This window comes from Elephas maximus, chromosome 6 (genome assembly GCF_024166365.1).
Source record: "Elephas maximus indicus isolate mEleMax1 chromosome 6, mEleMax1 primary haplotype, whole genome shotgun sequence".
Classification (NCBI taxonomy): domain Eukaryota; kingdom Metazoa; phylum Chordata; class Mammalia; order Proboscidea; family Elephantidae; genus Elephas; species Elephas maximus.
This window is the reverse complement of record NC_064824.1, coordinates 54,511,643-54,655,821: the sequence shown is the minus strand read 5'-3', so window position 1 is coordinate 54,655,821 and position 144,179 is coordinate 54,511,643. Positions and strand designations below refer to the sequence as shown.

Genomic DNA, 144,179 nt, shown 5'->3' with positions numbered 1-144,179 from the left:
AATTAGTTCAATTATGCTTTGAGTTAAATATGGTGCTAGTAAATCTATTCTTTCCATGACAAATATTTAGTTTATCAATGTGAATAAAAATGATGTATTAGAGTTATGATCTAATAATAAAATATTAGTGCTGGAAGGGACTATAGAGGAGATCTTATTTAACCTCTTATATAAAACAGAAGTCCCTTTTAAATTATTCCTATGAGATGGTGGTTCTGGACAGGCATTGAGAGATGTCTGCCCTTTATGTTGCCTCTGAAGAACTTCCTTTACATAGGTTGCAGTATTTATCATCACATGACTCCAGCATCCTGGTCACAGCTGAGTGGACTATGGATGGGTAGCTTTCACAAAGGTAGCTATCTGGAGAACGCAGTCTATAAAACGATCTGGTGAGAAAAAAACTAACAGTAACGCACCATACTCTATGTTGACAGGTCATCCAATAAAAGTATTTATAAGGAAGTTATAAGTATCTTGGTGACTTCAGGCTTGTTATGAATCTCCTTGAATCATGGCCTCCTAATCCATAAAGTAGTTGTAAAATAGCAGTCCTCTCATAAAATTATTGTGACTATTAAAGGAGATGGTGCATTTGAAGTACCTGTCTTAGTGACGACCCACGTAAGGGGCTCAATCATTGTTTTTTCTTTTTCTTATTCCCTTTTGTTAAGATTTTTTGTACACTATGTTTATGACTTTTCCTGAATATGTTGTTGTATTTACTCATATTGTTATTGTTGTTGTTAGTTGCCTCGGAGTCAATTCTGACTCATGGTGATCCTATGAGCTTTAGAATGGAACTAGTTTTCCGTAGGGTTTTCAAGGCTGTGAACTTTTGGAATCAGATCACCGGGCCTGTCTTCAGAGGCGCTACTGTTGTGACAGCGACCCTTCACCCTTTCGGCTGAAGTTAAGAGTTTACCATTTGTGCCACTCAGGAACCCCATTTACTCATGTTAAGTCCACAGAAAATGTTTATGCTTGTATTCCTTCAGTTTTTCAATAGAATTACCAGCCATCCCGTCTTCTGTGGTGCTTTCTCTATTCTTCGTGGTATGCAATTTTATCTAGAATTACTTCTGTCTTCTATTCAAATATCAAATTAAAGTTCCACTTTGTCATTTGATTAAACTTTTGATAAAGTTCAATTCAACAGTCATTTCTTGAGAATCCTTGTGAGCCATGTTAACCCTGGACTTTCCCATGTGCCATGAACCATCATTATCCCTCTCCATCCGTTTTCTCACTTCTTCCCTGAGTGCCATCACATGAGGTTTCAGACTTTCTTTGACTGTTTCAATCCAACCTCTAAATCAGACACAAGTGCTTGCCTACTGAGATGAATAGCTGTTTACAATAAAGTGACTATTTCAAATGGGAACTCAATTTCAAAGTTACTCTTGGCTGATATTTGCAAAGTTTCTCCAGTTTTTTTTCTTTTTTTTTTGTCTTTTTCTATTTTGCCTGTGGTGGAAATTGAAAGAAGAATTAAAGAAACATGTGAGAATGAGCTGGGAATTGGGACTATATTTTCAACTTTTCTCTTTCAGTGGACCCTCTGTTCATATAGAAGATGCACTATCTCCCTGGTATCTCCCAACCCAGGTGTCTGGGGCAGCCCCAGGGAATGGCCCAGATGTCTCACTTGCTGTGCAGTGACCCAGAAAAGAACAGTGATAAAGGGAAGAGAAACAACGGGGTGTGAAGATTGTAGTAGAATGAGCACATTGGTTCTAAATTAACAACTCCTAACTATTTGAAGTATTAGGACACATTTTTAATTTATTTTTCTCAATGCCTCCTCCTGATAATTGTTGTACTTTTATTTATTTGGTCCACAAAAAATGCTAGGTAAGGATTTAACATGGAGCACAGTTTTACAGTGCAACACAGGGGATTGTCATGAGTCAGAACCGACTTGACTGCAGCTAGGGAAAAAAATGGCTCTATAAACCAGTTACCACCAAATCCAGTCCAACTTACGGTGACCTCATGTGTGTCAGAGTAGAACTGTGCTCCATGGGATTTTCAGTGACTGACTAAGTGGACTTGAACCTCCAGCCTTTTCGTTAGCAGCTGAGTGTGTTAACAGTTTGCATCACCCAGGGACTTCCATTGGTTATATAGGATTTAGGTATTTCAGACATAAAACGTGAGAAGCCCAAAAGTAGAGAATACGGATGTGGCGGAGATCCCTGAAAAGTCAAAAGGTCTCACCTTACACCTCTCTTAATAAAGACCCTTTTTATAGGATGCATGTTTTCATGGTGACGGGGAAGAGGGACTGAATGGGAAGGAGGTTAGAGAAGACAGTATAAAAAAAACCTGCTGCTGTGGTGTCGATTCTGAATCATAGCGACCCTAAACGACAGAGTAAAACTGCCCCATAAGGTTTCCAAGGACTGCCTGGTGGATTGAACTGCCAGCGTTTTGGTTAACAGCTGTAGCTCTTAGCCACTATGCCACTAGGGTTTCCGAGAAGACAGTATAGTGTGGTAAGAAAGCTTAGGATATGTAAGCTTTGGAGAAAAGTACACTTCCTTGATCTAGTCTTGGACATTACACAGCCTGTCCTCAGGAACTTGGAGACACTATGGAATAAATGCATAGTTAAAGATTCTGTGAGCCAGACTGCTTTCTTTCATCTCTACATTTTGTGAGCTACAATTTCAAAATTAAGAATTAGAGGAAAAAAAAAAAGGAGGGGGGGATGAAAATTGTCCTGACGATGTTAACGTTGGGAGACACTTTGAGAAGAGGTGAAGAGGCATTGATATTTTAAACACAAAGTAAAAAAAAAAAAAAAAATTTTATTTTTATTTTTTTATCTTCATACATCTGAATGTCAGTTGAACTCATTTGAATATTTATTTAGCAACAATTGTACATTCAGTACTCTGATGGTTGCTGTAGGCAGGGCCAGGTTAAAGCATGTGAGGGCCCTAAACACTGATAATATTTGGTGCTCCCTCCTACATTTGCTCACTTTTGAACAGGATATGTGAGTTAGATATATACATGTGCATATATGTGTGTATGTGTGTCTTAGCTTTCCATGAGGTAACTTTTTTTTTTGTATTAAATTTATTGAGCTTCAAGTGAATGTTTACAAATCAAGTCAAACTGTCACATATAAGTTTATATACACCTTACTCCGTACTCCCACTTGCTCTCCCCCTAATGAGTCAGCCCTTCCAGTCTCTCCTTTCGTGACAATTTTGTCAGCTTCCAACTCTCTCTATCCTTCCATCCCCCCTCCAGACAGGAGATGCCAACACAGTATCAAGTGTCCACCTGATACAGATAGCTCACTCTTCATCAGCATCTCTCTCCTACCCACTGTCCAGTCCCTTTCATGTCTGATGAGTTGTCTTCGGGGATGGTTCCTGGCCTGTGCCAACAGAAGGTTTGAGGACCATGGCTGCCGAGATTCCTCTAGTCTCAGTCAGACCATTAAGTATGGTCTTTTTATGAGAATTTGGGGTCTGCATCCCACTGATCTCCTGCTCCCTCAGGGGTTCTCTGTTGTGCTCCCTGTCAGGGCAGTCATCGATTGTGGCCGGGCACCAACTAGTTCTTCTGGTCTCAGGATGATGTAGGTCTCTGGTTCATGTGGCCCTTTCTGTCTCTTGGGCTCTTAGTTGTCGTGTGACCTTGGTGTTCTTCATTCTCTTTTGATCCTGGTGGGTTGAGACCAATTGATGCATCTTAGATGGCCGCTTGTTCACATTTAAGACCCCAAACGCCACATTTCAAAGTGGGATGCAGAAAGTTTTCATAATAGAATTATTTTGCCAATTGACTTAGAAGTCCCCTTAAACCATGTTCCCCAAACCCCCGCCCTTTCTCCGCTGACCATTGAAGCATTCAGTTTATCCCGGAAGCTTCTTTGCTTTTGGTCTAGTCCTGTTGAGCTGACCTTCCATGTATTGAGTATTGTCCTTCCCTTCACCTAAAGCAGTTCTTATCTACTAACTAATCTGTAAAAAACCCTCTCCCACCCTCCCTCCCTCCCCGCCTCGTAACCACAAAGTTATGTGTTCTTCTCAGTTTATACTATTTCTCAAGATCTTATAATAGTGGTCTTATACAATATTTGTCCTTTTGCCTCTGACTAATTTCGCTCAGCATAATGCCTTCCAGGTTCCTCCATGTTATGAAATGTTTCACAGATTCCTCACTGTTCTTTATCAATGCGTAGTATTCCATTGAGTGAATATACCACAATTTATTTATCCATTCATCCGTTGATGGACACCTTGGTTGCTTCCAGCTTTTTGCTATTGTAAACAGAGCTGCAATAAACATGGGTGTGCATATATCTGTTTGTGTAAAGCCTCTTATTTCTCTAGGGTATATTCTGAGGAGTGGGATTTCTGGGTTGTATGGTAGTTCTATTTCTAACTGTTTAAGATAACGCCAGATAGATTTCCAAAGTGGTTGTACCATTTGACATTCCCACTAGCAGTGTATAAGAGTTCCAATCTCTCCGCAGCCTCTCCAACAATTATTATTTTGTGTTTTTTGGATTAATGCCAGCCTTGTCGGAGTGAGATGGAATCTCATCGTAGATTTAATTTGCATTTCTCTAATGGCTAATGATCGAGAGCATTTTCTCATGTATCTATTAGCTGCCTGAATATCTTCTTTAGTGAAGTGTGTGTTCATATCCTTTGCCCACTTCTTGATTGGGTTGTTTTTCTTTTTGTGGTTGAGTTTTGACAGAATCATATAGATTTTAGAGATCAGGTGCTGGTCGGAGATGTCATAGCTGAAAATTCCTTCCCAGTCTGTAGGTGGTCTTTTTACTCTTTTGATGAAGTCTTTAGATGAGCATAGGTGTTTGATTTTTAGGAGCTCCCAGTTATCTGGTTTCTCTTTGTCATTTTTGGTAATGTTTTGTATTCTGTTTATGCCTTGTATTAGGGCTCCTAAGGTTGTCCCTATTTTTTCTTCCATGATCTTTATCGTTTTAGTCTTTATGTTTAGGTCTTTGATCCACTTGGAGTTAGTTTTTGTGCATGGTGTGAGGTATGGGTCCTGTTTCATTTTTTTGCAAATGGATATCCAGTTATGCCAGCACCATTTGTTAAAAAGACTATCTTTTCCCCAATTAACTGACACTGGGCCTTTGTCAAATATCAGCTGCTCATATGTGGATGGCTTTATATCTGGGTTCTCAATTCTGTTCCATTGGTCTATGTGTCTGTTGTTGTACCAATACCAGGTTGTTTTGACTACTGTGGCTGTGTAATAGGTTCTGAAATCAGGTAGAGTGAGGCCTCCCACTTTCTTCTTCTTTTTCAGTAATGCTTTGCTTATCCGGGGGTTCTTTCCCTTCCATATGAAGTTGGTGATTTGTTTCTCTATCACCTTAAAAAATGACATTGGAATTTGGATCTGAAGTGCATTGTATGTATAGATGGCTTTTGGTAGAATAGACATTTTTACTATGTTAAGTCTTCCTTATCCATGAGCAGGGTATGTTTTTCCACTTAAGTATGTCCTTTTTAATTTCTTGTAGTAGAGCTTTGTAGTTTTCTTTATATAAGTCTTTTACATCCTTGGTAAGATTTATTCCCAAGTATTTTATCTTTTGGGAGCTACTGTGAATGGTATCGATTTGGTTATTTCCTCTTCGATGTTCTTTTTGTTGATATAGAGGAATCCAAGTGATTTTTGTATGTTTATCTTATAACCTGAGACTGCCAAACTCTTCTATTAGTTTCAGTAGTTTTCTGGAGGATTCCTTAGGGTTTTCTGTGTATAAGATCATGTCATCTGCAAATAGAGATAATTTTACTTCCTCCTTGCCAATCCAGATGCCCTTTATTTCTTTGTCTAGCTTAATTGCTCTGGCTAGGACCTCTAGCACAATGTTGAATAAGAACAGTGATAAAGGGCATCCTTGTCTGGTTCCCATTGTCAAGGGAAATGCTTTCAGGCTCTCTCCATTTAGAGTGATGCTGGCTGTTGACTTTGCATAGATGCCCTTTATTATGTTGAGGATTTTTCCTTCAATTCCTATTTTGGTGAGAGTTTTTATCATAAATGGGTGTTGGACTTTGTCAAATGCCTTTTCTGCATCAATTGATAAGAGCATGTGGTTTTTGTCTTTTGTTTTATTTATATGGTGGATTACATTAAAGGTTTTTCTAATATTAAACCAGCCCTGCATAAAACAAAACAAAACAAAAAAAACTATAAATCCCACTTGGTCATGATGGATTAATTTTTTGATATGTTGTTGAATTCTATTGGCTAGAATTTTGTTGAGGAATTTTGCATCTATGTTCATGAGGGATATAGGTCTGTAATTTTCTTTTTTTGTGATGTCTTTACCTGGTTTGGTATCAGGGAGATGGTGGCTTCATAGAATGAGTTAGGTAGTATTCCGTCATTTTCTATGCTTTGAAATACCTTTAGTAGTGGTGGTGTTAACTCTTCTCTGAAAGTTTGGTAGAACTCTGCAGTGAAGCCGTCCGGGCCAGGGCTTTTTTTTGGTTGGGAATTTTTTGATTACCGTTTCAATCTCTTTTTTTGTTATGGGTCTATTTGGTTGTTCTACTTCTGACTGTGTTAGTTTAGGTAGGTAGTGTTTTTCCAGGAATTCATCCATTTCTTCTAGGTTTGCAAATTTGTTAGAGTACAATTTTTCCTAATAATCTGATATGATTCTTTTAATTTCAGTTGGGTCTGTTGTGATGTGGCCTATCTCATTTCTTATTTGGGTTATTTGTTTCCTTTCCTGTATTTCTTTAGTCAGTATGGCCAATGGTTATCAATTTTGTTAATTTTTTCAAAGAACCAGCTTTTGGCTTTGTTAATTCTTTCAATTGTTTTTCTGTTCTCTAATTCATTTACTTCAGCTCTAATTTTTATTATTTGTTTTCTTCTGGTGCGCCTGATGGATTCTTTTGTTGCTCACTTTGTATTTGTTCAAGTTGTAGGGACAGTTCTCTGATTTTGGCTCTTCCTTCTTTTTGTATGTGTGCATTTATCGATATAAATTGGCCTCTGAGCACTGCTTTTGCTGTGTCCCAGAGGTTTGGATAGGAAGTATTTTCATTCTCACTGCATTCTATGAATTTCCTTATTCCCTCCTTAATGTCTTCTATAACCCAGTCTTTTTTGAGCAGGGTATTGTTCAGTTTCCAAGTATTTGATTTCTTTTCCCTAATTTTTCTGTTATTGATTTCCACTTTTATGGCCTTGTGGTCTGAGAAGATGCTTTGTAATATTTCGATGTTTTGGGTTCTGCAAAGGTTTGTTTTATGACCTAATATGTGGTCTAGTCTAGAGAATGTTCCATGTGCACTAGAAAAAAAAAGTATACTTTGCAGCAGTTGGGTGGAGAGTTCTGTATAAGTCAACGAGGTCAAGTTGGTTGATTCTTGTAATTAGGTCTTCCGTGTCTCTATTGAGCTTCTTACTGGATGTCCTGTCCTTCTCCGAAAGTGGTGTGTTGAAGTCGCCTACTATAATTGTGGAGGTGTCTATCTCACTTTTCAGTTCTGTTAAAATTTGATTTATGTATCTTGCAGCCCTGTCATTGGGTGCATAAATATTTAATATGGTTATATCTTCTTGGTCAATTGTCCCTTTTATCATTATGTAGTGTCCTTCTTTATCCTTTGTGGTGGATTTAAGTTTAAAGTCTATTTTGTCAGAAATTAATATTGCTACTCCTCTTCTTTTTTGCTTATTGTTTGCTTGATATATTTTTTTCATCCTTTGAGTTTTAGTTTGTTTGTGTCTCTAAGTCTAAGGTGTGTCTCTTGTAGGCAGCATATAGATGGATCGTGTTTCTTTATCCAGTCTGAGACTCTCTGTCTCTTTATTGGTGCATTTAGTCCATTTACATTCAGTGTAATTATAGATAAGTAAGTGTTTAGTGTTGTCATTTTGATGCCTTTTTTGTGTGTTGTTGACAATTTCATTTTTCCACATACTTTTTTGTGCTGAGACGTTCTTCTTTGTAAATTGTGTGATCCTCATTTTCATAGTATTTGACTTTATGTTTGCTGAGTTGTTACGTTTTTCTTGGTTTTTATTTTGAGTTATGGAGTTGTTATACCTCTTTGTGGTTGAGGTAACTTTTTTATAAATGCAATTATAATATTAGCGATTGGAGGCAAAAGTGGTGTACGCCGTTTTAGTGGAATCAGAGGAACTGGATTATAAAATTTTTAGTGGATATGGGGTACTAAGATTTTTACTATATACCACATTTCCTACAAAAAAGAATATTCCGCATATTCTACAACAAAGGAAATGAGTCAGCCAACTTGGTTGTTTCAACAATGAATGTAAAATTCTGTTGATTTCCCACAACATAAAACTGACCTTCACCAATTTTGTCTTAAGCAACTCATACTTCAGTTTTGATCTTTGTTTCATAATAAATGCTATAATTGTAAATGAACAAATGAAAAGGTGTAATTAAAATAAAATTCAATGATCAGAAAAGAAATACACCACTCCTCACTTACTATCTCATTATCCAACATTTTACATTCACAGCAATAGTAAAAAAAAAAAAAAAAAACCCTACTATCCTACTATTTCACACAGGAAAGACATGTGTCTGGCAGTAACAAATTCCGAGGTGTGAGGTGAGAGTAATGCTGGCTGTGATGGTTAGGGTTATGGGTCAGCTGGGTTGGACCATGATTCTCAGTGATTTGGCAGTTATGTAATGATGTGGTCATCCTCCATTTTCACATAACACTGATTTTTGCATAACCACCTGGTCTTTGGAAACTGACCATGTCATTAAGTGAGGAGTGGGTGTATTACAACAAATCAGTATATTTTATTTTTAATAGCTCTTTCACCTCTACCTGTTATAATTAAAAACATTTCTATTCTTTGCTCTTATAAATTTTTCAAAGATTTTGTCACAATTAAGCTGTCAAACAATATCTAATTTTACACATAATAAAGAGAGTGAGTCGAGTCTTTCTTGAATCATTGTAGTGCTCACTTTTCCTTGTGTCCTGTCTGCTTGGCATCTATGGGCCTTTGCTTTGGAGAACTGGTACCCTGTTTTGTTGAACCCCTAAGTACATGCTTACCTTGCTTATTGGGTTATCCATTAGGACATAAAAATGAGGAAATGGTGTTATCCCCACCTTACACCAAATAAAAGTCAGATATCAAATGCAAGTTGTATTTTTATTATTCACTCAAAAACCCTTTAAACTTTCTTTGCAGAAAGTCTTGGAACTTAAGCTTAGGAAACGGGACCAACCACTAAATTATCAAATAATTATTTTCTTTAAGTGATAATTAATACAAGTGTAACTTTATTGATAATACCAGTGCAACACATTAAAAATGTGTTCATTATATTATAGTGTATTTCCTCGGTCTTCCTTATAGGAATTTCACGATTTTTTTCTAAACCTCAAACCACCTGTGCTAATTTTTGCTTGTTATTTTTTAAAAAACCAAATTCTTTTTTTATTAAAATTAGTTTATTTGAAAAGGAAATGGAAAATTGAAAACAAATATTGATTGCCATAAACAGAAGATAATATAAAAATAAATATAATCAAAACAAAATAATGTGAATAAATTCCAGATAAATGTTGTTGCCTGCTGAAGAGAGGTCTGTGACTTACTCTTTCTTTGTCTGAAATGGACATTAACAAGTGCTGGAGAGGTGTGAAACAATACTAGCACCAGGAGAGATTTTTCTTCCATGTTATAAGGATTAAAAGACAATTGAAATAATTTTGATACTACGCGATTCAATGCTATTTAGTGCATGTCCAAGGGACTTTAAAATCATCCTGTTCCACACTTTGGAATTTACTGCTTTAAGGCTTGCAAGGTTAACTTCAGGCACTGTATTTCATTTAGCCTAACAAGAGCCTTATGAGGTTGGCATTGGAAGCACATTAGTTTATTAGCCCAGTTTTACAAATCTGGATATGTATAGGTACACATGCCTTTAGTATGAGTATTTATGTTAATTTGGCTAGGAGTTGGGCTGTACTTAATATTTGCTATAGCTGTAGATACCAGAGGCTTCAGATTCTTCTTTTGACCTTGATTTTGTCTCCTCTTTTGACTTTGAACTTCCATAAGTACTTCTCCTTAAAGAGAGCATGTGTCTCATGGCTCTTTCAGTTGTAATCCGCTACTATTATACTGGCACCCTGTTGGTATGCTGGGAAGGTATGGGGAAGTGTTCAGTAATCTTATTATTAAATCCCAGCCTTTTATTGGGCCTGTGACCTTCCAAGTGTTTCTTCAGCCATATAGCTTTTTATTTTTCTCTCAGGAATGGAGGAATGCCCATTCCTTCCCTGAAATAAGACCCACAGGGAATGCCTTTCCCTCTGGAGAGTTGTTGTTGTTAGGTGTCATCAAGTTGGTTCCAACTCATAGTGACCGTATGTACAACAGAAAAAAACACTGCCCAGCCCTGCACCACCCTCATGTTCATTGTTATGCTTGAGGCCATTGTCACAGCCACTGTGTCAATGCATCTCATTGAGGGTCTTCCTCTTCTTTGCTGGCCCTCTAATTTACAAACATGATGTCTTTCTCCAGGGACTAATACCTCCTGATAACATGTCCATAGTATGTGAGATGAAGTCTCTCCATCCTCGTTTCTAAGGAACGTTCTGGTTGTACTGCTTCCAAGACAGGTTTGCTTGTTCTTTTGGCAGTACAGGGTATATTTAATTTTCTTCACCAACACCATAATTCAAAAGTGTCAATTCTTCTTCAGTCTTTCTTATTCATTGCCCAGCTTTGCATATGAGGCAATTGAAAACATCATGGCTTAAACTTAGGTCACGTGCACCTTAGTCCTCAAAGCGTCATCTTTGCTTTTTAACACTTTAAAGAAGTCTTTTGCAGCAGATTTGCCCAATGCAATAAGTCTTTTGATTTCTTGACAGCTGCTTCCGTGAGCATTGACTACGGATCCAAGTAAAATGAAATTCTTGACAACTTCAGTCTTTTCTCCGTTTATCATGATGTTGCTTATTGGTCCAGTCGTGAGTGTTTTTGTTTTCTTTATGTTGAGGCGTAATTCATACTGAATGCTGTAGTCTTTTGTCTTCATCAATTAAGTGCTTCAAGTCCTCTTTACTTTCAGCAAGCAAGGTTGTGTCATCTGCATATCACTGGTTGTTAATGAGTCTTCCTCCAATCCTGATGCCACTTTCTTCTTCATATAGCCCAGCTTCTCAGATTGTTTGCTCAGCATACAGATTGAATGAGTATGGTGAAAGGATAGAACTCCGGAGAGTAGGCCTTTATAATGGAGAAGGCTCTGGGCATATTTCACAATGATTACTCTTCTCCTCTTCCCGCCAGAGCCACAAAGGGATTTTTCTCAGATTTTCACCAAGAAAACCTGGTCAGATTCCTAAGACTGCAGCCCTCAGGAACTTCTCCGCTTATGTTAGTCTACACTTGGCCTCCAAAAATTTGTCAAAATAAGTGTTCCCACTAGCTTATGGCTCCAGCAGGTTCTGCTTCATGTAAGCAGATCTCGGCTGTGTCTCTCTGAATAAGCCTGTCTCTCTAGATTTGGGAGTAGTGTTTTGCCCTGAAACCTCAGTTCTCAGGTGAGTCCAAGGAAAGTCATTGATTTTTGGTTTTTCCAGCTTTTTCTTGTTGTAAGGATCAGAGCAACCACTTCCAATATTTTCATGTTGGACCTGAAAGTAGAAGTCCTCGGTTCTTCTATGTTTAAAATTTTTAATTGTCAGTCTAGGTGAAGATGTAGAAAACATGGTTAACAAGTCTGAGGATAAATTAAAACCAGGTGATACAGTGACTACTGTTTCAGATATACGAGATCGATAAATAGGAACAAAGCACGACTTTAACTAAACCTAATATAAGAAGGATACATTCAAGCTCCTGCCCTTGGGTCCAAATACACATTTTTCAAGACTAGGAAAGGGGAGTTGATCCTTAACAATGATATTCATGAAAAAGATGGGGAGCTATGAATCATCATCTAGATTGCCATGAACTAACAGTGAGGATCAGCTTCCAAAATAATTAAAGTATTGGTCTCCCAAGTGCTTATGGTTATTAAACAAGAAAAGGGTCAAACCTCAGATATAAACCTCTTCCTTTATTGAAGAATTTAGAATTTTTAATGTGTTCAAGTTCATTCTGATTTTCCAAAAGGATAAAGAACCTACAACATTAACCAGATTTATTTGACCACTATTCTGGTTTTTGAGTCTTGCTGTGACATTTAATAGTTGTGAAAGAATGAACGAGTTATGTGAACTCTAAGAATCTTAGTTTTCTCATTTATAGAATAACAGTTCCTGCTTCATAGTCTTAATGTGAAAATTAAGTAACGCTTGTAAAACACACTGTGGAGCTGGGCATGTCAGAGATGTTGACAAAATGTTGAACTTTTTAAAGTTATTAATCTTTCTATTTCTAGGCATCACTTTTAAAGAGATACACAGGAATGAGTTATATTTAAAATACTTAGCAAGTGGTGTGATTTGGGTACTTACCAAACAAAAAGGTACTGGCCCAGGAACAACCCTTGAATTATCGGTTGTGGAGATATCACAAAAGTTCCAAGTAAGGGACAGGGCAGTGTTGGGCACTCAACGAGGGACTTAGGACCATGACATTATATTGATTGTAGTGAAGGTATTTAAATATTTTAATCCACAGTTTGCTTATGCTAGTATATATCTGCCCATTTTTAGCCCTGAACATAGATAGGCAATGGAGAATAAGTTCAGGGAAGAATAATTTACAGAGTGAAGGTACTCAAAACAACGGCATATAAGGAACAGCTAAAGGAGCCAGTGATGTTTATCCTAGCAAAGGAAGACTTGGGGGAAGAAGGTGGGTATGAAAGCTGTCTTCAGATATCTGAAGGATTGTCAGGTAGAAGACAGACTAGACTTGTTCTGTGTGGCTTCAAAGGGTTCAATCAAGAACTATCAGCATGTGAAAGCTTTAGGTCATGAAAGTTCAGCTCTGCACCAGAAAAAGTTTTCAGAAATCAGTGCAGTTCAAAGAGGGGTTGCCCCCATTAAGTCTTGAATTCTCCATTATTTAGAAAAAAAAGAAAAAAAAAACCCTATAATCCGTTGCCATTGAGTCAATTCCGATTATGAGTCCATTATTAAAGATGTTCAAAAGGAGAATAGTCAAATGCCTAGGGTGGATGTTGTAGAGGAGATTCAATTATTGGTTGGTCAGTTTCATAGATTCAACTCAACGATCCCCTCATCTCTGAGCATTTGTTTCTATGATGAGTAATTAGCAGTTCTCAGTGTTTTTTTTTTTTTTAACTAAATAATTACAGACATTACGTCAAGTTTATTTCACTCTTTAGCCCTGAGTAAAATGAGAGAGGAGAACTATATAAGTTATCCAGCAAGATAAGCCTTTAATTAGTTAGAATATAAGTTGAGGACCTCTCCACCCCTGAGAACTGCTAACCCAAAGAGGGACAAATAAAGGTAATTCAGTGTCACAGAGAAGTATATAGCAACTCAAACCTAACTGGCCAGCTTATTTTTTAAGAAGAATTTTAAAATGTTCAAATTTTTCATAATTCAATATATAAGCAATATATTTTAATTTCACAGTAATGCCAGTTAATTTAGTGAACAAGAATCTAAAGGAGGATAAAAGAGATTCAGAGAAATACAGGGAAAGAAGGATAAGGAAAAGCTGGAGAAAAGAGGTTATGAGGAAGAAGGATGTACTCTTTATTTGCCTGACTCCCTTGTCCCTCTCAGGTCTTCGCCTTTGCCTCATAAAGCTTTCCACTTCTGTAAAATTCAGGCTGTTCATCTATAAAAGAAGGGTGTTGGGTGACATACTTTGTTTATTCATTCAACAAACATTTATGAACTGCATACTTGATGTCAGGTGTCTTAGTCATCTAGTGCTGCTATAACAGAAATACCACAAGTGGATGGTTTCAACAAACAGAACTTTATTGTTTCACAGTCCAGTAGGCTAGAAATCTGAATTGTGGGAGCCAGCTCCAGGGGAAAGCTTTCTCTCTCTGCCAGCTCTGGAGGAAGGTCCTTGTCTTCAGTCCTCCCTTGGTCTGGGAGCATCTCGCGCAGGAACCTCAGGTTCAAAGTATGCACTCTGCTCCTGGAAGTGCTTCCTTGGTGCTATGAGGTCCACCTCTCTGCTTGCTTCCCTTTCCTTTTTATCTCTTGAGAGACAAAAGGTGGTGCAGGCCACACCCCAGGGAAACTCCCTTTACGTTGGATCAGGACTGTGACCTGGGTAAGGGTGTTACAATCACACCCTAATGCTCTTTAACATAAAATTACAATCACAAAATGGAGGATAACCACACAGTACTGGAAATCATGGCCCAGCCAAATTGACACACACATTTTTGGGGGGACATAACTCAATCCATGACACCAGGCATTGTGGTAGCTCTCTGTGTGTGATGCAAAGGCTCAGATTCTTGTTCCCTTAGAGGGTCTCTAAGCCTATGCTCAATCAGTGACCAGATATCTACGAAACTGCAAGGTGTTGCCTTGGAAAAGCTCACAATTAAACTGAGCTTGAAATGATTTGCTTCATTTGTATCAAATGAATGACTGATTGTGAAAAGTCTGTGAACACTGGGATGCACTAATTCTACACATTATTATTACCCAAAAGTCTGTACACCAAGAGTGTGAGGGGTTAGAAATGAGAAAGAAGAAATCACTCTTGAATTGCCACGAATTTTCCCTTAAAGATAACTATGAGTTCTGATTCCTGTTATTCTCTTACTCATATTCCTCTTCGCCCTCAGGATTTTGGGATAAAGGAGCAGCACGTTGTTCCTTAAAATCAGTTCTAAGAGCCTGCCCTAGGCATGACTTTTATTCTCAGCCATAGACTATCATGAGAACATAGCCTAGGGAATGCTACCATTAAAATATGTCTCTTACTGTAGACAGTAAGGACTTGGTATAACCTTCAAGTTTTTGGTGAACATTAGCTCTTTCCCTCAAAACTGGCCTTACATAGAGGTTGCTTAGGGCTTCCCCATCCCTTCTTTACCCCTCTGAACTTTGATGTTTAGTATGGAGCAGTCGCTTTATCAGTAAATTCATTTATTTTATTTTTTTAGAAATGCAAACAAGTATCTTTTCAGGTCTGTATCCATGAATGCCACCAAAAAACATCAACAATGGGAACTCAACATTGGGATATTGCAAAGGAAGAAGCGGAGAACAACCTAACAAGGATAGATGAAAAATAAAGATGGTGAAATGAGTTAGAAAAGGTGATTGTGAGACAGCATTTAATCAAGGTTTAGGATGCTCTGTTCCCCGAGGGCCTCTACTTAAATAGAATAGTCCTGTGGGAAACTCGGCTCCTTATTTCAAAAAATAACTGTCTAGTCCATATGATTTGGTTAGCCAGTAAATCTTGCTATATTTTTAATGAAGTGTGAATTTGTGTTTTAGAGCATAGCCTACAGAGCCAGACTTTGGCTCAAATCCTGGCTCTGTCCGTTAATATGTAGGTGACCTCATAAAGTAAAACCAAAGTCAACTTTCTGTATCTCGGTTTCTCATCTGAAAAATGATGACAACAAAAGTATATGCCTCAGAAGATTGTTGCGAAGATTAAAGGATTGTTGTATGAAAGCTCTTTGAATGTTTGGCATATATACTCTATAAGTGTGATCGTTACTGTTATTATTCCTGCTGTTTTTATTAACGTTATTGTCAGAAGTTTTTTTGTCTGTAAGACTTTAAGTTCTTAAGTAACATGAATGCTGAAAAAAAATTTTCTTCTCCAGGAGAATTGTTGCCTTTTATTTCTCCTTATTTGGATGTGGGTTGGAAGTTAGAAAGTACTGTATTGCGTCTTAGATTATGCAACAGAATAACCCAGGGGCTTGTTTAAAATGCACATTTCTGGGCCTTGCCCAAAGTAGAATTCCTGTGAGTAGGGTCTAGAGACTTGTGTTTTAACTGAGGTGTCCAGAGGGTTCTGAGGAGCACTAGAGTCTGAAGACAACTGGGTAAATCAGGTGCAGCCTGATTCAGCTTTGATCACAGAACCAGGTTCCGTTCATAGAGCATATATTCTATGCCAACTACTGAGAACTCTGGTTATGACCTTATTAATTTGTCAAAAGAGCCCCCTGAGGGTAGGTTCTCTTATGATCTCCGTTTTCTAGGTCAGGAACTGAGGCTTTCATGGGTTAAATAATTTGCGCAAGGTATTCAGTTGGCGAGGGGCCTAACAGAGTGTGGAATTGGGTCTACCTAGCCAGAATTCTGGGTTCCTAAGAGTGAGAATCAACTCAATGGAAACAGTTTTTTTTTTTGAACCATATTGCATCCCTTTAAAGCATACATTCTCCCTGTACTGGGACTTTCTGCTCTGGGAAATCTGATCTAGAACATTCACCTTCAAGTTAGCCAAGGCTGGTTTAGAAGCCCCGCTACATAAATTGTTGTTAGTTGTCATTGAGTTTATTCCAATTCGTAGCAACTCAAAGTGTGCAGAGTAGAACTGCTCCATAGGATTTTCAAGCCCCTGACCTCTCAGAGGAAACACTGGTGGTGTAGTGGTTAAGTGCTATGGCTGCTAACCAAAAGGTTGGCAGTTTGAACCCACCAGGTGCTCCTCGGAAATTCTGTGGGGCAGTTCTACCCTGTCCTATGAGTCAGAATCAACTCGATGGCAGTGATTTGTTCTTTTTTATTTTTTGACCTTTCAGACGCAGAGCAGGCCTTACTCCACAGGAGACTCTGGGTGGATTTGAACTGCCAATCTTTTGGTTAGTAGTCCAGTGATACAATGTGCAGTCTACTGAGAAAGTCGAACAGGGTCTACAAAGTTGCCCAGAGAACCGCCAGGAGAATGGATGAAGATGAAAACGCTCTGAGAAAGGTCTTCTTTGGGCCCGTATTGGTGTTTATTTCATTTTCTAACTGAAACTCTGCCTATATGCCAGTAGGTGGCATCTTCTAAATCCACACCACAATCCCACACTGTAGAAAACCCAACAATCCCTGAATAAATCCTGAATCCTTAATGTTTAATTCAAACAGATAGAAACAGATTTATAAAGAGAGGTTGGAAAATAGGGTCAGGGATATGTTCAAATGACTTTTATAGTCGCATTATAATGCTAGAAATCTCTATTTATTGCCAACTCAAAGTATATTTATATAACATAGACCATGAACCAGGCTCTATACTTGTCTGTATAGAAAGGCAACAGTTAATTGCACAAAGACTGCAAGGACCTGACAATGTATTAATCTATTATTCAGCTCCCGCTATGTGCCTGACACTATACCCAGTGATTCACATGGATTTTGTCATGTAATTTAATCTTTTAAAAAGCACCATGAAGCAGACATTTTGCAGATGTGCTGAGCCTCTGCAATGCTAAGTAATGTGCCTAAACTCCTATCGCTTTTCAGTGATGGGACTGAGGTTTAAATCCAGCTCTTTTTATGACAACATAAGCTTTTCTGGTAGCAAAGTAAGACAATTGCTCAAATAATGCAAGTCAGTGTAAGAGAGGTGCCACTAAAAAAAGGGGACAAAAAAATTGCTTACAGTGTTCAAAGAAAAGCACAAGCAAAGGCATTTCGGGAAAAAGGGTCATAAAATACTTTGTGGAGGATGTAATGTTTGAGATGGGACTTGAAGCATGGCTCACTGTCAGGAGACACCTAGAAGGATGCTAGGGGTTGTGGGGAGGCATTCCAGACATTGGAGAGAGAATAAGCCAAAACATGGAAATGGCAACCCACGTTTGGTAATATGGAATAGTTCATTGTTACAAAGATAGAAAAATAGAACTGTATGATTTGAGGTAATAAACCTGAATAGTAGCTGGACTGAGGGTAAGGTGTTTGTGGTGTTGTTAGCTGCCAGGGAGTCGAGCTTTCACTCACAGCAACCCCATGCTCGACAGAACTAAACGCTGCAATGAAACGCTGCCCATGAAATGCTGCCCGTGATCGGTTGTGTGTTGGACTGTTGTGGTCCATAGGATTTCCATTGGCTGATTTTTGGATGCAGATTTCTTCCCAGTCCATCCTAGCCTTGGAAACTCCACTGAAACCTGTTCAGCATCATAGTAATATGCAAGCTTCCATTGACAGACAGGTAGTGTCTGCGTATAAGGTACATTGGCTGGGCTTCGAACCTGGGTCTCCTACAGGGAAAGTGAGAATTCCATCACTGAACCACCAACAACCTAAGGTGTTTGTACTTAGTACTTAATACGATAAGCAATGGGCAAATGTTGATTTTTAAAGTGCGTGTTTTGTGTATATAAAGGATCTTTTAAAATAAATTTTTTATTGAGCATCTGTAATGAACCAAGGAGTCCCCAGGTGGTGCAAATGGTTAAGTGCTCATCTACCAACTAAAAGATTGGCAGTTCAAATCTGCCAGAGGTGTCTTGGGAGCAAAGCCTGGCAACCAGCTTCCGTATCTTCCTGTCCATATGGAAGGTGTATGATTACATTTCTTAGTCCCTCTTTATTATTTTAATGTTGTCTTCTTTTATATAATAACATCGCTGTTATCCTGTGTTGGGCTTCTTTTGTTTTAAATCTTGCTTTGTTTTTTTTTGGATTTCCCTGTCTGGGTTGACTTCTGGTTGCTCTGCCCAGGGTTCTAGTCTTGGGTTGATACCTGATATTATTGATTTTCTAACCAAAGAACTCCCTTTAGTATTTCTTGTACTTTTGGTTTGGTTTTTACGAATTCCCTCAATTTGTGCTTATCTGGAAATGTCTTAATTTCACCATAATATTTAAGAGACAGTTTTGATGGATATATGATTCTTGGCAGGTAATTTTTTTCCTTCAATTTTTTAAATATGCCATCCCATTGCCTTCTTGCTTGCGTGGTTTCTGCCGAGTAGTCCAGTGGCTCTCCTTTGTAGGTGACTTTTCTTTTATCCCTCGCTGCTCTTATAATTCTCTCTTTATCTTTGGTTTTGGCAAGCTTGATTATAATATGTCTTGGTGAATTTCTTTTAAGATCTACCTTATGTAGAGTTTGATGAGCATCTTGGATAGATATCTTCTCATCTTTCACAATATCAGGGAAGTTTTCTGCCAACAAATCTTCAGCAATTTTCTCTGTGTTTTCGGTTATCCCTCCCTGTTCTGGTACTCCAGTCACTCGTAGGTTATTTCTCTTGATAGAGTCCCACATGATTCTTAAGGTTTCTTCATTTTTTTAAATTCTTTTATCTGATTTTTCTTCAAATATATTAGTGCCAAGTGATTTATTTTTGAGTTCAGAAATCCTCAGCATCTACTTGCTCAATCTTGCTTCTCTGACTTCCTATTGAGTTATCTAATTCTGTAATTTTATTGTTAATCTTCTGAATTTCTGATTGTTGTCTGTCTATAGATTTTTCCAGCTTATTAAACTTTTCATTATGTTCCTGAATAATCCTTCTAATTTCTTCAGTTGCTTTATCTGTGTGTTCCTTGGCTTGTTCTGTGTATTGCCTCATTTCCTTCCTGATGTCTTGAAGGGTTCTGTGTATTAAACTTTTGTATTCTGGTTCTGGTAATTCCAGGAATGCACTTTCATCTAGAAAATCCCTGGATTCTTTGTTTTGAGAGCTTGTTGAGGTGATCATGGTCTGTTTCTTTATGTGACTTGATATTGACTGTTGTCTCTGAGCCATATATAAGTTATTATATTAGTTTATGCTTGCTTACTGTGTCATAGCTGCTTGCTTTGTTTTGTTTTGGTATACCCCTATAGGTTGCTTGAGTGAGCTAGCTTGATTATTTTTGCCTTTGGAGCTCTGGTGTCCTGTCCCCAGCTGGCTAGAGCTGTTATCAGGTATATCAGTCTAGGAGTCCATTCAGTTTTCTTGCATGAATTCAGCTCAGGTTTCCAGGTAGCTGATATCAAGTGTGTGGTACAGGCTCTGTCCTACAGTCTTAGAGGGGCAGGGGTGATTGGCATATATACTGGTGTCTGACTGCAGCAGGAGGTCATGCTCTGAACAAGGCAGGGGGCTGAGAACCGGCCCCCAAGTGTCCCTGAGGAAAACGTGTCTCTGTTCCCTAGAGCATGCTGATGGGTGGGTTCTGCAGAGGGACCATGGGCACCCAAAGTTTTTAGTTGTAAGGACTGGGAGGTATCAGTTATCTTTGGACCCCTGTTGCAGGTGGCTGGGTGACCTGAGTGGAGCTACCAGTCCTTAGGTCCCTGATGTGGGTAGGTGAGGACCTTGTTTAATAGGCAAAGCAATGTCAAACGTCAAACACCCACCTCTCCACCACAGAGCTGAAATGGCTGGAGTCTGCCAACAAAGGCCTGTTCTCCTGAAATAGGCCCACACAGGTCCATGCAGAAGTGAAAGGTGCTCAAGGTCCATGGATGGTTTATGCCTGGACAGGAGCCTCTTCTGTCCTGAGCTCCCCTGGTTAATGGAGCTAGCAAATTATCTTTTCCCCGCAGTTGCAAATATTTCCTTCCCCAAAGCTGGGAGGATGGCTCTAAGTGCTCACCAGGGTCTATCTCAGGCCCAGGGATTCAGCTGCTGAAGCCAGCTTGGGGGTGGGGGAGGCACCGTAAAATATATGCAAGCACTTAGCTTTTGCCGAGAGCACCATTCTCAGGTTCTGGAGGTTTGAGTGGGCTGTGTGGCTGGCTGCTTCTCCCTGAGGAAACTGCAGCCCAACGCTTGTACCAACCTGCCACTGCTGCCGCCGCTCCGGGAATGGTGCCTGAGGGCTCCCCGTGATTCAGGTCTGGTAATTCCTCTCCGCTTCTGAAGGGCCTCTTCTTCCCCCTGACTCTTGGTTCGTTGTCTAAGCTTGCCTTTGATGCCCAGGGCTCCCAGCTTGTCCCAAATATACTTGTTTCACTTGTTTTTTTGGGTCTTTGTTGTAAAGAGGGCTCGTTGGAAGCGTCTGTCTATTCTGCCATCTTGGCTCTGTCTCAGCAATCAGCTTCCAAAAGATCATAACCAATGGAAACCCTATGGAGCATAGTTCTACTATGACATACATGGGGTCGGCAACTGGAATTGACCCAACAGCAGCTGGCTTACTGTTTATTATGAATCAGGTACTTTACTAGGAGCTATGAGGTATCATCTCAATTCTTCTTTTCTGACCATGATTGGAGGCATGCTGTCAGAATATTACTCTATGGTAGTAGGCATAATGGATGGAGGCAGAGATTGGAGGTGGAGACCAGTTAGAAGACTATTATAGTGGTCCAGATGAACAACACTGAGAGCCTAAATTCACTTGATTTTGTCGACCTACAGAGTGTGGTGTGGTTCTGTCTACATTTCACTGAGCTACAGGCTCCTGAAGTACATCTGCCTTGCTCTGTTCTTGGTAGTGAGTAAGCTAATCATTAATAGAGCTTTAAAATCATTGCTGTCCTCATCGAAAGGTCAGGCAAATCTGCACAGCTGTTCAGTGTTCCATTCTCGGATTCAACACAAAGACTTGACAAGAGATTCTAATGTATGTGCAGATTTGTTTCACTCAGTGAGAGAGTATGAATTTCCCAAGTTTACCCTGAGACAAAGTTTACTCAGCTAAATTATCAGAAGCATCCTAGGAGATGCTGTGTTTGTTCATAGTAACATCACTGTCAGCTTCTTAAAAGACAGATCATCATAGCAGGCTCATTTTTTTTTTCTTAAAGAAAAATGTATTTAATTATTGTGGCTGCATATCCCCCTAGAAAAACAACATGTTGCCTTAAACTTTTAGTGATATTCGAAATAGTTTGAGAGGGATGATGCTGACAGTGATATTACTTTCATACAGCTCTGTTTCCCCAAGAGGCTTATAAAATGCTTTCAAAAAACCAAAGAGTGTGTATGCATATGTAGCTCAAATTTCTCTTTCTGTGGTTTTATAAATACCCATACAAATTCCATTTCTATCTAGCTAACGCTTATGAAGTCTCCGTGAATATAGAAGACATTCTTTCCATTAAAATGCATCAGGAAAAAAATCCCACTGTAAGTGACAGAATTAGAATTGTTTGCCTAAAAGCTTTAGGGAGCCCACCCCATTGGGGGCATTCTCTTATGCATTTAGGATGTGAGCGAAGCGAGTTTATTGTATGGAAATTTTCCTTTTCCTTACCTATGCTATTATTACAGAACGATCTCAAACACTTATTCTCTACCTGCATGAATTCTTGTTGGATATAGAGTATCTACAGATCAAGTTCTATAGAGACAATCTGTTATTTCATACTCTCATAGAATCAAGTTCTACTAACTCAGTGTACTGGGCTTTTTGTAGATGATAGTTGCCATAGGCTGTTGCTGTTGCACTAATCTCAATCCAAGATGAGAAGGGTGGAACCATATTCTGGACATGTGTGTTATTAGATGAAACAGATGTCAGCATTCATTGCAATGGCCCCCTATAACATGCCTTTATAAAGGGTGCCAATAAATCAAATTGTCCCATGGACTACAGGAGGGAACAGGACTGAAGTCTCGTTAAATCTGGACTCCAGGTTTGAAGAGCCACTCTCAGGCGCAGGTATGGCTTTGAACCCATCTTGCCTCCTACTGTGTAAAAAGAGCTCTCTAGTTAAAAATCTACCTTTACCCCATCTCAGAAGTCAAATTTCAGAGTTTGGATTGTAAAAAAATTGATTCATATATAGATGAGATATATGTGTGCCTTGTCCCTTAAGGAGATTTTTCTTCTCAAATAACAATAAAATTAGTATCTACTACCTACTGTGGGTGGGAACCCTGGTGGTGTAGTGGTTAAGAGCTATGGCTGCTAACCAAAAGGTTGGCAGTTCAAATCCACCAGGCACTCCTTGGAAAATCTGTGGGCAGTTCTACTCTGTCCTATAGGGTCTCTATGAGTCAGAATCGACTTGGCCACAACGAGTTTGGTTTGGTTTTGGATCTATCCTCGGTAACCTGGTGGTGTAATGGTTAAGAACCACAGCTGCTAACCAAAAGGTCAGTGGTTCGAATCTACCAGGTGCTCCTTGGAAATCCTATGGGGCAGTTCTACTATGTCCTATAGAGTCACAAAGAGTCAGAATCGACTCGATGGCAATGGGTTTGTTTCTTTTTCTTTTTTTGTATCTATCAAATGCCTCTATCATGTGCAAACCCTGTACTTGGCATGTTGTATACACTAACATACAGTTATGCTGCAAGTATACATCTTCATCCCCATTAATGGATGAGGGACTGGAGCCCAAGAACATTAAGTGACTTTTCTAAATCTGCAAGGCTAGTAGTAATAACAACACTAACAGAGCTAAAAACCAAAAAACTGAACCCACTGCCATTGAGTCCATTCAGACTCATAGCAACACTATAGGGTGGAGTAGAACTGCCCCATAGTGTTTCCAAGGCTGTAAATCTTTACGGAAGCAGACTGCCACATCCTTCTCCCTTGGAGTGGCTGGTGGGTTGGAACCACCTACCTTTCAATAGCAGCTGAGTGCTTAACCACTGCACCACCAGAGCTCAGCAGAACTAAGTAGTCTTAAAACAATAAAAATAAAAACTAACCTTGAATGAGTACTGTCTTAGTTATCTAGTGCTGCTATAATAAAATACACAAGTGGATGGCTTTAATGAAGGGAAATTTATTTTCTCACAGTTTAGGAGACTAGAGGTCCGAATTCAGGTCACTGGCTCTAGAGGCTTTCTCTGTTTCTGGGCTCTAGGGGAAGGTCCTTGTCTCTTTTCAGCTTCTATTCCTTGGCAATCATGGTGATCTTCACGTGGCATGGCTTCTATCCTCCCCCATCTCTGCTTGCTTACTTGCTTCCATGTTTCCTCAGCTCTTTCAAGACATACCCCGGTGGTGCAGTGGTTAAGAGCTTGGCTGTTAACCAAAAGGTCAGCAGCTCAAATCCACCAGCCATTCCTTGGAAACCCTATGGGGCAGTTCTACTCTGTCCTATACGGTCACTATGAGTCGGAATCAACTTGATGGCAACAGATTTTTTTGTTTGTTTTACAGTAATACTGCCTCATTAACATAACAAAAAGCCATTCCCAAATGGATTATAACTACAGGTATTGGGGTAAGGATTTATAATACAACTTTTTGGGGGGACACTGTTCAATTCCTAAGAAGTACTTACTATGTTGGGTGTGCTAAACATTTTCCCTGGATGAACTTATTTAATTTTTACAATGACCCGAACACCTTTTACAGATAAGAATCTGCATCTCTTAATGTAATAGGCATCTACTACTTGTTTGTTTGCCCTACAGTCCCTCTCATTCTCAATGCCTATTTTTTTGCTTTGGGATGAACACCTGTCTCAGGCCTGGCTAATTGGAGTATTCTATCCCCTAGTCATAGCAACTGTTTCGGGAATTAACCCACGTCCCAAGATAGCCCAGTGAGGGTCATCCAAGGGACTTTGGCTGGAATAAATGGGAAAGAAATGCTCCCTTCTCTCGCATCACTAATTATACTGATGATGTAAACTTAGAGTTGCCAGTGAAATATTTGCCATGTCATAGAGAGAACGTGTCTGAGAATAAAAAGCTAATATAGAGGAAAGCAGAGAAATGAGAATGGGGTGTTTGTGTGTGCGTGTGTGTGTGTGAGAGAGAGAGAGACACAGAGAGAGAGAGAGAGAGACTCGATGAAAAAATTCCTAAAGCCAGAATAATTCCTATTTTGAGTTGAATCTATGTTAAGTTGATTCTGCTTCAACTTCAACCAATGAAAAATTGTCTACTAAAGAACTTGACATCAAGAGTGGGATGAATGGCTACCACCAATGACTGTCCTGACAGGGAACGCAACAGAGAGTCCTGGACAGAGCAGGAGAGAAATGTAGAATAGAATTCAGATTCACATAAAAAGACCAGACTTAATGGTCTGACAGAGACTGGAGGAACCCCCAAAACTATGGCCCCTGTATGCTCAGTTAACCCAGAACTGAAACCGTTCCTGAAACCCACTCTTCAGACAAAGATTAGACAGGCCTATAAAACAAAAAATAATACATATGAACAGTATGCTTCTTAGTTCAATCCAATATATGAGACCAAATGGGCAGCTTTTGTCCAAAGCAGAATGAGAAAGTAGGAAGGGACAGGAACTGGTCAAATGGACACAGGGAACCTGGGGTGGAAAGGGAGAGTGTGTTGTCACATTGTGGGGATTGCAACCAATGTCACATAAAAATATGTGTATAAATTTTTGTATGAAAAATTAACTTGAGCTGTAAACTTTCACCTGAAGCACAAAAAAAAAAAAAAAAAGGAATGAGATGAAGGTTATAGCCCTTAAAATGTGGGAGTGGACCAATAGAGGTGTGATGAGTAACAGTGAGAATCTACCTGTACTTGTTAGTGAGGTTGAAAATCATTGTTAAACTGTTCCCCCGTCTTGATTCAGACCATTTCCTACTAAGGATTGAATTTTAGGAGACTTGTTAAAAAATAGCACTCATAGTGACCCTACAGGACGGATTAGAACTGCCCCATCGGGTTTCCAAGGAGCTCCTGGTGGATTTGAACTACTAACCTTTTGGTTAGCAGCTGAACTCTTAACCACTATGCCACCAGGGTTTTCTAAATTTTACTCAGGGAATATCAGGATATTGGAGTATTGGAGATTTTCTTATAGTATTTAGTAAACTGCTACAAGTTTCTATCAAACCGGAGCTGTCAAAAAGATCAGAGAGAATATAGCTTTGCAAGGCCAGCAACAAGAAATCCAAAATACATGAGATTCAGAAGAACACATCCCTCAAATGGTTGAAAAGTTGGATTTTCTGCCCCTAGCCCGTCAGTGAAAATGAAAGTAGACAACCAGGAAACTCAGTATATTAGTTTCCTGCCGCTGCTGTGACAAAAATGCAAATTTATTTTACTCCAGTTCGGGAGGTCAGGAATCTGAAATCAAGGAGTTGTTGTGCTGCGTTCCTTCTGGAGGTCTTAGGAGAAGTGTTTCCTTGCCTTTTCCAGCTTCTAGAGCCTGCCTGTACTCCTTGGCTTACGACCGCTTCCTCACATCTTTCCAACTTCCTTTGCCACATCTCCTACTGCTTTTGATCTTGTTGCCTCCCTCATATAAGAAACCCTGTGATTACATTGGGTCCACTTGGGTAATCCAGAATAATCTTCCCATCTCAAGATCCTTAATCATATCTGCAAAATCCCTTTTCCCATACAAAGTGACATGGTCACAGGCTCTGGGAATTAAGACATGGATATCTCTTTGTTTTTTTGAGGTGGTCATTATTCAGCTTATCATACTCAGCAAGAGGTATTAGGGGACCCAGAAGAAGACTGAACCCTCAGGTCCTCCCAAATATCTCCTCATGTGGGTTCTCATTGTGACCAAGAGAGACAGGTTATTGGTGATATTGTTAAATCCTTGGATCCAAACAAGTACAATGCCAGTACAATTACCATTACAATGTAAAGTACAATTTTATCGTTAAATGAGCTGTTAAGTTCACAGAGTTTAAGATTCTTGGAATTAAAAAAAAAAAAAAAAAAAACCACTGCCCCGTCGGGTCAATTCTGATTCATAGTGTCCCTGTAGGACAGAGTAGAACTGCCCTGTAGGTTTTCCAAGGTTGTAAATCTTTATGGAAGCAGACTGCGGAACCGCTGACCTTTTGGTTAACAGCTGAGTTCTTTAACCACTGTGCTACCAGGGCTCCTTTTCTTTGAATTAAGTTTCTATAATTTACAATCCAGACAGTCCTGATTTGTACACTTGTCCAAGGGCACAGAGCAGCAGAGCTGGGATTTCGTGCCAGGGCTTTTAATGGCCGAGTCCATCCTCTTGCCCACTGTAGGGGTCTCTGATGATATTACTCATTGTTTTCCATATGAGGGGGGCTCTTTATACCTCATTAGTGGCCACCCTTTTGGTCCCCCCAGCCATTCCCATGTCTTGGTCACAGGGACCTACATTGTGAATCCTTTGTGCAGGACCACAGTCTCCTCTAAACCTCGCCAAATACCCGATCTATTTCTTCCCTTATTATTATTTTTAATGGTGTTTGGTGGCTCAGTAGGAAGCCAGGTCCCAAATTCTAGAACCACAATAAAATACATACCCTTCCCAGCACAGAAGAAAGTCTGTCTCTAAAGAGTCAATAGACAATCCCCTCACTACCCTTATTGTTGGCATACGTCTTTTAAGCTGCAGGTGAATTTTCAAATTTCAAACTCACCTGTTACTCATAGGTTTCACCAGTAGTGCGCTGGCAGAAACAATTTTTAACCTCAGGATTTTACACTTCTAGAATGGCAGCTGTTGTTTCATGTGAGGCATAAATACAAAGGCAAGGTATAACATGGCACAAGATAATGTGGCACAGTGGTTAAAGTGCTCGGCTGCTAACCAAAAAGTCAGCAGTTCCAACCCACCAGACCACTCTGCAAGAAAAAGATATGGCAGACTGCTTCCATAAAGATTTACAGCCTTAAAAACCCTATGAGACAGTTCTACACTGTTCTATAGGGTCGCTATGAGTTGGAATTGACTCAGTGGCAGTGTTTTTCTTTTTTTTTTTTTTTTTGAGTAGGCAATTATTGTTTTTAGAAGGGAAATATATAGATACTGATTGATTTTATTATGTTATAATATTCCATGTTTCTGCAGCAGTTCACTTTAGCTGTCCCTTCAGCCTGGAGTTTTAATCTCTCAGATAAACCAATTCAGACTACTCTGGCTCCTCCAGGTCTTTCAGTGTTAAACATTCCCCTGTGGCATTTGTTTATTCTCCAGAGAAGATTCTGTGCGCTATTGGTAGAATTTTGAGCTGAAAGTTTACACATGGCACCGTGCTGGATCAGAGAGATGTTGAAAGTCCATACCTGTGGTGACTTTGTCATGTGTCAACCTACTGAGGCTGAACCAAATTTCCCATAATTCCCTTTCCTGTAGGTTTCCAGTTAAGGTGGGCCAGAGGAGACATTCTTGTGTGAGAGTTGGAGGGTAGAAGGGAAGCAGCAGCTGTTTTGTAGCTCATACACATTGTTGCTGATCTGCTGGCTCTCTGTTGGCTTGGGGTAGTAGCTAAGCCTATACCTGCTCCGCCTTCTCCTGGGCTCCGCTTCAGCTTCTCCGATTCCTGCGTCAGGTGAATGTTCGTGTTCAGCTCTATAACGAATGGTGCCAGCTTCTCCTGCAGGACAGCCACATCACTAATGTCAGAGGCAATGAGAAATGACCCAGGTTTTAGTTTGTCCTTGTATGTTCTGGCTTGTACTTGTGGTTTCAGCTTGTCTTTACTCTTTCCCTTTATACTCATCTTCTCTTCCCAACTGCCTGTCCTGTGGACATCAAACTCCAGCATCAGATGTGACAATAGTCTTACAGAGACAGAATAACCAGTACCCATATTGCTCAAGGCAAATCCCAGAGAAAGAGAGAGAGAGAGGTAGCGGTTCTACCTTTCTATGGTTTGAACCCTGATAATTACCATACGCCTGTCCCCTTTACTATGTAAAACTCCCTATGTATAAAAACTGGCTCCAACCCGCCAAGATCAGAAACTGTTTAAATTTATCACTTGTTGTAATTTAGTGCTTACTGGCAATCTGTTAGTTATAATATTAACTTGTGGCCTGGCTTTTCACATGCTATTAAATGTCAGGATTTTATGGCTCCTTTTCAATGTGGTCTTGTTTTTGAACCTAATATAGCCTTAACATTATGCATATAGCTTTGACAAAAGGGATATGGATATTTACATAATTTTTTTTTCCAAATTCTTCTACTTAGGTATGAATGATCCTTTCATTATCATATTTTGTTATAGATTTGATAATGATTACGTTTACAAGACTTCTTTCACCATTCAGAATAACTAGAGAAAAAGCCAAAAAACTGCAGTAAATCATTATTATTATTATTTTTAAGTTGTGTTTCATGCAGTGAAATGGATTATGCCATGTTTGAATTAAGAATGTGTTTGTAAGTCAGGCATTGTTACAATGGGTGACAATTTACTTTTTTATTTACAAAATACACTGTGTTTTATTTGGTGGTTGAATGGACTCATCTAGGTGCTGAATGTGTCTCTTGTTGCACCTACTTGTAGGAAAAATATGCTTGTTATAAACCATTTATGGAAACCCTGGTGGCCTAGTGGTTAAGTGCTACAGCTGCTATCCCAAGTGGTCGGCAGTTTGAATCCACCAGCCGCTCCTTGGAAACTCTACAGGGCAGTTCTACTCTGTCCTATAGGGTCGCTATGAGTCGGAATCTACTCCACGGCACTGGGTTTGGTTTTTGCTGTGGTATAAACCATTTACCTGACCTTCATTGTTCCATAGGTCAGCATAAAAACATTGCTTTTTCATAGAAGTGAATACACTGGTTAGCTGAGGTTGACAAAACTGGATCATGTTTCTGTCTTTCCAAATCTGAAATAATTCAAATGCCAGAAAAACAAAAACAAAAGCATCCAAGCACGACATTATGGTCGTTGTTGTCAGGCGCTATCGAGTTGGTTCTGACTCATAGCGACCCTGTGTACAACCAAACGAAACACTGCCCGGTCCTGTGCCATACTCAAAATCGTTATGCTTGAGCCCATTGTTGCAGTCACTATGTCAATCCATCTTGTTGAGGGTCTTTCTATTTTTCATTGGCCTTCTATTTTACCAAGCATGATGTCCTTTTCCAAGGGCTGATCCCTCCTGATAACAAGGTCAAAGAATGTGAGACATAATCTTGTTATCCTTACTTCTAAGGAGCAATCTGGTTGTACTTCTTTCAAGACAAATTTGTTCGTTCTTTTGGCAGTCCATAGTATATTCAATATTCTTTGCCAACACCACAATTCAAAGGCGCCAAATCTTCTTTGGTCTTCCTTATTCATTATCCAGCATATGAGGCAATTGAAACACCGTGGCTTGGGTCAGGCGCACCTTCTTTGTTTTTCAACACTTTAAAGAGGTCTTTTGCTGCAGACATTAGAAAGAAAATAATCCAAAATACATTAAATTTCCATAAAAGCTAGGCTATAAATTACAATTGCTATAAAACCTATAGAAATCCAGGAGTAGGAGAGACAATGGGCTTAACCTCTCTAAACCCTGCTGTGTCCCTGATGGCTGCTCTTGACTTCATTGTGATTGGAGATGAGGTTCTTTAAAGCTATTGTGAGCCTTTCCATGTACCAGGCACTATGTTTATTGCTAGGCATTTGGTTGAATTAGTGACTTTTCCTGCGCTTAAGGAACTCACAATTTAGTGTGTCCCTTGTTGCTAAGCTCAGTTTCTATATTCTCTCTGTGTGAGTCCATTCAATATTTTCTTGTTTTCCTAGATCCTGGATTTTTCTAGCTCCAAGTTAGTGAGGTAGGGCCAACCTGGCTCTGAAGCTCCAGATAAAGACCTTTGAATTAAGTGAATAACCCTGTCATCAGCATCCCCCTGCAGTGGAAGGAAACTCCCAGGCCTGCGATGGTCCTTCCAATGCTCCTCAGCAGGTGGGCTGTCTCTCTTAGAAAAAAAACCCATTACCGTCAAGTTAACCCTGACTCATACTGACTCAACAGGACAGAGTAGAACTGTCCCATAGGGTTTCCAAGGCTGTAAATCTTTATGGAGGCAAAACACCACATCTCTCTCCTGTGGAGTGGGTGGTGGGTTCGAACCACCCACATTTTGGTTAGCAGCCAAGTGCTTTCACCACTTCACCACCAGGGCTCCTTGTTTATCTTGAGAAGGCCTTAGCAATCAGTCTTGCTTGATACCACCCTTTGCTGCCCTCTCCTGGCAATAATTACCTCTGTTGCCAAGGTGACTAATTCTTTAGGCTGGAGCCCAGTTGGATATCTGGCCCATGGAAACAGCAGCACAGGATAGGAATGGGACTAAGCTTTATCTATGCTGCAAACTCTCATCAGTAGGCTTACTAGCTATGTGATCTTGGGCAAGTTCCTTAATCTCTCTGTGCTTCACTATTCTAGTCTGTAAAATGGGAATAATAATAGCACCTACCTCACAGGTTGTTAGGAAGATTAAATTAGTGACTACTTGTCAAACAGTTATATGCCTTGCATATAACTGTTACATAACTGTTCAAGAAATTAAAAGAACAAGCAAACAAATGAAAAGTTGGGGTGTTAAGTAGGAAATACCTAGTGATGACAAGGGAGAGAGTTCTAGAATCTACTAGAAATGATTTCCATGTACATGGGAGAAGGGGATGCCATCAGAAGGGCCATGTATTGTCATCCCTGGTAAAGGCCCTAACGGGTTCAGCCCTAGATACAACTCTAAAGTTGATAAATTTATAATTATCCTCCATCTCATTTTCTTCTTCCCTTTAGAAAGGACCTGAAATGTGTTCTCTCAGAGGTAAATTTTATTCATTAATAATTTTTTTTTAATTGAGTATATACCTAGTTCAAAGCAGATGATCTGTGCTGGGGATGCAATAATATGCAAGCTAAACATGGTTCCGGGCCAGATGAAGCTTACATTTTGATGAGCACAAGGGATATTACAGATAATTGTGCAATTAGTCATTTAATTACAATTTGAAGAGCACTCTGAAGGGCAAAGGTAAGGTGTAACAAGAGTCCTGTCTTAATCCTGTGGGTAAGGAAAAGTGTCATTAAAGAAATTATATTTGAGCCTACGAGCTAAGAACTTAAAGAAGCTGGTTAGACCAGAAGCTTGGCTTTGAGGAGAAAAAGGGCTGGAATTCCAAGCAGAGGGAGCAGCATGGGTAAAGGTTCCAGAATCTTTTCTTTCTGAAGAAGGAAGGAATAGTGGGATAACAGGTATTTTACAGAATCACCCTTTACCCCAAGGACATACTGTGTTGGTACTGTATAGTTTTACAGGCATCACATAATACCAATAGAGAATGTGGAGATTATTCTGATTGGGGATGGGGAAACCTTCACAGAGAAAATCATAGCAGAGTTTTAAAGGATGGGATGGGCTTCTGCAGACATAAATGGATTTGAGCATGGATTTGAGAATAAGAAGCTATAGGCCAAGTACATTACTCTAAACTTTTAAAATTTTTGGCACTGCCAATTCTGTAGAACTTTGTTTGCTTGATTTTTTCAGAGGTCCTGTCTCTGGGCTCCTAGAAGCATCCCAAGAAATCTGCTGCCAAGGACCACTCACAGTAAAATTGCCCTGTTTGCACGTTTTGATTGCTGTTTTTATTCCCTAATAAATAAGAAACAAGGCCATCGTCCCTTACAAAATAGCTGAGGTTTTCCTCAAACAAAATCTGTTTGGAAATGTTAAGCTGGTTACGCAGAACTAATATGCCTCAAGGTGGTCATTCTCTCTGGATTAAAGCTGTGGAACAATTGTAGCTCCTGTTACAAGGAAAATGACAAAGGGCTATTATGAAAAGGGACAAAAATCTCTGTTCCCAGAGGGGGACTGACAAGCTGAAAGTCCCCCTCTACATGCCTACACAAAAGCCTGATTGCCTCAGATTGTTTGTTTATGTAAATCAAGAGAGTGCCATTAATTCTGCAAGTGGGACTGCTAAGCAACAAAGAAGACTATGATTGGCTGGATTCATGCTCAAGGGCTGGTGGCAAATCTGACAGATTCTATTGCTTTTGCTCTAAGCTCTGTGTGGACACCTTTAGGAAAAGAAGCTTGTTATTGTGTATTAAAGTTTTTTTTTTTTTAATTCTTATAGTACGAGTTGAAATTAGAGAACTTGAAGGCAAGATCATTTATCTTATCAAGGATCTGCTCACTCAATTTCGTCAAAGCTCTCTCCAAATCAGACTCAACTGTACATCATGACAGACATTCCAGTGACATACAGTGGGGCTGAGTGTAATGGGGACACCCCACCTGAAAATGGGCAACAGCCAATCACTAAAATCACGGATGAAACTACTAATACCAGTGGCACCCTGCCATACTACAGGGTAGACCCTAGTCTTGAAGATGTACCCATAAAAGAAAATCAGGAGAAAAGTGAAAAATCTCAAGGGAACATGCTACTCAACTGGTCCATGGATGAGAAGTTCCTAAAAGGTAAAGTATCTCTGTCCTCCTCAGTTTGCTTGCTTTGATTTATAAATTCACTCAGGATTGTTTTCATAAACTGTTATAACAGGAATGACCTGGACACCAAAAAAAAAAAAAATTGTAGCCCCTTATTTTACTGAGGGTGCACAGCTTCAGGGCTAAATCTCTGCGTTGGCTCAAAGCTAGAATTATTTATTTGTTAGCTTTGTGACACTAGACAACTTTCCTAGCCCCATAAAGCCTCAGTGTTCTCGTTAGGGGAAGGCAGAATTGTAATACCTACAATTGTAGGGTTGTTGTGAAGATTACTTAAGATAATTCATATAAATTATCTGCAGATAGTAAGTGTTGGTTAAATGTTAACTATTGTTAACAACAATAGAACTTTGTTATTATTGTGAACAGTCTCATTATTTGAACAAGGAGAATTCAGACTTTTATATTCCTCTTCTAAATATATCTGAAGATGTCTGAATTAATGGTTCCATATTTTATATAGATATAAAAGGAAAGATTACTATTATGCCTATAAATAAATGGAACTAAGGAAGAAATGAGTCAGAGTAATTTTTAGTCATCATAATTAAGATTAAAAAGTCTACCTGGAGTCTAAATTGGTAATTTATTTTCCCTCAAACTATGTAAATGTTTAAATATTAATGTTATGGTTTCTTCCCCCTAGAAAAACCAGAAGAGAACCTCTTTATTGTTCATAAGGCTATCACAGATCTTTCCCTCCAAGAAACAAGTGCTGATGAACCGGCATTCAGAGGAGGTAACAGGAACTACCATTCTGCACACAGACATTGTTTGACTGAATATGAATGATGGTTTTTGCATGGGATGTTGTGTGAGTGTGGAGTTACAAAAGCAATCCAGGCAATGCCTTCAAAAATCTCCAAACTGCTGTAGGCAGATAAAAGAGTCTTGACTTATCTGTGGGACCCACCTTAGAAAGCATTCTAGGTGGTTGGAGACTGATACTGTGTGGATTGGTACAGCTGATTGGTATGCTTTGACCCAAGGATCTGTCTCTTATTAAGTTAGTCCTCTAAGCCAATATTTCTTTTTGATTTGATGTCTCCAACCTGTGTCAGGCAACTTGTGAAATGTAAATATTTTAAAAATGGGTTTATTATTAAAAAAACAAACTGCCATTGTCATACAATTTAAAATAATCTTAAAAATGGATTAATCCGTAAGAAAATGCTAGATCTCTGAGGTAAACCCAAAATGGTTGCCAAATTCTTGTCACAGAAAGCTCCCAGTGAGTTAAAGTTAACTTTAGTTGTGTTATTTCAGAAAATGGAGAATAAAAAGAACGTTGATTTTTGAGCAAATACATTAGATTTTAAATAAACTCAATAGATTAAGAGCCATGAGTTCTTAGATGTCTGTTCTAAGAAGATGTCTACATTCAAGCAGTTTCTAAATGAAGTGCAGGATAGAATCTATTGATTAATCGTTTATTTCTTATCTTGTAGCTATAAATATCTTATCTCAATATTGAAGCCAACTTGTTAGGACCTATCCAATTTAGTCTGATTAATATCTAGGACTTTACAGACAAAATATTGATGAGGTTATTGGTTGAAATATTAAAGCATCACATAAAATAGTATATGCCAAGAAGGATGTGATTGGCAATTTCCTGCATTTGTCTCTTTGCAGGGACACTTCTCAGACTGTGTCAGTTGACCACATTCAGTGGTCCGCTGGATAAATTCTTCAGAAAGAATATACTGAGCAACAGTCACCTTCAAATTTTTACATTTTCAGAGACAATTTATAAGACTGGTTGTTGTGTGCCAACAAGTTGATTCCAACTCATAGCGATCCTGTAGGACAGAGTAGAGCTGCCCCAGAGGGTTTCCTAGGCTATCATCTTTAGGAGAGCAGATCACCAGTTCTTTTGTGGAGCTGCTAGTGCGTTCAAACTGCCAACCTTTCCATTAGCAGCTGAGCATTTAACCTTTGTACCACCAGGGCTCCTTTTATAAGGTTTAGTCTCCACTAAATGAACTAAGAGTTTGGCTGCTAACCAAAAGGTCGGCAGTTTGAATCCACCAGGTGCTCTTTGGAAACCCTATGGGGCAGTTCTACTCTGTCTTATAGGGTTGCTATGAGTCAGAATCGACTTGATGGCCATGGATATTTAAAAGAACTATATAACCATTTTTCCCTAATCCATATGCTTTCAATGAGTCAAGCTCTCAGAGGCAGGGATCTCAATATTTCAGGTAGAACCTCTTTCAAATTTCTGATCAGGAAATCCACTGTATACAACAATTTTTGTAGAATATTACATACACTTTGATCAAATAGAGAATGAAAGCAGTCTGGATTTTTAGAGTGAGTCCCACCAGACAATTTTTCCCTGAATTAATCCTTTCTTGTTAGATGAAGCGTATGTTTTTCCTGAATGATAAACTAAAAAAAAAAAACTCACTGCCGTCAAGTCGATTCTGACTCCTAGCAACCCTATAGGACAGAGTAGAACTGCCCCATAGAGTTTCCAAGGAGCACCTGGTGAATTTGGACTGCCGACTTCCTGGTTAGCAGCTGCAGCACTTAAGCACTATGATAGAGGCACAGATTTTGGTGTCTTTTATTTTTGCAGTGGCAAACAGCTATAAAATCTTTAAGAGAATGTTCCTGGATTGAAAAATATGAGGATGCTAAAAATATTGAGGAACAATTATAATTTAAGCTCAAGGAGTAATTTCATGCATGACAACCTCATGCCTGAGTGACGACTATGAGCAAAAAGATCAGTTTCTTTGGTTCTTGTGGAAAAAAACAAAACAAAAGAAACCTTAAGATTATAACAAACATTCAAATGTGTACTTACTTACAATGTAAAGAACACTGACTGGGCACTACCTGTTAAGAGTTATGAATAAGTAGTTAGCGGTGATAATTCATATGCATGCATACATTTCTCTCTAAGTTTACAATATAATTCCTAGTTGGGGAAATGAAAAATGAAGAGAGCAAAAAGCCTGGGATAAAAATGGATTTGTGAACATCTTTCAGTGAGAGTAGAAAATTGTGGGGAGAAGGGCATAGAGCAAAGAGGAACATTACCTCTCACCTTATTGGAGGCTTGCTGGCGCAGTGGTTAAGAGCTCTCCTGCTAAGCAAAAGGTTAGCAGTTTGAATCTAGCAGCCACTCCTTGGAAACTTTGTGGGGCAGTTCTACTCTGTCCTATAGGTTTGTTATGAGTTGGAATCAGCTCGTGGACAATGAGTTTTATAATGTAAAAAGGAATGGTGAACCCAGGCCTAATGAAGGATATAACCCAGAGAATATTTTTGAGTCATGTATGTTACCAAAGTTTACCACAAAAATTCTTTAGGGTTGAAAGCCCAGAGAACAATCTCTACTCCTTTATAATTAATTCCTTTTAGCATGCTTCACACATGTTGAGAGTATACTGACATGATGTAATTGTTTAAAAAGTGAAAATTGTAATAAATTCAGCCTTTTAGAAGTCACTTCCTGGTGCCAAACAACTTGAGTCAATTTAGTTGCCTTTAGGGGTATATCTAAAACAACAGGCTAATTTATCAATAGGTAGATAGGAGCTCAATGTGAATTTTAAATCCTGGCTTTCTTGCCATCAGTGGTGAGGCTTAGACCACATAACGTGTGCTTCGGTAAGCTGAAGCCTAGGTTAGCCCAGTGTTTAACTCCTGAACGTGTCTGGTCCTCTGCTCTTCCTCCACACCTGGTTACTTTAGGCTAACTCTCAGAAACACACTGGGAAAGGTTGAGTGTGCTACCCTGAGTAGAGGAGCCCTGGTGGCGCAGTGGTTAAGAGCTCGACTGTTACTTCAAGAGTGACCAGGCATGGACAGTCATAAGTTTTATTATTGGAACAAAATCTTTTTGCCCCTGAAGCACTTTTCTAATCTTACGAGGTGTATGAGTGTATGTGTGTGTGTGTAAGAGATAGATCCAAATATTTTATTTTACATATTCATCTATCAAGTTGTGACAGGCTAGACAGACTTTTTAAAGTGTGTCTCAAGGAACACCAGTCCCACTAGATATAACAGTCCATAAGAAAAGAGTTCTGTAATCAAATGAGGTTGGGCTACCTACTTTCTTGGAGAGTTACAATATTCATTAGCATTTTAAAGGCATGAATAAATTCTGAATAAGCTTATTTAACTGTATTTACTATAGTGTTTCCCAAGCTGATACGACTATAAAGCCTTTTTTACTGTGAAAAAATATTAGAGACCTACAGAATAATGTCCCATAAAAGACATGTTGGGAAATGCTTGTCCACAAAAATAGTTTGGAGAATAATAGATGGGTATTTTGGAACCTCTGCACAGCTCACTATCAATTGGCTTTGCTATAGGGCATCGGTGGGAGAAGATTCCTCTGAGCAGCAACAACCAAGAAGTAATTAGACAGAGGGACAGGATTTGTGAAAAACCTCTAGAAGAAGAAGATGGGGATAGGAAGAACAAAGCCCATCAGGCAACTGCGATCGAATGGTTGGGATTTCAGAAACCTAGCCAAGTTGACGTGTTGCATTCTAAAGATGATGAGGAGCAAGAGGGTTGGGATGAAGAAATTAATAACGACGATGATGATGATTGCAATGATGATGAAGATGAAGTTCGAGTGATAGAATTTAAGAAAAAAAGTGAAGAAGGCTCTCAATTAAGAGAGGAAGGCAATGTAAGCGAGGACTCCCCTCTAAGCAGCCCCAGTTCCCAACCCGTGACACCAGATGAGCATCCAACCTTAGGGAAGAAGAATGACATCTCCAGAAATGCTTATTCAAGATATAATACAATATCCTACCGGAAAATCAGGAAGGGGAACACCAAGCAAAGAATTGATGAATTCGAGTCCATGATGCATTTATAAACTGAGAAATTCTCATGCCTTTAAAGCAAAAGCTAGCTCTGTTTCCTTGAGGTGCATCTTTGGATGCCTGATTTGAGTCGTTCCCTTTGAGGATATGGAAGCTTACTCTCTGTCTCACTGTAGAATAACATGGAAATAAACCTAGACAACATGCCGTCTGGTAACCTCAAATCAAGAAGTATTAAATTCATTCTAGGGCACTTGCTTTTTAAAACTTCACTAATAATCACCAAATAGCACCTCTGAGGACTCTGCCATGATTTGGTTTTCAAAGTGGCTGTGCTAGGGTATGTCATCAAATGAAAGAGATGACTACTTGAAATGATCCCTGTCTTCCTTTTGATGTCTTTCTCCCTGTACATCGAGAGTGATGGAAAGTTTGCTATTAAACCCTTTACTTCTAAACATAGTTCTGTAGACTTTTGCAATAAATTTTCCAGAATGCTTTGCCTTTCCTGTTGTCTTCAAAAAGATTGATTTTAAGTGGTTTTCCTTGGCATCTACAGAGTGAAAATTCTATAGGCCTCCTTCCTAGGTGTTACCATTCACTGAATTTTCTCACTGGAGGGCTGAGCAATTGTCAGCCAGAAGAACCCTGTTCACTAAATGTTGGCTTTATGTTCTCAAACTGAATTAAACCCATTGTGAGGTTGATACAAAGGATGGTGTGGGGAAGAGACTTAGGAGTTATATTCGATAGTTTCATTTCCGTGCCTGAAAATAAAATCTTGTCTACAACAGTTTAAGCCATTAAAAGTGAAAATGAAAGTTTTATCACACTTTTAAGCAAATACTGCTCTCTATTACCGTACTTGCCCACATTAACAGCTTCTCAGAATAATTTTCTTGCCTGAGAAACCTGAGACAACTCTAATCATAACTATACTGGTTACTATTAAAGTGGAAATAATTATCTTAGGATATTTTCTAAGTAGAGTGGTGAGCATGTATTTTTAATGACAAAGCTCTGATGGTTGTTGGGAATATATAGTTTACTGGACTTGAGCCCAAATCTAGATATTTAAAAGTGTGTTTGTAGGAGCTTTATTCAAACCAATATGTGAAATAATGTATATTTATGAAAATGGAGAGTATATTTATATTCTTCTTAGATAGTTTATTCTACAATTTTTCATTTCATGCTTCCATATATATTACCCTTAAGTTTTTTTTCACCACAGATAAAGATATTTTTTGGCCCTGCAAATAAAAAGACAATTCCTTATTGTCCGAATGTAATACTGTCATTGTACTGTTCAACCCTTTGTTTATTTCTTTTTCGTTTTGTGAAAAACTCGGGTTAGCTTTTCTTAGATTATTGCTTATTTATGTGTAACAAATCCCACAAATTCCAATGGAAATTTCTTTTAATTCTTCCTGGTCATATAATATATTTCCACAGTATCACATACTTTTAGTTTTCACAAGGCTCAATTTTGAGTTCAAGATTGAAGTGTTCCTTCTGTTATTTCAGAGAGCTTACAAATGGGCCATATGAAAGTTCTTAATACAGACCTACAGATCTCATCCTTCACAATGCAAGTTTTCAGAATGAAACCAAGGTCTCTATTGATAAAGCCAGGTAGAAGACTGATACACTAAGACAATTTCCTGACTAATTTAGATCTTCTAAATCTTTCCACCTGGACAACATATTTTCTTTTTGGATTACTGAATACCCTTACAATTTTTCACTTAACTTCAAATCACAGTGTGTAATCGGGCCATATTGTTAACCTACCATCAATACAACATGTATTCTGAGTTACCCCATCAAAGATGATGCATTCCTATAGAACTTCAGTGAGATGAGAAGTAAGTCTATGGCCATATGGCATGACAAACCAAACAGTTTTTATCAGGTTTCAACACATAGTAACCGTGGCCTTTTTAGCTTTGTGCTCCTGTCAAATGACTAACCAATCTGAAAATATTTTATCAATGAAGATTATTTTAGCTTATGTTCAATTAGTGAATGTTTAATGCTCATGGATGAAGCAATGTATTTGCAAGAGAGCACTGAAACTATTCTTTGTCATCAGTACCCATTGCCCTATACTGCCATCTTACATCAAGGCCACAAAGTTAAGTGACCTTAAGTAACATGATGGTAATGGACGGCTGTTAGATTCTTTTTTAAACTAAGAAAGACAACAGTCTGGCTCAGATCACATGGGGGCATTAAAAATGTTTAAAACACAGATGGGAGATTATGAAGAACACAAATTTGTAATTCAGGTTTACCGGAGCTTTGATGGTTCAAAGTTCAAGCATGCTAAGAAGGGCTCTGGTACCTGGTAGGAGTGAGAATTGATTTATTATGTGAATGCTGATATTTTCTTACATGACTTTTTGTTTTCCTTAGTTGCTGGGTGAACAAGAACTAATAATATCTGTATTTCTCTTTTTATATAACACTATCTTCAAATATACAGAATATGCTAGAATATATAATTGTTAACGCTTTACATAAAAACACTGTGTCCAACTTGCTCTCAATAAAAATTTGTGTCCTTGTTTGCAGTTTCTAGACTTTATTTTCTTTGGCTTCCTTTTGAAACTTACAACTCTCAGGTATCGGTAGGTACTAAAACCATCAATGAATGTTTCTTCAGAAAACAAGAGACCATATCATTTTAATTCATTTGCATTGTTTATTTTTAAAACTTCTTAGAGTGATTGTATATGAAATTGCAAAAAGAATTTCTAGTAAGTAGATACAAAATGTACATGAAAATTTTCTATAGTTTTGTAGGAACGGAGATACTATTTTAGATGCTTCTTAGCTCCAACAACTTGAAAAAATATATGTATCTTTGTAGTCATCAAGGTAATACATTTAAACCACAATGATACTTTCATAGTAATTGTTTCTGCCTATTTACATGAAGTAGTACTTTTTCACATATTTTCAAATGTAGAACAGATATTTAAGTGTTTCAAAGTGATAGGGAAAACATTTAAAATAAGTAATGACAGCCAATTATGAAAAAGGATGCAACACCAGAGCACCCTAAAGAGGAAATACTTTTGGCCATATGAGGAAGACAACTACTCCTTTTAAAGCTTGAACATTCATTGCTCTATAAAAACAGCAGGGCTGTAAAAAGTAATGTCAAAAGTTATAGCAAATATTTGCCAATATTAAAATATCAGACAGTAACATCACATAATAAATATGAAAACAAAAATGTATACACAGCTCATGAAGACCATGAAGTGACTTGGCCATAGAATCAACATAAATACAATGACACAGGTACTAATGAGCAGCAGAAATCTTTTAGATCGATGACAATGACAAAACCAAATGACCATATCTAATAACTGACAGCTCTGGAGAAATTTTGGAAATAAGTTTGGAAAGCGATCTGGATTTTTACCCAGAAATTTAAAATGACATATTTGGCTCCTTTTTTTTTTTTTTTTAAATAATAACTTCAGCTAGTCAGAGGCAGAGAAATTGGGTACTTAAAAATGTTCAAATAAACTCCAAAGTCTTTCATGTTCCATAGTGTCAACCTAGTTCTCCCACCAAAAAATGTTCACTAGGAAATCAGTAACAAAATTCATGAATTTGATCTTGACGTTTTCTTGTTTTTAAGCCTACCTTCTATAAAATTAGAAACATTTGGGCAGTTGTTTGAAGGAGAATTAAATCATGTGCATAATCCTAAACTAAATAATGAGCATCCTGATAATTTAGAGTTGGATTACTCCTTTCAAATCTGGAAAGGACTATCCAGAGCAAACTAAATTTAGTCCACCTGAGATACTTCTTTCCAGACGTCCAGATGCTGTCAAATGTATGCACTTAAAAGAGAGTTAAAAATATTAAAAACAATTCTTAATTTTCTTTAAGTTTTAAGTAGAATCCCCTAGTTTTTCTTTCTTCCAATTAATGCATCAAATAAAGAGGAAATTTTAGATATGTATTTATGAAGATTGATATGTTTTTAAATTGGATTAGAATTTTAATTTAATTTAATTTCAATTTTAAATTTGAAGACCATTCATGATATAAAAAATTTTAGCTTTGACATCTAATATAAAGGCTTTAGTTTTATAGATAATTATGACCCATATCCTTGAACTGGCAACTATCTATTATTCTATAAAAATATTGAAAACCTCTGTTTTCAGATAAATTATTTATTACTTGATGGCAACTGTCATCATTAGAATCTCAGCATGCTAAAAGTTGCTGTATTTGCTGGAAAATGAGAATTTTTAATTGTGTTCTGTGTGTGTTTGCAAAGTAAAGATTCATATAAATTTGCAGAGATCCTAATTGGAATGGTAGCTATTCATCGATTCATTAGACTGAAAACAGAGGCATTAAATCTGCTTAGTGTGATGGTATTTTTTTTTCTTTCTTTTACGTACAGGCACCACCACCACTTGAAATACCATTCATTAAGCTTCATAGGGATATGTAATACTTTATATGGCTTATTCAAACCTGTCCATGTAATAGTTATTTGCTAAAAATAAATCTTTTGTACAATAACTTTGGTTAGTGTTCCTTTTCTAATTTCAAGGCATTTTGATTTGTAGCAATTGTTGAGTAACCCAGGTAAAAGTTATTGCAAAAGCACTATGGTGACAATCTACTCAATGAAGTGAAGTTAAAAGTCATGGTTTGTGCCTTAAGTTAAAGGACTCTTCAAATTTTCATCTTCCAACTCTGTTCAAATTGAGCAAACTGTCAGCTTTGCTTTGTGTACCAAAAAGAGTTGCTACTACTATTTACAGAGAATTATTAACTTCCTACACGTCAACTTCTCCCTCTCATACTTCTTCCAGGAGATGGGCAATAACAGTTCGGACATTGAGCCTTTAGATCAAGGAGACAGATCATAGCAAAGCATGTGGAGGTAGCTACCCTCAAGCCTATACATGAGTTGTTGAATAGAGGGGCCCAGCCTCTGCTTCCTTTCTATACAACATCAAAGAGAGACAAGAGGTTTGACTTCACCTCATTGCATTACCTTGGGCATCAATAATCTGCAATACAGGGACTTTAACTGAGCCCACCTGAGTTGACTGCCATATATAAATAGATAGGTAGATGATAGATAGATAAACAGATAGATAGACAGATAGATAGATAGACAGAGAGGTAAAAATCATAGCATCGTGGCCTATTTACCAAATTCCCCTCAGCCATCTTCCTGGTCTGTGTAATGGAGAGAATGAAATCCCCCTCACTAAGTTGTGCAGACCAGTGAGCACATACAGTGCCTAGCACATAATAGGTAATCAACCATAACTGGTCCCCTTCCATTTGCTAATCACCCTTTGTGGCTTCCTTGTTTTTGTCCAAGACAATGGGGCCTTCATCTGAAGCATATTTATTTCCTGTGTTCTAAATATGGAAGTTAAATTAGAGAAGTTAGAACAAATGAAGAGTGTATCGTATGGTGCATCTCAATCCCATTACAATCCCATTATCTTGCATGAAGTCCTTTTGAAAACCATCCTAAGGCATTCATGAAATTCAAAGTTGACTGGCAAAATTGAATTCCTGTACACTGTAACTGATGCCCTTCTATAATCTCAAAGTCGATGCCAGAAGTAAGGTGTTCTAATATCTAAGAGAATGTTTCTAGTTTGGGGTGGTGACGCTAACAGTGCTTTGTGATCATGGCACATGGCGGTTTGTAGCCCTGTGATGAATGACAGCCTATTGAATGTCAACAAGCAGAATTGAGTATATTTGATGCTGGTGATAAAATATGACTGTACCAACAACAGCTGTGACATCTTTTGGGGGAATGGGGTGGAGGTTCTGGGTAACTGTTGAAAAGGGAAAGGAATTCAGCAAACTGACAGGCTCAGAAACACTTTAACAGATGATTTGGTAATTTAGCTTTGGTCAAATAAGTCCTGTCAAATATTGTCAAGACTACAGTGTGTTCAAGGTAACAAAACAAACGGTTATCTTTCTAAGACAATACCAAAAAACAAAACCCAGTGCCGTCGAGTCGGTTCCGACTCATAGCGACCCTATAAAAAAAAAATTTTTTTTTTTTTTTTTAAGCCGAGATAATCCAGGAAAAATCCTGACGCCTCCAATAATACAGCTCCCTGTTGAAGAGTCCAGGGTTATTAGGACTCTTATGTACACCATCCAAGGGCTTATTGTTACAAGTACCAGAACACCTAGTAGCATTTATGCCTTGAACAGATTCTTCTGAAAATAAAAGTGCTTGAAAAAATTTTGGTAGTAGACTTAACAATTAGTCAACACTGAAGTTTAGGCCCATAGAGATTCCTAACTAGTGATTAGATACTTGCATAGAATAATTGAGCAAATATATGATAAAGACTTTTTAAAATTCTATCCAAGAACAAATATGTGATGTACAAAAATAATCCTTTGTTATATTGACAATATAGATTCAAAAGTAGCTTCATATAATACGCACATTAAGGTCAAGTCAGGAAAAGCATACACTGAGGAAACCATAGAACACTGTTTTGAGAAAACATTCAAATTCTTCCAGCTGGTGTATTTAAGGTAAGTGTATAATATATTCTTCTAAAACGTAATTTGTCTTTTTCTGAACAGTTAATGGAACAGTCGTTCTGAACAGTTTTCCTTGTGGAAATGGTTTTGGGGTATAAAGATAGTCTTCTGGCGCAGAGTCCTGGTGGCATAGTGGTTAAGAGCTCGGCTGCTAACCAAGATGTTCAGCAGTTCAAATCCACCAGCTACTCCTTGGAAACCCTATGGGGCAGTTCTACTTTGTCCTGTAGGGTCGCTATGAGTCAGAATCAGCTAGATGGCAACGAGTTGGTTGGTTTTGTTTATACACTGGGGTAAAACCGTTTAACCTCTTTCATTTCCTAAATGAAGAATTATAGGAAGCACCTGGTATATTCAGTTTGGTCGGTAACTCAATCAATCCTTTGGCAACTGATTTGTGTTTTTCCCCCATATTGGCTCTTTGAAAGTATCTCATTTTTTAGTCACTTATTTGAATAAAACATTTTAAATATGATGCAAGTCTGCAAAACTGTCTCTCCTTCCCATTCTTAGTTATAGCTCTGGTTTTGTGTAATTAATTGGAAATTAAAATTTAATTTGAAATAGGAAGTCAGAACTAAAGATGCCAAGTTTTACTAACAGCTCAACAAAACAAAGGCTTGATTATACTAATGAACATATAGTGAGGCTATCCTTTGGGTTCAGGGGGGCACTGGTGGCTCAGGGGTAGAATTCTCGCCTTCCATGTGGGAGACCTGGGTTTGATTTCTGGCCAATGCACCTCGTGTGAAACCACCTGTGTGTCGGTGGAGGCTTACATGTTGCTGTGATGGGCAACGGGTTTCAGCTAAGGTTTCAGACTAAGGCCGTCTAGGAAGAAAAACCCTGGGAAGAAAGTTTTGGTGATCTACTTCTGAAAATCAGCCAGTGAAAATCTTATGGATCATAACAGTGATCCAATCATAGGGATGGCACAGGATTGGGCAGGGTTTCGTTCCGTTGTGCATGGAACAAAGGCTGACTCAACTTGACAGCAGCTAACAACACATCTTTTAGGGACCCACCCCAGCAAAAATATTTATGCATCTCTTTCTTAGGAATACTATGAAGCAGTTTTGCTTAGGCCAGTGGCCTGGGATGGCGGAATAAGCACTTTCTCTGGAGAATCAAATTCTAATAATCCTGGTTCTCTAACTGGCCTGGGATTTTTGAGGCACTAGAAAAAAAAAAAAAATTTGTCTTCTGGGCATCATTTATTTTTTAACCAAAATGAATGTAAAGGATTATTATGATCTCTCAGATTCTTTCTGGTATACGTAAGTATTGGCATACCTAAGACCACAGGCTCAATTTGAATCCATGAAATATGTAATGTGACTTTTCCCCAAAACCATCAGTGTTATCATTGGGTCCACACCTGGTACTTGACTTTTTTTTTTTTTTACTTTGTTTTTGGCCAAGACTGGGCAGTTTTTCCCTGACGGTTTTCCTGATGGTTGTTTATCTCTTGCCCCTCATTCATTATGTTTCCTTTTCTTATTTCTACTTTGGAATCTTTTAGAGTGAATTTTTAGCATACTTTCTCACTGTGATCGCTGTTAAATCTAAAACGGTAATTTACCAGTTTCGTACAAAAGAACTTAATATTTTTCAATACTCTATTTCCACTTTATTCATTTCAACTCTTCTTGTTTGGTCCCACATTAAAGTTTGTTCAATGATTAAATCAGTTTTTGTTACTACAGTGTGTTGTGACCTAGCCTCTTTTTTCTTTTTTTAAATATTGACATAAGTCTTGGAAGTTACTGGTGCAACCCTTTTTTTTTTTTTTTTTTAAGTATAGTTTTAAAAGCACAAAATAAGCAGCTGAAGCAATGTCCATACTTTGAATTGAATGAGCTTTTGAAGATCTCGTCTCAGATTGGGAAAACATTCCATGTGGTTATCTAGATTAACACTCTGCCATCGTAGGATCATGTCAGTACATTTCAAACAGTTGGGCAAAGATGTACATATATCATCTACAGAGATTTCACCAAGGTAATAGCTGTGTGTTTCTGAGGTCCTCCCAGACATAGCAACTCAAGCAGTTTTTGTTGATTAAAAAATAGCAAAGAAAGGACCAAATTTTCATTGATCATACCCACTGTGTACCTAAAAAAAAGCTGGTTATTATCAAACACAGCCATAATGAGTGTTTTTGTGCTTCCCAAAGTGTTTCTGCTTTACTTTCCAGTAACCTGTTAGATCATGGAAAACTTGCAGGATGAGTTCTAGTGGGGGCTGGAGGGGTAGAAGGCTTTTAAAAAGGCCACACAATTCTGAAAAAGGACTCTACTCCAAAGCTGGACTGCTTCCTTGAGTTATCTTTTCATGTCCCAAATATTGTGACATTTTCTTCCATTCAAACGCTATTAAAATTGAAAATTTAAACTACCATTGAGAAATACAGTCACCAAGTTTACTGTTATTTTCACAGCACTTAACGGGTTTACTAGGTCCCTGGGTGGTCAAAGGGTTTGTGCTTGGCTGCTATTTGGAAGGTTGGCGGTTTGAACCCACCCAGCAGCACTGGGAATCTGCTTCTGCAGAGTATAGCCAAGAAAACCCTGTGGAGCTCAGTTCTACTCTGTAACCCATGGGGTCGCCATGAGCTGGAATTGACTTGAAGACAGTAGGTTTGGTTTTTTGCTTTAATAGTTTTGCTATATAAAAGCACCAGTTCCTCTTCAATCTTCATAATATTTTTCAAATCTCCACTTTTGATTTGGCTTCTTTGGGTCACAAGTAGCTGCCTTCATGGTCTTCTCAGGAAAATTTCCTTCTAAGCATAACAACTGATGATAGTTTTCAAAAACAATGTGATCCACCTGGAGAGAAAGGGTATCTGGGAATGAGTCACAGACTGAATTTGACAACTGAGATTTAAAGAAACGGAAACCAATAAAAATCATAGATAACTATATTTTTGATTCCTCAGGAATTCTCCTAAACTAAACAGATAGTATAAACACAGGTTTTGGAAAATATTAAGGTTGTCTCTGCCTCAAAATAAGTTTTCATATTTCTTTACGCTACAAGAACTTTTAATCCTTTGGGAATGAAAAAGAATTTTCTTACAATTTAATAATATCATTTAAAGAAAATAATTTTAGATGACATTTACTGTATTTGATGAGTGATTGCTACCTCACTGATAGTGCTAAGAAACAAAAAACCACATACCATCATAAAAAGTGATTTAAGTTCTTAATTAAATCCAGCCCGTAAAATACAAATCTGGATTATAAAACACTAGAAATGATACATTTTATTTATGAGTTCCCTACCATAATCTTTGATAGTAACAATGCCTAATGTCCAGATGTAATTAGAAAAAAGTCAAAGATATCTCAGAGGTTCTATTATTTTGTAATATTTATCAAATCTCCTAGAGATAGTACATAACCTACTTAGCACTTGCTCATGGCTTCATAATTTCCACCTATAAGTCCTTTCAATTATCCATGTCTTCTTAAAAGATAATCTTAATTACATACTATATGTGTATATATATATATATTTTAAAATACTTTAAAATATTTATCAAACGAAAGTGACTGTCATAATTATTTTAAAGATGCTCCTACAAAAGCATTGTCACCCTTGCAGGACTTTGGAGATATGATGCTAGTGTTTGCTCAAGGTTTTGTAAAGGAGCTGGCCTTGAGAAAAATCACTCTGGATTATACACAATGTTTTGCAGGCAAATTGTAAAAAGATAACTAAATGACTAACCAAAGACACTTGATATGGGAACTAGTGGTAAAAATAAGTGAATAGAGATACAGTCTATATCCAAAGTCTGATGGTCACCTGTGAGACTATTTTCTTTGAGGTGGCCACAATAAAGAGTACAAGAGCACATTGGGGGGATGGGGGTTGGAATGGGGGTGGGGGGGTGGCTGACCTAGAGAGTGCCTTTTAAATTCAGATTTATAAATGTATAATTTTAATAACTCATTGATATCCAGGGTCAAATTCACTATTACCTCCCTTCTTGCATGAAGCTCACAACATTTCATGCTTTCGAAATGGAAAGACATGTTGCTATTTCTCAATTTCTTTTGTTCTTTAAGATTACATGTCTTGGGGGATTTAGGAGGTTTAGTATAAATGGTACTGAAAAGATAAAGAAAAAAGTCAACTGTCAAGATATTTATCCACCTGACTCCTAGCAGCATCCAAAGGCAGAAGGTCAAAAACAAAGGCAGAAGGCAGCTATATATCACAAAGTCATAGTCACAAACAAGGCAGGGGAACAGATTTCTAATTTCTGCTACCTTAATTAAATTGTCTTGTCTACTAAATCGTCTTAATATCTAGGGGGATGAAAATTGGGCCTATATGGAAATCAGCTAATTAAGACTTGAGTTCTCAATGGGGCCAAACCAATTTGTAAATAAGCTCCATATGATTTAAGGGCTACCTGCTCCCCAAAATTTTCATCACCAGCCTGAAATCTTCTCCCATAACCAATTCACTTCTGGAGATGAAGAATATGTTCTTAATCTCATTCTCTCTCTCTCACTTTCTCTCTGCTTCTCTTATCTATGGCACAGGGGTAAGGAGAAGGTACGATTTAATTTATTCAGTAGATATTTATGTATTTCCCTAGAAGTATGCAAAATAAAATCAATAACTTATGTACTAGCAATTCCTAGTTTTTTCCTGAGAGGGGGTGGGAAACATCCTGAAGGAACTGAAAAAGAAAAGAGACTAATGGGAAGAAGATTGGCAAATGTGTTGTTCAGGCTCAGGGATTTTGGCCCTGATCAGGAAAAAAAAAAAAAAAAAAGTCATGAAGAGAACAGCGACTATCTGTGCCAACAAAAGGAATGGAGGAATGCCAAGTAAAAAAAACTGGGGTTACTTTGGGGCCAGCCCTGGGCAAAATGATGGTTTCCAGATACCCAATGCATTCAGCAGATTTGGTGGTTACCTGAGAGTGCGATATTAGGAAATTTGAGAAGGCAGACTTGAAATTATTCCTACCACCCCAATATCCTACACCGAAAGTTATGAATTTGTGTCCTGTTAAGATATAATTGGGGAAGACTGAGAGGGCTTTGAGAGTGAATAGGGTAGCAGAGGTGTTCTGGTAAATAGTAACAACTGGATCTCTGGAAAACATGCCCTGATTTGTAGCACCTACTACCAATTTCCGTGGTGTAAATACTCCCACCATTGCTGGTTTCAAATTACCAACCCGGCACCACTGAATGCAAAGTTGGGGAGTGATGCACACAGTTAGCTCCTGCCAGCTTGTGCAAGTAGGCTCCAGGCCACTACCGAGAGCCCAGGTCTCTGGGGACCAGGAAAGGGGCAGAATGAGGAAACAGATTCACACTAAAGTGCAGGGCTTGTCAGAAGCACTCTGCTTCTTGCTTTCCCCCATATCCTCTCCCTATAAGCTTATCTGGTATGCAACGAGAATCAATTCTAGCAATGAGCCTTACTTTTTACATTGTTGACTGACTGAAGCAAATGACTTTTTGAAGCAAAGATGATGACAGCAATATACCCAAAAGAATCTGGTGACTTCTATTTAAAATCACTGGTTTGAAAGATTTCATGAAAGAAAAGAAAGGACTTGACAATTTACAAAAAATATCTATTTGTCTGTGTGAACTTTTACACTGCACTATTGTCACAAACACATTTAAAGCTTCCGATTGAGGAAGCTGACAAAAAACATTTTATGTTCTTTTTGATTGAAAGTTGAATTTGTGGTAAAGAAAAGATACAAATATTTTGCTTACCAGTTCTGGATGAAAGACTGATGTTGACTTATGCAGCCATTTTAGCCCTTTGTTTCTGTTATCACAAGGGTGCAGCCTTAGGGTTCCTGTGTCAGGGATGGGAGCTAAACACCAGTCTCCATGTTTAATAAGTCTTAACCAGGTGTAATTAAATTGTTGAAACTGTGGACCAAATGATAACACTATGGGTCACTTCAGGCAATAAACATAGATTGAGGCTTTTTCAATCATTTTCTTTCCCAATGGATAAGATGTTTTATATTCAAATCCTGTAATCAGATGTTTTATATTCAAATCCTCGTACTGCCACTTTCAGTTCTGATACTACAGGAAAATTATTCAGATTGTCTAAGCTCATTTTTCTCATCTTTAAGTTGGATAGCAATAATATCTCAAAGGGTTGAAGAAATGACTACAAAGTGTTTAGCACATAAGTCCTCTATAAAAGTTGTAATAATAAAAATTATTTAGTTCCATTAGTTCATATCTAAAAATGGATATAATTTCAGGTGTTCTGAGTCCCAGACAACTCAGGTGCTTGAACTAATGGAACATTCCAATCCTAGGGCCCTGAGTCATTGGGGCTATCCATCATAGTTTCCTTGTAGGAATTATTACACTTCCTTGTTTAAGACTATCCAGACTATTGGACTCTAGAGGATTACTCTGTTATAGAAAAGGTTAAAATCTATCTTTGCTGATAGGACAAGGAATCATCAATTTGTCCCTGTGTTAGCATCCCATACGTTGTAGGAACTGCTCTGCGTGAAGCTTCCAGTGAGTCTAGTTTGGGGGGTCGTCAACGTCTGTAATAAATACTGCTTCAGGTCAGGGAGCTGTGTTTTCAATACGTGTAAGTATTTTCTCCAGTTGTTCACAACCTAGTATTATCTGCCTGGTCAATTTACTCTAAAGCTCTGGGTCTGCAGAAAATTTGCTGTTTTGCAAAGTAATGTGGACCTATTAGAAAAAACAAAGAGACAGCTGGTAAAATCTAAATAAAGGCTTTTACCTAATGAGTCATGTGTCATGTATTTGAGATATAATGAATCATTTATAATATAATTGAGATTTAATTTCGGCTATCAGGCGTGTTCTTGCCCTTTGAGCATCAGCATCACCTAGGAGCTAGTTGAAAATGCAGAATCTCAGGCTCCACCATGGACCTACTGAATAGGCTCTGCTTTGTAACAAGCTTCCCAGGTGATTTGTGTGCATGTTAAAATTTCAGAAACTTGATATATAATATAATATCAGGAGTGTGGCTAAGTACTACGGCTGCTAAGCAAAAGGTTGGCAGTTTCCATCCACCAGCTGCTTCTTGGAAACCCTATGGGGCAGTTCTACTCTGTCACATAAGGCTGCTATGAGTCAGAACCAACTCGACAGCAATGGGTTTGGTTTAGTTTTTGTTTGGTGGATACTAAAAGATGCTAGATACTATCTTGAAAAGGGACATCTCAACTGGTTTTAAAGTTGATTAAGGAGACGTAGGTAAATTGAGGGATGAGGCTTGAAAGTTCAGTCTTAGAGTTTATGTTTCTTCTGAGCTGTTTTTGATAAATGCTGCAGTCATTGGCTTGGTAGCAAGCCTTATTAATTCTCCTGAAAATAAGCTAACATCTTTCATGTTTCTTTACTGTTTATTACTCATACAAACCACATGAGGCAGATGCTAAAAATGAGCAACAAGACTGAAAAGGAAGATGGGGTTGTTGGAAGACAGAGGCTGCCTGATTCATACTTTTGAATAGTAGCATCCCCAAGAGAGACTTAATGGTTATCGAGAACAGAACTGGGGTTTTCATGTGGAATACTTGGTTATCAGGCCCAAAAAGTCACTACAATGATCTGAGTCTTGAAAAATTGCATTATTTAATACTTTCTTTCATATATTTGGACAAATTGTGGTTTTGGTCTAAAATTTATCTCACCTTTGAATTGTTGCTAAGCATAAGTTCTTTCAATTAATTTTTGATATTTTACTCTTCCCTCTGTGTCCTCCCTTTTTCAAATTAAGAAACAGTTCCATTAGCTACAAATTTACAATTGCTGAACTATAGCAGCAGAGATTACAAAATGCCTTGTCTTTTAGGTGGTGGTGTTAGTTGCTGTCTAGTTGATCTGAACACATGGGGACCCCATATGTACAGAGTAGAACTGCTCCATAGGGTTTTCAAGGCTGTGACGTTTTGGAAGTAGATCGCCAGGCCTGTCTTCCAAGGCACCTCTAGGTGGGTTCGAACCATCAACCTTTTGGATTAGTAGTCAAGCGCTTAACTGTTTGTGCCAGAATTAAGAGGTTGAAATGGAGTATACTAAAAATATAAGGAATATCTCTAAGTTAAGGCAAAGAAGTCTTGGAAGCCTAGGCTATCACCACAAAATAATTTCTCTACCAAAGAGTGATCTGCAGGTTTTTAGACTGATACCAGAATTTCTGATCACTCTCTTATTTGGCATCCAAACCAGATAACTGCCCCCACAGAATGTAGAACTGTAGGGGACATATGTTGGAGCAGGAAATGTGAAAACTCAGAGCTCACCCCTAGCATCGCTGAGTCTCTGTTCTACTCTCTCTGGCCCTACTCCCACCGCTAACCGCTGGGATCTGAGTTTGTCAAAGTTTTGCTGTCAAGTTGTCCACCATGGGTCACGGATTATGAGATTTCCCTTACTCCTTTATGATGCAGGAGAAGTGGGGGACAGAAACAGAAACTTAGGTTGGGGTGATTATTTTTAAAATATATTCTCTATTGTCTGAATTATTATCTTGCTATGTTATGAGTTATTTTTCATATTTTTATCTTTGTTATTGTAGCAGTGAACATTGTGTTAGTTTGGAAACCCTGGTGGCATAGTGGTTAAGAGCTACAGCTGCTAACCAAAAGGTCGGCAGTTTGAATTTACCAGGCGTTCCTCGGAAACCCTATGGGGCAGTTCTACTCTGTCCTTTAGGGTAGCTGTGAGTCAGAATCAACTTGACAGCAATGGGTTTGGTTTTTGGTTTAAGTGTTAGCTGTTGTTCTTCATATGCACATGAAGCATAACAGTGCTTCATATCTATCACTTAATTCTATTCTCACAACAGCTCTAGAGGCGTACACTATTGCTACTCCCGTTTACCCAAAGTTTAAGTAATTTGTGAAAGGAAACAGACTTTTGTAAGCTACGGAGCCAGGACTGGATCCCTGGTGGGTTGGCTTCAGTACCCAACCTTTACCCTGCTGGTCATTGCCCTCTTATCACTGAGCTTATGGTTACATAGAAATTTCGAGGTTAATTATGGTTTCTATTGGGCAAAGATGAATTTCTTGAACGTTGAATTACTTGGTGTCATACCTTGCACCTGTCAACCTTGCACCTGTCAACCATCCTAGGTGAAAAAAAAAAAAACAAAAAACCTCTGGTTGCATACCTTGCTGCTTGCATCGCAGTCCTCCAGAATAGCTGTGGTGTTTTCAATGGAAATGCATTTATCCAAGGCCACATTAATAAGCTAGGAAGCAAAACATAAAATGAGAATTAAGAAAAAAAAAAAATAGAACAAGACGTGTTCAGACATGTTCAGAAAATACAGAATTTAAAACTATAATAAGGTTAAAAGATAGCTAAGTTAATAGCTTAACATTACTTAACACTATACCATTTTATTTGGTTGCTATCTCTAACAGACACATAATGTAATCTTGCTAAAATACAGCCTCAATCTGTCAATTTAGGTCTTTGATTCAGCCAAAGAACCAGAAAACAGAAGCTTTTAATTAACCCTTGCCTGGAATACAGAATGGGGAACAAGCAAAAGATGGCGTGAAAAGTAGTTATTTTCTTTTCTCAAGTTCTCCTGATGCATGTATTAGAAGTCAGTGCACATCCTTGCAATTTAATCAAACCAACAGTTAGTTACCAGCTCTGTTCCCTCGCTGACCCCTTCAGCTATTTGACTGCTTCAGCACTGAATCATAGATAAATTGAGTCCTTCAAAGAACAGCAGATACCAGCTGATTCCCTGTCAGAATCTTCCTAATGACTCAGGCAAGCTACAATTCATTACAGGAAAGTCACGAAAGCTAATACAGAGCCAGCCTTAAAGGCACTTTCTGGCAGGCCCCCAGCTTTTTAATGGATTTACAGATCAAACACGGAGGCAGGTTTCTATAAGTCACCATTTAATGCAGAAAAATGTTGATTCTCTTGCCCCCTTTGACTTCCTGGGGCAGGGCTAACAAGATGGTGGGTTAATAATGCAATTTAGACTTTCTGATTTCTAGAAGAGCTGTGTAGAGCCAAGTCTAAATTATATGTCTCAGGAAGGCCTCTTGAGCTGGGAGATGGTAAGGTTTTTGTCGTCAGGGACACTATTTGTGTCCCTTCCTGTTCCCTGTGGTGACTAACACAGAACTCTGATTCCAGAGAGCTGAATCAATGCTGGTCTTGCAGTGTACACAGTTGCCAGATATCACAACAGGGTGGTCAGTGGGCTGGTTCTTGCTTTTAAATGCATAGCTTAGCTTGCAGGAAAGTAAGGAGAATCTTCAGGGACCAGAAGATGCAGAAAAACTAAGAACCAGAGGGAAAATTGCAAATCCTGATAAGCAAGAGGCTTGCACTCACGTGAAGACAGGAGGAAAATGTGGGCATGGATAAGCTGCAGAGTTGAAATTGAGATCATCCACGTGAAGATGGAAAACTTGAACAGATAGAACCTCAGTGAAATGGTGTACTGTTGTTGTCAATCGCCGTGGAGTTGATTTCAACTTATGGCAACCCCATGTGCGCTGAGTAAAACTTCTACATAAGGTTTTCAAGTCTGCAACCTTTCAGAAGCTGATCTCCAGGTCTGTCTCCCGAGGGCCTCTGGGTGGGTTAGAACCACCAACCTTTTGCTAGTAGTGGAGCACTTAACTTGTTGTGTCACCGAGGGACTCTTAAATGGCATACTAGGAAAAGCAATTTACCCATTAGCACAAGGGAAACAACAGGGAAGCTTGATTACATTTTCCTGGGCCTTGGGTTTCTAATAAGCTTCCCTGATAATCTGAAACCTTACCCCAATCTTCATTTTGATTTGAGAGGCAAAAGTACACTACTAGTATTAGATGCGACCCTTGAGGCGACCCTTAGAGGCACAAAAACAAACATAAAAATAGTACCAGGTTGGTTACTTCTGGGGTGCCTGGTACAGAAACACACAAACCAATTCTAGGAGGACAGAATCTCCATCAAAAACCCTCAAACAAAGCTTTGTTCACAATTTAAAATTATAAACATGGGAGGGAGGAGACAATTCACCCTCAGTAAATGTGGGCAGTCACAGCATACAGGATTCATCCACTGAGAAATTCAGAGGAGAGTTCCTAGAAATTCACGAAGGTGGAATAAGCATGGGGCTTTTTTAAAGAAATGAAATGGTGGCCCAGTTGTTCTCTGGTTCTTAACAACCATAAATATAAGTATTGTGCATTTATGGAATATACAGAAAATAAACTGCCTTCAAAAGAGTTTGAAAAACCCTTGATTCAGCACAGCTAAACAGGCCCTTCTCCAGAACTTCTTTTCAGAACCTTCAGTGTGCTAACGTCTCACTTGCCATGTAAGCGGGAATGTAGTATGGGTGTTTGTCAGATGTATTCACCCATGGAATCTTATTTTGGCTGCACAACTAACAACATTGTCTGGAATCCTGTTTGGGAATCCCTGGCTTAACTAATTTTCACATCCTTTCGTATAGTTATTTCCCATAATTGATCCCTCCAAGCACTGAAAGGCATTGTTAGAAAAGAGAAAAAATTTCCATCCCCTGTCCACCCCCATCCAACTTCATCTGAAGCTTTGACAGAAATTACTGGGAAAACTTTTATTCATACAAAATGGCCTATGAAGTGTTAAGGAATTGTGAATAACTTTATTTTATTGTGAGTATTTTTATAATTTATTTCTCATTTTTATTTTGACTCCTATTATAAACCATTTTAATCTTTTTTTTTTTAATCAAGCAGTGAATAAGTTATAAATAAGCTACTTTGAATTATTTTATCTTCTAATTTAAGAGGTGGAAATTTCCTGTAGTTTATCACAGAATTGTTAAACTACAGGTTGCTTGCTAACAGTTTAATCCAGTGTAAATACATATTATTGATTACTTTCTTTTAGTAGTTTAAATATTTTTTAGTTCAATAAGATATTATTTGTTTCCATTAAAAAACAAAGCAAAACAAATACCTTTTACTGGATATTTATTTCTAAGTGTGTAGGTTAGAAGAAGGAAAAACATGGAACAAATAACAAAAAGAAGCTGTGGGGTTTATTTTCTTGGTACTTTGAAGATTGCTGTTACAGACTAAATTGTGTCTCCCACAAAGACATGTCGAAGTCTTCACTCCTGTACCTGTGAGTGTGACCCTGTTTGGAAATAGGGTTTTACTTATGTTAGCAGTTAACAAAGTCATACTGAAGCAGGGTGGGCTCTAATCCCCTCTGAGTGGTGGCCTATAAAAGGGGAGAACAGATGGAGTTAGAGACACACAGGGAGAAAGATACCTGTGAGTATGTATCTGCAAGCCATGAAACTTCGAGAAACACCCGGGGCTACTAGAAACTGAAAGAGAAAAGACTCTTCCTGGAGAGAGGGCTAGAGAGAGAATGGTCCTGCCCGCCTATGCCTGGACTTCAGACTCCTATACTACAGAACAGTGAGAAAATCAATTTCTGTTCTCTAAAGCTATCCACTTTGTGGTATATTGTTATAATAGCTCTAGGAAACGAAGACAATTGTGAATCTAAAATCATGGTCTAATTAGTCCTACTCCCAGTTACCTGGAGAAAGGCCGCCCAATTTTTTATTTTTTTTATGGTAAGAATGCTCCGTACTGGTTGTTTCAGAAAGGAGCAAAAGACATTTCCGTTAAAATTTTGTCTAAGGAGGGCAACAAATAGCGAGGAAAATATAAAAGGAAACAATATGTCATAATCATTTAAAAAGATATTTGCTTAATTTTGACATATTATAGTTAAGGCATCGACAAAAGGCTGTTTCACTAGTAGGAAAAAAACAAAACACCAAACCGGTTGCCTTCCAGTGGATTCCGACTCTTAGCGACCTCCAGAATCCCATGGGACCTATTATAAACCAAAAACCAAACCCAGTGCCGTGGAATCGATTCCGACTCATAGCGACCCTATTGGACAGAGTAGAACCGCCCCATAGAGTTTCCAAGGAGCGCCTGGCGGATTCCATCTGCCAACCCTTTGGTAAGCAGCCGCAGCACTTAACCACTACACCACCAGGATTTCCAGGACCTTTATTATATACACTAGCATCACCATGGAAGCAAAAAGTAGTGTTTTAGTTCCCTCTGGTGGTTAAAATTTAGTAATGCTCTTGCCAAGATTCTGTGTTGCTAGAATAAGAAACATTATGGTGGGTTTTTTTTTTTTTTCATGCTGGGGAAGGGAATTAAAAATTTGAATTTATTTCACAGTCGTATTTGATATGCTATTATTTGAGTAGAGCCCTAGTGGCATAGTGTTTAAGAGTTTGGCTGCTAACCAAAAGGTCGGCAGTTCAAATCCACCAGCTGCTCCTTGGAAACTGTGTGGGGCAGTTTAAAAAAAAAAAAAAATTTTTTTTTTTCTCTATAGGATACTGTGAGTTGGAACCGAGTTGAAGACATCTAACAACAACAACAACAACAACATTTCAGCAGTATATGAATCCAAGGTGTTCTACTGAGCTACATGGGATAAAACATTAGGTTGAACCATACAAAAAGTGCCTGCTATCCTAGGGTTTAAGAGACTGAGAATACAAATAGAATATATATAAAAATAGAACTACAGACCACAACCTCTGTAGCAACCAGCTCTGGGAAGCCAAACCACAACCACAACCTCGTAGAAATTGGCTCCAAATGATCAGGACTTGGTCAATAACTCCAGCTTCTATAATTTTTTCCTTGCTTCCAACTCAGGACTAATCCAAGAAAGCCAACGGTGCTCCCAAACCAATCACACAGGATGCCCTGCTTCTAGTTAGCCCGTGCTGACAACTTTAGTCAGGCACACCCGAAGCTGTTCATTTTTTCCACTATAAGCTTTCCTACTCCCTGACTGCCTTTGAGTCTCTGCCAAACCCAAGCGATGGTGGCTGGCTCCCTTGCTATAGCAAACTCTGAATAAATAGCTTTTGCTTGTTCTCATTTGGGTGGTCTACATTTATTTCCTCAGGTTTTAGAACTATAAAAATGGTTATTTCATAATACACTGTATTACGTACAAACAGGTCACATATACTTATTAGTTGAATTTTATAAAAATGGAGCACATTTTTATGCTAGTCCCCTCTTTTATAAATTCGTCCAGGATTTCACTAACACTGGCAAAGGGAATGGCTTTACTAAGTCATTGCCATCAGGAGATTTACTAGGCAGAGACGGTGTGGGCTGGTTTGTACAATGCGCCTTCTAGGAAAAATTTTTAAAAACTTGGCCTCAAAGAGCAGACTTAACAATGGTCAAGTCTAAGCACCTTTTAAGTGAAGAAAAGTGAAACTTAAAAAAACAAAACAGAAAGCTAAATAATACTGAAAATATTTGTAGCTAAAATTAGAAATAAAACAATAAAAGAGATTAGAAGTGCAAATGACCTAGAAAGAGCCAAATTTAGATTCATCATTACCAAACCCATGCTATGGCAAATGTCCTATGTCTTGCCATCAAATTAAGACTCATTCCTAGAATGGGTTTTAAATGGCTTTCTTCTGGTTTCTCCTCTTCCTTGCTTTCTTCTTGGCTTTTTCCTCCAGGGATCCTGTCTAGCTTGGCTTCTTCTTTTTCTGTACCTTCCCTTGTGCCCTGGAATTTTTTTTCTGCTTTTCTCTGACAATTTCCATTATCTTTCAGCCCTTCCTTGAAATCTTTAAAAGTCCTAACTGAGTTATGTTATCTCACCGTTTAATACTGCTGGATAATTTCCCGTTACTCTCAGAAAGAAGAAAAGAGAGAGAGAGAATGAAAGAAAGGTTTTTGCTACGCATACAGGAACCTGTGTGATATGACCCCTGCCTCTCCCTCCTTCTTCCTCTTGTGCTATTATTCCCTCCTTCACACCCCTGGACCACATCAACCATGTTCACCATTTTACCAGTTCTTGAATGCCCCAAACTTTCACCTGTCTTAGAGTTTTTGAGCGAGCTGCATTCTCTGCCTAGACCACCCTTTTTTAGAGCATGGCTGCCACGCTCTTTCAGATCTTGGCTTCAAAGTTTCGTCCTCTGAAAGGGTTTACTTGGCCACCCTGGAGTAGGAGAATTGATGGCTTGTAGCCTGTTCTCAAAATGAGAACTGCTGTATTTGCATTTACACTTTGCTTGTTTATTATCTCTCTTCCCTCCCGTACTTCAAGCTCCACAAAGCAGGGATCAAGTCTATTTTATTAACCACTTTATAATCCAATTCTGAAATACTGCCTAGTGTATCGATACTCAGTAAGTATTGGCTGAATTAATCAATGAAAGCAACCTCACCCAGGCTTTGTCCCATCTGCACTCATTCATGGTATTTACAATGTACTAATCCATCCTTTTCCATTTTTTGAAAGAGATGTTTTTATGCAGTAAGATTTAAAATTGGAGCTTGAACTTACCACACCACCAGCTTTCACAATGGGGGCTTTCAAGTCTGGAAAAACATTCTCTAAGTACCATTTGAAGCTTTTGCATTTCAGTTTCCTTCGAAGTTCCCTTTGCTGGGTGAGGTTTCCGACATCTAAACCTTGGTCAATGAGGTGATCTCCATGGCCGTAGAAGAGCTCCTTGTATTCATCAAGCCAGACCTCAGCCACCCGCACCAAGTTCCGCTCCACTGTTTTCATCCGGTCTTTGGGGAAGGTATATGGATTGTCATTTCGGAATATGTGGCCCACTCGGGAACAAGGAATAATTTCAATTTCGCCACCACACATCCACACCTGGAACAGTTTTGATGATAAGCATCTATTATCAAATGATGGCTCACAAATCATGAGCAAATAATAATGCTAAGAAACACCTGGCCACTTCCCTGCCACTGTCCATTGGAAGTAGTATTCTCAGCCTCTAAAAACACTCTTTTAACAGGAAATTCAACTCCATAGGGTTTATTTATATATTTATTTATTTTTATATTGCTTTGGGCTAGCTTAGAGTAGTTAAAAAAAAAATTTTTGTTTTCTTCCTACTCTGCAGAGGAAACTTGCCTTCCCAATGAAATCTTCACAGAATTCCAGTATATAAAATGTGTAACATGAGTCCCTATTTGGTTAAATCAGGGAAAAAAGGGGAATGGATTTCCATTTGCTGACCGCTTCCTTCTCATATCTTGTGAAGCTCCATAAGGCTTGTGGAGCACAACATGAAAACCATTCTCTTTATTAGGGGTCCCAAAGTAACATCCCTTGTAACATGTATCACCCAACTCCAGGGGGAAGCGGTTGCTGTTCTGACATTTTCCACTATGGCTGCTGCTGAGGTTTTCTTAGATGTTAATGGGTGATGGCAAAAAGACCCAGAGTTGTATGAAATGGCCAAAGGAGCAGCTCTGTTGGGAACACCTGGGCTGCTGGTGGCTGCTCTAGGGGTACATTTTGTACCTCTGCCACTTGTGTTCTCTAAGATGGACTGGCCCTTTACTGACTGATTCTATCACTTCAAAGAGAGATGTTTCAGGAGAGTTGTTTTGTATCTAGTGCAAATCCCAAAGCATTTTACTCCAAATGGCAGAAAATTATTTTCCCCATTTGTAGATGCAGAAACGGTGCTGTGATTTTTAAGAAAACCCTTTTAAGTTTCATGACAGATACTGATTCTCCCAAATTCCATCTGGGCTATGAAAACATTAATCCAGAGACCATTGAATTTCTGTGAAATTTCTTCCCAGATGCAGTCACATATCTGATTACATTAGTTAAACGAAACCATTTAAATCTAATAAACTGTTAATTATAAAGAGAATTTGAGAAATACTTGGTGATACCTTGAATGAGAGCTCCATATTTTCTCCACCCCACACATCAAGCCCAGGGTCATATGTTCCAAGTTCGAAAAAGTAATTTTTATCAATAGAAAATAATCCACCTGCCATGACGGGGCACCTACAAAAAAAAAGGGGGGGCCTTTAAACTTGGATTTCATGGGAATAAGCTTTTAAAGTGTGGGTCGCCCACACCATTGTGATGGAGTTCGGAGGCATTTCGGAATAGTTACCAAGTATAGGGAGGCCTTAGGTTGGAGCCACAAATACCATAGAAGCAATAAGTTACCTGGCTTAGGGTGGCAGAGCTTGACCAGGGTAAGCAAAGATGGGACCTGGAACTGGGATTGTTGTTTTTCCTTCATACTATAATACAACCTTCTAGAGAAATTGTTCTTCTGAACACTTTTTTTAGTGCAAACCAAGTGTCAGGCACTATTCTAAATATATGTATTAAGGCAGACTTTACAATAACCTCTTGAGTATTATCATTATGAAGAAGCTGCAACACAGAGAAAGCAAAAAACTTGCCCGAGGTCACATACTTTTATGTTTTTATACACCTGGGGTTCAAAGGTAGGCAGCCTGGCTTGTCTAACAAGTTAATGAGGCTCTTATTCATTCCACTCTGCTGTCGCTCAACCATAGCCAAATTTTTAGTGCACTTTATATGTGTATGGGAGTCCTGGTGGCACAGAGGTTAAGAGCTACGGTGACATATGGCTGTTAATCAAAAGGTCAGCAGTTAGAATCCGCCAGCCACTCCTTGGAAACCCTATGGGGCCCTCAGTTCTACTCTGTCCTGTGGCGTCACTATGAATTGGAATTGACTCAAGCAATTTTTTTTTTATATATATGATCTCATATATATAAAGGGTAGCTACTTTTATTAGTCTTAATGTAAAATGAGGAAACAGCATCTCAGAAAGGTTAAGTAACTTTTTTGAGCTCACACTGCTAGTAAGTAGTAAAGTTGAGATTCAAATCCAGACACTCTGACCTCAGGGCCTTCACTAATATTTTTGGCCAGAGAGGATAGAAACTACGTATAGTTAGCAGTTAAAAACAAAAAAATGCATAAACCACTTGCCATGGTAGTCACTGCTGAGCCAGCCCAGAATGGTTTGTGTGAAGAGCCTGCCTTGTGTTTAGGGTATACAAAAATCTCAAGGATAAGGTGACTCTTGAACCTATCCCGTGCCCCGTTTATGCACATAGTCTATCTGTACTCCCCAAATATTCTTACCAGGCTATACGGAGTGCATGCTCTTTCTAACATTATTTTGATGATAACCTGGCCTCAGCCACCACATTGGTCCTCAAAATGGAAGCCCAAATTAAGCAAAGAGGTTCTTCAGGTGTGGGATTAGAGAAAAAGTGTTAGATTCAGGTAAATCTGGGTTTACATCCTAATTCTTCTTTTATTAGCTATGAATTCTTAGACAAATTTCTTAACTCTCTTAAGGCTCAATTTCTGTATCTCCATAAGGGGACCCTTCTCCATCTCTCTCCTAGGGTTATTAAGGTGATTGACACATAGTGCTTAATAAATGGTAGGACTCCCACTTTACTACCTAAGGGTATCAATTCTGAAGGCATCACATCTGGTAAAGGCAGAGGTATGTGTTACTGAAGGGCAAATTCAAGGAAAATATGCTGCAATGTGTAGTCTAGCCTCCGACTTTCTCTTGGGACTTGCTGGCTTGTGTCTGCTCAGGTTCTTTCTCCAGCAGGGGAAGCTTCAGGACTCCCGCTGCTCTGCCTGTGGCTGATTGACTGCCTTTCTGCAGCTCTAGACTTTGAGGGAAGTAAGAAGAAGCCCTTCGCTTTGGCTTCGGGTCAAAATTATTCCTCAGTTAATTCACAGAAGCTGGCACCCCTCCCGCGGAATATGTTGGATTAGATTCTAAAAGAAAATCCTAACAGTAGCTATTATTGCAGCAATATTTCTATTACTACTATTTACTCTTTTAATTTTTACTCATATTTAATATTATGTGTTATACAGAATTTTGCAGCACATTGAAGTATTTTTATGTTTCTCTGGTGGTAAATAAACTCAGGGTGAAGGAGCCCTAATGGCACAATTGTTAAGCGCTTGGCTGCTAACTGAAAAGTTGATGGCTTGAACCCACCAGCCGCTCTGTGGAAGAAAAGACCTAGTGATCTGCTCCCGTAAAGATAACAGTCTTGGAAGCTCTATGGGGCAGTTCTACTGTGTCCTATTTGGTTGCTATGAATCAGAATCGATTAGATAGCACACAACAACAACAACAAACCCAGGGTGAACAAGAAAAGTGTTAGTGCATTTCTCTAGGTTCAGGACTGAAAAGAATGTGATCAACCATTTAAGAAATGAGGTTTGGTAGCAGGGAAATAATTTGTCAGAAAAATTTTGTTTGCTTTTAGTCATCTATTGGCTAGAACTGTAATCCTTGATGTTAGAGAGTAACAGGATACAGTGGGTTTGTGGAATTGTTTTCTAGGCCTTGAAAAAAAAGATTTGTGACTGCTAGTCTTGAATTTCACATACTTACCTTATTACATCAGTTTCTTTAATTCTATTTTTTGCAACAACGTCTGGAGGAATTGTTCTCCAACCAAAGTTCATGGGCCACACAAAGACACCTCTTTGAAAGTTGTCCACTGTCATGTAACTAATCCAAGGAAGCAAAAAAAAAAAAAAAAAATTACTGCCTGAGATCAAATACACCTTTGAATTCTTCATCAACCCAACTCAATATCTTGTTAAAATAAGTAAAACAGGTGCGTATGAAGATGATTTTAGACTATCACAAAATTTTTAATAACAATTGAAGGTTTATGAGTGTAATTTGCTTGTTTTTGTCTTATATTTTTTTTTTAATGATGTCCTGGCCATTTTTGAGGGGAAACAAAAAACACAACACACACACAATGACTTAGCACCATGTATGTGTTTCTAACAATTAGAAGAACTCAAGGAAAATAAATATTTTTGGCTCTAGCTGAATATAAAGAGGGAAGAACTAGTCAGTGAGGATCTGGAGATTTTGGTATTTAAGATTAAGAATTTGTGGTGACCGAATAAACTATTGGATTGATTGATTCTTATCCCAAGATATCTGTCATGGGTTTTACTTTATTTAAGCGGATAAATTGTATATTTCTTAGATTTGCAAAGATGGGCACATTAGGATTAGGACCACTATTATTTGCTAGTGGTGGGAATAGGCTCACTTATAAATATGGCAATATTACCTCATGTCCTTATCATTGATGACTTCAATAACTGGACAGGCCACTTTCTTTCGACTTAGATAAACTCTTTCTAAGAGAGGTTCCAACCAACCAATGTTACATTCCACGTGAGAATCTAAGAATGTCAACACATCACCTAGAGAACAACAAACAAAAAAAGCAATCATTTCCAGATGCAGTATCCTGAATGTGTGCCCTTCATGTTCAGAGATGTTGGGGGTTACTCAAGAAATCTGGTTGTAAAGGCAGTAATCTTTTCTTCTCACTGAATTCATGGTCCCTGTAATTTCATTCTATAATGAAATGGGAGAAAATTCTTTCATCAGGATTTCTGTAGGGTGAACATCATTTATGTCTGGAAGAAACCGATTGGGTATTTAGAATGCGTAGCAAGACTCCAGAGGGAATACTTAGTATTAAAGGTAGTTGCTGAAGTCTCTTCTAAGGAGGGTGAGTCCCATTAACTCTGGGAGTGGGTGGTTGAGGCTTTCCTTTCTGGAAGACCAGGATGAGTTTGAAAATACAAGTACAGCCATAGAAATGATGAAGAGGATAAATCAATTTATATAAAGAAGGGGGGGGAATTAAAATGGAGAAACCAGCAACACTAGGAGATGATGGAAGAATGGTGGCAGAAAAAAAAAATTTCAAAGAAATAAAAGGACAGAAATGTTTATTAAAGAAATATTTTTGTTTTCTGTTAGTTGTAAAAGTAACCTCCTCTCTTTCCTTAATACCATCTACTACGTTGCTCTGAATGTTTTTACACAAGTGGATTGTGTGTCCATGTGTGTGTCTCCATGAGTGTGTAGGGGGTTAATAATAACCTGTAACAAATTATTTATCAAGTGTTTATGTGAGACACTGTTCTAAGCATCCTACATGGCTGTCTTAGTTAATCCTTAAAACAAACTTACAAGACCTGATCTTTTTGCCTGAATTAGATTCTGATAAAGAAACTATACTGCTCTGGAACCTGAATGAGTAGTAGATATTGAGGATGGCAAGAGAGATTTTCATTTTGCCCTTTATTATTTTGTAGAAGATTATTTCAGACTTCCAGAGAGCAAAATGAGGTGCTTGATTTCTATTTCTGCACATCCTGGTGTCAATGATCTCAGTCTTGCCTCTGGCTTCCATTTCCTTTTCTCTGAATCCTAAAGGGTAAATCTTTAGGGAACTATAGCTGTCAAGGCCTGTCAGATTCTGGATCCAGATTCTTATCTTCAAACTTTTTGTTTGGCTAAGGCATTCTGGAGGCAATTTTTGCCCTTATATCTTTGTTGATCTCTGAAGACTGGCACTGTTTAGGTCCAGAGCTATCTCCTATCTATGCCCTACTTGTGAGGGCTGGAGGATGTCCACAGGGAGTCTCAGAGGACCTACCAGGTTGGCCACCCTCACTCAGTGCCAGTCTCTGGATTATATTCTCAGCTATGGGGTTTCTGAGTTCCCGCACAGGTGTCAGGTGCATTTCAGAGCAGTCTGATGTACCTTTAGGCTAGGCTGTGACTAATCCTTCTCAGACACACCTTTTTGCTTCTTTCTAAACTCTCAGGCATCGGTCTTTCACTAAAGTTACTCAAAGTGTGGGCTTCAGAGCCTGACGTCTACAGGGAGATAGGATCAGAAATTGAGAGCAAATGTTTTGAAACTTCATAGCAATTTGCCAGAATAATTTATTATCTATTGACTGCATATATATGTTTACCAAAACAATATATATATAAAATGTATATATAACATACGTCATATATAGGTATACATAACAAAAATGGGCTTGTGTTTTATATATCAATGGTTTTTCCATTTATTTTTCAGGTAATTTATTTGTATTATATTACACATTTATATATATATATATATATGATAAAAAACAAAAATAAAACCAAACTCATCCCAACTCATAGCGACCCTACAGGACAGAGTAGAATGGCCCCATAGAGTTTCCAAGGAGCGGCTGGTAGATTCCAAGTGCCAACCTTTTGGTTAGCAGCCGAGCTCTTAACTACTGCGTGCAAAAATGGAAATTAGAGTGAAAAAAGTCCCTCTCAGCTATTTTGAGAAACACAGCTCCGCTAGGTAAAAAACCAAAACCAAACTAGTTGCTATTAAGTAGAGGCAAGCAGTTAAGATATACCTAGCTGTGGTTTTTCAGACGGGAAGTTGTGACCCCTTTGTGGGTTATTAAATCAATTTACTGGAGTTGCATTATCGCCAAAATTAAAAGAAAAGAAAAAAAAAAAAAAAGGAAAGAAAAGAAGGTATTAGAATCCCACTGCACTTGTCATTTCATGAGATGGCTGCTATAGTTACATGTGGAATCTACATGTATATGGCGTTGTGATGTAAAATTTATTTCTTAACCTGGGTCATTGTCAAAATAGTTTCAAAGTTACTGTGTCAAACTGAACTAATGTGCTCAAGGTGCTAATCAATGACAAATTTATGTTTTACAGGAATCTAAATCCAAAGGAATTATTTTATGGTTGAAACTACATGCACTTGAACGGGCCAGTTAGGCAGCTGTTTTTGACCGAGGTCGTCCCGCCACATCTGAAGGCAGTCTCTAAAGTTGTCTATAGGTTGGACTATCCTGGAGCCCGTTATTAGCATATTTTGTGCTTCCTGCAGGCAGAGAAAAAATTTTCTATAAACAGCACATTTTCTATCTAGTATTCATCAATTTTCTCCACATGGAGGTCTAAGGGTCATTTCAAACTTAATTGGAAAAAAATCAGAACTCATTTGCAACCCCAAACCTGCTTCTCCAGTTATGGACCTGCTACACATCCAAATGCACAGATTCCAATCCTAGGGTTCATCTTTGATTCCTTTTATTCTTAATCTCTTCCCACCCTGTCATGATGGCAAGCCCTGTAGGCTCCATACATTCTGAATCTGTCCACATCCCCCATCTGCCCTGGTAACTCCCTAGTTGAAGGTTCCTAGACAACTACAATAGCCTGCTAACTAGACCCTCTATTTTCTTTCTCATACCTTACTGAGAAGAATGGAACTTGTGCAAGTCTCCACTTAGTGACCAGAGTGAGCTTTTAAAATGCAAATCAGAAAATTTTAGGTTTTACTCCCTTGTTTAATGTCCTTCATTGGCTTCACGTTATACCAAGAACAATGCCTATACCTCTTTAACGAAGTACGAACTTTAGAGAGCTTGCCTTTTTCCTTCTCCCCGATCATAGCTCTTACCATTCTGCTATGGCCAACTCCTACCATGCATGATGGCCTTCTTTCTTTACCCTGAATATGCCAAGCACGTTTCTGCACCAGGCCTTTTTGCTTGTTGCTCCTTCTGCCTGGGATGCTCTTCACCCAGGTCCCAGCTCAAAAGTTACTTACTTAGACTATTTCTTGATTTTTTTCCCTTTGTGTCATTTGTGGGTCACAATTTACTTTCCAAAGAAATTTAAACATGGAATGCTATTTAATTTTTCTGACTGCCGTCCATCACTAAACCCCAAATTTAGAGTTCCTATTATTCTGCTGGTTTGCTAATATATTTCTTCTCTTCGTGGTGGGTATTTTAAGTTGACAATAAAATTGCCAATAAAATTGAATAATAACAACTCTAAGTTTGGGGTCTAGTTACAAGGAAGTGACACTTAGGTGAGCAGATAGTTTACTATCAGAACATGCTTGAGTCCAAGGTGGTGGAGGTCCGTGACACCACAGCTTACAGAGGCAGAACGGTGGCTAAATGTTTAGAGGCAGCACAGTGTAGTAGATAAAAGTAAAGATTCTAGCATCAGGATGTCTGGATTCCAATCACGATTCCAACACTTACTAGCTGGGAGATTTTCAGCAAATCATAACCTCACTGTGCTTCCAGATCCTCATTTGTAGAATGGGGAAAATGACCATCCTACCTCATAGACAGGAGCCCTGGTGGTGCAATGCCTAAAGGGCTCTGCTGCTAACCAATAGGTCAGTGATTCAGACCCACCAGCTCTCCCATGGGAAAAAAGATGTGGTAATCTGTTCCTGTGAAGATGACATCCTACAAAATCCTATGGGGCAGTTCTACTCTGTCCTGTAGGGTTGCTATGAGTCCGAATAGACTGATGGCATGCAACAACAACCTCATAGACAGGAGCCCTGGTGGTACAATGGTTTAAGCACTTGACTGCTAACCTAAAGGTGGGTGGTTCCAACCTGCCAGTGGCTTTGCAGGAGAAAAGACCTGGTGGTCTGCTCCCATAAAGATTTCAGTCTAGGAAACCCTATAGGGCAGTTCTACTCTGTCCTATAGGGTTCCTATGAGTCAGAATAGAATTCATGGCATAGAACAACAACATTAACCTTATAGAATTATTGTGAGGATTAAGTCAGTCAATATAGAGAGTGCTTAGAATGGTACCTGGCATATAGTAAGTGCTATATAAGGTCACCTATTATTACAGGGACCCAGCTTCTTCCATAGAAGAATGTTAAAAATGAAACAAAATGTTTGATGTTATTTTTAGAATACTCAAGAACAAAGAAGATTCACTTCCTTCCATTCACCTACCAACATCCATACATTATAGAGAGGAGAGGAGAGGAAAGGAAGGCAAACTGCCCTTTGGGAAAGCAGAAAGGGCTCTACAAAGAGCAGATATAGGTCAGAGAAAAGAAATTAATGGGCGGTAAGGATTCAAGAATTAACAGAATCTGAACACCTCAAATACCAATGGGGTCAAGTCAAAAAGGTTCAGGCTTGAAGGGGCTCCCAGTAGACAAATCTGGGGCAATTTGAGTACCAAAAAGAATAATGCTAGCAATATACACATTGAATTTTTTTTTTTTTTAAACCACAAGTCCATAGTGATGGGAGGTGAGGGGTGAGAGGAGAACAAAGAGAGAGAAAGAGAATGAGTGTAGGGGAGCTCATCTTTGCAATTAATAAAAGAAAAAATGATAGAATTAGAAAAAACACAATTTCGTGAACCTCAGTGTAATAATTGTGTAGTAATTGCTTCAGACAAGGGTCATCAATGGATGCTAAACCATTGGACAAAATATTATAGGAGAAACAGGATAGTCACATGGATCAAGGTAGCATCCCACAAATTACTTTTTACTCCAAAGGGACCCATTTGGTTGTCAACACCTTAACCAAGTGAAAAAATTAGTTTCACCAGCAAGCAACGGGAAAGCCTGACATTTTGTATCTCTTGATTTGAAGCAGTAAGTCCACAATTTCTACCATCTATGTAGTATTCATGCCAAAGACAGTTATCCTGTAGCTAATATGAGGAAACAATCAGAAACATTTCCAATGTGGTCAATTCTACCAAACAAATGGCCTGGACTCTTAAAAAAAAAAAATCAATGTCATGATTACAGAGTGTGTACAGATCGACTATTCTAGATTAAAAGAGAATAAAGAGACTAGATAACAAAATGCTGTGCATGAAGCTTAATTATAACCTAAATTATAAAAAGAAGAAGAAAGAAAGAAAGAAGAAAGCTATACAAAACATTTTGTGAGCAGGTCAGGAACCTTGAGCAAGAGCATGTCTATTAGGTGGTATTTGGTATGAAAGTTGTGCTCGTGTAAGAGAGTGTTGATTTTCTTCCAAGATGCCTGCTGAAGTATCTAGGGTTCAACATCATGATATCTGTAGATTTCTTTTCAAAGGTTCAGAAAAAAAGGTATGTTTATATAACTGGATGTGTGTGTGTATGTGATAAAGCACATATTACAAAATGTTAAAAATTGGTTAAATTAAGTGATGGATATATGTGCATTCACTGTACTACACTTTAAAATTTGCTGTATGCTTGAAAAATATTAAAATAAAATATAACCAAAAAAAAAAGATTAGTAGCTTCTTACCTGTTGCATTCTGTGCTCCCGCCAGCCTGGCTCTTATTAAGCCATGTCTCTCTTTGAGGCGAAGTATCCGAACTTTTGGAAACTGAGACATGTATTTATCCAAATTATCTTTTAGGTAGTCTATATCAGAGTGGGCAGAGGTAAGGAAACAATTAGATTAACTAAGGTCTGGATAATTCCAGAAGAAATGCCTCCCCAATGTCAAATTCTAAAAACATTTACTATAACACATAAAACCCATTGCCGTCGAGTCGATTCCGACTCATAGTGACCCTAAGGGACAGAGTAGAACTGCCCCAGAGGGTTTCCAAGGAGCGCCTGATGGATTCAAACTACCAACCTTTTGGTCAGCAGCTGTAGCTCTTAGCCACTAAGCCACCAGAGTTCCCAACATTTACTATAGTCACTAAATGTTATTCCTTGGAGCCACGATTTTCTTTTCTGATGTCATTTTCTTGAATGGATTTTTGTCTGAGTTCAATGTTATAAGCTGCCTGATTCTTCAAATCCCAAATCTCTTTAGTGTTGCCACATTATACTGAGGAGAGCTCGTATTTCCTGAGTATTTATCAGGGTGGGGACAGATTTACCTTTAAGCAAATGCTGCTCAGGCTTCAAGACCCCCACTTGCAAAGGCCACTTCCAAAACTCAGGCAGGAGGTTTAGAAATGTGTGCAAATTTTACAATTTGCACACAACCCCCCAAAAGATATCGTAACAGCAAGCAGTCACAATCACCACCACTTTCCGCTTTGACACTCCCGTTCATCACATCTCCCCTCTCTTGCTGGGGGGCTGTAGAAGGATTCAGCTAGAGGAATATTTTGGGGGGTTTCATTGTTATATTTATGTGGCATGCAGTCACTTCTGTGTGTAATTAAGCTATTAACAGCTGTCCCAAGTAGGGAGAGCTTCCAGGAAAACGTCCACTGCTTACTTTTCTATTAATTTTGTATTTGTAATTTTATGTTATTTTTCTAATACTGAAAAAGTTTCAGATCCCATAAAATCTGGATCTGGCTCTCACAAAGAGACTTTTATTGACTTGGTAACTGGATACTATTTCTGTTTAAGCTTTCAAGGCCACTTAAAATTTTAAACTAGTTTTCCTCAGGCATCTCAATGCTCTCTAAGCATTGTGTGGTTCTAGAAGGAACTCTGAGGCTAAGGAAACTGGCTCAAACCACTGTGGTCACAGATCAAAGCTAAGCTTTTCTATTAAGGTTGCCATCCTTTTACTATTTTCTAAAACTTTCTGAGGTGGGTTGAATTTTAGAAGTCTGTAATGTGTGTGGTCATGGGGCCTGTGAGACCACCCACATGCACAATTTGTTGGACAACCCTAAGAGTGAAATTCCTCACTGCAATAAATAACAACAGGCAGAAAGGCTTTGGTGGATTCTGCCTTCGAATTCTGTTGGAACTTCATCTCTAATCCCAGTGGCAATTTGTTTTCTCAACAGTTGGTTGAATGTATGATATGCATTGTTCTCGAGGAAGAAACCATAGATGGCCTGTGTCTTTATTTTCCCTAGAGACTAACTCCAACTCTAGTCATTACCTGTAGGAAAAACACCCCATTAATTGCAAGATATTTGCCTGTTGGATTGTATTAAAAGGTATTTGTACAATTATATAGGATATCCTCGAGTCTCTGGCACTTCAAAGTGCCCATCTGCAAGAAGCTGGTGATAGAAAATCACTCCTCGCAGCTGAGGAGAAGCCTGAGACAGCAGGCTGAATGAAAGGATTCAGGACAATTTTTAGAGCTGACTTTTATAGCCCATATACTGTTAGACTTATCTCTCTAAGGCACCACATAAAACAATGATTTACCATTGGTAAAATGTTTATGCTTCACCAAATTAAAACCCAAACCCATTGCCATTGAGTTGATTCCGACTCATAGTGACCCTAGAGGACAGAGTAGAACTGCCCCATAGGGTTTCCAAGGCCGTAAATCTTTACAGAAGCAGACTGCCACATCTTTCTTCTGTGGAGCAGCTTAAGGGTTCAAATTGCTGACCTTTGGGTTAGCAGCTGAGCACTTTAAACACAGCGCCACGAGGGCTCTGTATGCTTCATCAAATTGTCCTATAATTCTGTCATCCAAACTGCAATTGCCTGATATCAAACTTTGGTTTTTCAGAAGAAAGCTTGAGTTGTTTTCTTACCTTTGGTGCTGAAGTCATCCACCAGCAGAATCTCCTTGATGAGGTGTGGAGGAGAGCGGTTGAGGACACTGTGAACAGACCTCAGGAGAGTGGACCATACTTCATCCACAAAGCACATGATAACGCTGGTGGTTGGGAGGTTACTGTGAACTAGCTGTTCTGCACACCTGGAACGGAACACAAGCAGAGCACAAGAGATGTGCTAATAAGATCCAAAAGATGTTTTTGAAAGTCGCAGAGTAGAATTGTATACGTAGATCTCTCAAGGATGATTTTATCATGTGCTTTTTTGTTGGGGGAGAAGGAAATGGTACAAGGAAAATAAAAGAGAAGAGAAAGCATAACCAGTAACAGTAGTTGCTATAACAGGATTAGCAATGCCTTCTGTGGAGGCATCATGTAGTGGAAAGAACATGGGCTCTTCAGGTGGTTAAACTCCAGTTGGAATGCCACCTCCAATATTCCACAGATCTTTATCCATTGGTACCTACTTAATCTCTCTAAGCTTCAGTTTTCTCATTTGTAAAATGAGGTCATTGTTCCTATTTTATAGAATATGGTGAAGTTTACCGATAACGCACATAAAATATCTAGCATACTGCTTAGCACAGGAATCTACTAAATGGTAGTTATTGTTATCATTATTAAATTATACCTCACAAGGGAAACTTCTGGTTTATTTAATGCTACAAAATAGTTCATGACTGCCCTTCCAAGTGGCCATCTTCTGAGTGTCAAAGGATATATTCTTTTCCCCACTCTTCATGTGGATATATTTATGGCACACTATAAATATGCTGAATAATTATACTCTCTTCAGCTTCCCTATCTATCTGAAAGTTCCTTGCTGAGATGCTCTCTGCTACAGAGGAGCCACAGTTGAAAACATTTTGCTGGCATAAAAGAACAGGGTTACAGTGCGAGTTGGTATTAGGATGGGTTGCTATTGGTCTTGGATTTTTTCCATGCCCTGCAGTTCATACTGCCTCACTGCTGGTACTTCTGCCCCCATCTCCCTCCTGTCTTACTCTCTACTGGGCAGTACCCAGTGGAACCTCACAAAGAGGATTTTCCATCATCCCATCACAACTACTGTTAGTAAAGTAACAATTAATGATGATGAGGATGATCAAAAATGTTATGGACAGTCTGCATTATTTCAATTTAATACTCAAGCCACCAGCATCATCCTTTCCCTTGCCTAGATGAAAAATCAAAATCAGAGAGAAACTAGTTCATGATTATACTGTTAGTAAATGGCAAAGTTGGGACTTGAACCATGGCCCAGTTGGTTCCAGAAATAACCACTCAGGAAGGATTAATTCCACAATAATAATAGTGACTGGGGGGGCAGTTCTACTCTGTCCTATAGGATCGCTATGAGTCGGAATCGACTCAAAGGCACTGGGTTTTGTTTTAATAGCGATTAGCAGCAGATGTAGCATTTTGTGGGAGCCAATGTTTCTGACAGGTAACATAGCTACACTTAAAAAAAAAATTGTTTATTAGTTTATTTTGTCTCTACTAAACACATTAATCATTCACCATTTAAATATTTGACTTCATTAGAAACCATTTTAACACTTTTTCTCCCTCCCGCCATAAAAATACAGGAAGTAATTTGCTTAAAAACAACCCACTATGAGTAAGTGTCTGGTTTCCTCTCCCTCAACTACTGTGTACCTCAGTGACAGCAGTTTATCAGTTAGTTGTTCCCCATATTTACATGGCATTTTACAGTTGGCACAGTACTATGATGTACATAATTTAATCTTTATAACTGCTTGAAGTATATATTATTATTCTCTTCAAATTGAGAAAACTTCAGCTAACCAAAAAACCAAACCCATTGCCACGGAGTTGATTCCAACTCCTAGTGACCCTATAGGACACAGTAGAACCGCCCCATAGAGTTTCCAAGTCTGTGCCAATATTTTTACAGAAATAACACATGCTGCCTTTTACGTTTGTTTGCCGATCATGCCCTCCCCCTTAAAAAATTAGCACAGTGCGTGCACTTGTGAAAATACATCTTGGGGAGGGCACAGTGGGCAAACAAATGTAGAAGGTGCATGTTATTTGCATAAAAATATTGTAAATTTTTATGGAAGCAGACTACCACATCTTTCTTCCGTGGAGCAGTTGGTGGATTTGAACTGCCAACCTTTGGATTAACAGCTGAATGCTTAACTACTGTGCCACCAGAGCTCCTTTAAACTACAGCTAAAAAAAAAAAAAAAAACCAAACCCATTTCTGTCGAGTTGATTTCAACTCCTAGCAACCCTATAGGACAGAATAGAACTGCCCCACAGAGTTTCCAAGGAGCACTGGGTGAATTTCATCTGCTGACCTTTTGTTTAGCAGCAGTAGCACTTAACCACTATGCCACCAGGGTCTCCAAACTGCAGCTAGAGGAGTTAAATGACTTACCCAAGATGTTGGTACATCTAGAAAGGATGCACAGGGGATGTGAACAACCACAGTTCTTATTCCACTGCACTATGCTGATTTTTCTGCACTAAGAGCATTGGTTTTGGAACTCTCAATTACTGGCTTAAAGAAGTTATGTATCTTCTTTGAACCTGAATTTGCCAACTACAAAGCAGAGATTAAAAATCTACTTGTAAGATTAAATGCAAAAATATTAAGTAAAATTTACCTAGTGTATATCTGACAAATTCGGTATTTGGTGTTGTCGAGTCAACTTCAACTCATAGCGACTCCATGTGACAGAGTAGAACTGCCCTACAGGGTTTCCTAGGCTGTAATCTTTATGGAAGCAAATCACCACCTCTTTCTACTGTGGAGTCGCTAGGTGAGTTTTAGTTGACAACCTTTTGGATAGCAGCCAAGTGCTTAACCATTGCACTCTTAAGAACTGGTAAGCAAGGCAGCTACAGTTTGTAATTTCAGTGGTTTCCTTGAATTATCAGTCATCAAAATAACCTATGAAGCCTTAGAAAAACATACATTCCAAATCCCTTAGCCCCAGAAAATTGATTCCAGAGGTCAGTACCTGGGAATCTGTATCTTACAAAACAAAACTTAATCTTAAAATAATAATAATAAATCGAGGGCCAATAAAAGGATGACCTGAATCTTCAGCTGACAGAAATCAAAATAACACTTATTGAGCTAGTGATCAGGCATATTATGTTAACATAAAATAATAGGATGCCTAAACTGATTTGATTTCACACAAAGGATCCATGAACTGGCATATCTGAATACTATATGATAGTCTTTACTTCAATTAAGGGCTGTTTCAGTTTCCTGTAGATGCCACAGAAATTACCACAAACTTAGTGGCTTAAAATAAGAGAAACTCATTCTCTCACAGTTCCAGAGGCCACAAGTCCAAAATCAATGTGTCGACAGGGCCACACCCTCTCTGGAGGCCCCAGGGCAGAATCTGTTCCTTGACACTTCCAGTTTTTGTCAGCATTCTTTGGCTTGTGACTGCGTCACTCCAATGTCTGCCTCTATCTTCACATCACCTTCCCCTCTGTGTCTGTCTCTGTGTGGAAACTCCCTCTACCTTTCTCTTATAAGCATACACTTAATTGCATTTACAGCCTACATGGATAACTCAGGTTAAACTCCTTTTAAGACCCTGAACCTAATCTCATCTTTCGCTCTATAAGTTAATATCCACTCTTTTGCCAAGTAAAGTAATATTCACAGGTTCTGGGGATAAGGAGTGACTTACCTCCTCGGGGGGTGGGCATTTATTCTTCCTATTATAAGGGTTTAAATAAGTAAGGAATTTTCTTTTGAGGGGAGAAGACATGTATTATTTCTTTGAATGGGTGGGTGCCCAACCACCCCGCAACAAACAGTAAGTTTACTTCACATTTACAGAGTTAATAAAGGAGGGGAATGCATTTTTATTCACTACGTTTGAAGTTTGAGATTTTGGAATTTACACATTGAAGTCCACGAAAATGTTAAATGGATAATGCCAAATTATAAATTATAATATTGAAACTCAATTATAAAAGGAAAATTAATTAGACAAACGAGGGAAGAATATGAACTGAGGGACTTCCTAGCCTTAAATAAAAGAATATATTATTTACTTGCACGATTGCCAAGAATTCTAAAAATTGAAGGACTGAGACCTGACAAACTTTCAAACTCTGAAATTTCCTTCAAGGAGCAAAAAACCTCTAATGTGAAACTCTAATTCTCACTGTCTCTGGTGGTTAATTTCAAAGACTGGAGGTGATGAGACTAACATTTCCCAAGGACAGAGTAGGTAGAGCTAGGTGCAAAGAATTAGAGAGCAAAAGGTAGGTGAAGGAATGGAGATTCCCATAGTAGACTGTTTTGGAGGGAACCTGGGAAGGGGAGAGGTAGGGTAGCTAGGTGGGATGCAGAATAAAATTTTCATCCCTGTTCTCCCTCACTCTCTTGAGTAGGAAGTGACAGAATCATATTTATAGGTTTTAAGGAAGGTGTCAATAAAGTGGAGAGTTGGAAGAAAAATCAGTGATTGATAAGATTATTGATGGAGCAAGGCCTTTCTCCCAACATTAATCAACCTTACAGTCACAGTTGATTCAATTGACCAGTGTGTTGTTAGTTACTATTTCAAGTCAGCTCTGACTCGGCTACCATATATATAACAGAATGAAACATTGCCTGATCCCATGCCACCTTCATGATTGTTGTGGTTATTGTGTCAATCAATTTCATTAAAGGTTTCCCTCCTTTTTGCTGACCCTCTCCTTTAACAAATGTGATATCCTTTTCTAAGCACTGGTCTTTCCTGATGACGTGTCCAAAGTAAACATCTTTGCATCTAAGTAACATTCTGGCTGTACTTCTTCTTCCAAGTCTGATTTGTTTTTCTGGAAGTCCACAGTATATTCAATATTCTTCAAATACATCGATCCTTTTTTATTGCCCAGGTTGCATATGCATATGAGGTGATTGAAAAGATCATGGCTATGGTAACGTGCAAATAAACAAATGACCAGTATCGTCTCCTTAAAACACTCCTTCTTTTTTTTTTTTCCTTTGAGACATTTTATCCTCCCGGTTTTCACCCATCAATCAATCACTCACTAGCTTTTTTTCTTTAGTCTTCTGCCAGCTTTCTCTCCCTCTTATCTCTAAACAGAAGAGTCTTAAAGTTGGGAATGTCTCACATGCATCTTACATATAACATGTTTTATGGCTTGAATTTGAGTCCTCCCAAAAATCTGTATTGAAGTCCTGGCCCCTAGACTCTTGGATATGATTCTGTTTAGAAACAGGGTTTTCTTTGTTATGTTAATTGGGTCATAACCAGGTAGGGTGAGTCATGAACCTAATTACTTCTTAATTATAAAAGAGCTGAATATACAGAGGCACACACAAGTGAAACAGACACCAAGAATTGTCGAGGAACTCTCATGTTTGCCAAAAAGGAAGGTCCTCTCCCTAGAGCTGTGCCCTAAATTCAGGTTTCTAGCCTCTTGAACTGTGAGAAAATAAATTTGTTCTTTAAAGCCACCCATTTGTGGTACTTTATTATGCCAGCACTGAGTAACTAAGTCAATATGTCCGAAACTGAAATCTTGATTTCACCCCACCCAACTCGACCAGTTTCTCTGCATTTTCCCCTCTTACTCAATGGCATCATCATCTACCTTGCTGCAAAAGCAGAAACATGGATGTCATCCTAAACTTTACCCTCTTCCTGATAGATTAAACCAATCTATCATCAACACATATCCATTATATTACCAAAATACATTTCAGCTTCAATGTCTTTATATCTCTACCATTGCAACCCTTAGTTCTTGAGCTTCCATCATCTTTTTCCAGTATTTTTGCTGAAGCCTCCTAACAGGCTGCTCTAATTCTACCCTTGCCCACATCCATACCACTCTCCAGTTTCCTGTTTCCCAGTGAATTCCTAAAGGCCATTAAAAAAAAAAATCAGAATTTTTAATGTAGCCTAAAGGACCCAGTATTCAGTAGCTCCTGTCCATCTTTACAACTGCCTGTCATCCCGTCCCTCTCACACTCCACTCCAGCCAGACAGGTCTTCTTTCGTGCCTTGAAAGATGTCAAAATCCTTCAGCTTTTGTTATTTCCTTAACAAGCTTGCTTAACAACCCCAGCCCTTCATGACTGGCTTCCATTAGTTTCCACAACTAATTTAGGTCTTAGCTTAAGTACTGTCTCCACAGAGAAGCCTTCTCTAATCTCCTATCAAAATTCTGTTGCTCTCCCATTATTTTTTTATTATGGCCACCTGAGTTTCAGCAATATCGTTAATTTATTGGATTTTATTTCCTTATCTTTTACATCCTGAATGTCCTAGAGAGTAGGGCAAACCTACCTTGTTCACTATAGAGCCACAAACATTTAGCACAGTTGCAGATAAAAACATTTGATAAACATGTATTGAATGAATGGATGAATGCATGAAGATGGGATGGAGCTTAGATTAAAAGCTCAAATAGTGGGAGAAGAGAGATTTTACTTTGATATAGGAAGAGAAAAGGTGATGGTGTATACAGTTAAGTTTGTGTGTATGGGATGAAAAGTTGAAACAACTTTGTAGCTGATACTGGAGGAAAGGTTATTTGTGATAGAAAAAGATAGGAGGCTTGAGGAGAATGGAGAATATTTGGGACAGACAAGAGGAGCAATGAGAAAGAACGCTGCCAGCTACACGTAAAAGGATTTCTACAGGGCATTGAACACTTTCCTGAAGCTGGAGATCCCAACATTTTAGTCAAAGGACAGCATGTGATTCGCTCCAGTGGTGTATGGCATCCTGGGCATAGGAGGAGATATAGTAGATTATAGAATTAATTCAAGCCTAGGGGTTATCAGAGCAAATGTCGTACAAAGAAAATGGTAGAGGATTTTGAGAGTACCAGTGAAAAAATGGTTAAATGTTCAATCATGGTTTCTAGGTCCGGAAAGGGAAAGTCAAGCTTCAAGGTGTTTAATAGCCTAAGTGAAAGTAAGGGTACAAAAGTGTCAGAGAGTTTCTCTGACTTCCTGTCTCTAATTTTACAATGCAAATGAGTAGGACATGCATATTTCACTTTTAAATATTATTTATGCTTGGTGCTGAAAAAAAATAAATCCATTCTAAAAAGTAAGGGTCTGCTGCATAAATTCTGCATGAGCTATCTGAATCAACAAGCCTAGCTGCGAAGTCCTGAGGGTTGCTTTGTGGTTAAAATTTGGTTGACTTTAGAAACTTCCAGTGACAGATGGAAATATATTGGAAAGAGCTAAGCAAGCAGACTCATGCAAATGATTCTCTCTGCACTATGAATTAATAGATTTTTGGTCTGTTTTAGAAGGAAGTGCTAAGAAGCATTGCGATTCTAGGCGGGTCTGAAATTGGAGGTAGGAAAAGCTGGAGGCTGGCAGAGACTTAGAGAAGGCTCCTCAAGCCACCAAATATCTATCTGATTCTGCATTCCCCCAACGTTTCATGGTACCTTAATTTCACTGTTACAAACCCATATGTGTAGATCATGTAGGACTCCACTAGATGCTAATATCCCAGAAAATAAATAGCACCTCTAAGAATTATTGACAAACATATATTTTAGATGTGTTTAAGAAATCATCTTGAAGAGGGCACTGTGGAAGATTGTATTACACAGATTATATTGATGCCTGGTGAAAGGAGCAATACTAAAGGATAGGGAAGAGAGGCACAGAAGGGAGGTTTTATGTACAGGTTTTAGACTGTGCTTTGTTTTGGGTGGCTGAAATATTAGGCCCCCCCTTTTTTTTTTTTTTTAACATTTAGAGGTACCTGTTCTGCCATATTGCAAAACAGGTTAAATATGTTGGCAGGTGCCTAGAGAAACCAGCATGCTTAGTTTTTTTTTTTTTTTGCATGCTCAGTTTGTTTGGGCCTCTGGTGGCGCAGTGGCTAAGAGCCACAGCTTGCTATGGCTCCAGACCAAAGGTTGACAGTTCAAATCCACCAGCCACTCCTTGGAAACCCTATGGAGCAGTTTTGCTTTGTCCTACAGGGTCGCTATGAGTTGGACTGGACTCGATGGCAATGGGTTTCTTTGTTTTTTGTTTTAGTTTGTTTAAAGGCACAGTGGGTCAGACCAAAAGGTCTTTAGCATTAGTCTTGCATCATTCTTATATTCTTAGTCAACTCGTTTCCACAGGTTGTAAAAATGGTTTCAAGTTATTCCACACTGAACCAATGGAAGCAAAAAAATTTTTTTCCAATTTGCCAATTGAAAGTGTTGCTGTCTACTATATTGAGGGGAGGACTTGTAGCTAAAGTCTAATTTAAATGCAAGGTATTTCTGGTTTTGTAACTTTTGGGGGGTTAAGAAATCATATTTTTGTTCTATAGTCATTACACAGTTCAGTATTTAAGTATAGAAGTCCCCTGATATATTTCAAGATTCACCCCAATTTTTTTTTTTTTTTGGTCTGTTTGTTTGGGGGATGTGTAGGTTAGCAGCAAACCCAAGTACTTCAAACAAATGAGGATTCTAATGTGGGAATTTCAGTGCACTTGAGCATAGCGGATAAACTACTGTGGTAGTGTGGAAAGACTCTGACCTAGGAGTCAACTTGAGAAAGATGATTAAGGATTAAGATTTGAATCCCTTCTGGCACTTATTGGCTGCATGACCATGGGCAAGTCACCAAACCTTCTCCAGAGCCTCAGTTTCTTACTTTTCAGATGAAGATTATGATGCTTTCATCACAGAATGGCTGTGAAGGTTTGATGGATGGAGGTAAAAGTACTTTGGAAGTTCCATGGTGAAAAACACGTGTGAAGACCTATTCTTATCCACCATGCTAATACCCACGTTGTGACTGGGTGTTCTGCCCTTTTCCAAAGCAGTTCTTTGATCTGAATCTATCCAGCGCTTATCATTTATTGACTTCAAAAGTGATGTGTTTCACCCTCTTGGCTTGTGTGTGCCGAATGCTCAGACAGAGACCTGCTTCGAATGTAGCCTATCAAATAAAGGTGGTTTCAAATCAGCAGATTGGGGGAAGATAACATTCTCTCATTTATATGAATTTTTCATTTTATTCCAAGACAGTCAAAATGCACTATGTGGGTCAGGTCTCAGTCTTTGCAGGCTTGAACAGAAGGCCAAGGCGAATATTTTTGCAACTTCTATTTGCAATTCAACTACTGCCTGATATAAGCCTTAAGGGGCCATCACTCCCAATGCTGCAGTATCTTTGGGAAGATCTGAAGAGAATGAAGCCTCTAGCAAAGTGCTCTGCATTGAGTTATATTCTTTTTCTCCAAAACCTTAGAATTATTGGGGTTTTCTTTTACTCTCACCAATAGAAAGGTATAGCTATATAAAATGTTTACTTTTCATGCTTTGTTCTTTCTTGGGCAGACTACTCCAGACATTAAATCAGAGTCACTTGGACACTGATTTAGTATATTTCAATCAAATTCACCACCTCTCCTCCAAGGCCTTAGCCAACTGAAGCTGCGGTTTCTGAGGTAACTATATATCCACCAGACCTAGTGTATTCAGGTTTAGAAATAGAAACCACCGGCATTAACTTTCACACTTTAACAATAGTCTATTTTGAGCAGGCAGCTGTCATAGTGAAACTGGGGTGGGAGGGAGAAAAGCAAAAGGCGTTGTGATGTAGCAGAAACAGTGCCCGGTGGAAGTTAGGACACCTTGGAGATAGTTCTGTCCTTCCTGATGTGTGTGACCTTGGGCAATCACGTCCCTCCTCAGACATTCTCCGTAAAATCGAATAAGATCATTTTCGAGACTTCATCTAGTATTAACGTTCTGTGATTCTCTGTGCAATTTTTAGTCATATTTACTCACAAGTGCTTCCTTCTGGATCACATTGTTGTTGTCAGGTGCCATCCCTGTTGATTTTCGACTCATAGAGACCCCATATGACAGAGTAGAGCTGCCCCGTAGGGTTTTCTTGGCTGTAATCATTAAGAAAGCAGATCGCCAGGTTTTTCTCCTATGGAACCAATGGGTGGGTTTGAACCACCAACCTTTCCTGCCAACCTTTCCATTAGCAGCTGAGCACTTAACCATTGGGCCACTAGGGCTCCTTTTCCTAGTCATGAGATCCCTGAAAAAATGCAAATTAAACTGTTCTTTCTACAGGTTAAAATCCTTCAACATTTTCCCACTGGCTCTTGGAAGAACCTTAACAAGGTCTTGAGTGATATGGACTCAGCTTACCTCTATGGCCTCATTTATAGACCCCCTTCTCTCCTCTACAACCCCGCCATGTCAGAATTTCTTTAGTTCTCAGTGGGTCATACTTTTTACCTCCTTTGTCACTTCTCTAAGTTTCTCTGCCTCCAGGTTGCAGTTTAAACATTTCTGCTCTCTCCTCAGGCCAGGACAGATCCTTCTCTTCTGCGCTCTAATAGTATACTGTACTTGTGCCTAACATTTGCTCTACATGCTTCAAAGGCAGTGGCCATGCTCTGATGCTGCACTGTGCGGTAGGAGCCCAGAGATGCTTGTTCACTGCCGGGCTGCGGTTGTTGGATAGTTTTAAAGAAACGTTTTTGACTAATGCTGTACAGATAATAATTTCCTTATAAAAATCTTCTCTAGCTAGGTTCATGGCATGCAGAATGAATTCCCCTCAGGCATCCCTGGCCTAGGCAGAAGGAAGAGGGGTTTTAATTTCTCCCACAGTCTTGTGCGCATAAGGAAACAAAGGAAGGAGGAGCTGCCTTCTGTGAAAAGAACACTAGAATTACAAGTCTGAAAACTTTCTTTTGAATCTCAAATCAGCTAACTAGGAAAGCAGGTATATCATTTATTCTTCTAGCTTCATTTTTCTCATCTGTAGAGCATATGAGATATAATATCTCTTTCATAGCGCTGCTTTGAGGATTTTTAGAATGAAAAAAGTATGTGTATGTGTGTGCATATATAGGCAGATAAGGATATACATATGTATGTATATATATATATTTATATATGTTGTTTTTAGCTGCTGTGGAGTTGACCTCTGACTCATGGCAACCCCATGTACAATGGTATTGAACGGTTGTGATCTATAGGGTTTTCACTGGCTGATTTACAGAAACACATTGCCAGGCCTTTCTTCCTACTCTGTGTTAGCCTGGAAGCTACACTGAAACCTGTTCAGCATCGTAGCAACACTCAAGCCTCCACTGACAGAGAGGAGGTGGCTGCTCATGAGGTGCGTTGTCTGGGAATTGAACCTGGGTCTCCCATATGGCAGGTGAGAATTCTACCAATGAACTACACGCATGTATAATCTATACACGCACACGTACACATTGCTGCCTGAAACATAAAAAAGCACTTTTTGGGGAGGCTCAGCCAGTATCCTGTGCCTGGTCTGTGGCTGGTAATGAGTCAATATGGTATGGAATGAAGTTATCTAGTTGAGTGGCTAACTGAAATCTCAGCCTCAATTTTTCCTTGTATAAAGCTAGATGATGATTGTATCTACCCTGAGGAATTGTTTTAAGGATCAAGAAGAAGGCGAGTAATAAAAAGTTTTGTAAATGCTAAGTATCTCCTGCTTTGCTTCTTCTCACATGTGTTCATATACCAACCTTTTAAAGTAGGGCCAATTCAGAAGGCAGTTTAGTTCAGAATAATATAGATGTTTTTCCAGGGGACCCTAAAAAGCTTTTTTTCATTTTGAAAGCAAAAGAAAAAGAACTTCTGAGAATTGCTATTTTCCCTGAATTTTCTGACCCTTGAGCAAAACAAACAAACAAAAAAAGTTATTCACCTCTTGAGAGGCTCTGTTCTGAGTAGGTCAACCAGAAGAGCCCCAAACCAAAAAAAAAACCAAACCCATTGCTGTCGGGTTGATTCTGACTCATAGCGACCCTATTGGAGAGAGTAGTACTGCCCCATAGAGTTTCCATGGAGTGCCTGGTGGATTCCAACTGCCTACCTCTTGGTTAGCAGCCATAGCTCTTAACCACTATGCCACCAAGGTTTCCTAACTGGAAGTTATTTTCTGGAACAAGAATACCCAGGGCAGTATCACGGCAAGAATTTGGTAAAATTAGTTTGAGGGTTAAGTTGGGTCCTAGATTAGATGTGTGAAAAAGCAGTGTAAAGAGATTCTAATTCTTACATTTACTAATTATTCTCTCCCAGAAATATTTCTTTGTCTTTGGTAGCATTTAGAAGGAAAAGTCACTGATTTGCTGTAACATTTCTCACTTTTACATTAATTAACTGTTTAATGGTTTTCTTTGTTTGAATAGCAGTAGAAATATGTTTAGCATTTCTCTCCTCTGATCAACTTTCTCCTCGTTCTTCCCTAGTTATAGGGAAAGTGTGATAAACAAAAGTATCTAAAGACCTGTACTCGCTTCTTGGCCATATTTAATCTTGGCTATGTTATGATTGTCCCTGGGTGGCTAAAACTGTTAAGGGCTTGGCTGCAAACTGAAAGATTAGTAGTTCAAGTCCACCCAGAGGTGCCTTGGAAGAAAGGCCTGGTGATCTACTTCCAAAAAATCAGCCACTGAAAACTCTTGGGGCACAGTTGTACTCTGACGCACCTGGGTCACCATGAGTCGGAGTCGATTTGACAGCAACTTTTTTTTTTGGATGTTATAGTCTAATGGTCCTGCTTTAACAAATTTTGCCTTTTATTCCCTTCTTTCTTATTTGGCCCACATGACTTTTCAGTGAAATAACACACTGTGCCCTAACACACACACACACACATACACACACAAAGACACACACCATTCAAAAGGGACCACTGCATTGTTTTCATTCACTGGAGTGAAAACAGAAAATAATCCTTTTAAATCCATAGGACGAGTTTTTTTTTTTTTTTTCTGACCCAACTGATTTCTCATAGTTTTCCCAGTCAATTTCAGATTATGTTTTCCAGTTATTATTTGTCACAAAAGCAGTTTCATCAATTAAAACAATTATCCCATGTAAAAATGAAAACCTCTAACTTCATTGACCTTTAAAGTTTCCCTCCTCCCTAGACTGGTAAACTTTTAGAAGCCTGACTTATAGGAGGCTATACAGTCAGTTTGTTTTCTCTCTCCTAACTTCTCTTCCTCCAGTAACTCATTAGCCATGGTTTTTGCCTCCACTAGAGTTGGAAGGATAGGATAGGGATGAAAATTAAGGTTCCAGAAAGCTTTTTCTTCCACCTCAGTAATTTAGACTGGTTTGTGGCAAATGCGTGGTGTTGTCTTTTTTTGTGTGTATGTGCCAAAAGAAAACTCTCTTCAGCTGTGTAGGAAGGAATCAAATTATTGGTTGACGTTCCTGGCTCTGCGCTAAGGGGCTTGCAAGAGTTCTGTAGGAAACGCAGTGCATTAAATTAAGCGATCGAGTAACATTATGACGATATAGCAGTGGTAGAAGAGAATGCCATAAGTCTTATTGTACCTTAAAAACTAAATTCTGGCAGCAAAAAGTTCTTTGAGTCATGTCTTTCTAAATGCAGACCCAGGAAGCACACTCTTAAAATAAGTTCATTTTTAGAGTGCCATCTTAACTACCACTGCAGACCAAAACTAAGACTTCTTTAAGTAGAATCGCTCTGCAATTTCAGTGGACTAGACCATGTCCAGCAAAACCTGTGTGTGTTTATTGATTATTGCTGAGAGAAACAAATTTCAAAAATTAAGAGCAAAAACTGCAAAGATTAACTTTTTACAAAGAAACGATCAAATATGAAATTTGAAGACGATTGTCAAAAAAGTATTTTAAGTAGATTTTTTAACTCTAGGCAAGAAATGAAGTTGTATTGTACTTACTAACGTAAAACAAGCTTGTAAATAAAATGAGATTTTTCCCTCTTGCACACTAAAACATTAAATGTAAAAAACAAAGCAACAAAAATTTGAACTAATGAATACACATAAGTTGATGAATAGATTGTACTGTAAAAAACAGGAGTATTTTCCTCAAACCAGGTACTGGCATATTGCATATTTCTAAAGTGAAAAATTAGGAAATGATTATTAAATTACAAAAAAGACTCATTGTAAGTTTCATTTGAATAGTTACCTCTTCTTTACTTTTAAAAGTAATATTAATTTCCATGTCATTTCAGAGAAACATATCTTTCGAATCTATATTGTATAAACGTGTCTCTCTTGAATGCCCAGCACCGCGATGAGTAGAAAATAAAGTAACAGACAGTGTTTCTCTCCTTAAGAAGCTTATAATTTCACCGAGAAGACAAAACTGATTCTCAAGGCTCTAGTGAGTGGACAGCACACAAGGAGTGTTTCAGTGATAAAGATGGCTGCATGCATTGAGGGTCATTGGAATTTAGAGGTCACAGTCAAGTCATGGTCCAGCTGGAGGCAGAGCTACAGTTGGATTTTAAGCAACGACAGATTAGAATGTGTGGGAGTGATGTGGACCATGCAAGGTGACGGTAATCGAAGGCTGTGGGAAGGAACTAGTTAATGAGAACATAATGTGCAGAAAACGGTAATGAGATGCTTTCCTACACTGAGGGCCCATGTTGAAAAGCATGTCATACGCAGGGTGTGATAGCTACACTGCAAGGGGCAGAATCCTGGGTGGCACTGAAGAGAGGGGACAGGGTAGGTGACACTGATGTTAGCAAGGAGCTCTTATCACAGAATTGTGTTGTTGTGCTGCTGGAAGACTTTGCAAGATTGCATGTCAACAATATAGAAAGGATTCACTTCATGGTGAAAAGAAGGCTGCCCTTTGACTGAGGAAGCTCAAGGAAGATGAAGTCTCAAGTTCAAGAGCCAAGTATTTAGTTTTATCAAATCACAGTAGATTGCTAATGCACGATGTTAGTTGGAGGAACTATGCAGAGGCAAGAGAGGGTACAGTGGAGCTCTTTGTACTTTCTGTGCAATTCTTTTGTAAATCTAAAACAGCACTACAATATAGTGTATTTAAAAAAAACAGAAGTGCCAAAAACAAAAATAAGACAACAACAACACAAATTCAGCAGTAGGCTGGATCTATTTCCTGAGTGTCAATCCAAAAGCAGTGACTGCAGAATTTCTATCAAACCGATCCAATTTATTTAGTTCTTCTCTCTTCCTCACAGTGAACCTGAAAACGAAAGCACACACACCAGCAGAGAGAGGTGCCAGAAGTTTCTTTAAAAAAGATTGTAAAAAAAAAAGACTGGGAAATTTTCCTTTCTGAATGTGTGTATCCACTTGCCCCAAGTATTATTTCTCTACAAGATCTGAATGTTTCTACAGTAGTTACTATATAAATCATTGGTCTCCTTTCACAAATACCCCCTTCCAGGAGAAATTTGAACAAGTCTGGCTATGTTATCAAGGGTATCCCAATGAGTGTGTGGAAATGTTACTTAATGAGTGTTAAATTTCAGTTAATCATCTTTGATGTCTTTCTCCTCTTTATTGTCCTTAATCAAGCCTTACAGCATTTTCATCTATAGAGATTTTGCCAGACCAAAGTACTTCGATAATGAGAATAATTTGAAACAGGTGGTGGAAGAGTTTGGGCTCTATTTGTGTGTACATTGGGGAGGGTCTGAATGCTTTTGGGGATGGGTCTGACATTGCCAAGCCTGTGCATGAGGGAATGGGCACTGGGAGGCCATTTGGAGGTTATTGCAGTAGTCTAAATGAAATGTCATGAGGTCCTGCACTACGTGGCTGCTGTGTGACAAGAAACATAGGAGACAGATTTGAGAGGGAATTTGGAAGCCCAAAACAGAACCTATTATTGTCAGTGTAACGAAGAAGAAGGAGGCAATAGTGTCTCCAATTCTGAGCCTAGGTATATTGGAGAATGGAAGGAACACCAAGTAAGCCTGGCACTCAGGAGGAAAAGAAGGAGAAAGCAGGTTTGAAAGAGAGGGTCTGATTTCACAACTAAAGTAGGTGCAGTTGCCCTGGGAATCCTGTTTGCCTCTTCTAACCAGTTGCTGTCAAGTCGATTCCGACTCTTGGAGGCCCCACGTGTGTCAGAGTAGAACTATGCTCCGTAGGGTTTTCAGTGGCTAATTTTTTTTGTAAGTAGATCACCAGGACTAAGGACTTTCTTCCAAGGTGCCTCTGGGTGGACTCCAACACCAACCTTTTGATCAGCAGCTGAGTTAATGACAGTTAAGTACTGATGTGGGTTAACAGTTTGCATCACCTAGAGACTCCTTGGCTCTTCTACTTAATGCCAACATCATCCCAGCATATCAGTTAAATCATCCTTAAGAAGATATTAACTAATAACTAGTTATTAATTTAAGGAAATTAATTGAATTTAAATGCATATACTAGCAAATCTATAGTTTTATCGCTTTTTTTTTTTTTTTTTTACTCAGTCTGTGTTCAATGAGTGCTTATGATGTGCCAGTTACCATGTTAATCAATTTGTAATGTTAGATTTTGGGGAAATGTAAAGGGCAGTTAGGGAGATATTGCCCAGAACTCCTAAAATTGAAAGGTCGCAGAGAGCAGCTAGTGTAGCTAATTTTAAGACCAGCCCTCCTGGGTTCTTACAGATCTCTTTCTCTCTGTCACACACACACACGCACACTCTTTTTCTTGTTCTATTCTATAACAACTTTCTCTTTATGCTGATTTTTTTCCTTTTATTTTCTATGGCATAGCCAATTTGAATTTTATTTATTTACTTTTTAATTGTGCTTTAGATGAAGGTTTACAGAACAAATTAGTTTCTCATTAAACAATTAATATACATATTGTTTTGTGACAATGGTTGTCAACCCCATGACACGTCAATACTCTCCCCTTCTCAACCTTGGGTTCCCCGTTACCAGCTTTCCTGTCCCTTCCTGCCTTCTCGTCCCTGCCCCTGGGCTGGAGTGCCCATTTAGTCTGGTTTTGTTTTATGGGCCTGTCTAATCTTTGGCTGAAGGGTAAACTTCAGGAGTGACTTTACTACTGAGTTAAAAGGGTATCTGGGGGCCATACTCTTGGAGTTTCTTCAGTCTCTATCAGACAAGTAAGTCTGGTCTTTTTTTGTGAGTTAGAATTTGTTCTATGTTTTTCTCCAGCTCTATTATGATCCCTGTCAGAGCAGTCGGTGTTGGTAGCCAGGCACCACCTAGTTGTGCTGTACCGTGGTGATTTTTAAAATTTATTATTTAAAAAATAAATCTTATCGTATGTATTCATATAAGCCACCTCAGATACTTTTTGGGCAAAAAAGTAAAGTAGATAACATAACATAACATAAATAAATAACATGCTAAGTTAAAACATAAACTCTTAAGTTAAAAAGCTTCACTCTGTTCCTGCCAACCTGATGAATCAAATGGACTTCATTTGTATTTTCTTCCAATCTTTACCCATATAAATATATAATTTGCACAATTTTGTAGTTAGAGTATATTAAAAAAAAGAAAAATGATTTGTCCTCTTTCAAAGAAGAGTGGCACAAAAGGGCTGTAAAGACTTCAGGGGGCTTCACATACCTAGAATCTCTGCTGGTGAACCGGTCACCCAGATCTTGCTGGTGGAACAGAGCATCAGGAGCTCAGAGCACACCTATATTTAGCCAAGGTGGGCTGTGTGATAAGAGGGAGGGGCCTGGGTACACGCTCTGACTCATTCTCTGAAGCGCACTCATTAGTTTCTCCACAGTCGGGACAGCCACCATCAGAAGACAAAGCCTGATTGTAACTTCCGTGTGCTGAAACTTTTTAATCTCCACAGACCGGATTGCAGGGACTAACAAATGCTGGGAGCCACCTTGCCTTCAATAAACCATGTGAATGATAACATCATTATTATTTGCTCTTGGCTCTCACACAATTGCCCACTCTCTGGTTGGGAACTGCAGCCTGTGCTTCCTTTCAGCATCTCTTTCTTCCCCCAGACTCCGTAAGAGTCTGCTGGGCCAATAAGAGGATGTTAAAATGAAGCTGCTTTATCTACTACTTCATTCGCCTGCATTCTGTTTTCAAACTGGTATAGGTGATCCTGTGAAATACAGGATTTAAAATCAGAGGTGGCCTAAAATAGTTTTTAGGATCCCTTTTTTGGGGGTAATCAGCAAGAAATAGAAGATGGCACAGCATAATTTTGCACATGGGTTTCAATCACTTCTCTACAATTCCTTGCTGGATGACCCAAGACAGTTTAAATTTCTAGGGTATCAGTTCACTCATCTTTATTTTGGGTAGGTTTTTGTAATCTCCTCCACGGTGTGACTATCTCCAGGGTGAGGTATATGAATGGCCCAGAACAGCTTGGTCTGAATGGGAAATTAGTATTTGGCTTAGAGCCATTTGCCAGTGGCCAAGGGAGCTGAAAAAAAAAAATTTTTTTTTTAAGGGAGCTGAAAATCACTTCATTGTAGCTGACATCAAAAGATACTCCTCTTATTAATATGAAAAAATATTTACCTGTATCTGTCTTCCTCCTGATAACACTGACTGAAATACGACACTGACTACCTAGATCCCAAAGAAGAGTTTTCACCAGAAGCCACAGGTTGTGGATTAAATTCTGTCCTCCCAAAATATGTATGAAGTCCTGGCCCCTGTACCTGTGGATGTGATTCTCTTGGGAAACAGGGTTTTTCTTTTGTTATGTTAATGAGGCCGTACAAGAAAAGAAAATCAAAAAACCAAACCCAGTGCCGTCGAGTCAATTCCGACTCATAACGACCCTATGGGACAGAGTAGAACTGCCCCATAGTTTCCAAGGAGTGCCTGGTGGATTTGAACTGCCAACCCTTTAGTTAGCAGCCATAGCATTTATCCACTATGCCGCCAGGGTTTCCATACAAGAAAAGGGTGGGTCCTAAACCTAATCACTTCTGAGCTACAAAAGACCAGAACAGACACAGAGATGTACATGGGGGAAGACAGGTACTATGTTAGGATCTGTCTACATGCAAAGGAACTCCAGGGATTGCCAGCAGACACCAGAAACTAGGAGAGGTCCACAGAAGGAATCAGCACTGCAAAGACCTTGATTTGATTGGATATTAACCTCCAGAACTGTGAGAAAATAAATTCCTGTTCTTTAAGGCCACCCATTTGTGGTATTTCAGTTATGGCAACCCTAGGTAACTAAGAGGAAAAAAGGCCATGGCTTTCATAGCACACGTGCTAAGTCTGATTGTTGACACTCCCTAATTTTGACTTCCAGGCCAACATTGTTTTGGATACCAAGGCATAGTTGGAGCTATGTTACCAATTAATGGATAAAAAATGTAGTTACAAAGCATCCTCACATATGGGTGGGCCACAAAAGACCAGAAACTACAAAAATATTTGAATTAGATCAAATATTTGTGATTTGATTCCCCTGCTGGTTGTGTAGTTACAGCAAGGTGGTCCTTTGAAGAATGGGTTCATGAAAGCTCACGGGTAGCTCTACAGCTGCACAGCCTTGGGAAAGTGACATAACTCCTGAGCGCCCTCACATGCTCACTTGAACCTATAACACCTGCTGCCTCCTTTCTAGGGCTCTTATGAGTTCATCTGATGTGTATGCAGGCTCTTTGTAGATGGTAAAACTCTACACAAATACAAGTAATTATTGTAATGCTCTTGTACCTGTTGTGGGTACTTGCTAGTTGGTGCTTTCCGACATTAATCCTCCTATGTAACTGAACCCCTAAAATGTCTATTGTTCCTATCTACAAAGAATATACAATTTTAGAGAGCAAAGTCACTTCCACAGGTTGTTGTACTGATCATTACTCATGATTTAGGCTGAATTCTGCTGCTTAAGATGTGGCTCCAATGAGACCTAGAAGGCCACTCATTCAGTTCATTTTCCAAATATACTCCTGACAAACTTTATAGTAATGAAAATTCCAAAATCAGAAATTCACTTTATTGTCACAGTTATAATGGGATACTGTGAACGTATGGGGTCACCATGAGTCAGAATGGACCCAACAGCAACTAACAACAACAAATAATGGAATTATACTTTAAACTCTACCATTCATATATACCTAATTACAACTGAGTTCATTTAATTGTCTTAGAGGAAGGAAATGGTTCATGAGCTAATAATAGGGGTTAAGGACAAAGTCTTTGGGAAATAAGTGTAGAAAGAGAACACAGTGAGTATGCTGATATCAGAATTTTTCTCTGGGCAGTGTCTAATGATTAATGTTGCTTTTATTCTCTAGGTGACCAAAATCACACAAAATTTTCTAGCATTAAATCTCTACACAAGAGCCAAAATACTTGGAGTTGAGGAAAGAGAAGAAATATGGTTCTTACCCAGTAGGTCTTGTGTCCTCAATGGCTCTATCCACCGGGATCAAATCGCTAAGGTAGACATTGAAGTTTCCTTCTTTCCATCTTCTCTTTGCCTCTTTCTCCTTTCCATGGGGAACAATTACTGGGCGTCCAAACTGGCCTGGAGCTTTGGGATCCCTTGGAGAAAGTGTCACATCAATTCTTAACACGTGGTGCATTCCGTGATCTTCTACTAAATGGGCTTTTACATGACTTAGGTTCTGCTCTGCAGGTTGGGCCTTGTCAGTTAAGTTGATTTTTGCTGGCTTTAGGCCTTCAGCTAAGGATTGGTTGGTTTCAGACATTGTTGCTCTCTGTAGAGCAAGTGAGGAGAAAGATGCCTCACTTCTATTCCTGGAAATAAGTTTCTCTTGGCTTTCACCCTTTACTTTAGGAAATACAGTTTTGGTTTTAGAATTGGTAACATCTTTGGTGTCTGTCTTTAGCTCCTCTTCCTTGGTTATAATCACAACATGGCTTTCAGAGAAATTGAGTTTCTTCCCAAGAGCCAATTTAGTTCTCTCATCCTTTGGCAGGCCTTCCACCTGTGTCTCATTAATAGATTGCTTCTTTAATCGATTGGAGCTGACAGTGAACTTGGAGAAGAGAAGACCTTTATTGGCTTTCTGTTTATTTGTATTCAGTTCTTTGCTCTGAATCTCAGTTTTACTTAAGGCTAATGTTTCCCCAGATTTTGGCACTGGGGGGCTGCCAGGGAGTGTCCTCTTATTTGCCACTGTCTGTGATTGCTGCTTTGGTCTGTCAGTATTAAGACTGACAGTCACATTCAGGTCCGTTTCAACTGCTTCTTTTGATGCGTCACTGGTGACAGTGTGACTTTTCAGGACCTTCTGGTTTACATCAACAGGTCCTGTGTGTACAGATATTTTGACCAATGAAGTTCCTCTTGCTTCCGCGAATGGGGTTTTCTGAGCCCCCCGAGCTGTTGTTTGCTTTGGTCTCACCTGGTGAGAAGACATTTCATGTTTGATATCTGGCCCCTCTGTCTTCTGCTTGGTAGGAGTCACTGGGAGGGTCTGCAGACGTGCAGGGTGCCACAGAGGCACAGCCTTGCCCCTTACTGGGGCATTCTGTTCTTTTCTTTCTCTCCAGGTTTGGTCCAAGTCATCTTCAACTTTGTGCACACTCTCCTTAGTCTTTCCAAAGTTCTCTTTGCCCAACGTCCCCTTCCTATTCCACCTCAGGGGGAGTTTAGTCTCTTTTATGTTGCTGTAAAAGATTTTCATTTGGCCTGGCTGAACTCTGAATCCTGTCCGCTCCCTCCTGATGTCTTCCTTGAGGACACGAGTGTTGATCTCGCTGAATGAGAGGCGGAGAGCTGCCATGTCAAAGAGCAGCCAGATGACAGAAGCTACAAATATAAATGCCAGGACTCGCCCACTTCCTCGGAAAAACTTTCGGATCTTGTTCATGGTACAAAGGCTTCCCTTGCAGCCTGCCCTCCCTTCGAGCCTGCTTACCTTGAGTAGAGAGGGAGCTGAAGAAGTAGTAGCAGCAGGAGCAGCAGCAGCAGAGCTGCCAGAAAGCGCCCCCCTCCCCTGAACACAGCAGGAAACAGCAGTCCAAAGGGAAAGCTCAGCTCCTACTGCTTGTCAGTCTCTGCCTGCGTGGCATTTCACAGCAGAGCATCTGTGCCTGCTCTGCTGGTCCCAGGTTAAACCCTGGTAAACACGGGCCTTAGGTCACTCTGGGAGCAGCTGATTCCAGCCACAAGATAGTTCAACATATCACTCCTCTTGTCTCATTGAGCCCATGCCTACCTTCCTACAAGCCCAAGAAAAGGTGGGGGCTGGCTGGGGCTGCTGCTTCTCTCCTCCCAGTTCTCAGTCTGCACGCTGTAACTCAACACCACTTCTCATAAGGAAAACATTTCAAGCCATTACCCAGAAAACTTCATTCAGCTCTCACCTTCCGTGTTATGTGAGAGTGTGTGTGTGTGTGTGTGCGCGTGCGTGTGTGTGTTTTAAGTGCAATTAAACAGAAAGAACTCTAGCTATCTGACTAGAGAGCATGTGTTCCTGGTTTATAACCCCACCTAACCCATTCCTACTCGTTAACCCTATTTTACCCAGGTGCTCCGAATGACCTTGCCTGGGCAATCCATCACTGAACCTAATGCTTTAGCTTTGCAAGGTAACAGCTTAAAGAAGGGGCCCAACATACCCTCAATACCAGTGGTGGGCGTTTCCTTATTCAGAAGCCATTCTTGGGGGGGGGGGACAAAATATTTCAAAGTCAGCTTTTTTTTTTTTTAAACCAGCCCATCTACTTTTATTATTTGATTCAACAGATATAAACTTAGTTTGTCAAATTGCTATAAAAATTTCTAAGTGTTTATTGTCAGTTTCGGTTGTTACCTTGCTATGGGCCAGCGCTAAACATTTTAAGGATTGCACCTGGACTTGGGCCACACTTCGACTGGTGCTGGTAGGAGTGGCTGCCACACAGGCTTCACTTTAGAAACAGGGAAAAGTCCCCTGGTGTTCCGATTGATGGGGATGAGGGCTGAGAGTTAGTCTCACACTTTTTAAAAGTGTCCTATGTTTTTCTAATGTGCAGCCAAAATTGAGAAACACTGATGTAGAATAAAATACTTTATTATTATTATTTTTTTGGTTTTCATTGTCCATAATTTTTTTGGAAATTCCTTCCCAGATACATAGAGTAAAAAATCTATACGTTCCCAGAACAACTAAATCAGAATCTTCATTTTTTTAAATAATTTTTATTATGCTTTAAGTGAAAGTTTACAAATGAAGTCAGTCTGTCACATATAAGCTTATATACACCTCACTCCATACTCCCACCTACTCTCCCCCTAATGAGTCAGCCCACTCCCTTCTTAAGTCTCTCCTTTAGTGACAATTTTGCCGGTTTCTAACCCTCTCTACTCTCCCATCTCCCCTCCAGACAGGAGATGCCAACACAGTCTCAAGTGTCCACCTGATACAAGTAGCTCACTCTTCATCACCATCTCTCTCCTACCCATTGTCCAGTCCCTTCCATGTCTGATGAGTTGTCTTCGGAAATGGTTCCTGTCCTGGGCCAACAGAAGGTTTGGGGACCATGACCGCTGGGATTCCTCTAGTCTCAGTCAGACCATTAAGTCTGGTCTTTTTATGAGAATTTGGGGTCTGCATCCCACTGATCTCCTGCTCCCTTAGGGGTTCTCTGTTGAGCTCCCTGTCAGGGCAGTCATCGGTTGTGGCCGGGCACCATCTAGTTCTTCTGGTCTCAGGATGATGTAAGTCCCTGGTTCATGTGGCCCTTTCTGTCTCTTGGGCTCATAGTTATCGTGTGACCTTGGTGTTCTTCATTCTTCTTTGATCCAGGTGGATTGAGATCAATTGATGCATCTTAGATGGCTGCTTGTTAGCATTTAAGACCCCAGACACCACATTTCAAAGTGGGATGCAGAATGTTTTCATAATAGAATTATTTTGCCAATTGACTTCGAAGTCCCTTTAAGCCATAGCCCCCAACCCCCCACCCTTGCTCCGCTGACCTTTGAAGCATTCAGTTTATCCCGGAAACTTCTTTGCTTTTGGTCCAGTCCAGCTGAGCTGGCCTTCCGTGTATTGAGTATTGTCCTTCCCTTCACCTAAGTAGTTCTTATCTACTAACTAATCAGTAAATAACCCTCTCCCACCCTCCCTCCCCCCGTCATAACCACAAAAGTATGTGTTCTTCTCAGTTTATACTATTTCTCAAGATCTTATAATAGTGGTCTTATACAATATTTGTCCTTTTGCCTCTGACTAATTTCACTCAGCATAATGCCTTCCAGGTTCCTCCATGTTATGAAATGTTTCACAGATTCCTCACTGTTCTTTATGGATGCGTAGTATTCCATTGTGTGAATATACCACAATTTATTTAACCATTCATCCATTGATGGACACCTTAGTTGCTTCCAGCTTTTTGCTATTGTAAACAGTGCTGCAATAAACATGGGTGTGCATATATCTGTTCATGCAAAGGCTCTTATTTCTCTAGGGTATATTCTGAGGAGTGGGATTTCTGGGTTGTATGGTAGTTCTATTTCTAACTTTTTAAGAAAACGCCAGATAGATTTCCAAAGCGGTTGTACCATTTTACATTCCCACCAGCAGTGTATAGAAGTTCCAATCTCTCTGCAGCCTCTCCAGCATTTATTATTTTGTGTTTTTTGAATTAATGCCAGCCTTGTTGGAGTGAGATGGAATCTCATTGTAGTTTTAATTTGCATTTCTCTAATGGCTAATGATCGAGAGCATTTTCTCATGTATCTGTTAGCTGCCTGAATATCTTCTTTAGTGAAGTGCGTGTTCATATCCTTTGCCCACTTCTCGATTGGGTTGTTTGTCTTTTTGTGGTTGAGTTTTAACAGAATCATATAGATTTTAGAGATCAGGAGCTGGTCGGAGATGTCATAGCTGAAAATTCTTTCCCAGTCTGTAGGTGGTCTTTTTAGTCTTTTGGTGAAGTCTTTAGATAAGCATAGGTGTTTGATTTTTAGGAACTCCCAGTTATCTGGTTTCCATTCATCATTTTTGGTAATGTTTTGTATTCTGTTTATGCCTTGTATTAGGGCTCCTAACATTGTCCCTATTTTTTCTTCCATGATCTTTATCGTTTTAGTCTTTATGTTTAGGTCTTTGATCCACTTGGAGTTAGTTTTTGTGCATGGTGTGAGGTATGGGCCCTGTTTCATTTTTTTGCAAATGGATATCCAGTTATGCCAGCACCATTTGTTAAAAAGACTATCTTTTACCCAATTAACTGACACTAGGCCTTTGTCAAATATCAGCTGCTCATATGTGGATGGCTTTATATCTGGGTTCTCAATTGTGTTCCATTGGTCTATGTGCCTGTTTTTGTACCAGTACCAGGCTGTTTTGACTACTGTGGCTGTATAATATGTTCTAAAATCAGGTAGAGTAAGGCCTCCCACTTTCTTCTTCTTTTTCAGTAGTGCTTTACTTATCCGGGGCTTCTTTCCCTTCCATATGAAGTTGATGATTTGTTTCTCCATCACATTAAAAAATGTCATTGGAATTTGGATTGGAAGTGCATTTTATGTATAGATGGCTTTTGGTAGAATAGACATTTTTACTATGTTCAGTCTTCCTATTCATGAGCAAGGTATGTTTTTCCACTTATGTAGGTCCTTTTTAGTTTCTTGCACTAGTACTTTGTAGTTTTCTTTGTATAGGTCTTTTACATCTTTGGTAAGATTTATTCCTAAGTATTTTATCTTCTTGGGGGCTACTGTGAATGGTATTGATTTGGTGATTTCCTCTTTGATGTTCTTTTTGTTGATGTAGAGGAATCCAAGTGATTTTTGTATGTTTATCTTATAACCTGAGATTGCCAAACTCTTCTATTAGTTTCAGTAGTTTTCTGGAGGATTCCTTACTGTTTTCTGTGTCTAAGATCATGTCATCTGCAAATAGAGATAATTTTACTTCCTCCTTGCCAATCCGGATGCCCTTTATTTCTTTGTCTAGCCTAATTGCTCTGGCTAGGACCTCTAGCACAATGTTGAATAAGAGCGGTGATAAAGGGCATCCTTGTCTAGTTCCCGTTCTCAAGGGAAATACTTTCGGGCTCTCTCCATTTAGAGTGATGTTGGCTGTTGGCTTTGTATAGATGCCCTTTATTATGTTGAGGAATTTTCCTTCTATTCCTATTTTGGTGAGAGTTTTTATCATAAATGGGTGTTGGACTTTGTCAAATGCCCTTCCTGCATCAATCGATAAGATCATGTGGTTTTTGTCTTTTATTTATATGATGGATTACATTAACGGTTTTTCTAATATTAAACAAGCCTTGCATACCTGGTATAAATCCCACTTGGTTGTGGTGGATTATTTTGTTGAAATGTTGTTGAATTCTATTGGCTAGAATTTTGTTGAGGAATTTTGCATCTATGTTCATGAGGGATATAGGTCTATAATTTTCTTTTTTTGTGATGTCTTTACCTGGTTTTGGTATCAGGGGTATGGTGGCTTCATAGAATGAGTTAGGTAGTATTCCGTCATTTTCTATGCTCTGAAATACCTTTAGTAGTAGTGGTGTTAACTCTTCTCTGAAAGTTTGGTAGAACTCTGCAGTAAAGGCATCCGAGCCAGGGCCTTTTTTTGTTGGGAGTTTTTTGATTACCTTTTCAATCTCTTTTTTTGTTATGGGTCTATTTAGTTGTTCTACTTCTGATTGTGTTAGTTTAGGTAGGTAGTGTTTTTCTAGGAATTCATCCATTTCTTCTAGGTTTGCAAATTTGTTAGAGTACAATTTTTCATAATAATCTGATATGATTTTTTTAATTTCAGTTGGGTCTGTTGTGATATGGCCCATCTCGTTTCTTATTCAGGTTATTTGTTTCCTTTCCTGTATTTCTTTAGTTAGTCTGGCCAATGGTTTATCAATTTTGTTAATTTTTTCGAAGAACCAGCTTTTGGCTTTGTTATGGATGAATCACTTCTCTGATTTTGGCTCTGTCTTCTTTTTGTATGTGTGCATTTATCGATATAAATTGACTTCTGAGCACTGCTTTTGCTGTGTCCCAGAGGTGTTGATAGGAAGTATTTTCATTCTCGTTGCATTCTATGAATTTCTTTATTGCCTCCTTAATGTCTTCTATAACCCAGTCTTTTTTTAGCAGGGTATTGTTCAGTTTCCAACTACTTGATTTCTTTTCCCTAATTTTTCTGTTATTGATTTCCACTTTTATGGCCTTGTGGTCTGAGAAGATGCTTTGTAATATTTCGATGTTTTGGGTTCTGCAAAGGTTTGTTTTATGACCTAATATGTGGTCTATTCTAGAGAATGTTCCATGTGCGCTAGAAAAAAAAGTATACTTTGTAGCAGTTGGATGGAGTGTTCTGTATAAGTCTATGAGGTCAGGTTGGTTGATTGTAGCAATTAGGTCTTCCGTGTCTCTGTTGAGCTTCTTACTGGAAGTCCTGTCCTTCTCCGAAAGTGGTGTGTTGAAGTCTCCGACTATAATTGTGGAGGTGTCTATCTCACTTTTCAGTTGTGTTAAAGTTTGTTTGGGGGGGTGGGAGAGGGTTATTTACTGATTAGTTAGTAGATAAGAACTACTTTAGGTGAAGAGAAGGACAATACTCAATACACGGAAGGTCAGCTCAAGTGGACTGGACAAAAAGAAGTTTCCGGGGTAAACTGAATGCTTCAAAGTTCAGTGGAGCAAGAGCGGGGGTTTGGAGACTATGGCTTGAGGGGACTTCTAAGACAATTGGCAAAATAATTCTATTATGAAAACATTCTGCATCCCACTTTGAAATATGGTGTCTGGGGTCTTAAATGCTAAAAAGCGGCCATCTAAGATGCATCAATTGGTCTCAACCCACCTGGATCAAAGGAGAATGAAGAACACCAAGGTCACACGATAACTATGAGCCCAAGAGACAGAAAGGGCCACATGAACCAGGGACTTATATCATCCTGAGACCAGAAGAACTAGATGGTGCCCGGCCACAACCGATGACTGCCCTGACAGGGAGCTCAACAGAGAACCCCTGAGGCAGCAGGAGATCAGTGGGATGCAAACCCCAAATCCTTATAAAAAGACCAGACTTAATGGTCTGACTGAGACTAGAGGAATCCCAGGAGTCATGGTCCCCAAACCTTCTGTTGGCCCAGGACAGGAACCATTCCCAAAGACAATTCATCAGATGTGGAGGGGACTGGACAGTGGGTAGGAGAGAGATGGTGATGAAGAGTGAGCTACTTGTATCAGGTGGACAGTTGAGACTGTGTTGGCATCTCCTGTCTGGAGGGGAGATAGGAGGGTAGAGAGGGTTAGAAACTGGCAAAATTGTCATGAAAGGAGAGACTGGAAGGGCTGACTCATTAGGGGGAGAGTAAGTGGGAGTATGGAGTAAGGTGTACATAAGCTTATATGTGACAGACTGACTTGATTTGTAAGAGTTCACTTAAAGCTCAATAAAAATTATTAAAAAAAAAAGTTTGTTTTATGTATCTTGCAGCCCTGTCATTGGGTGCATAAATATTTAATATGGTTATATATTCCTGGTCAATTGTCCCTTTTATCATTATATAGTGTCCTTCTTTGTCCTTTGCGGTGGATTTAACTTTAAAGTCTATTTTGTCAGAAATTAATATTGCTACTCCTGCTCTTTTTTGCTTGTTCTTTGCTTGATATATTTTTTCCATCCTTTGAGTTTCAGTTTGTTTGTGTCTCTAAGGTGTGTCTCTTGTAGGCAGCATATAGACAGATCATGTTTCTTTATCCAGTCTGAGACTCTCTGTCCCTTTATTGGTGCATTTAGTCCATTTACATTCAGCGTAACTATAGATAAGTACGTGTTTAGTGCTGTCATTTTGATGCCTTTTTATGTGTGTTGTTGACAATGTCTTTTTTCCACTTACTTTTTTGTGCTGAGACATTTTTCTTTGTAAATTGTGTGTTCATCATTTTCATAGTATTTGACTTTATGTTTGCTGAGTCATGTTTTCCTTGGTTTTCATTTTGAGTTATGGAGTTGTTATACCTCTTTGTGGTTACTTTAATATTTACCCCTATTTTTCTAAGTAAAAACCTAACTTGTATTGTCCTATATCGCCTTGTTTCCCTCTCCATATGGCAGTTCTATGCCACCTGTGTTTAGTCCCTCTTTTTGATTATTTTGATCTTTTACATATTGACTTCAATGATTGCCTGTTTTGAGCATTTTTTTCTTTTTAAAATTAATCTTAATTTGTTTTTGTGATTTCCCTATTTGAGTTGATATCAGGATGCCTTGTTCTGTGACCTTGTGTTGTGTTGGTATCTCATATTATTGGTTTTCTGACCAAACAATTTCCTTTAGTATTTCTTGTAGCTTTGGTTTGGTTTTTGCAAATTCTCTAAGCTTGTGTTTATCTGTAAATGTGTTAATTTCACCTTCATATTTGAGAGAAAGTTTTGCTGGATATATGATCCTTGGCTGGCAGTTTTTCTCCTTCAGTGCTCTATATATGTCATCCCATTGCCTTCTTGACTGCATGGTTTCTGCTGAGTAGTCTGAACTTATTCTTATTGATTTTCCTTTGTAGGAGACCTTTCTTTTATCCCTGGCTGCTTTTAAAATTTTCTCTTTATCTTTGGTTTTTGCAAGTTTGATGATAATATGTCTTGGTGATTTTCTTTTTGGATCAGTCTTAAATGGGGTTCGATGAGCATCTTGGATAGATATCCTTTCGTCCTTCATGATGTCAGGGAAGTTTTCTGTCAACAGATCTTCAACTATTCTCTCTGTATTTTCTGTTCTCCCTCCCTGTTCTGGGACTCCAATCACACGCAAGTTATTCTTCTTGATAGAGTCCCACATGAGAATCTTCATTTTTAATGTCCCTGGTTATAAAGGTGGAAACCCTGGTGGTGGAGTGGTTAAAAGCTGCGGCTGCTAACCAAAAGGTCGGCAGTTCAAATCCACCAGGTGCTCCTTGGAAGCCCAATGGGGCAGTTCTACTCTGTCCTATAGGGTCGTTATGAGTCAGAATCGACTTGACGGCAATGGGTTTGGTTTTTTGGTTTTTTTGATTATAAAGGTTGTGCAAAAAGTTGGAGAAGCACTGCTTAGGATCACTGTTCTCTGAAGGATTCCAAGTGATTTGTAGACATCGATGTCACATATTGCTCTAGTGTTGGGAGGTGGGTAGCGCCCATGCTTTGAGGTAGACTTAGACTTGTGGGGGTGGGGTAGGAGGAGAGACATTCTTTTTTTTTATTCTTATCTGTTGTCTTTTGTAACATTTGGCCTGTTTGTGTGCGTTGACCCAAAGGAGGAAATCTAGATGAATGCAGCTACAGTGACTTGTTTCTTGAATCCTTGATTCCTCTTTCTGTTCGGTACCTCCTTACCCGATTTGTAGTATCAGTGTGGATGGCCGCATTGTTAGCTCAGCCATGCATTTATTATTCCCTCCAAGCACTTCTGCTTCAACACATCCATCCATTCAATACTTATTGAGTATGTTCTATGACACAGTTCCTGTGCTGGGAATATTGAGTAAAAGGATATAGTCCTTGCCCTTGAGGACCTCACAGTCTATTGGTGGACATAGATAGGTGGGCAAATACATAGTATGCAGTAAGTAATATGAGAGAGAACTATATCCCAGATTTTATGGGGACACAGCCTAGTTTGGGGAGGCATGGACGTGTTTTGAAAAATCTATCCTTAGACGCAAAGGATAAATAAGAACATAATTATCTATTCTCATACTGTGATGCAAGAAAGGAAATGTTAGTTGAATGGTGAAAGGTAGATAAATTAGCAAAAGTATAGAGGTAAAGAGAGAGCATAGTAGCTTATGGAAAGAGCCTATCTGAGATCCAGTATGACGGGAAATGCAGGTATGGTGTCAGCTTACATGTATATACAATATATGGATACATGTTCTGATCTTGTGGTAAGCTCTTTCCACTGATCATCTCACTCAGTTTTCACATCAGTCCTATGGGGAGGATACAATTTTAATTCCCATTTTGTAGGTGAGGAAACAAATTTTAGGGAGGTGAAGCAACTTGTAGTGGTGACATAAACAAAAACTGGATGTGTTGGATCTGGAATATATAGCTGTACGACCCCACAGTCCATGTACTTAAACTTCTTATTTATTTTTTTCCATGGGATTTTTCATTTTTTAGGGCCCTTTAACAGTTTTTATAGGACTTTTTAAGAAACTGCTTAACAGGAAAGTTCTTTAAACAATACAGAAGTATATCAAGTGCAAACGTTTAAAGACTAACAATACTTGAGAGTACTCAACAGTAAGAGTGGAAACTAAACCTTTAGACTTAAAAAAAAAAAAAAAAAAAGCAAACACTCTTGGCCATAAAATTAAGTTTGACTCTAATTTATGATTGCACAATACTGTTTCTCTAGCTATATGTTTTTGCACAGTAATTAATTTTATGTGTTTTCTTGACTATAAATCCAGAAAATATTTTTTGTCTTGTAGGTTAATTTTGAAGATTAGAGAAAATGATTAGTTCTTGTTACAGAAAATGTGTTCTGTAAATGATAGCCACTGCCATTAATATTATTGCTGAAACTTTGCTGTGATAGGTGTGTGGGGTGCATTGGAGGTAATGTATCAACTCTTTCCAAGAATCAGATGGAAGACTGTTGACTAATGGAAAGTATATCTGAGTATTTTATTTTTTCTTGGTATTCCAATTTGCTTATATTACAGACTAAATCAATGAATAATTGTTCATGGAGACCTCATGGTATGCCTCAGGCAGGAGGATGGTGATGTCTTTGTCCCTAATGACTCTAACAGTTAACTGAGTAGAACGCCATCAAACCGAAACATAGCACAATGAGTTATGATCAATGTTCTGGAATAAAGTGGAAAATGATTTTTCCCCCAGTGTCGTAAATGGTTTGTAGTAAAATATTGTTTAAACATAAAAATAGAATGCTTTGGAAATATTTCACTACACAAGGTCCAAGTCTTATCGAACCACACTCCCAGCCCAAATGGCAGCTGGAATTATTCAAACTCTTGTTAGAAAAGTCAACACTTGTTACATCATTTCTATGCTTGACAGCTTTAAAACACTGTTTGAAATATATCCTCACTCTTCCATATTCATTTGATCTAAAATGATTCTTTCTTTCTCTTTCATTTGACCTTACCAATCAAAACTTAAATTACTTGAAACAAGAGAGAAGAGTGTCAATAAAATTAAAGGGTAGCTTTAGCTTCACCACCCCAGGTAAAGCCACTGGTTAACTCAGGCTTAGCCCTCACTTCTACCTGTTATAGAATTCAGAATGAGACATGAAAAGTATATAGGAGAGAAAAGAAATTTTGACCAAACCAAGTACCCTAGAAAAGGAAGAGTAGATTGGGAGTTAGACCTGGCCTAAAGCACTGACTTGGCCATTAAAAGCCATATGACCACATGTCACACATGAAAGAGCTCTTCCTACCCTCAGAACTGGAATCTGTGAGGATGCTAGAAGTTGGTTTTAAGGAACGCTACTGACTCAACATTATGAAACTTTAGGAATCCAGTACCAATTTATGGTGGCCCTACAAACTATATATCACTAATATTTTTCCTTTTTTTTTTCCTGGATACATCTGAGGTTTCACATCTTAGACCAAAGACAAAGTATGGGTAGAACAGGAACTGAGAAATTCTAAATTTAATAGAAGTCCATGCACACATAGTCTTTATATAGGTGAATAATGCTGTTTTTTTTTTTTTTTTAATTTCAGTTGGATTAATTTCATTGTTACCAGTAGGAAATTAAACACATATATGAGTTGGTTATATTGAGATACTCTATAGTTGGAGAGCCTGGCTCATCATCCTAAATGGAGAAATGGAGGTAGCTGGTTAAATTTCCCTAGAACCTATACTTAGTTGGAGTGGGTAAAAGTCTTAAAATCTAAAATTACGAAATGATTCTGGGGAGGCCTGTGGAGGGGTTATTCCCATTCTGGATCTGATTCCTGCTGTGTATTAAAAACTTAAAAACACATTTTATTTTTGTCTTTTATAACATGGGTACAATAGTATATGGGTATGATAGTATACTCTGTTTCTGTCAGGATAATCATATTAATAGAAACCATTACAGAGAACTTACTAAGTACCCCATTAGACTTGTCATTTGACATTAGTTATTTTTTTTAATTCTCAATATTTAATTCTCCCAGGCTAGGTCATAAACTGTTTAGCAACACAGCTGTACATATCATGAGAGTAGAATCTGTACCCGTGTTCTACTCATATTGCAAAATCTCCCAATCATTCTCATTGATTATCAGTAGGAGCCCAATAAACATGTCTATTTGTATTCTCAAACTTCCCCATTGAGAATACAGAATCATGGAAGTGCTGGTTCTTGTTCTCAGGACTTGCATCTTGAGTTACTCTCTAAGGGAGTTTGACTGTTTCTTGAGTACTTGAGTATATTCTGTGTGACTAATTTCTGTTTTCTTTTACAATAACAGGTTTTGGATAGTGTGTTGCATATACAGGTTGCCTTAAAGGCTGTCTCTAGATCCCAAATACCCACCAGAGTACTGGTAGGAAAATTCTACTCATTGGTACCAACCACTCTGTGGATGTTATATCCATTTATCCTAATCAAGTCATAGAAACAAGACACAGGTGTTAGCAATAGTGAAAACCATTTAATTACTCTCAGACAACAGACAGTGTACAACAGAGAAAGTTCCATCACAAGTGGTCCTTCCTGGCTCAAAAGCTGTTCTGGCATGATGGAAAACTTCCATATGTGTCCATTCTATTTGCACCATGGACAGAGGACGCTGAGGGTCTTCACCTACCCTGTTTTATATCAGGGGTTGTATATTTCACTATACGGAGTGCAATTCAAGTTTTCCAGGCTGATTACCCAAAGAGCATGTAGTCAGACATGAGGGTACCAGCCCAGAATTGGATCTCTTTAGCCCTACTTCCTATTTAGAGAAACCATTGGGCTTCAGAGGGGTGGTGCAATGGTTTGTTTGGAAGCCCAAAGATGCTAGCAAGGGGGTAGGACAGGGAGTAATTACAGCTGTTTGGGGCATCCGAAGGACTGCCTCCTCTGAAGTAGAGAGCTGTGACAGTATGGAGAATGGAGTGGTAGTGGGCAAACTTCAAGCTGGGAGACAAACAGGAAGATTGCTACCTATTCATTGATTCTTCTTTCAGTCTAGTCACACATGCAATAGAATAAAAACTTTTATTGTAGATGGTATATTTGTGTATTTATGAGCTATTTTCCCAGATCCAGAGATTGGACTGGAAGCAGGATTGTTTCCTGCTAAAAGAAATAGACTCTCAGAATATTGATAAAGCACAAACAAGTATAAATGTCTCCTGCTTTCCTTAAAAATCTCGGGATGTTTAACTGTTAAGAAACTGCCAAAATGTTTTCCAAACTAGCCTTACCATTTCATTTTCCCAGTGGATGAGAGTTCCAGTGCTCTACATTCTCAACGTCACTTGGGTTCTTAATTTTAACCATTCCAGTGTGTGTTTGTTGGTATCTAATTGTGGTTTGGAGCCCTGGAGGCGCAGTGGTTAAGAGCTTGTCTGCTAACCAAAAGTCTGGCAGTCTGAATCCACCAGCTGCTCCTTGGAGATCCTATGGGGCAGTTCTACTCCGTCCTATGAGTCTGAATTGACTTGACAGCAGTGGGTTTGGTTTTGTTTTAATTTACATTTCTCTCATGACTAATGATTTTGAAGAAAATTTTTATGTGTTTATCATTTATATACATTCTTTAGTATATGTGTGGAGACCTGAGAAAATCTTGGGAAAAATATTCTAGGTGAAGAAAAGAGAAAGAGTCAAAACCCTAAGTTGGAAACCAGCCTAGTGCTTTGGGAAATGTTAAGAATGCAAGTATGACTGGAGTAGAGTAAATGAGAAGGGGAGTGGAAAGAGGCAAATTTGGAGAGGTAGGCAGGGGTCCAATATCATAGCAAATTTATTCCATATATGATTGGACTTTTTGAAATAGTGGTTTAACACTTCTAGCGTTATATATATTTACCTCATGTGGTCTGTATTTTTAAATCAACTTTGTGAAGTGGGTGCTATTATCGCCATTGCACAGGTGAGGAAACTGAGACACAGTGAGGTTAAGTGTATAACCTACCAGAAGTCACATGACCAGTAAAATAGCAGCAGATTCAGGATATGAACCCAGGTATCCTGGATCCACTACATCAGTGTTTCTCAACTTTTGGGTTATCATGCACCCCTCCCTAGAAGAAAAATTAAATTAAATAAAAATTTTCCCTAACAAAAGGAATTAAATACTAAGAAATACTATTGTGCCAAGTACAGTTGAGTTTCGAGGGCCACAATTACACAATTACCATGGTCATTGTAATATTTTAGAATTTTTTGTCTCCCAAGAACAAAGTTTTGCCACCTGAAGGGTCATGGCCATTGAAGCCTCTATGTGCAGTTCTACTCTGAAACAATGGGGTTGCCATGAGTCAGAATAGACTTGATGGCAATAAATTTTTTTTTTCTTATTTTTTTCGGGGGAGGGGGCAATATTGCCTCCATTGAGAATGCATGCAATATGCTATAATTCCTTTCTTGTAAATACAAAACTTTGTAGTAAAATTTTTTATAAATAAATGGTATTCCTATGTGAATAATTTTTCTTATAATAAACAATGTCTCTCTTATAAATAATTTTATTTTAATATTCTCTCATAAACAAGGTAAATAAAAGGGGTGAAAGTAGCTTGATGAGGCTGCCTTTTGTTTGAGGATGGAGAAGCCCTGAATGGTTTGAAGGTTGAGGGAAGGTGGTAAGATGGAAGATCAAGAGTGGATAAGAGTGAGATCCCAGCGGAAGCAGAGGAAATAGATTTAAGACTGTAGGCGGATAATTTCATTCATTTGGGAAAAAATTATGGCTACCTTTTATTTTGAAATTTTACCTCTTCCAGGGGCAAATAAGAATTAATAGGGATGGAGGGAAAGAGGGTTCAGGGAGCTCTCGCCAGATGGCTTTCAGCTTTTTTTTTAAAGAGAAGTACAAGGCTGACTTGGTGGTGCAATGGTTAAGCCAATGGCTGCTAACTGAGAGGTTAGTGGTTAGAACCAACCCAGTGGCTCCATTGGAGAAAGACTAGAAATCTGCTCCCGTAAAGATTATAGCCAAGAAAACCCGATAGGGCACTTCTACTCTGTCCCATGGAGTCACTAAAAGTCGAAATTGACTCCATGGGATCTCACCTAACAAGGCTGACCAATTGCAGACAGCGAAGAGTTGGAGGCGGGTGGGTGGAAGTCTGGAATCAGCTGTCAAGAGGAGAAAGAACCACTGCTGACTCTGGAGAGTAAGGACTTTCAGAGAGTTTTGAGAGTGCCGCTTACATTTAAACTGATGCCTCTAATCCAGGGGAAAACACGCTGGGTGACAACCGAGCAAAGTGAAGGTGTGAAGAGCCCCACAGTATTCCTGAGGCAGAGGGACAAAAGGAGATGGAGAAGCAGACATGGAGTGATGATTTCCGAACAGCCTGTGAGGGATATGGTCAAGAAGCTCTTCCTGTAGGAACTGGGATTGCTGCATCTTGAAGCATTAGTAGAAATTTTAGGAGCTCAGTAGGAAGTAGGCATTAGGGTTGTTTATCGGTTTTGTTTTGGTGGAAAGAGGTGTTCTTTAATGACATAGACATATTAGGGACATTGCCCTTTGAAAATCTGTATATTTGTGATTATAGAAAAATACTTCTGTCTTTTTTGGCAGAAACTGGTTTAATCTTCAGATGCTCTCTGACATCACTCATTAAAAGTTGCAATGACTTATGTCCAAGGCTTGAATTGGGAGAACAAAGACCTGGGTCTCTGTAGGGCTTGGCCTGGGTAAAATTGTTGCATAAGTAAAATGAGTGCTTGGTGCCCAACCCTCTGCCCTAACCTCTGAGGAGCTCCCTCTGCCCAACTAGCTGCTGCCCTAGTGTCCCCCCAGGTGCCTCACCAAGCCCAGGAATAATGCCCTCAGAGCATCATGTTGGCTAGACTTGACTCTTCTTTCTCTTCTCGCCCTTCCTACACTGGAACCACCCTGTTCTCCTTATACCCTCCATTTTAGCAAAGAGAACAGAAGGAAGAAGGGAGAAGAGGAGGAGTAGAAAAAGAAGTGTCGTGGGAGGGGTAGACAGAAGGCAGTATACAAGGCATCTGAGGGCACTTTTCAAGTGTTGTGAAGAAGTGGGATGAAATGAAAGCCTTTCAAAAAGAGCTGGGATGCTGCTGCATTTCTCTCCCCACTACCACCAACTCAATTCCTGCCCCCTCCCTCCTTTCCCCCTCCCTGAGAAAGATCAAAATAACTTTCTGTGGGATGAAATGATGACAATGATCTTGGATCCAATTACTTTATCATAACCTGGAAACAACCCTTCCATTTGTGGCTTGCTAAAGTCTGAACTCTGAAACTCAGATTACAATGAGAGAAATGAAACAGACTTGAACTCAGAACCCTTTGGAGGACAGATTTTTCTTTCCTCTCTTAAAATAGGAAAGGAAATGGGTAAGTGAAAAACTAACTGAGGACGTGTAGAAACAATACCTAGCTGAAATGAAACTAAGATAGGGAAAGAAAAATGGGTTCAGATTCATGTCAGGCTTGCAGTAACCACAGGCTCTGAATTGTGTTTACATTATCACGTTTTTAGAGTTATTCAGTTCTTCTGATGTGGAATGTCTGAGCGTTCTTATTACCCTGGGAAGTCAAAGACTGGGTACACAGGAGGGAGGAGTGCGCAAGGGTATGCTCACAGCTAAGCTAAGAAACAAATGCAGCTCCAACGTGCCCACCTCATTTCCATAGGGAAGAATCGAGCCTGGAAATAGGTGAACTCGCCCCATGCATAGGGACTGGACTGGAGCCAGGCAAAGAAAGAGCACTCAGAAGTGAAGGCAAAACGAGCAGTGTGCATATTTTACACTCGTGCAAAAGTGTGTCTATATATTTATATCTCATTGTTGTTAGATACCATCGAATCAGTTTCAACCTAGGGTGACCCTACGTATAACAGAAAAAAATCTGGCCAGTCCTGTGCCACATTTATGATTGTTCGCATATTAAAGTCTATTGTTTTAGCTACTGTGCCAATGTATATATTTACATATAAACACACAAACTCCACAAGTTTTTTGTTTGTGTGTACACGTTCATACTTATACATATATACAGTCTGCAGAGCATGCTCACATAAATACAAACCTGACATGCTGCATTAGAACTCTGTTAAAAAAAAAAAAATTATCATCAAGAAAGAAATAAAATAAGGCTTTTGAAGGTAATGGCCATCTGACTAGGTGTACTGTGTTTCTGAGGGCATATCATATGTTTTGCTTTTGTTTCTTCGTGGAAAGGGGAGATTCAGGGGCAACATAGTAACTCCTTCGAAATCTTTGAGGGGTATCATGTGGAAGAGGGATTAAACTCGTTCCATGTGGTTCCAGAGGGTAGAACTGAGATCAGGGCATAGCAGATTTCTGTTCTAAACGAGAATGATTTTCATGGAACAAATGACTTTTTATAGAACAATTAATACTATACAAAAGAGAAATGAATTCCGTGTAAAAGTAATTAATGATCTGCCTGTTCTTGGGAGTGACATGTGGCAGAGGCTGAATGATCACCTGTCACACAAGTTGTAGGAGGCACTCTCCTATATGGTGGGGATTTGGACTACAGTCATCAGCTGGCCACCTCCATTCTGAGATTCAGTGATTATCTAAAATACATAAACAACTTTTGAGGCGTGGCAAGTCAGGTAACAGTTTTGGTGTTCTGACTGCTTTTATTTTATTGAAACCCTGGTGGCGTAGCAGTTAAGTGCTATGGCTGCTAACCAATCGGTTGGCAGTTCGAATCCGCCAGGCACTCCTTGGTAACTCTATGGGGCAGTTCTACTCTGTCCTATAGGGTCGCTATGAGTCAGAATCGACTCGAGGCACTGTTTTTTTTTTTTTTTTAATTTTTATTTTATTCAGTAATTTATGAACAGCTAACCCTTTTCAACAGGCCCTATAGGTAACTATCGGTTCTGTCTTCCATGTAATTTCTGTTCTTCCTCTTCTTTTTCTCACCTTTAATTTTTTGTATTTTCTGTTCTTTTTCCCTTTTCTTTTCCTCATCCTGCCTGGCGAGTAGCTTCTCTGGAGATAAGGAATGAAGTGGAGGCAAAGATTACCGATAAAACAAAATGAGGAAGAAAAATATTAAATGAATTCAATTAATTTTATTTTCATTTCAAATCCCGGATGTGTGGATATGTATGAGTGTGTAAATATGCATACTGGATAGTGTGTGTGTGTGTATGTGTGTGTACCGTGTGTACCCACAGTGAGTTGTGGCATTCCGTGGGGAATAAGGTGCAGTATTTTAAACAACTCTGCTCTCAAGGGAATGTCTGGAAATGCTCAGGGTTTGGGATCACTTTTGGTGTCACAAAACCTGGAGGCTGCTACTGGCATTTAGTGGCTAAGGGAAGCATGCTCAGTGAACTTCAGTGTGCAGAATAGTTCCATCCAATCAAGTATTATCCAAGCCAAATGACAATAGAGCCCCACTGAGGAACACCACATAAAGACTTTAGAGACAGACTATCTGGGTTTGAATCCTGGTTCTGCCATTATTAGTTCTGTGGTCTTGGGCAAGTAACTTAGCCTTTCTGGGATTTTGTTTTCTCATTTGTAAAATGGAGGCTAATAAGAGCACCTACCTCAGAGAGTTGTTTGAGGATTAAATGAATTATTTCAAGTCAAGTGCTCTGAAAAGCACAAACACATGAAACACTTCAGCAAGCATCAGCTGCGATTTTTATTTTCTGAAATGGCTGGGAATAGGCTATTTGGATTCATCTATTTTATGGAGTGAATATATGAGGTTTTCTATATGCTTTAATTAGTTTTTTTTTTTAGGGAACTGGAACGTAATGAATCAGTGTTTACAAAAATGTGGCCTATGGACCCCTTGAAGTTATGAAGCTGCTGTGACATCACCACGGACACATATGTACACTAAGCATTGATAAGATGAAATTACTCTTTCTTTCTCCCTCTTTCACATATATGGTTGTGTGTGCAACTATTTCCCCAACACACATACACACAGCTGTAATTAATAAATCGTAAATTCATTTAAAGTCCTGAGAGTTTTGTTACTATTTATTTTCGTAATAAATGATACTACAAATACGTTGACAATATGCGGGACACCCAAATTTTGCTCCACCACCCATCTGCCAGTTTGTTATACTGTAGTGGCTTTCATGTTGCTATGATGCTGGAAGCTATGCCACCAGTATTTCAAATATCAGCAGGATCACCCACGCTGGACAGGTTTCAGTGAAGCTGCCAGATTAAACAGGTGAGGAATAAAGGGCCTGGTGATCTACTTCTGAAAATTAGCCAATGAAAACTTTATGAATCACAACAGAATATTGTCTGATATGGTGCTGGATGATGAGCCCCCTAGGTGGGAAGTCACTCAAGATACACAGTGGCCACAACAACAGTCTCAAGCATACTGACAATCACAAAGATGGTGCAGGACCAGGCAACGTTTCCTTCTGTTGTACGTGGGGTCACCATAAATTGGAGCCAACTTGACTGCAGCTAACAACATCAAATTCTGAAAAAGATTTTCCTCAATTTCTTATGCATGAAAATGTTGTGTTTCATACAACAGACTATTCTTAAGCCTACACTGAATATTATTTTATATTCTTTTTTTTATTCTCAAGACAGACTCAGAAGGTGTTTCAAGATTTTGTCACATACAGGGGTCATAATCATGGACTTTTAATGATCATTCTGTCATAGCCAGTTCTAGAAACACATTTGATTAAGCAGAATCTGTTAAAACATTACAATGCCATAGAAAATGCTTTTAGAAAAAAAACCTTGACATTAGCTTGTTTATTTTTCATTTTAATCTATTTTGTGAAAACAGAGTCAAGATTCTTCATAATAGTGTGTGCTTTGCTATGATGAACAATGTTTCCAATTGATTTTGTCCCATTTGTTTAAATAATTTTGCATTCCCATTTTGACCAGTTCATTTGGAGGGAAACACAAGTTCATATGAAAATTTGTGAACTGAACCATATAATCCCCAATGATATGGTTATTGTATTTTTCTACAAATACATATTGAGGAGAGCTAATCGTTTTCTTTCCTTTCCTGGCTATATTTGTTGACCAAACTCGGGCACACGTAATCCACATATGCTGGATGCCACACATTCCAAGAGCTGGGTAGGGACCTCTTATATTTTACTAAAATATAAATACCCATTTTTCAACTCTTTGCAAAAAAAACAAAAACACTGAATAGAGAACCACATGTACAAAAAGACCTCTATAGGGAGACGCTTGGCATAATAAAGAGTAGACACTGCATGAGGTCACCAAATCTTAAATTTCAACTCCATCACTTTCTTGTGATATGAATTAGACAACCCCAGTATCTTCTCTGAGCTTCAGTTTTCTCCTGTGCAAATTGTGGGTTATAATGGCTCTTTGTTAAAATTGTGAGAATTGGAGATGAGGGGTATAAAGCTACCTAGTTTTGTGTCTGGCATATATTGTTGTTGTTGTTAGGTGCCATCAAGTCGGTTCTGACTCACAGAGAACCCCATGTACAACAGAACAAAACACTGCCGGGTCCTGTGCCATACTCACAATGTTATTATATTTGAGCCCATTGTTGTAGCCACTGTGTCAATTCATCTCGTAGAGGGTAATCCTCTTTTTTGGTGACCCTGTATCCTACCAAGCATGATGTCCTTCTCCAGGGACTGGTTCCTGATAACACGTCCAAACTACATGAGACAAGTCTCACCATCTTCACTTCCAAGGAGGTTTCTGGCTATACTTCTCCCAAGACAGACTTGTTCGTTCTCCTGGCAGTCAACGGTATAGTCATTATTCTTCCCCAAACTCAAAGGCATCAGTTCAAAGGTATCAATTCTTCTTTGGTCTTCCTTACTCATTGTTCAACTTTCACATGCATATGAGGTGATCAAAAATACCACGGCTCAGGTCAGGGGCCCCTTAGTCCTCAAAGTGACATCTTTGCTTTTTAACACTTCAAAGAAGTCTTTTGCTGCACATTTGCTCGGTACAATACCTTGTTTGATACCTTGACTGCTGCTTCCATGGGTGTTGATAGTAGTTTCAATTAAAATAAAATTCTGACAACTTCAGTATTGTCTCCATTTATCATGATGTTAAAAAAAATTTTTTTTTTTTTTTTTGTGAGAACTGGAGATAAGGGATGTAAAAAGATGTAGCTCTGTATCTGGCACATAGTAGATGCTTATTAAATGGCAGGTAACAATTAATTGCAGTTGCTGCTACTACCTTTATGTTGAAGTTTTTTTTATAAACTTTAAAAAAATTAAGTATTTTTGTCATTTGTTTTCAATTATGACACTATAGAGTAGTGCCCACAGCAGTGACTAAAAAGTACTGAGAACTAGCCCCAGTGATTTGCTATATAGTAAGTAGAAGTCTACAGACACCAGATCAATATTGGGCACAGACTTTAGGGACAAAATACACAACATGAAATATACATGAGATTCTTTAGCATGCATGAGATTAGCATATGCTTGAAAGTTTCCGGAAGTAACGCATATCAAATTATGATTTGGATATAGTTACCCACTGAGCTTTATATTGTATATGTACATGTACATGTGGATTAATTTATAATCAGAAGGATCCAGACTCAGTTGTAATAAAAGGAAATTAACCAAGGCACTTTAAATTTATTTAGCGACTATTCATTCCATAAATGCAATGTGCCAGGGTCTGTGTTACATGCTGGGAGTGGAGGCGTGGAAATGAGTTTAGTGCTGTCATTTTGATGTCTTTTTTCGTGTGTTGTTGACAGTTTCTTTTTCCCACTTAATTTTTTGTGCTGAGTAGTTCATCTTTATATGTTGTCTTTTCCTCTTATTTGTTGTTGATTTTGTTTTTGCTGAGTTTTAGTTTGGGTATTTTATTTTGATGAGTAGGATTGTTAGTCTCCTTTGTAGTTACCTTAATATTTACCCCTATTTTTCTAAGTTTAAACCTAACTTTTATTTATTTATATCACCTGGACTCCCTCTCCATATGAAAGATCTATGACTACATTTTTTAATTGCTCTTTATTGCTTTAACGTTGTCATCTTTTACTGAATGACATCACTGTTTCCCTGTTTTGAATGTTTTTTTTATCTTGATTTATTTTTGTGATTCCCTTTCTGGGCTGACATCTGGTTCCTCTGTCCTGTGTTCTAGTCTTGGGTTGATATCTGATATTATTGATTTTCTAACCAGAGAACACCCTTTAGTATTTCTTGTGGCTTTGGTTAGTTTTTTTCACAAATTCTCTAAACTTCTTTTTATCTGGAAATATCCTAATTTTGCCTTCATATTTGAGAGGCAGTTTTGCTGCAAATATGATTCTTGGCTGGCAATTTTTTTCCTTCAATGCTTTATATAAGTCATCACATTGCCTTCTTGCCTGAATGGTTTCTGGAGAGTAGTCTGCGCTTATTCTTACTGACTCTCTTTTGCAGATGACTTTTTGTTTATCCCTAAAACCAAAAACCAAACCCACTGCCGTTGAGTCAATTACCGACTCATAGTGACCCTACAGGACAGAGTAGAACTGCTCCATAGAGTTTCCAAGGAGCGCCAGGCGGATTTGAACTACTGACCCCTGGTTAGTAGCCATAGCACTTAACCACTATGCCACCAGGATTTCCTACTTATCCCTAGGTGCTCTTAAAAGTCTCTCTTTATCTTTGGTTTTTGCAAGTTTGATTATGTCTTGGTGACTTTCTTTTGAGCTCTACCTTATGTGGAGTTCGATGAGCATCTTGGATAGATATCTTCTCGTCTATCATGATATCAGGGAAGTTTTCTGCCAAAAAATCTTCAGCAATTCTCTCTGTGTTTTCTGTTCTCTCTCCTTGTTCTGGTACTCTAATCACTCGTAAGTTATTTCTCTTGATAGAGTCCCACATGCTTCTTCATTTTTTAAAAATTCTTTTATCTGATTTTTTTATCTTCACTCTCACTAATTCTGGGAGGCATGGAAATGAATAAAACATAGTCTTTAAAATCAAGTTTTTTTAATGCCAGTAAAGCAGCATTTAGAACACAGAATAGTGATAAATGCTACAGAAAGTTTTATGCAGTAGATAATTAATATACACAGAAGGACATGAGGTTAACCTGGAAAGGTCATGGGAAATGACCTAGGGATGAGTAAGGAAGATTGAAAACAGCTATCCAAAAAGACAAGGGGATTGGGTAATTCCAGTCAAAAGAAACAGTATGTGCAAAAGTACAGAGGCTTACGAGAACGTGGCACATGGGTGTAGGTCAGGGGAAAAGCAGGAGATAAGACTGGAGGGAACAACAGGGACCAGAACATGATGTTCTTTATATACAGTACTAAGGAGCAACAGAAGAGACCCAACAACCAGCGGTAGCAGGGAGAAATTTCTTAGTTTCCCCTTTATGTTAGTGAGCTAAGTCTTTCAGGGCCCAAATCACTTGGGTTTTGAGAGAAGGAAGACCTTCGGATGCCACAAATGGCTATAATTACTCCCTGTTCCTTCTCCCCTGCTAGCATCTTTGGGTTTCAGAACAAACCATTGCATCTCCCCGTGTGAAATCTAATAAACTCCATTACCACTATTGTTGAGTTGATTTTGACTCATATCCACCCTATAGGACAGAGTAGAAATGCCCCATTGGGTTTCCTAGGCTGAAATATTTACAGAAGCAGATATCCTGCTCTTTTCTCCCATGGAATGTGTTTGAACTGTCAACTGTCGGTTAGCAGTTGAGTACTTAACCATTGCACCACCAGGGCTCCTTTGAAGCCTAATTAAAAAAAAAAATCCAAACCTGTTGTCGCCAAGTCAATTCCAACTCATAGTGACCCTGTATGACAAAGTAGAACTGCCTCATACAGTTTCCAAAGGGTGCCTGGTGGAAGCAAACTGCTGATCTTTTGGTTAGCAGCCATAGCACTTAACCACTACGCCACCAGGGTTTCCACTGAAGCCTAATTATTTGTCTAAATTAACAACAAGGCTAAAGAGATAAAATTCTGGGCTGGCACACCCATATCTGACTACCCCCAGGCAGGAAAATTTGCATTGCATTCTGTACATTGAACTACAAAATTGGAATTTAAAACCAAATGGAGAAATATCTTCAAGGTGCTTTTCAACTGTGCAAAGAGAGAGGGCACCTGTGGGAGTTTCCCATCCCCCCTACACCAGAACAGTTTTTGAGCCAGGGTGGAGGACCTCTTGTGATGGGACTCTTCCTGGTCTACACTGTCTGTTGTCTGTGAGTAATTAAAACGGCTTTCACTATTGCCAACACTGTGTACTTATCTAGTCTCTACAACTTGATCAGGGTAAATGGATATAATACCTATGAAATGGCTGGTACCAATGGGTGAAACCCTCATCCTAGTACTCTGGTGGGTACTTGGGGATCTGGAAACAGCCTTTAAGGCAAACCTGTGTGTGCAGTGTTCTCTCTTGCAGGTTCTTTTTTCCCTACCTTGGATATTCTTTCCAAGGAAACCCCGTACATTGTGATCACATTGATGCTACAGAGCATTTTTGCGCTTTATGTGGGGCAAGAAGTGGAATTTTAGGGACAGAGACAAAGGGACTTGTAATAAAATTTTGTAATGTAGTCCAAAATCTGTTGGTGTACTTACAATAGCCAGAACCTCTTCTGCAAAATCATCCTAGGGACTACTCACCAACCAAACTGCTTTGGTGTCTAGCTGGTTCCTCCCTTTAGTCACATTCATTTCAGGAATTAACAGCCCTTATGATGTCTTCCTGTGTCTTAAGACTCCATCTATTATTTCTAATCTGAGGTTGTTCTTGCTTGATTGGATCCCACATGCTGAGGTTCCACCATCTTCCCTTACCCTCCATGGCAACTCCCAGCAAAAATGGCTCTGTATGCCTTAAGTGACTAGTTAGATCATTTGGCCAACTGATTTATTCTCAGGTATTCCTGGTTTATCATAGCTTAGAAGCTTGACCTTTGTTAAGAAGATTATCATCATACTTAATATCTCCATCCTTTTACTCTCATTGCTTCACTTTTCTTGCCTACACCTAATTTCTGTTCTTTTAAAATATTTAATGTATATTGTAAATTATTTTCAAGGTTTTTTGAAACAAAGCCATTGAAATAAACAATAGGGGAAAAGCAGTACCTTTTTTCTCAAACGATCCTTTAATGTTAAAACTGAAGAGATACCTCCGTGGTTGGAGTGGCACCATAGTAGGCTCCTCGGCAGACATTCTGAGAAAATGTGCCTTTGGCCTCTCCTGAAATCACACAGCTCAAGGATGTCACTGATTTTGCTACATGTAGGAAGTTCCTTGCTGAAATCCAATGGTTCTTAATCTTTTCACTTTCAGAGCTTGCTAGAAATATTAGTAATCTGCGTAAAAGAATTATAAGAGTCATAATGTTATTGTTGTTGTTAGGTGCTGTTCAGTTGGTTCCGACTCACAGCGACCCTATGTACAACAACAAAAGGCTGCCTGGTCATACACCAACTTCATAATTGTTTTTATGCTTGAGTCCATTGTTGCAGTCACTGTGTCAATCCATCTTATTGAGGGTCTTCCTCTTTTTTGATGACCCTTTACTTTACCAAGCATGATATCCTTCTCTAGGGGCTGGTCCTTCCTGACAACATGTCCAAAGTATGTGAGATGAAGTCTCACCATTCTTGCTTCTAAGGAGCATTCCGGCTGTACTTCTTCCAAGACAGATTTTTTTTTTCCTTTTGGCAGTCTATGGTATATTCAATATTTTTCACCAACACAATAACTTAAAGGCATCAATTCTTCTTCGGTCTTCCTTATTCATTGTCCAGCTTTCTCATGCAGCTGAGGAAATGGAAAATACCATGGCTTGAGTGGGGCACACCTTAGTCCTTAAAGTGATGTCTTTGCTTTTTAACACTTTAAAGAGGTCTTTTGCAGCAGATTTTCCCAATGCAATGTGTCATTTGATTTCTTAACTGCTCCTTCCACGGGTGTTGATTGTGGATCCAAGTAAAATGAAATCCTTGACAACTTCAATCTTTTCTCCATTTATCATGACATTGCTTATTGGTCCAGTTGTGAGGATTTTTGCTTTCTTTATGTGGAGGTGTAATACATATTGAAGATTATAGTCTTTGATCTTCATCAGTAAGTTGTTTAAGTCCTCTTTCCTTTCAGCAAGCAAGGTGGTGTCATCTTCATATCACAGGCTGTTAATGAGTCTCCCTCCAATCCTGATGCTGCTTTCTTTTCACGTAGTTCAGCTTCTTGGATTATTTGCTCAGCATACGGATTGAATAAATATAGTGAAAATGTACAACCTCGGCACACACTTTTCTTGACTTTACACCACACAGTATCCCCTTGTTCTGTTCGAACAGCTGCCTCTTGATCTATGAACAGTTTTCTCATGAGCACAATTAAGTCTTCTGGAATTCCTGCTCTTCTCAATGTTATCCATAATTTGTTATGATCTATATAGTTGGGAATACCAGAAAGATATTTTACCTGTTTTTTATTGACTCTGCAAAGGCATTCAACTGTGTAAAGAGTCACAGTAACAATAAACAAATCAGGGATCCCTACTGCAGTCTAACGATATTCTAATATGTTTACAACAGCAACTATGGTTATTGAATTCTTGAATTTGTCACCACTCAACCATTTTTTTCCTTTCAGATGTAACATTTACTGTCTTGACCATGATTTCCTGTATCCTCACCAAGAAAAGTTCTTTGGGAAAATACATTGCATAATGCCAGCAGGCACCACTACTTTATTCTTTGTGAATGGGGCTCTTGGAGTTGTGCAATGCTGCAGTTTGAAACGTGCGTAAGCACATTTGTCTGCCTTTGGCTTGACTATTACTCCATGCTTCCTCGACCTGTGCTTTTCACCATTTCTTCATACATCATGGTGGACTCAATGTCCTATCTGACAAATTAAAATAACATTGTCTATATCAACTAGAGTAATATGAGGTCTTCTTGATATTGACTTCAGGCCAGTTTCAGCATTCAGTCTTAGGGAGTAGAGTTGGATGGAGTAGAGTCCTGTGGCTATTTATACTTTGATAATTTTGTCCTGATTACTTGGTCTCAATTGTAGCAAAAACAAATTTGACATGTAGATTTAAAGTTACTCATATCACTTCTAAAATCTTTTGAATACAATGACTCTTCTTGCAGTCAGGCATTTTATACCCTGGCATCTGCATAAACACTGAGGATCATAAGCCATTTACAAATTGTTAGACTTGTTTCCTCTTTCCTTGTCCCTTTTGTGGCAGCTCATCATTTTGATTTCCTCTTAATCCTCAGCTAGAGGAGCTTCCTAGTCACACAAGGAATAATTTGTCCGGTTCTGCTATTGTCACTACTTTGGACAGTCTCTCAATATTTAAATCAGAAACACCTCATCTTTGAGTGTTGAAAATATAGCTGTTCTTGCTATTTTAAAACCAGAGTGGCATAGACTTAATTGATCAATTTGCCTATACAAAGATAGCCGTCTTCTCAAGGCAAATAGAAATGTGTGTTCTGTAGTGCTTGCAGTGAGAATGTTTGGCCAGACCAATAGAAATAAATTTCAGGCTTCAAATCAAGAGCACAAAGTTTAAAAGTATAGAGGATTATCTTAGGACTCTTGGAAAGAAGTTTTGGATGATCATTTATCCAACTGAGCTGTGACAAATAACTGTTTGAATTATTTCTAACTATTTACTCTACTTTTACTGTCTACTAAAAATAATAACTTTTAAAATGATAGGGCAGACATAATCACTACTTGCTATTGAAAATTTGATTTAGAGGCCTTTATATTTGGCAGGAATGTGCATTTTTTTTCTTTTTAAAATGAGCTTCTTATTTAATTTTTATATAGAAATAACTACCTTATTTGATGTCGGGGTATTTCAGGCATTATTCTCTAGCTAGCTGTAAGCCTTTAGTCCCTGTGTGTATTCCATCATTCAGAAGAAGAATTTTATTATGGGAGACACCTTCATGCCCCTTGAGTATCTGGATAATTTTCTTTCCTTTTGCTCTTTTTCCGTTAGTTTATCCTCAGTATCTATGTGCTCGGTGCTGTGTTAGACGCTTGGGATATCGAAATGGTCCCAGCTATCCAGAAGCTCTCTAAATAGTGAGGAAAATGGACATATAAATTTAATTCCTAAGTAAATTCCAAGGAATCTTGACAATGAAATGTGGAGCCATTGAGGAAGGAGAAGTGAACTATGTCTGTTTGACTTTATTTTTTGGCTACTCTTTGACCAAAAACCAAAACCAAACCTATTGCCATTGAGTCGATTCTGACTCTTGACCAAAAAAAGGGTTCCTTTATTATCCTTTATTGTGAATTTTCCAAGAATTCTATCCTGGCTTTATGAATGCTGGCTTCCAATATGTTTCTTCTATCATTCATTTACTGTCCAAAGCTTAGCCTGACTGAAATTAGCCAATGGAAGGCAATAGCCTAGATATCACTCGCTTAAATCAGATTCAGTTAATCAAATACCAATTTGACTGAATTTATGAATTAAAGGCAAGGCTTTGGAAAACTGTATAATCCTAAGAAATATTTACTTTTCTAGTCATGTCTTATACATAGAGCAACCCCGATAAACGACCTGGATTTGAATCCTGGCTATAATACTTCCCAACTGAGTGACTTTGAGCAAGTTGTCATTGGGTTTCTGCAAAGAAGAAATAATGTACGTGAAGGATACAGCACATTAAAAGCTCAACTACTATTTTCTGTTGACAACATAATCCTTCCCCTGCTCAGGGATGTTCTTAGGGGGCCACTTAGGTGGTACAATTTGAAAGAAGTATATCAAAGATATTCGCCCACAAATCTATAAATAATATTTTCAAGTTCCAATAATTGTGTTTCAACAAATTATTAATTCTAAATGAAAGCTTTTCACATATTTGGTAACCTAAACTATTAACATCCCTAATTAGCACAGGGGACAAAAGATTGGTTTGAAAGCCATACGTTATGGATTGAATTGTGCCCTGGTGACACAGTGATTAAATACTTAGTTGCTAACCAAAAGGTTAGTGGTTCAAACCTGCTGCTCTGCAGGAGAAAGATGTGACAGTTGGCATCTGTAAAGATTTTAATCTTGAAAATCCTATGGGGCAGTTTTTCTCTGTCCTACAGATTGTTATGAGTCAAAATCTACTGGATGTCAACAGGTTTTTTTTATTTTTTCTGGGTTATTACCCGTGAATGTGACCTTGTTTTGGGAAATAGTGTTTTTCTTTTGTTATCAGTTAGATTAGAAGAGGCCATACAAGAGCAGAGTGGGCAGCAAACTTAATAATAAATTCTGGTGGTGTCTTATAAAGGGTGGTACAAACACAGACAGACACAAACACAGAAGGAACACAGATGCTATGTGATGATGAAGGCAGATGCGTCTATGAGCCCACTAATCCCAACAACTGTTGACAGCTATGTAGACCCTGAAAGAGACACAGAAGGACCTTCTCATAGAGCCGATGCCTTAATTTGGACTTCTAGCCTCTAGTACTGTGAGAAAATAAAATTCTATTCTTTAAAACCACCCACTTTTGGTATTTTGTTATGGGATCTAAGACACCAAGGCACCACTTTCACCCTTCTCTGGCATAACTGACAAGGCCTTGTGAAACTTGGAGCAGAGAATTCCAAAGGGCACTGAAGACAAACTTCACCTATACCACAATTTTGTGAAAAGCTGTGTATCTTTGTTTCTTCAAACTATAGGCTTTATATCTAACTCAAGAAACCAAGAGCATCAACCCAAACTAATCTGTAGATGGTTTTCTAATTCCCTATTGTGGATGTCTTTTAAAGGGTTAGGAAGATGATTCAGCCTTTGGGAGTGTATTGCCTAAGAAGGCATACATTTGTCTTTTACAGATTATAGGTGATAGTGGAAGAGATATATCAGACCCATTCTTCTTCAGAGTAAAACTATAAAATTTGGGCAAAATATAAAAAAGAAGCATTTAAATGAAGTCTTGATATATGCTGCGGTAAGGACAGAGCTAGAAGACATTATGCTGAGTTAACTAAGTCAATCACAAAAGAACAAGTATTTTATGACCTCACTTATATAAAAAGACAAGAACAGGAAAATGTATAGAGACCAAAGTTTATTGGTGGTTACCAGGGGTGGGAGGGAGGGAGAAAGTGGGGCTATTGCTTATGGAGCACTGAGTTTCGATTTACAGTGATGGAAAAATCACATTAATTAAGGGTAAGGTTTCACAGCATCTTAGTGTAACTGCTGTCAATAAGTCATACAACTGTAAAAAGTTATAATGTAGGTATATCTACAACAACCAAAAAGAAAGAGAAAGGATAGTTGCTGAAGCTGCCTATGTACAACTAAACACTTCATGGGATTTGGCTTCTTGGTTTGGAGGTTTAGGGTCATGGTTTCATAGGACATCCCAGTAAATTGGCTTAATATCATGTTTAGTTCTTCTGTTCTACCTCCTTGTTGGTTGCATAGTTCCTGGGATCTTAAAAGCTTTCAAGCTGCCATCCAAGGTACAACAATTAGTTTCTATTCACCTGGAGCAACAGAGGAAGAAGGAACGTCAAGAATAGGAGGAAGAACTGGAATGTGTGGCTAATTGCCTCCATGAACAACTGCCTCCTTTGCTGTGAGATTAGAAGAACCGGATGGTCCCTGGTTATCATTACTGAACATTTTGATTAGTCTACAGAAGAATTCTTATCCAAAAGGAAAAAATGAAGAACAGAATTTCAAATTCTCACAGAAGCTGGATGAACCCACAGAGGCTGGATGAACCCCCAAAAATATAGCCCTGAGATAATCTTTAAACCTTATACTAAAAGCATCCGCTAACGTCTTCTTAAAACAAACAATAGTTTAACTTAACCAGTAAAAAATGTTTACCTTGAGCACTGTGCTCTTTTAAGATCTATCTAAAAGATTGATCTTTTAGAAAGATCAGAACTTGAAAGATTAGACAGGCAACTTAAGGGGCAGTGAGTTTATGTTAATGGGGGAGAAACAACTAGGAAAAGAAGGGTGGGTATAGTTGCACAACTTGAAGAATGTAATTAATGTCACCAGATCGTACATGCAGCAACAACAAAGATTAAATAATTAGAAAAAAAAAAGAAAGAAACATTTACTTGAGTTCTTTTGAATGCTAATGAGAGAGAGAAATATCAGTAGGCAGCGTGGGTGAAAAATGGTGGCAGAGAAAGGTCAGTGAGGGAGGGTTTAGAGAAAATTTTTGCCTGTGGAAATTTGCTAATTCCAGAGGGATACCACAGGGAGCCTAAGAGACTGAGCAGCACTTTAGACATCTACTTTAGAGAAGAAAGAATAGAATATACAAGACAGAAGGTAAGAAGGGTAAACGTATGTTTAATTCAAGTCTAAGAGAAGAAGAAAAGAATGGGCCAGAAGCAATAATTGAAGGGATAATGGTTAATTATCCAGAACTGATAAAGACATTAAGACAAAGATTTAAGAAACCCTATAAACTCCAAGTAATTATAATGAGAAGAAAGTGACACCTGAGAAAATTATGATAAAGGTATATAGAAAGGTAGAGACAAGAAGAAAATATTAAATGTAGCTGAGGAAAAAATACTCATTTTCAAAGAGGGCAATAATTAGATCTGAGTTTGCAATAGAAATAAGAAACCAGAGAACAATGGAATGATCTCTTTAAAGAACTGCAAGAAAAATAATTGCTGCCATGGAATTCTATAGTCAATGAAAATATCCTGAAGAAGAACACATTCAAGATGTGTACAAATCTTCAAGGAAACAAAACTCAAGGGAATTATGACCAGGAGACCTGCAGTGAAAGACATACTAAAGATATGACTGTTAAAGTTACCGAATCCAAAATTAAAAAAAAAAAAAAACCAAAACTAAGAAACAAATGAAACAAATCCCAGTCTTTCCACAAAGAATATTCCCAACTCACTTGTCTTCTTTAGTGAGTTTTATCAAGTATTTAAAAAAAGAAGTACACCAATTTAGATAACTCCACGAGAGTCTAGACAAAAAGGGAACATTCCTCAACTTGTTTTATTAGGCATGCATAACCTTGATAAGAAAATTTCATAAAGACATGGTGAATTAAGAAATTTACAGGCTAATCTCACTCATCAACATAGATATAAGAACCCTCGACAAATTATTAGCAAATATATTACAGAAATATATAAAAAGGATGATACATCATGATCAAGTTGTGTTTATTCTAAGAATGCAAAATTTTTATAATTAAAAAAATCAATGTATTTCACCAAATTAACAAAACAAAGGAATACAATCATGTGGTAATTTCAACAGATACAGAACAAGCTTCTGATAGAATTCAATTTTCATTCATGATCAAACGTCTTAGCAAAATATGAATGGAAGGAAACTTTTAATTTGATAAATGGTATCTATGAAAAGTGTCCAGAAATATCATACTTAATGGGGTATGCTGAAAGCTTTCCTTTTGATTTTGGGAATGGAACAAGGTGGATAAAAATTTACCACTTCTCTTCAGCATTGTTGTCAAGAGCCCAAACAATGCAGTAAGCCAAAAGTAAGGAATTAAAAGAGTTGGGAAAGAAGAAATACAATTTTTCATTTTATTTCCAATGATATTATTGCATACATAATAAATTTGGAGACATCTATACATATTTATGCCTATCCCCAAGAAAGATGATCCCACTGAATGTGAAAGTTATTGAACAATATAATTAATATCACTCACAAGTAAAATTTTGCTGAAGGCCATTCAAAAGTGGCTGCAGCGGTGTATCAGCAGAGAACTGCTGGAAATTCAAGCTGGATTCAGAAGAGGACAGGGAACCAGGGATATCACTGCTGATGTCAGATGAATCCTGGCTGAAAGCAGAGAATACCAGAAAGATGTTTACCTGTGTTTTATTGACTATGTGAAGGCATTTGACTGTGTGGATCATAACAAATTATGGATAACATTGTGAAGAATGAGAATTTCAGAACACTTAATTGTGCTCATGAAGAATCTATACATAGACCAAAATGCTATCATTTGAACAGAACAAGGGGATACTGTGTCATTCAAAGTCAGGAAACGTGTGCATCAGAGCTATATCCTTTCATCACACTTATTCAATCTGTACGCTGAGCAAATAATCTGAGAAGCTGAACTATATGCAGAAGAACGGGGCCTCAGGATTGGGGAAAGACTCATTAACAACCTGCAATATGCACATGATACAACCTTGCTTGCTGAAAGTGAAGAGGACTTGAAGCACTTATTGGTGAAGATCAAAGATTACAGCCTTCAGTATGGATTACACCTCAACATGAAAGAAAACAAAAATCCTCACAACTAGATCAATAAGCAACTTCATGATAAACAGAGAAAAGATTGAAGTTGTCAAGGATTTCGCCTTGCTTGGATCCACAATCAACACTTACAGAAGCAGCACTCAGGAAATCAAAAGACTCAGTGTTGAAAAGCAAAGATATCACCTTGAAGACTAAGGTGCACCTGACCCAAGCCATGGTGTTTTCAGTCGCCTCATGTGCATGTGAAACCTGGATGAAGAATAAGGAAGACTGAAGAAGAATTCATGGCTTTGGATTGGGGTGTTGAAGAAGAATAGTGAATACACCATGGACTGCCAAAAGAACAAACAAATCTGTCTTGGAAGAAGTGCTACCAGAATACTCCTTGGCAGCTAGGATGGCAAGACTACATCTCACATACTTTGAGCGTGTTGTCAAGAGGGGCTCAATCCCTGGAGAAGGACATCATGTTTTGTAAAGTGGAGGATTGGCAAAAAAGAGGAAGATCCTCAATGAGATGGCTTGACACAGTGGCTGCAACTATGGGCTTAAGCATAACAACGACTGGGAGGATGGTGAAGGACCGGGCAGTGTTTTATTCTGTTGTACAAAGGGTCGCTATGAGTTGGAATTGACTTGACAGCACCTAACAACAGCATGACAATAGATAAATTATTAGAAATTACAAATTTATTTAGCAAGATTGCTGAGGTCAATTTTAAAGATTGCATTTTATATGCTACATATTATAACTAACAAGTTGCCATGGCATCAACATGATCCATGGAGCCGCCATGTATGTGAGAGTAGAACTGTAATTGATAGGGTTTTCAATGGCTAGTTTTCCAGAAGTAGATTGCCCGGCTTTTCTTTCAAGGCAATTCTGCACAGGCTTTAAGTACCAACTTTTCAGTCAGCAGCCTAGTGGGTTAACCCATTTGCACCATTCAGGGACTCTGCTAAATACTACAGGGCCTGAAATAAATTTCAAAGATAAGTATTTGCTAACTCTGTCACCTAGCCAAATCAAAAATTTAAACAAACTCAGAAGTGGAACCAGTTTTTATTCAACTGAATCTACAGGATGATTTTATCCCCAATGTCTTTAAAATTCCCTGAAGTTTGTTTTTCCTAGTCTCTTCTCAGAAGAATTCGACAGGAAAAGTGATAGTCATTGGAGGAAATGAGCCCATTTGTTGGTTTGGGCACATCGGTAACTGTGACACTTCTTCCTCCCTTTCTTTCCCTTTTCCCCTACCAAGAAAGTAACGATCAGCACTGCTATAAAATTCTCACCAGAAAAGCCAACTTCAGTAGTTAAATGAGATTTTGTTCTGCTACATTTCCTCTCTGCTGTCTTCCCACGTGTCAGCATCTCCTCATGAGCAGTTTCTCTTTCTAAGCTCTCCCTGTGGTGAACCCAAATGTTGCTGATCAGATGGGCATAATTCAACCCAGTAAAATACACCCCTGTCAACGGGATTGTGCAGTGAGCTCCAACCCCCTCTGTCTAGTGACATACGCATTTTCTTCTCAATCTGTGTCATGAAGATCCGTAGGCAAATGTAGGTGGTGCCTCACAGATGCACTTTTTTTTTTTTTTTTTTTTAGCTTTTCCTTTGTCATTTGGACATCATGGTAGGAAAACAATAATTCCTTAGTTACAAATGGTTCAGACAGAGTCAGCTGTTTCCCCTAACATTCACTCTCTTGCCCAGAGTATCCTGCCAGATCTTGGAAGAAAAAGAGGCCACAGAAGACTTTCATTCTGCAGCTCACCCTACTCATGCCTGCATGTGTTTCTCCAGCTGGGCCACACTTATCTACCATACATACCTTGCTGTTTTTAGTTGTCTTCGAGTTAGTCCCATTCCCCTTCATGGTGGCCCCATGCACAATGAAATCCAGTAATGTGATTCATACATACCTAATTAAAATAAAAGAGCAGGAAGACAAGAGACGCCAGAATAGAATCTAGAACGATAAACATTGCATTCGCCTCCACCCTTACGTTAATTAAAAAAGTAGTTGATATTATTTGCCGGTAAAATTGAAATGTTTCAAAAGAGATTTATAGGACTCCAAAAATGCAAGCATGTTTTAATTACCTAGCAACCCTCTAAGGGTTCAGTAGACATATGAGGAATATGAGAAAAGCAAGTAAGAACATGATTATTATGAATAATTTGTTTTAAAAAATCTCTTACCAGGAAGAAGAGCAGGAAACTATATTTGGGGTTTGGAAAGTTCCTAAGTTTAGTTAAAACAACGACAACAAAAACACCTGAACATGTAGCCAATATTGTTGTTGTTATTAGGTGCCATCGAGTTGGTTTCTACTCATGGATGTCCAACAGAATGAAACATTTCCCGGTCCTGCACCATCCTCACAATCATTGTTATGTTTGAGTCCATTGTTGCAGCCACTGTGTCAATGCATCTTGTTGAGGGTCTTCCTCTTTTTCATGACCCTCTACTATAACGAGTATGATGCCCTCCTCTAGGGATTGGTCCTTCCTGATAAAATGTCCGAAGTATATGATACAAAGTCTTGTCATTCTAGCTTCTAAGGATCATTTAGGTTGTACTTCTTCCAAGACAGATTTATTTCTTCCTCTGGCAGTCCACGGCATATTCAATATTCTTCGCCAACACCATAATTCAAAGGCATCAATTCTTCTTCAGTCTTTCTTATTCATTATTCAGCTTTCACATGCGCCGGAGTAGATTGAAAATCCTTGTGGCTTGGGTCAGGCACAGCTTACTCATCTTTGCTTTTTAACACTTTAAAGAAGTCGTTTGCAGCAGATTTGCCCAATGCAACGTGTTGTTGATTTCTTGACTGCTGCTTCCGTGGGTGTTGATTATGGATCCAAACAAAATGAAAGCCTTGGACAACTTCCATCTTTTCTCCGTTTATCATGATGTTGCTTATTGATTCAGTTGTGAGGATTTTTGTTTTCTTTCCGTTGAGGTGTAATCCATACTGAAGGCTGTAATCTTTGATCTTCATCAGTAAGTGTTTAAAGTCCTCTTCACTTTCAGCAAGCAAGGTTGTGTCGTCTGCATATTGCAGGTTGTTAATGAGTCTTCCTCCAGTCCTGAGACCCAGTTCTTCATATAGTCCAGCGTCTTGAATTTATTTGCTCAGCGTACAGATTGAATAAGTATGGTGAAAGTATTCAACCTTGACGCATATCTTTCCTGACTTTAAATGACACTGTATCCCCTTGTTCTGTTTGAATGACTGCTTCTCGGTCTAAATACAGGTTCTTCCTGAGCACAATTATCTTATCGATAATTTGTTATGATCCACACAGTCAAATGCCTTTGCATAGTTAGTGAAACACAAGTAAACATCTTTCTGGTATTCTGTGCTTTCTTCCAGAATCCATCTGAAGTCAGCAATGATATCCCTGGTTCTATGTCCTCTTCTGAATCCAGCTTGAATTTCTGGCAGTTCCCTGTCCATGTACTGCTGCAATCATTTTTGAATGATCTTCAGAAAAATTTTACTTGTGTGTGATATTAATGGTATTAATTGGATAATTTCTGCATTCTGTTGAATTACCTTTCTTTGGAATGGGCACAAATATGGATCTCTTCCAGTTAGTTGGCCAGGTAACTGTCTTCTAAATTTCTTGGCATCTCCAACTATGCATCTGTTTGTGAAACATCTCAATTGGTACTCTGTCAATACCTGGAACCTTGTTTTTTGCTGATGCCTTTTCAGTGCAGCTTGGACTTCTTCTTTCAGTACCATTGGTTCTTGATCATATGCTACCTAATGAAATGGTTGAATGTCAATCAATCCTTTTTGGACAGTGACTTTGTGTGTTCCTTTTATTGAGACAGAACCTCCACATTGCTTGCTCCCCTGCAGTGCTGTATTGCAAAATCATTTCCTTTGCTGGGCTGTCCACACCACACCCCTTAGCTTTGTATTTGAATCCTGCTTTTGCTTAGAGGTTATATGTAAACCCCAATGCACCTGAGTAGTATAGATTAAGAATGTTGCTGATGTAAATTGAATGAACTCTGTACTTGTAAACCCCTTTAAAAGTAACTTACCTGCCTGACCTTGGCAAGCAGTCTTGGCAGCAGTAAGCTCCCACTGACTCCATTTCCTTGTACAATGAAATAAAGGTGCCTTTTTTGTTCTGCCACCTCGGTCTCTTATTTATTGACCAATACAAGTCATGCCCAGTAAGAAACTGGAGTTTCCACCTGGTAATACTTCTGGCAAGCCAGGCAGGAGCCATCTGATCTGTTCCTGAAGGGGCCGAAAACAGAACAGCCCTGATGTCTGGCACCACCAGGAGATTTATCCTGGAGACATTGGGGCAGCTCTGAAAGCTTATCCCCTGCCCTGGGACCCAGAAGATAGCTCTGTGAGAGACATGAAATGCACCTGGGTTGTTTGGTAAGTGCCTGGGTAATACCTTAGAAGAGTCCCAAGAAGCCAGAGATATTGACTGTTGAGGACATGAAGAATCTGAGGTTATTGGGAAGCAACAGGGTAGTTCCTAGCTAAGGCCTTAGAAGAGTCCCAAGAACTCTTGGACTTGATGGCTGAGGGCATAAAAGGTTCAGGTACCTGTTAAGTTGGTGCACCGAATTAGGCTGTGTAAGTGTGTAAGTGCGTGTATCTAGAGAATGGAGACTGTTAACAGGATCCTGAAATCCACCTGCTAAGATGCACCCTTAAGAACTGGGAACTGAGACTTGAACAGACACGGCTCTGGCAGCATGCTTGTCCCTTTTCTATTTTTGCCTCTTTAAATATATGTCTCATAAAACCTTTCTTTTTGCTTTACTAAACTTTGTGGTGTTTTCACCCTAAAAGAGTTAGTTGTTGCAGGACTTCTAAAACTACTAATCCAGTGGACCTTGAGGAGACCTGGACTGTGGAGCAGAAGCCAGGAGAAAGAGAAGTCCTATCTTCTGGACTCAAGCATTTGTACACCATATCCCTTTGACACTGACTGGGTGAGTGCTCTCAGAAAATGAGCCTTTGCTTATTGTTTTTGTTCTTTTTCTCATGTTTTCTTACGTTTTGTTCGGCATATTTATTTGAAAAACCAGTTGTTTGACTAAGGAGAACCTTTCTTAGATTTTTGCTTGATTGTTAGTTTAAGAGTGGTATGTAGTAACTCTTGATGAACTACAGTTTAGGTGTGGATTCAGGCGTTTGAAACATTGAAGAGGTAATTCTGTTTTCAAAGAGCTCTGAGCCACTATAAACCTCAAAAATTCGGGCTTGGGCCTACCAGTAAAAGCTAAGGTTTTTCCTTCAAAATCTTTGGTTAAATAACTTAAGTATTGTTTCACAGTGACCTATAATAATAAACTTCTGACAAGTCCGAAACTTCATGGAAAGCCACAAAAACTTTCTGTAAAGGAAAAGTGCTAAAAAGTTTTATTTAATAAATAACATGAAAGGTGTTGTCGAAATCAAGAAAAACACCTGATTCTCTTTGCGTTAAGATTTGTATGTCAGCATTTCCTCATGTGTTTTTGCCTAATGTTAGACAGCAAACATGTAATATGTCATAATTTTATTGTTATTTAATTGCTAACTTATTCAAAACTTTATCAAAGCCAATGGTTGAATTGAGAATTCACATCATTTATCTATGAAGTTTTCTTTTATTTCTATTCAGGTATTTAAAGATTTAATAATCTTGGTATATTCTTGGTATATCCTGACTTGGTATATCCTGGTATTATGTCTCAAGATTATTATGTATTATATCTGAAGCTCTTTGAAAAGACAGTTAATAGTTATATTTAGAGATATTTTTATCTAAAGCTTTTTTTTTAAAAAAAACTTATTTGGCCTTTACGTTATGCTTGTAATTAATTTCTATCAGATCTTTCACTAGAAGAATATAATTTTTGTAAGTTAATCATGGGCATATTAAGTTTTTTCATCTGCAGATAAGTTTTTACTTTGCTGATTTGCTGAGAATGTTTGACCAAAATATTTCAACAAAAAGATGGACTATAACTAATGGGTTTAGATATTGTAACTCTTGAATTAGAAGTTCTTCTTTCATAAAAACAATTTTGTGACACTACTGCTTTTTAGAAAGTGACCCATGACTGTTAGTAAGTAGACCAAGGAGGGACAGCTCGCCCTCGAGAACACGTAGTATGTTTTAAACAGATTAACTGAAGACTTCCAACAGGAGAAGTCCATCCTGTGTCATCTTGTTAATCACGTATTCTCTAATGAAAATCTAGTTCTTACATGTGAATTTTTCTACACCTCCTGTTTCCTCTAGACAAATTTGGGTGTGTTGGATCCAACTATACTGGTTTTAAATGATACTTTTCCAACGGACAGTGAGTTTACATGGGCAATCTCTTGTTTAGATTCCTGGTGAATGCAGGGGCAATGCACTCAGAATTTTAAGATTACCTTTACATATTCATAGTAATTATACTAGTAAATATTGAAAAGGTAATGTTCAATTGCTATGCACTATAAAACAGGAGTCAAAAAGAAACTCATTGGTCCAACACTCAGGGTGTGATTTGTAGCTTTAATTCCTAGTTATGGTACAGTTGGAGAAATCTTTAAAAATTTATTAGTCATTATCAGACAAATAACAAAGTTGCTAATGAGAGAAAGACACAACAGTAATCTCTGACCTCATTAGTCAAGGTGGCATGAGATAACAAAACAGCTGTAAGATTTTTTTTATTAGCCCAAGGAAGTGTAGTCTGTGCTGTAGCAAATACCTCTTGTTGCATTTACATAAATAACAGGAGAAGTACAACAACATACACATAGAATTAGACAGCAAGCTACTTAGTTACACACGATAACACCCTTACAAACACCAGATTTATTTGGTTGGTTACCATCAGGAATACGTACATGGGCTAGATCGCTACTGCAAGGGATAGTAATATTCTTAGTCTGCAGCCTGATATATTAAGCATAATTAAAACTTACCTTCTATTGTCTTACACACCTAAAAGGGCAAAAGAAGGCCTCGGGCTAAAATGTTGTTGTACATTGAGTGTGTTCACTCCGGAAGGTGATTGAGAATGACCCTCTTATTTAATATCCTGGAGAAGAACCAAATTGTATCTGGTGAAAACCAGCACCTTGAGTTTAAAGAGCCTGCAATGGCCACCATGTAGGAGCTTGACTAAGTCCAGATACTGATCATCAATGTGTTATATCCAATCTCTGATCAACAGAAGGGAATGATTTAGAAAATAATATTCCCTGTTCTTGAGCATAGAGAATGTGACCCAGCCGAAGCTGGACTCACAAAGACTCATAAAGACACATCAACTGGGCCCTAAGGTATAAAGACGATAGCTCAGACAATCTAAAAAAAAAAAAAATTTAGAGAGACATTCACATAAACGGGGCATAAAAGCCACTCTTTTTCTTTTAATATTCAGTTATAAACCAACAAGAAGTCAGTAGCAACAATGAAAAGCCTAGGTCCAATATTTGCCCCTCCCCGAAAATATACCAAACAGTTCTGAGCTGAGTTATAGTTCAAAACTGACACTGGTGTTGAATGACCATTGTCCAAAAGAAATGGGAGGAGTGAGACAGAACCCCCACAGTGCTATATTCTGTGTTTTGCTTCCTCCCCTTCCGTGTTGTATTGCAAAATCGTTTCCTTTGCTGGGCTCCTCCACATCAGCTTTGCGTTGGAATCCTACTTTTGCTTGGAGGTTATATGTAAACCGCATTGCGCCTGCGTAGTATAATTAAGAATGTTACTGACATAACTTGTGTGAACTCCCTAATAGTAAACCCCTGCCCGCCCTTGGCGAGCAGTCTTTTATGCTGCCGATTGATTTCATTTCCCCCTACGATGACATAAAGGTGCCTTTTTGTTCTCCCAGCTCAACCTCTTGTTTATTGGCCAATAGGAGACATACTGAGTAAGAACCTGGCGTTTCCACCTGGTAACACCATCTTCTTTTGATGCTTCCTGCCGCATTCTATGTTTTCCCGGTAGAGTCTTTCAGTTTTGCAACTCAAGGCATGATTTCTTTCTTCAGTTACTTCAGCTTGAGAAATACAGAACATGTTCTTCCCTTTTGGTTTCCTAACTCCAGGTCTTTGCTCATTTTATTGTGATGCTTTACTTTGTCTCCTTGAGCCAACCTTTGAAATCTTCTGTTCACCTCTTCTATGTCATTATTTTTTTCCTTTTGCTTTAGCTACTCTACATTCAAGAGCAAGTTTCAGAGACTCTTACGACATCCATTTTGGTCTCTTCTTTTTTTCCTGTCTTTTTAATGACCTTTTGCTTTCTTCATATATGATGTCCTTGATGTCATTCCAAAAGTCATCTGGTCTTCTGTCATTAGGGTTCAATGGGTCAAATCTATTCTTGAGATATTCTCTAAATTCAGGTGTAATATACTCAAGGTCGTATTTTGGCTTTTATGGACTTTCTCTAATTGTCTTCAGCTTCAATTTGAACTTGCATATAAGCAATAGATGGCCTGTTCCACATTTGGCCCCTGGCCTTGTTCTGACTGATGATATTAAGCTTCTCCACCATCTCTTTCCACAGATGTAGTCAATTTTATTCTTGTGTATTCCATCTGGCGAGGTCCACATGTATAGTTGCATTTATGTTGTTGAAAAAAGGTATTTGCAATGAATAAGTCATTGGTCTTACAAAATTCTATCATTTGATCTCCAGCGTCATTTCTATCATCAAGGCCATATTTTCCAACTACAGATCCTTCTTTGTTTCCAACTTTTTATCAGTGCATCTTGATTGCATGTTTTATCAATTTCAGATTGCTGAAGTTGGTAAAAATCTTCAATTTCTTCATCTTTGGCCTTAGTCGTTGGTGTGTAAATTTGAATAATAATCACATTAACTGGTCTTTCTTGTAGGTTAATTGATATTATTCTATTACTAACAGCATCATGCTTTAGGATAGATCTTGAAATGTTCTTTTTGACAATGAATGCTACACCATTCGTCTTCAATTTGTCATTTGGCATAGTAGATCATATGATTGTCTGATTCAAAATGGCCAGTATCAGTTCCTTTCAACTCACTAATGCCTACAATATCCATGTTTATGCGTTCCATTTCGTTTTTGACGACTTCCAATTTTCCTAGGTTCATACTTCAAACATTCCATGTTCTGATTATTAACGGATGTTTACACGTGTGTCAGTTCGTAGTTCTGTGGTGACTTGAGCGTTGCTGTGATACTGGAAGCTTTACCACCGATATTTCAAATACCAGCAGAATCACCCTTGGTGGACAGGTTTCAGTGGAACCTTCAGACTAAGACAGGCTAGGAAGAAGGACCTGGCAGTCTACTTCTGAAAAAAATTGGCCAGTGAAAACCTTATGAATAGCAGCATAACATTGCCTGTTATAGTGCTGGAAGATGAGTCCCTCAGGTTAGAAGGCATTCCAAATACAACTGAGGGAGAGCTGCCTTCTCAAAGTTGAGTTGACCTTAATGACGTGGATGGAGTAAAACTTTCAGAACCTTCATTTGCTGATATCGCGTGACTCAAAATGAGAAGAATCAGTTGAAACTTCCGAATGAGCCCTCTGCAATGTCTATTTTCAGAAGGCCAAATAATTACTTGAAATATCTCTGTTAACATTAAATCAAGTTTGTATTTCATTAAGTTAAAAATGACAAGGTTTTCTTGCTAAAATTTCCCTGTTTCTCTTCACTTATCCTTCAGAACCATATCAGGCGTAGAACATCGGTAACATAAAATGTGACAGAATTCTCCAACATAAGATTTTTGGTGCTATTTTAACCACAAACGCATTTCTGAAGGACAGTTTGTTACTGATTTTTTTTTTTTTTTAAGATTTAAATTTTAGAATCATTCACCATCTGGGATACATAATAAATATTTAGAACCTTTAAAACTCTTTGGCAAATGGCCATCTGCCTCTTGCCCAGAATACGTGACGATTTTGTCAGATTAGGGTCATTGTGGGGCAAACTCTCAGTTTGTTCAGAAGTTGTCACCGTTCCCTGGCACAGCAATGCACTCTTTTGTCCCTCTTCCTTGCCTGACCTCAGGGGAACCCCCCACTTAGCTACTTACATTGGAGTCCCACAACCCAGAAAGATGCCATCTTGGACAGAATTCCATCCATTTGCCCTGAGCCCAGCTACTTTAAGTGGTGACCACTTGATCTAAGGAGACTTAGGCTTTCTTACCACACCAACTTTTGGAAGGGTAGGCTGACCTCACAGCTTAACTGTCCTCACCCTGCCTATCTCTGATGTTCCACTCAGATTCCTGCTTCCAAAATTTTCCTAGCAGGAAGTAAATGTTAATCTCTTTCTTTTTCTGTGTTCCCAATCTCCTTGGGACAAGTTACGAACTCTCCAAACACATTATCACCTCACTCACTCTGATTCCTCCAGGATGGACCTAAACATTTCCACAGCTCAGCAAACATTCAGCTAGAAAGTTAAATGCCCAACGTTCTTGCAGGCACTCTGATCTCTCTTGGTTTGTGGGCAGAGAGCAGTTCCTTTCCTTTCTTACAGGTTGGGGAAAGAAAATAAATGGCACAGCATCTCTATCTTGACGATCCATTTCAACCTCATTTCTAATTAATTTTTTACTCTTATATTGGCATGAAGTGAGTCGTTGTGGTTGGTAAATCCACTAAATCAGGTCTTCTATCTTTTTGTAAGTTTAGCATAGATACATCTAGTATTTTTCTTCAGAAGGTGGATATACTTATTGCCTGTTACTTTCATTATTTGAGCTTCAATAGAATTTCCAAGACAATGGGAAAAGTCTCCTTCATCATCCTGTTTCATTCCTTTATGGAATAGTTAGCTGGTAATTGAAAACTGAGGACTGGAAACTTTCATGGTTTTGAAAAATTTAAAAGTTCTTATTAAGCAATCACTAACTTTCTATTCACGTTTCTGATTAAATGTATGCACGCTTAATCCTGTGAAGTAGTTAAATCCATATGAAAAAAAAAGGAATAAAATAAATTTTTTTCCATTTCACATATCTTTCACTTTGTGAGGAGATAGGTGAAAACAATCATCTTATTGATGCAAGAATCAGCTTGAATTTAACTTGTGCTACTTCACAATTACCCTGAGGTAATTGTGGGATGGGAGGGCGATGAGAGAATGACTGGCATTCTGTGGGTGACTTTACTTTTTTTTTTTTTTTTCTTTTTTTCTTCCTAGAGCTGTAACAAGAGCATTCTACCAGAAATAACCCATAGAGTCAAAACCTAGAAGAGTTTCCATGCCAGGCTCACTGACAAAGTTGAAGCTCAGATACCAGAAAGCAGACATAAAATCAAGAGTCACTGATCCAGAAGACTGGGGCTCAGTAGAGAAGAAATGAGAATAGATTAGGAATAAGTAAGTGGAGGTTCATGAAAAATGCCATAAACCCTGGTGGAGATATAAGGCTTGATCTAAGGGTTTATAGTATATGGATATATTGGACTTGGCCTGGTTTAAAGAGCCAGAGCCACTGCAGTGTAGATAGATACATTTTCTTATTTAAAAGTAATTTCTTGGTGGAAATTCAGGATACCTATGAGATGAAAACTTCAAGGATGCTTGCATTTCTTCAAGGGTACTAGGCTATATATTACAATTCAGTGTGTTATTTCCTGTTTGTGGTAACCAAGGACAATCTAGTTTAAATATATGATGCACTCTGGGAAAACAACAATACCACACACAATATGGCAAACACCAATGAGTCCAGAAGGCAGATTTTAGGTCACAATCTTAAACCAAATTATAAGCCAGGGAGTCAACGAAAAAGCCTCCTAAATGATAAATGACAGTCCAGGGCTTATGACTAGTACTCCAGAGGAGAGGCTGGTACACTTTTAAAACCTTATGCAGACACTTGTATAATTGAACAAGGCAATAGATGAGAGGCAGTAACACACTGAGAGCAGTGAGAAATAATAGCTGATTCCAGAAGGACAGAGGACTCATGCAAAAGAGAAGCAGATTAGGACAATTTAATGCACAGTAAGGGGCCCTACATCCCTTGTGAGTTCCTAGGAAATTATCTTATTATACATAGTTCAATAATAAATAATCCAAATGATAACCCTGAAGTTGTCATTACAGAAAGGTTAAATAATTTTCTTCAAAAGCTAGTTTTTGAAAAGTGACTTTGTTAAAGGGCTTGTTCAGTCACATGGAAAAAAAAAAATCCTTGCTAAATAGTTGATTTTCCCTGATTATGCTCAGCATATTAGATTTTGCTATTTGTATTCAAGGTAGTATTTTTCAATTTTTGAAAGTTTGTTGGAAAATGACTTGTGTACCACTAACAGTGTAAGGGCAGTGACTGAGAACTCCTCTGCTCACCCTCCCAAAGGAATATGAGTGCTGAGGGGCTGTATTTGCAGTGGTGGTTAAGTGAAGAGACAGGGTCTGGGGTGGCTAGAGAAGTCCTTTCTTCACCGGAAGCCTGCAGAGTGGATCCCTAATCTATGAAACCCTTGATTTTCCATTACCAGTCAATGAATGGTACTTGGTGAAATAGGTGGTATGTCTCCATTTTTATCCACTGTCAAAGTTATGGAGCACAGAGTTGGGAGGTTATTTTAGGAAAGGTTCCAGAGCCAGAATGAGATTACAAGAGTCATTTCCTCCCAGAGGAGTAGTTAATCTTGGGGACCTCTGTGATGTTTGGTGCTTCTGCTCATATTCTGCTTCTCAAAGGAGGCTCTAGTCTCAGGGCTCTGAATAACAAGAGTAGTGGAAACTATTAAGTTTCATATTCTTTTTGCCTTGGCTGCAAGGGAGTTCATAGCCAAATTTAGTGCTCAAATGTTGCTGTCACTTTTAAAAAATTTTTTTGTATTGTAATTCCGGTGAAGGTTTACAGAGCAAATTAGTTTTTCATTAAACAATTAATAAACATATTGTTTTGCAACATTGGTTGCCAACCCCACAACATATAAACACTCTCCCCTTCTTGACCTTGAGTTCCCCATTACCAGCTTTTCTGTCCCCACCTGCCTTCTCGTCCTTGCCCCTGGGCTGGTGTACCCATTTAGTCTCATTTAGTTTTGTGGGCCTGTCTAATTTTTGGCTGAAGTGTGAACCTCAGAAGTGACTTCAGTACTGAGTTAAAAGGGTGTGCGGGGGCCGTATTTTCGGGGTTTCTCCAGTCTCTGTCAGGCCAGTAAGCCTGGTCTTTTTTTGTGAGTTAGAATTATTTTGTTCTACACTTTTTCTCCAGCTCTGTCCGGGATCCTCTATTGTGATCCTTGTCAGAGCAGTTGGTGTTGGTAGCCAAGCACCATCTAGTTGTGCTGGACTCAGTCTGGTAGGGGCTGTGGTAGTTGTGGTCCATTAGCCCTTTGGACTAATCTTTCCCTTGTGTCTTTGGTTTTCTTCACTCTCCCTTGCTCCAGGTGGGGTGGAACCCATGGAGTATCTTAGATGGCAGCTCACCCAGATTCTACTCACCAAAGTAAGATGTAGAACATTTTCTTTATAAACTATATTATACCAATTGAGCTAGATGTACTCTGAGACCATGATCCCCAGCCCTCAGCCCTGCAATTCAATCCCTCAGGGAGTTTGAATGTGTCTCTGAAACTTCCATGATCTTGCCTTGGTCAAGTTGTGCTGAATTCCTCAGCATTGTGTACTGTCTTACCCTTCACCAGAGTTACCGCTTTATTATCTAGATAAGTGTTTTTCCCTCCCCACATCTTCCCTGCCTAATAACCACCAAAGATTGTTCCTTTCTGTGTGTAAACTTTTTCATGAGTTCTTATGATAGTGGTCTCATACAATATTTGTCCTTTGGTGACTGATTAATTTCACTCAGCATAATGCATCTCCAGAATCATCCATGTTGTAAGATGTTTCGCAGATTCATGATTTTTCTTTATTGTTGTGTAGTATTCCATTGTGTGTATGTACCATAGTTGGTTTATCCATTCATATGTTGACGGGTACTTAGGTTGTTTCCATCTTTTTGTTATTGTGAATAATGCTGCAATGAACATGAGTGTGCATATGTCTATTCCTGCGACAGTTGCTGTCAACTTCTGCCACATCCTTTTGTTGTAACTATGTAAAGTGGTGTCAAATTGCTTATTTCTCCCTTTATTTTTGTCCCCGTGGATATTCCACTTTTGTTTTCTAATGTATGTCTTTGATAATAAAATTTGATGGAAAATTAATGTGCAGTCCATAGACTTCTTGGATGAGAAAGGAAGAAAAAAAAAAAAAAAGACAGGAAAATGCCAAAAGGAAAAGGGAAAAATAAAGAAATAAAAGAAAGGGTAGGGTAACATTATGAGTCAGAATCAACTCAACAGCAACTGGATAGAGGGATCGTGATTGTGAAAAACAATGTCATAAAATGAGAAATGTAACTTAGAATTTCTTGTGTATTTTTAAATAAGTACTAAAAGACATTAGGACTGTGTCCATTTAAACACAGGTAGTCCTGGGTCATGGTGTTTAATCCATTAGCTGCACTGTGGTTTGTCTACTGTGAGATTGTCCTGATCTGGGGACACTAGTCCTCTAACTCATGCGCCACTGACCTAGTCCTCGATGAAGCACAAATGATCTGGATTTTATGACCCTGGGTCTGAATATTGCATAATATATAATTATGATGGAGTTTTTCTTGCTCTTTCGCTCTCTCGCCACAAGAAAGAGAATTTGTCTTTCCCTATGGCCCATGTACAGTTTCTCTCATTTGTATGATATAAGAGTATGATATATAATTTTAATTCTGGCTTTGAGTTTCTTAGCAACTGCAGGATTGTGCTTAGTGTCTTGCTTTGGTTTTGTAGGTACTACACTTAAAGAAAGAATGTTACTTAGGATGACATGCATGATATAAAGGGAGGTTTTAATTTTTTTAAGAACTGAAATTAATATGGCTATAACCTTTACTGATGAAGTAATTTCAGTAAATTCTAACTGGGGTAGAATTATTTTCCTACAGCTTGAAGAAAGCAGTGTTTCTCAGTTCTACTGCCTTGATATAGACATAGATTTTCACCATGGTTATTTTAATAAAGCTATGGAACATCCACTGTAAAATGAAAGATATTCCACAATGAGAATGGGGCATGCTTAAAGGAGGCCATAACTACTACTATGTAATATGTTTTTTGTACTCTGCTTTTCTAGAGTGTTTCCTAATTCCTTTTCATCATTCTTACAAGATTCTAGTTCTTGTCTTTTGAATTATTTTTATTATTTTTCTCTAGATCTGAATAAAACTCAATTCTGTCTCTATACAAACAGTAAAATAGCAATAGTTTCAATAAGGATTGCTAAATTATATAATAATATGTAAAACACAAGGAGATCAAGACTGGTCAGCATCACACTGCATTCCTTCAACCTTTGCTCTTTACTCAACTATAGCAATATCTATTCATTTATGTCTGTAAATGATAATGTCAAGCAAAACTCAAGAAGTAATCTTTCCACAGGATGTATGTTCTCAATAGTTTGGCTTTCAATTTTGGGGTCAGGGAAGGACAAATGTAATCTGCAAGTTGAGTAAGGAGCAGGAAAGCAGAGATGAAGATTGGTAAACTGGGTGCAGACAACACAAGCTACGTTTCTAGTCAAGCAGCTGTATGCCTCAATAGTCTGTACTTTGGACTTCGATGTTGTCATAAATCGCTTTAAGCTTCAGTATTCTCAGGAATTAAAATGAGATACAACATGAGTTCATGGAACAGAGCCAGAGGTAACCCGAGTGGCAGATTCCCCAGTGTGGGGCTTCTGTACTTGAACCACATTGGTGCTCTTTGTCTCTCCTCCCTTAGAATAAGCTTCTTTTCAAAAGACTTTTATTTTCTTGAACAGACTTTGGTAAATCTGCTTAATCAGTTCTTCAATCATGTCCAGTCTTGATATATCTAAGTCATCAGGTGAGCATAGCTTAGTGGAGGATGGGAATAATACTGTATCTTTATCTGCTTTATGATTAAGGCTATGAATTGTCTTCTTGCTTAGTCCATTCATTCCTTTGAAAACTTTATATATATATATACTTACATACATATATTTACTATTATGATTTGACATCTATTTTCTTGTACATATTATTCACTAAAATTAGAAAAAGCATTTGGAAAATCCCCAGTTTGTTATGTTATCCAATCAGCTTACTGGAGAGAGAATAAGTGGGGTCATCTATATTCTGCAACTTTGTAAAGATGTCCTATATGCGTCATGTTATCCAGGATTTTTTTTTTCTCCTTTAACAAGATTTTAATAGGGAGTATGGAAAATGAAAAGTGATAGCCATTGTAAAGAAGAGTGTGATTTTGAGTATGTGTATTTGTGTATGAGTGTATATATGGAGGATAAAAAATCAGTCCCAACTGTGTCTATTCCAACTTATGGTGACCCCACGTGTGTGAGAGTAGAACTATGCTCCATACGGTTTTCCAGTGGCTGTATTTTTGAAAGTAGATCACCAGACCTTTCTTACAAGGTGCCTCTGTGTGGATTTGAACCTCCAACATATCAACAGCCAAGCGATATAACCTTATGTACCCCTCAAGGACTCCATTTGGAGAGTTGTGGTTATTGTTAGCTGTCATAGAGTTGGCCTGAGGGTTGTTGGTATTGTCATTGTTAGGTGCTGCTGAGTCAGTTCTGACTCATAGCAACCCTGTGTACAACAGATTGAAACACTGCCCGGTCCTGCACCATTCTCACAATCTTTGCTATACTTTAAGCCCATTGTCGTAGCCACTGTGTCAATCTATATTGTTGAGGGTCTTCTTCTTTTTCTCTGGCTCTCCACTTTACCAACCATGATGTGCTTCTCCAGTGACTGATCCCTTCTGACAACATGTCCAAAGTACACAAAACGTAGTCTTCGCCTTCCTTGTTTCTAAGGAGCATTCTGGCTGTACTTCTTCCAAGACAGATTTGTTTATTCTTCCAACAGTCTGTGGTATATTCAATATTCTTTGCCAACACCGTAATTCAAAAGTGTCAATTCTTTTTCAATTTTCCGTATTCATTGTCCAGATTTTGCATGCGTATGAGGTGATTGAAAGTACCATGGCTTGGGTCAGAAGCACCTCAGTCCTCAAAGGGACATCTTTGCTTTTTAACATTTTAAAGAAGTTTTTTTTGAAGCAGATTTGCCCAACACAGTAAGTTATCTGACTTCTTGACTACAGCTTCCATGGGCATTGATTGTGGATCCAAGTAAAATGAAATCCTTGACATCTTCAATATTTCTGCCATTTATCATGATGTTGCTTATTGGTCCAGTTGTAAGGATTTTTGTTTTCTTTGTGTTGGGGTGTAATCCATATTGAAGGCTGAAGTCTTTGATCTTCATCAGTAAGTACTTCAAGTCCTCTTTGCTTTCAGCAAGCAAGGTTGTGTCATCTTCATATCGCAGGTTGTTAGTGAGTCTTTCTCCAATCCTGATGCTTCCTTCTTCATATAGTCCATCTTTCAGATTATTGGCTCAGCATATAGGCTGAATAAGTATGGTGAAAGAATACAACCCTGATGCACACCTTTTCTGACTTTAAACAGGGGTAGTAGTGGCTAAGCAGAGAGCTACTTAGT

The 144,179-nt window shown here is 38.7% G+C and overlaps 2 protein-coding genes across 3 annotated transcripts; one reads left to right on the top strand and one right to left on the bottom strand.

Annotated features, from left to right (window-relative positions):
- The first annotated feature begins 32,716 nt into the window (after window positions 1-32,716).
- ERMN (ermin) lies at window positions 32,717-37,917 on the top strand. 2 transcript variants are annotated; one of them, XM_049888967.1, is made up of 3 exons: window positions 32,717-32,981; window positions 33,658-33,750; window positions 37,349-37,917. In XM_049888967.1, the coding sequence occupies exons 1-3, from the start codon at window positions 32,741-32,743 to the stop codon at window positions 37,864-37,866; spliced, it is 852 nt and encodes a 283-aa protein (XP_049744924.1). In that variant the 5' UTR covers window positions 32,717-32,740; the 3' UTR covers window positions 37,867-37,917. The 2 variants fall into 2 exon arrangements, with proteins under 2 accessions (XP_049744924.1, XP_049744923.1); XM_049888966.1 differs by having other exon boundaries at window positions 32,733-32,981; window positions 33,718-33,750.
- A 6,983-nt stretch (window positions 37,918-44,900) lies between these two features.
- Window positions 44,901-94,536, bottom strand: GALNT5 (polypeptide N-acetylgalactosaminyltransferase 5). Its single transcript, XM_049887270.1, has 10 exons — window positions 92,596-94,536; window positions 72,420-72,586; window positions 70,246-70,365; window positions 64,407-64,542; window positions 63,704-63,823; window positions 61,170-61,287; window positions 59,803-60,126; window positions 53,579-53,659; window positions 50,161-50,322; window positions 44,901-47,229 (listed from the first exon to the last, which is right to left on the bottom strand). Exons 1-10 carry the CDS (start codon window positions 94,044-94,046, stop codon window positions 47,089-47,091), a joined length of 2,820 nt encoding a protein of 939 aa, XP_049743227.1. The 5' UTR covers window positions 94,047-94,536; the 3' UTR covers window positions 44,901-47,088.
- Between the last annotated feature and the right edge of the window lie 49,643 nt (window positions 94,537-144,179).

Excerpts from the sequence above, each read along its gene's own strand:
- GALNT5 (XM_049887270.1), bottom strand. The coding sequence starts at position 94,046 with ATGAACAAGATCCGAAAGTTTTTCCGAGGAAGTGGGCGAGTCCTGGCA. Across the intron at positions 72,587-92,595 it reads GAGGACACAAGACCTACTGG|GTGTGCAGAACAGCTAGTTC; the intron begins GTAAGAACCATA and ends GTTCCGTTCCAG. Across the intron at positions 50,323-53,578 it reads ACTGCGATGCAAGCAGCAAG|TTTCAACAATTTAATTACAC; the intron begins GTATGCAACCAG and ends TTTGGTCCACAG.
- ERMN (XM_049888967.1), top strand. The coding sequence starts at position 32,741 with ATGACAGACATTCCAGTGACATACAGTGGGGCTGAGTGTAATGGGGAC. Across the intron at positions 32,982-33,657 it reads GGATGAGAAGTTCCTAAAAG|AAAAACCAGAAGAGAACCTC; the intron begins GTAAAGTATCTC and ends TCTTCCCCCTAG. Across the intron at positions 33,751-37,348 it reads TGAACCGGCATTCAGAGGAG|GGCATCGGTGGGAGAAGATT; the intron begins GTAACAGGAACT and ends GCTTTGCTATAG.